General features: G+C 43.1%; 1 protein-coding gene, 2 long non-coding RNA genes and 1 pseudogene across 6 annotated transcripts; 3 read left to right on the top strand and 1 right to left on the bottom strand.

Annotated features, from left to right (window-relative positions):
• Positions 1-18,763: 18,763 nt before the first annotated feature.
• On the bottom strand, positions 18,764-43,597 carry LOC144327974 (uncharacterized). The gene is made up of 4 exons (XR_013393158.1): positions 43,455-43,597; positions 42,573-42,717; positions 21,677-21,829; positions 18,764-19,815 (listed from the first exon to the last, which is right to left on the bottom strand). It is a non-coding gene; the product is annotated as an uncharacterized LOC144327974 (long non-coding RNA).
• Positions 39,251-110,475, top strand: ST6GAL1 (ST6 beta-galactoside alpha-2,6-sialyltransferase 1). 4 transcript variants are annotated; one of them, XM_028730995.2, is made up of 7 exons: positions 39,251-39,381; positions 83,683-83,819; positions 92,284-92,977; positions 94,497-94,594; positions 101,165-101,266; positions 102,123-102,297; positions 106,214-110,475. In XM_028730995.2, exons 3-7 carry the CDS (start codon positions 92,335-92,337, stop codon positions 106,453-106,455), a joined length of 1,260 nt encoding a protein of 419 aa, XP_028586828.2. In that variant the 5' UTR covers positions 39,251-39,381; positions 83,683-83,819; positions 92,284-92,334; the 3' UTR covers positions 106,456-110,475. The 4 variants fall into 4 exon arrangements, with proteins under 4 accessions (XP_028586828.2, XP_028586827.2, XP_077786080.1 ...); XM_028730994.2 differs by lacking the exon at positions 39,251-39,381 and adding an exon at positions 39,566-39,778; XM_077929954.1 differs by lacking the exon at positions 39,251-39,381 and adding an exon at positions 40,229-40,574.
• Positions 44,924-61,389, top strand: LOC144327972 (uncharacterized). The gene is made up of 2 exons (XR_013393157.1): positions 44,924-46,254; positions 46,290-61,389. It is a non-coding gene; the product is annotated as an uncharacterized LOC144327972 (long non-coding RNA).
• Positions 110,476-111,440: 965 nt separating the features above from the next.
• LOC144327973 (ATP synthase F(0) complex subunit e, mitochondrial pseudogene) lies at positions 111,441-118,018 on the top strand (annotated as a pseudogene).
• Positions 118,019-137,738: the final 19,720 nt, after the last annotated feature.

Below are 137,738 nucleotides of genomic sequence, written 5' to 3'. Positions count from 1 at the left end.
ACTGAGTTCAAAAGTGCTTACTTCCAGGGAAGTGGGTATAGGATTAAAAGTAGCAGTCTTTTAATTTTATATTTGGTTCTGACTCTTTGTTTCTTTGAGTATGGAACTAGTTATCTAGCTATTTATCTAAATAAATAAATACCTATTTAGGGGAAGGAAGAGTTCTGTGCTTTGCTAGTTAGACCCTTTTAAAAAAGGAAATAAGTAACTTTATTAAGTACCTATGTAATTTACTATCATTTATTAGTGATATGAATCATTTGCTCTGCAGGCACTTTTTGTCTGACTGAGCCATACAGCAGCCAGAAAGATTGCCAGATTGATTTGCACTGACAAGTGGACAGGTAGCCTTCTCTTGCAAGATTATAGACCCTTGCTAATGGCATGAAATATAATGTCTCCCAACCCCTTATAACATTTCAGGTGCTCACCCCTTGGGTACTTGTCAAATCGCCAGATACACATTTGGTATTTAATGTTTGATAGCACTGCTGCTGTTGTAAGGTTTTTGTGCTGTGTTCTTTCGCAGGGAATTTGTAACCATACAAACACTTCACTTTTTGACATTTGCATATTTTATATGTTCCCGGCTTGCCCATTAGTACAGCTCCTGATGCAGCCAGTCCCCCCGAGTTCCAGTGACAAAGGGAAAATATGATGTGCATGGTACAATGAGTTATATTTGGCTGCACGATATGAAAGCACTTCAAACTGCCTGCTGACAAGCAAGAAATCTCTCGGTCAAATTAGAACAGTGATGTCAGGTGTTAAGATCCTATTGTCAGGCTGCTGCTCTTTCTGCAGCAAGAAGGTTTGACTCTGGTGCATTCTTTAAATGCGCTTTTTGTTCATAGGTAAAGGTAAAGGTACCCCTGCCTGTACGGGCCAGTCTTGACAGACTCTAGGGTTGTGCGCCCATCTCACTTAAGAGGCTGGGGGCCAGCGCTGTCCAAAGACACTTCCGGGTCACGTGGCCAGCGTGACAAAGCTGCATCTGGCGAGCCAGCGCAGCAAATGGAAACGCCTTTTACCTTCCCGCCAGTAAGCGGTCCCTATTTATCTACTTGTACCCGGGGGTGCTTTCAAACTGCTAGGTTGGCAGGCGCTGGGACCGAGCAACGGGAGCACACCCCGCTGAGGGGATTCGAACCGCCGACCTTTCGATAGGCAAGCCCTAGGCGCTGAGGCTTTTACCCACAGCGCCACCCACGGAGAAAGTTGGGGAAGACACCTCATTTTAAAAACACAGGTGGCAGGCAGGCAGGCATCATCCACAAGAAATCTACAAGCCACACCAGCTGACACCAACCAAAATTTTCCAAAATTACTGTACACAGGTAACCAGGCAGACCTGTGACAAATGCAGAGGGAGGAATGTTTAACCTTCCCAGGGCAATGCAGATAAGTAAGTCCTATAGCAACACCACTGGTGGGAACCAGTCAAAATACAGCTGATCTTGTCACCCATTCATCCTCTCATTGCTCAAGAGGTCTTTTGTTTTTTTTAAAATAATTTTTTATTAATTTTCCAAACATGTATTATACACCAACGACAAAACAAAACAAAACATACACACAAATAAACATGTATAATTTCATAAACTCATTTTCCTTCACCTTGTTTCCCGGACTTCCCCATACCCCCCTTTTTCTGCATCCTTATTTTTCCCTTTTATCAGCAACCCTCCATTTAATTAATTAATTCATCTTCATTGTAATTCCCTTAAATTTATGATATACAGCTGCAATTCTCTGTTTCTTAACACTATAACATCTCAGCACTCCTCAATATTACAACAGTTTTTAAGATATATTTTAAATTTCTTCCAGTCTTCTTCCACTGTCTCACTCCCCTGGTCTCGGATTCTGCCGGTCATCTCTGCCATTCCCATGTAGTCGATCACCTTCGCTTGCCATTCTTCCAGAGTAGGTAGCTGCTGCGTCTTCCAATACTTTGCCAGAAGAATTCTTGCTGCTGTGGTAGCATACATAAAGAAAGTTCTGTCCTTCCTTGGCACCAATTGGCCCACCATGCCCAGGAGAAAAGCCTCTGGTTTTTTAGGGAATGTCCATTTAAGGACCTTTTTAATTTCATTATAGATCATTTCCCAGTAGGCTTTAATCTTCGGGCAGGTCCACCAAAGGTGATAGAAAGTACCCTCAGTCTCATTACATTTCCAACATTTATTATTGGGCAAATGGTAAATTTTTGCAAGTTTGACTGGAGTCATATACCATCTATAGATCATTTTCATTATGTTTTCTCTTAAAGCATTACAAGCAGTAAATCTAACACCAGTGTTCCATAACCTTTCCCAGTCATCAAACATAATGTCATGACCTATATCTTGTGCCCATTTGATCATAACCGATTTTACTGTTTCATCTTGTGTATTCCATTTCAGCAGCAAATTGTACATTCTTGACAAGTTCTTAGTATTGGGTTCTAACAGTTCTGTTTCTAATTTCGACCTCTCCTTCTGAAAACCTATTTTCCTGTCTTGTTTAAATACCTCATTTATCTGAAGGTAGTGCAACCAATCTCGTACTTTAGACCTTAATTTATCATAACTCTGTAATTTGACCCTTTCACCATCTTGCTCTAAAATTTCACAATATTTTGGCCATTTGGACTCCATATTAAGTTTTTTTGTCTCTTTAGCCTCCATTGGTGATAGCCACCTGGGAGTTTTACTTTCCAGTAAATCTTTATATCTTATCCAAACATTGTATAGTGCTTTCCTAACAATATGGTTTTTAAAACCTTTATGCATTTTTACCTTGTCATACCATATATAAGCATGCCAGCCAAATCTGTTGTCGTACCCTTCCAGATCCAAAATGTCTGTGTTCTCAAGAAGCAGCCATTGTTTCAGCCAGCAAAACGCTGCCGATTCATAGTAAAGTCTCAGGTCCGGCAGGGCAAACCCCCCTCTATCTTTTGCATCAGTTAAAATCTTAAAGTTTATTCTGGGCTTTTTGCCCTGCCAGACAAATTTTGATATGTCTTTTTGCCACTTCTTAAAACAGTCCATTTTGTCCAGGATCTGGAGTGTCTGGAATAAAAACAACATTCTAGGCAATACATTCATCTTAATAACAGCAATTCGGCCTAACAAGGAAAGTTTCAACCTTGACCATATTTCTAGATCTTTCTTCACCTCTGTCCAACATTTGTCATAGTTGTCTTTAAACAAATTCACATTTTTAGAAGTCAGATTCACACCCAGGTACTTCACCTTTTTTGTTATTACTAAACCTGTTTCACTTTGAAACTTCTCTTTTTCTGCCAATGTTAGGTTTTTCTCCAACACTTTAGTTTTTTGCTTATTCAATTTAAATCCTGCTACTTGACCAAATATCTCAATTAGTTCTAATACTCTTTTAGTACTAGTATCTGGCTGTTGTAAAGTCAATACAAGGTCATCTGCGAATGCCCTTAGTTTGTAGTTTCTGGCTCCGACCTGAATCCCTTTAACCAATTGGTCCCCTCTAATCATGTTTAACAAGACCTCCAGGACTGTTATAAAAAGTAAGGGAGATATTGGGCACCCCTGTCGTGTACCTTTTTCTATGGGTATTTCTTCCGTAACCACATTGTTCACAATCAACTTTGCTTTTTGCTTAGAATATATAGCACCTATACCGTTTTCAAAACCTTGGCCTACCCCCATACCTTGGAGATTCTTCTTCATAAAGGTCCAACTAATGTTATCAAAGGCTTTCTCCGCGTCCACAAAGATCAGTACCGCCTTTCTGTTAATGTTCACTTCCAGCAGTTCCAAAATGTCTATAATGTTCCTGACATTGTCTGACATATGTCTCCCTGGGAGAAAGCCTGTTTGGTCCTTATGAATCTCCTCAATCAGTACTCTTTTCAATCTTTTTGCTAAAATGTCTGCAAAAATTTTGTAATCCACGTTAAGTAATGATATAGGGCGGTAGTTTTTAACCTGGTTCTTTTCAGTCTCTGTTTTCGGTATAAGTGAGATAAAAGCTTCTTTCCACGATTCAGGTGCCTTTTTCCCTTCCAAAATTTCATTGCAGACCTCCTTCAGTGGTTGTATTATCCATTCCTTCAATGCCTTATAGTATCTAGCCGTTAGGCCATCTGGTCCTGGAGATTTTCCCAACTGCATATTCTGAATGGCGCCCTCTATTTCTTGCGCTGATATTTTCTCATTCAAAATCATTTTGCTTTGATTTGAGATCTTTGGTAATCCATACTTCTTAATAAATTCTTCTATTTCCCGCTCATCAACTGGCCCCTGTGTGTATAATTTCCTGAAAAAGCTTTGGAAACAGTTGCTTATCTCATTTGGTTTATGAATAATTTTTCCATCCATTTCCAAACTTGTCACAGTGTTCAATTTTTGTCTCTTTTTCAGTTGCCATGACAGAAGTTTCCCACATTTATCTGCCGATTCAAATGTTCTTTGTCTCATTTGCTTTATTTTCCATTCTATCTCTTGATTCATCAATTCCATATATTGCGTCTGGTAATACTTTATTTCTCTCAAAATCTCATGAGACTTTGGTTTAGACCTCAATTTCTTCTCACCTTCTTTTATCTTTTCCAAAAGTTTTTCTTTCCTCTCATTCTGCTTTTTCCTCTTTATAGAGCTTTGTTGTATCAGGAAACCTCGCATCACAGCCTTACTTGCGTCCCATATTATTCTTTTCTCCACATCTGTTCTCAAATTTATCTCAAAATAGTCTTTCAAAGTTTTTTGGGCCTTCTTATAAATCTCTTCATCTCTGAATAGGGCGTCATTCATCCTCCATCTGAAAGTTCCAGTTGTTGTTAATTTCATCTCCATCTTCACAGCGTTATGGTCGGAGCAAGTCTTTGGGCAGATTTCTGCTTTTTTTATCTTTGGAGCCATGCTACTAGTTACCCAGATTTGGTCGATCCTTGTCCATGTCATTTTTGCTTCAGAGAAAAAAGTTCCCTCTCTCTCCAGAGGGTTCTTCACTCTCCAAATATCAATCAGGTCCAGTGTTTCAGTCATTTCAAAAAAAGTCTTTGGTAGTCTTCCATCTTTAGAAATTATCTGTCTCTGTGCCTTATCCATGTTAGTGGAGACAACACCATTCATGTCTCCCATCATTATGATTTTAAAGTCCAAATAGTCCATTAAAGTCTCATGCAACTTCTTAAAAAATTCCGCCTTCCCTTCATTTGGTGCATATATTCCCAATATCAAATTTTTTTCTCCTTGGACTTGTATTTCTATTGCCAGATATCTTCCTTGTTCGTCTTTAAATATCATTTTAGGGGCCAATTTTTCCTTTGCATAAATCACGACGCCTCTTTTTTTGACCTTATCTGATGAAATAAATTCTTGTCCAAGTCTCTTGTTTACAAGTAGTTTCCTGTGTATCCTGGTCACATGCGTTTCTTGTAAACATATTAAGTCCAATTGCTCTCTCTTCAAAATATGGAAGACTTGGCGTCTTTTTCGGGGAAGGTTCAAACCATTACAATTCCAGCTAAGAAGTTGCAGAGACATTGTGCTGCTATGTACCTATTCCTTCAACTGCTCAAGAGGTCTTTTGAGATGGTAAATACCTTCATTCTTGAATCCAGGTCCCAGACCTACCCTATTCATGCACAAAATATGCCCTTAAGACAGGATTTGTAAGTGAAAAGAACCATTGGGAGTGGTTTCCCCCCCAAGATATTTCCTTCTGCTAAAGCTATGGTTTTCCCAGTAGTGATGTATGGAAGTGAAAGCTGGACCATAAAGAAGGCTGATTGCCAAAGAATTGATGCTTTTGAATTATAGTGCTGGAGGAGACTCTTGGACTGCAAGAAGATCAAACCTATCCATTCTTAAGGAAATCAGCCCTGAGTGCTCACTGGAAGGACAGATCGTGAAGTTGAGGCTCCAATACTTTGGCCACCTCATGAGAAGAGACGACTCCCTGGAAAAGACCCTGATGTTGGGAAAGATGGAGGGCACAAGGAGAAGAGAACGAGAGAGGACGAGATGGTGGGACAGTGTTCTCGAAGCTACCAGCATGAGTTTGACCAAACTGCGGGAGGCGGTGGAAGACAGGAGTGCCCGGCTTGCTCTGGTCCATGGGGTCACGAAGAGTCAGACATGACTAAATGACTAAACAACAACATTTCCTTCTGCAGAGGAATATTTGGCATCATTAAGAGTCTCGATGGCTTCAGGATAGCTCTCTTGTACTATTCCAGACATGTGGTTTATATACTGTACGTGTGTTTACCTTGTCTCCTCATGAACATTCATGTTCTTTATGACACCTTAGAATTCTTATAACAATAAGTGTCCATTGATTAGCAAGTTGCAGGTATTTGCATTTTGCCTTTCTACCAGGAAAAGTGGCCATTTACATGTTTTCTTGATCAGAATTATTTAGTTGTATAGGAGCTGGTTTTGGGACTATATGACCAAGAGCATTCTACAAATGCATTTAATTTTATGGGTACCAAAATCCCATTTCGGTGCAGGGTTGTTGTTTTTTTACAAAGAGGTATTAGAATAGTAGTCAAAGAAGGTGTGTTGCCTACATGGCTGAGTGCAATAACTTTCTCCACAGCAGCTCAGCAAAATGTCAAGCAGTTTGAGATGCAAAATGTTATTGCATTCAGAATTATTTTATACGAAGACCTGCTTAGTTGTTTAAATCTTGGCTATTTCTGATTATAAATTGGAGTAAGTAGTCAGTATTATGAGGATCAGTCACTTGTCAGTGCCCTTTTAATTGTTATTTTAAAATAGGATCTTTGTCCAGATTTTCACTTTGGGGGATATGGCAACCCTATGTGAAAGGAAGAGGGGAACTGGATTCTCTCTCCCATTCCCAAAACTTTCAAGGGATGCTTATTAGGGATACTTTGGATTCTAATCTGTTGTAGTGATTGTATAGACCAGCAGGTGGCAGTTAGTGTACGCAAATGCAAGGGGGAATCTAGTCTATGTAATTTATAATGAAGTTTCCATCTCTCTCTCTCTCTCTCTCTCTCTCTCTCTCTCTCTCTCTCTCTCTCTCTCACACACACACACACACACACACACACACACACACACACACACAACTCCCAAGTCTCTAACAGCTGTCTATACAGAAAAATGCAGTAAGCAAGGCTTCTCTGGTACTGGAAATCCTTCACCTGTTACATTTCTGTGTGTCAGTCAGGTGACCTGGTACAGGAACAGCATCAGTAAAACACACACACACACACACACCAAGCCTAATTTATAAAATGTGTCATCTTATAATGGATAGCCATTTCAGAAAATAAGAAGGGACGCGTTGGATCAGACCAAAGGTCCAAACTAGCCCGTCTTATTTCCTGCATTGGCTAGCTGAGTCCTTCTGAGAAGCCCACCAGCAAGATAGGAAAGCAGCAGCCTTCATTGTTTGGTAGCAAGTATTCAGGGATGTGGGTGGCGCTGTGGGTTAAACCACAGAGCCTAGAACTTGCCGATCAGAAGGTTGGCAGTTCAAATCCCCACAATGGGGTGAGCTCCCGTTGCTCGGTCCCTGCTCCTGCCAACCTAGCAGTTCGAAAGCACATCGAAAGTGCAAGTAGATAAATAGGTACAACTCCGGTGGGAAGGTAAACAGCATTTCCATGCACTGCTCTGGTTTCACCAGAAGTGGCTTAGTCATGCTGGCCACATGACCCAGAAGCTGTACCTCCCTCGGCCAATAAAGCGAGATGAGCGCCGCAACCCCAGAGTCGGCCACGACTGGACCTAATGGTCAGGGGTCCCCCCCCTTTACCTTTATTCAGGGACTAATCACCTCTGAACCTGAATGTCTTCAGTTCATTTGTCTAATTCCAAACTCCACAAGCATTTCTGGATGTTCTGGGAAAATGATATTGGTGACAGTAGAAATAATATCAAAATATACTAGAAATGCTGGGAAAGCATTATTCAGTGTTATTAAGTCCCAAGTGTTATTAAGGCCCAAGACTACAAAGAACTCATCTAACCAGATTAATGGGCAACAAAATGACAAATGAGGGTCAATGTGATTAATAGTGGAAAGGAATCAGTGCTCGTTCTGCAGTTCCATCATTTACAGGAATCTACCCCTTGATTCTGCTACCTGTGTGGGTGTAACCAGAACAGAAGCAGCTCCTACTAATTTACTTGGCTCTTACCAGTGGGGACTATCTTCTCTCCCCCCACCTCCCCAGGAATGCCCCCTGGATATGACACTACACTATGATGAAGCATTATTCCCAGGGGGCATGATGTCCTAGGAATCTGGCCAGCAGACTGCTAAGAGCAGCCAAGTAGCTACTCGAAGTGGCAGCAGGACTTTTCCTTTTTGTGAGACCTTCAGCCATCTCTTGTTTGAAGGTAAGGCACCTCCCCAGTTATTACAATTTGCCCCCAACCAAAAGAACTTTGCAAGCGGTAATGGCCCTGCAAAAGCGGTGGTGGAGTCAAGATATTTGGTTCAGCTTTAATTAGTCCCCTGCATAATGGTGTACTTTTCATGTTTTGAATGTTTAGATTAAAAAAATAAAAAAATTAAAAAAATACTGCAATTGTTTGTATTTGGGGGTCTAATGTCTTTGCAAGTACAGGGTGCTTATAGTTCCACAACCAGTTCGTGTTATTTATCTTCCTAAGAGAAGGGAGATCACTCACTCACTCACTTGTGCTCATTCAGGTTGCCTTAGCATTGCTCAACCATAGGAACCAGTTCCTACCTGCATGGGCAAAAGCCAGATCTCTGGTTTTGCCCTTTTGTTTCTGCTGCACAGGCATAAATAGGATGCTTCATTGTTCTGCAGAAATACAGTAACTCTTCTGTGTGCTGCGCACAAGGTTTTTGCCACTTGCCCAAGACAGTTGCTGCGTCAAGGCAGCTACTCTTTCCCTCAAGAAATTGCTGCTTTTCAGCCTGTCCCTAGGGACCAGGCTACATATCCCCTCTATATATGGTTTTTGTTATGTAATTGGCTGGGGGGGGGGGAATGCCAAACAGCCTCTGATGTCGACTGAGGTGGGTGGGGAGGGGAAGTTTAACATTTCCTCCCCCTTTCACAGCCCCAACAAAAACCCACCCCTCTGAGATGCTATTTGCATTTCAGTGGAAACCTCCATGGATGGAATTTTGGGAAGACGCTGACATAAAAGCTCTATTTATGTGTTTGAAATAATGTTTGTGGGTGTGAAATCTGTAGGGAGTGGGGTCGCAGCCCATCCTGTAAAAAACAGGATCACCCTGTTTTGGGACAAAAATGTCCCCTGTTCTGTTTGGACTTCAAACGGGAGACCTTTTCTTTTGTATTGGAGCGGTTGTGTCATTGTTGGTGTGGCTGATGAGGAGCTTGGCCCAGCGCAAGTGACAATAGAGAGAAGAGAAAAGACCTCCTCTCCCTCCCTCGTACCTCATTCCTTCCTCCTCGCTGGCGCTCCTCCTCAGCCACTACCCACCGGTCAAGAATGGTGCAGGTCTGCTGCCACTTAGCCGCCTCCACCACCCCAACCTGACCTCTCCACCTCCCTCCTCCTCCATGCTCAAGTCTTTCCCTATGCCTGCATGGGCAAGAGGCTAGAGCTGTGGTTCAAATTGCCCATGGGAGCTGGCCATCTGCCCCTGGCTCTTGACGTGAGTCAAGGGAAAGAGAGGGGCCAGGGTGGTGAGAGAGGCGGGAGGCCAAACATGGGGTACCCCCCTCCACAAAGGGGGGGAGGATTTGGTGTCATGAGAGTGTGTGTGCCCCCCAATCCTCACCCCCAACCTGCCTGACCAAAGGTAGCAAGCCTAGACTAGGGGGAGTGACTGCAAGCATGGTAGCCCATCCACCCCTGTCCTTGCCTGCTTTCCCTGTGCACTTTATGCCCATATGCATTTTTCCTGAATGCATGAGAAGGCAGTAGATGCACAACAGGCACCAGCTTCAGTGCTTTAAAGGGGAATTAGGCAAAACTGTGGAGGACAGATCTTCCAGTGGCTGCTAGCAGTGATGTTTAGGCCAGTTAAAGCAGTTGTTGGGAAGCAATGAGGGGAGAGGACTGGAGGCATCTGGTTGGCTAATGGAGGTAGTCAGATGCTGAACTAGAGGGACTGTCTGAAGAGTTCCTCTTATGTTCTTAAAATTGAATATTTGATGGCTACATCAGAGAGAGAGGAGGAAATAGTAGAGAGTAAGAAATGGAAGCAATGGAGGCATTTTCTGCCCTGGAATCTTAGCCCAGAGCGGCTGGGGAAACCCAGTCAGATGGTGTTATGTGCTAAGCTTGGATCTTAGAACAATAGGTAAGTAGGATCCTAGAATGCAACAACTGATTGGCTTGCAGGAAAAGACCAATCAGATTCCAGGAGGGATTGTGTAAATAATGTATATAGAAGCCTGAGGTTTGGGGGGCAATTCAATCACTGTTTTACAAGCTGCAATAAAGAGCATGAAATCACTACAGGACTCCCGAGTATATTTCAGATGGGCAGGGTACAAATAATGGTTTATGGCAGATATTATAGAAAAATAGAAAAATGGATTGCCTAGCATCCATTTAACATTTCCCCAAAAAGCTCAAAACAACTTTGCATTATCTTAGTAACCCTTACAACAGGCTGTAAGAAAGGCAAATATTGTCTCAACAATATAGAAGGAGCGGTGCTAATGCCATGAGATTGTGGTCTGAGGACTTCTCAGCACAGGCCTAGCTATCTACTACTATACATCTGCTCTCCAAACAGTACATTATACATTTATAATATAATCAATGAAAGTTGCAGCTCCACTAAGTGCAACATGGAGGGATGGAGTGTTCTTGGATAGGAAAGCTTCTTTTATGCCACTTGGTAGGAAACAGAAGCCAGCCTGTGCTTGCTCGTATGTTGGAAAGGTGCCATATATCTCTGGATGGACTAAAAAAAGACTCGGCTGCTGAATTAATTTAGGTACATCAGCAGTCAGATCAGGTATCTTCAATATAAGTTTAGGGGGTAGTTGGGAAATTTGGAAGGATTTGGGTGTTTGGGTAGTTGGGAAATAAAATATGAAAGCAAGTAGGTCATTTGTCTGTGTGCAGACACCAGCGATCTGTACTTGTGTGAATGGGATGAAGGAATTACCTCCAGACACACCAGACACAATTCAAGCTGGCTAGTGATTGTTAGCATTCAAACACTGGCAGAAGCTGAACTGCAACAGAATTCCTGTTGGAGGAGTACACTTTTTGTGGATGCAATCACACTGGGTTTAAGAAAACAAGAAAGTGAATGTTTATTAATAATGAAGAGTGCCTGGTGCTGCCTGATAATTTTTAGAAACAAACAAACAAACATGCTTCTTAAAAGGGTAGTGCACGTTCTGTGTTTGGTTATGTCATGACAATAATTTTGCTTGGACTAGTTGTGAATTCATACTGGGTTGCCATCTTGATTCTAAATGGCGCCTGACGATACATTGAGAATTGGCTGAGTGTGTGACAAAAAAAAAATGAGTGGTGCCATGTTCCAGTCTACCATCTTGAATCATGATGGCATCCGGCATCCAAACATTGATGATGGCCATTGCCCCCCAACCTAGGAACCCTCATGCCCAATCTGGGGTCATTATCTTGAGAGGCAGCCAAACATATGCCCCCAAATGGGTAACGTTCTTCCATATCCATGTTTCGGTCCCCCATCTTAAATCAAAATGGCTCCTGGTATCCAAACATTGACAAAGGTCACCTCAGGATCCCTCATGCCAAACTTCATGACATTACATCAAGAGGTACCCAAAAGTCAAAGTAGACCCCCACACGTTAGGAGCTCACAGAAGGAAGGTGACTTGTTGTTTGGACCAGGAAGCGTAGTCTAACAAACTGGCCCGTTTAAGAAGCCAGCTTCATAATGCATGGATTGTAGTTGTCCTGCTTTGAAACTGAGCAGAATTTGTTATAAACCACAATACCTTGTCTGGGTGATACAACAGACTTGGAAGAATTGCAGGGCAGACACTGAGTAGGGAAACACAGAAAAGCAAAATCTATCTTGATACTAAAACTTATTACCTTCCGTTGATCATATCACCTTCTGCTCTGTTAAACACCATTGCCTACAGGTGTCCAGATGTGACAGGAAGAATTTCCATTTATTTTATCTCTGCCCATCCTAAGCAGCACTAAAAGAGAGGACTTCAGGTTCTTGATACAGAGTTTGGTTTGTTGCTACAGAAATTTCCCCTAGTTAATAGGTGCTTTCCCACAGCACCTTGCTGCTTGCCAAAATGGTAGGTGGATAAATGCAAGTTTGAGTGATTATAAGCTTGCATTAGATCTGTATGGGTGTGCCATTAACTACATTTGGGAGGTCTGAATAAATTTATTGATATAACTTGGCTCAGTATTGCAATAAAAACACGTCTTCTTCTTATGTAAAACATTGTTGCAGCGGCACAGTGTGATAGGAATTTTGAGGTCTTAGATATATGTTAAATGTTCATAAGTGTACCAACCAAGCACGTACATAGATCAGCACAGGAAGACTGACCTGGAGCCATTTTGATTCCCAAACTGTCCCAAACTGACCAAATGTTTTCTCTGCAAGGTCAAAGGAAAATGGAAAAGCCTCCCCATTGCCTTTTCTTTCACAAATCCTGTCTTAAGGGTATGTCTGTGTTTGAATAGGGTGTGAGCCTGTGACATGGCCCAGGAACTAATTATCATTACAAAAGACTGTCCAGGCTCCCCAGGCAATCCAATCAAGTAACCTGCCAGACAGGAGATAAACAACGACAGGAGAAAAACAACATTCAAATTTCTGTTTTAGACCGCCTTTTCTGTGGTGTAGGTATGATGTTTCTGGGGGTGGTCTTGATCTACAGGGTGGCAATTTCAAAAGTCCATACAAGGCCTTGCACACCATTGTTCTGGGTTCTTCCTCCTTTCCTGCGGGTGAGGGGAGCACCCTGTTGCAACAGATCAATAAAGATCAAGCTTACTAGCTGCTTTGCTTCTCAATATTCTCTGGTTGGCCTCTGTTATTTTCTCCTACCAATAGGGAACCTAACATAAGGACTCTATATGGGATCTTGGATACCCCATAAGGGAAAGGGGCAATTTTTGTTTACAACAACAGTTAAGGACTGAAGAAGATATTCGAAGATGGATCCATGACCAGTTAATGGTAGGGTGGGGGGGGAGGGGTGATGTGCAAAATAAGAGGCACAATTTTGAGCTCAAAATAAGATGTTATAGACTGCCACTTGCTCAATATTTTCATTATTGGGTTTAGGAAAGGATGCAGGAGTGTGATAATGAAATCTGCTGATGAGACAATGTTAGGAGGCATTTTCAATAAAGGTAAGGACTGGAAAATTATGCAGGATAGATAGCCTTGTCTTAAGGACTGATATAACAATAATTAACTGGATGGAATTCAGGAGGACAATGAGAGACTACATTTATTGACCTGTGGCTGATTAATAAGTTCTTTTTGTATTTGCCAAATACCTGCTAGGAAATAAACGAATGATAAACTTATGAACCAGCACCGTGGGAGGCAACTGATAAGAAGGTGGATGTGAGGAAGGAATTTTCAAAACAGCTTGACATATCTAATAAATATAGGTTGAAATTAATATTACTATACAATAAATTAGAATGGCCTCCCCTACTCTATTGTTTATTAGGAATGAGAAGGGTGAATCCTTCTGAGCTTAGCTGAAAGTCAGGCATAAGAAGAAAAGGGGGAAAACATAAATCTACATTACGATAGGACATTATTATTATTATTATTAGAATTTATAAACTGCCCTATACGCAGAGGTCTCAGAGCAATTCACAGAAAATATATATAATCAGAATAAAAACAACAACCCAATAACAAACAGACCCCAAGAAAAGAGCCGCATTTTAAAAGGTTATAGGATGTCAAACAGATCAACCAAAGGCCTGGTTAAAAAGGAACATTTTTGCCTGTTACCTAAAGGTGTGTAATGAAGGCACCAGGTGAACTTCCCTGGGGAGAGCATTCCAGATATGATGAGCCACTGCAGAGAAGACCCGTTCTCATGTTGCCATTCTCTGGACCTCTCAAGGAGGAGACACATGGAGAAGAGCCTCAGAAGATGATCTCAGGGTCCTGGTAGGTTCATATGGGAAGAGGCAGTCCTTGTGGTATTGCAGTCCTGAGCCGTTTAAGGCTTTGTAAGTCAAAACCAGCACTTTGAATAGGGCCTGGAAACTAATTGGTAGCCAGTTCCTTTTCAAAACTCCATGTCACACAACATTGGCAGCAGGACAGCAGCACACCCTCTCCCCTTCTTCAACATGTGAGTGCTCCACATGCAAGTAACACGTGAACAGAGCTGAAATAAGTAGTTAAATATGAGAGGAGGGAAGTAGAAATATAAGGGAGGGAGGAACATGTGAGCACAGGTCTCATTTCTTTAGGTCCAAACCATGTTGCATGGGATCTCCGAACCAGCTCTGTTTTAGAAGAGATCCTGAAATGTAACCTTCAGTATAAGTAGAACCCCATACAATTTCAAACAAAGCATCCCCATTGTTTCCTATATACAACAGACAAGGCAAAGCAAGTTTTTCCCCCTTGATGGCTTACCAACAATCCTCCAGAGCAGGTCTTCTTGTAGCACAATTGGACTGCAATCTGTAGCTTCTTACCTGAGAGTTAGCCCCACTAAACTTAACGGGAGTTCCTTTTGAGAAGACTTGTAGAGGATTGCACTGTCCTCACAAGCCCACAAGCGATATCCATCTTCATATGCGAAAAACTGGGTTTCTGCCTTAAGAAACCGTGTCGTTATGGCTTTCAAACTTGAACTATAGTTTATACACCCCATGGGTTAATGCATCATTAAAACTTGGCTCTTCATTAGACTTTGAAATGTAAATAATTGTGTAAAGATTTGCCATATCTGCCTACTGTGTGTCTTCAAATAGATACATGTTTTCCAGAGATAATGGATATTATGTGTACTTGGCATTGTAAAAGAGGTCACTCTGCTTCTTTTTTCTTCAAGACCTTATCTTCAAGACCTCCAAGACCTGTAGGCATTCAAAAGAAAAACACTGTTCATCCACTTGATTAATAATAACTGAAACAAACAAAAATGATTGATTCATTATCTAGGCTGTAACAAAGCAAACGTTAACAATTCCTTGAGTCTGAATACAGTGGTGCCTCGCAAGACGAAATTAATTCGTTCCGCGAGTTTTGTCATCTTGCGATTTTTTTCGTCTTGCGAAGCACGGTGTCGGGAAAGTTTTGGAAAAGCTTCAAAAATCACCAAAGTCTTTAAAAACCTCAAAAAAGGCTACCACACCGCGTTCTATGAGTTGCTCCTCGAAGTCAAGTCGCAACTGTATTAACGGTGTTAAGAAAAAGGAAACAAACTTGCAAGACGTTTCCGTCTTGCGAAGCAAGCCCATAGGGAAAATCGTCTTGCGAAGCAGCTCAAAAAACAAAAAACCCTTTCGTCTAGCGAGTTTTTTGTCTTACGAGGCATTCGTCTTGCGAGGTACCACTGTATTTGTTTTCAGGATGACCAGTTTGTTTATCTACAAAGGGGAAATTTACAAAGTATATGACTCACCCAACTCCTTTAAGTCAGTAGAGCAGCTTTTATACTATTTTGATACATGTTAGCATCTACTTAATCAGAAGTTGTTGTTTTTTCTTTTCAAATTGGGGGTTCATCTGGACATCCAGGAACTTTAAGATAAGAGTGATGAATGGATGGCATAAGATGGATAGAAATAGGTCAGAAAGAATCTGCACCATAACTCCCACTTTCCTTTGGCTTGTAACACCACAGAACACACCAAGGCCACTTACTTGATAAATAAGATTGGTAAATTTCCTCCACCTCCTCCTCCTCCTTGAAAACAAAAAGAAACTGTTCCTTGCTTCTATAGTGCAACTCTCTTCCAGTTAATTTTGCATTAATGTTCCACATAATGACTGAACACAGGACACATGGCTTCAAGATAGCTCTCATATTGTACTCTTGCATGCCACCCCAATCTCTGAGCAGTGTGAGATTTCAGGGGGTTCAGGTGCTTATCAAGGGTTCGTGTTTCTTTTTGGGAATGACGCGTAGCAGAGAGTGTGGTGTCTTTATGATATGTGGTTTATTTACACATATATACAACTTGGTCCTATGGTGGAGGAAGAGTTCACAGCATTAACAGCCAGAAAGGATCTTGTTTCTCTCCTAGCGAGAGCGTTCAGAAATCAAACATCATGCTCTCCTTCTCTGACTTCTAGGTGGCATTACAGCCAACTCCCAATTCTCAACTCTGCCTTCTCACTGTTGAAGAGTTGGAGGAGGGACCCTTTCCTTTGTTCTCTTAATGGCCCATTACCTTTCCCTTGTTCTCTCTTAATGGCCGATCACTTTTCATTTGTTTTCTTAATGGCTCATCACCCAGGTGATTACACGAACACATGAAGCTTCCTGTCTTATATTTTAGCACTTGCTGGTTCCAGGGTTAGAATGCGTCTGGTAACCACAAACTCATAACAGTACTAATGCCCCATCAGTTATTTAATTTGCTAGTTGCTAGAGAGTGCTCAGCTTATTCAGAAAAGTTTTTAGCAGCTTCTTCCTCTAGTTTTCATTCTATCTCTTTAAGGAACTATGCTTAGAGCAGAGCTACAAAGAAGATTGCTTCTTTTACTGGAAAGTAATGGCTTATGGCCACAAATCCCCTTTTGGCTGAGCGGGGAGAACTGCTTATGGTAATTTCATCACTAAGTACGTCACTTTTGTAGCATCTGCATGCAGAGGTTCACTGAAGTTCAGCTATCTTACTTTGCTCCCCATTGCCTAGTTCACACTGAACAAAAAGCTGTACTTATTTCTGGCAACGAACAAAGGAATCTAAAGGGTGCCACATTTGAAAATAAGAATGTGTTATCCTAATATCCTCTCTTGCAAGGAGAGTCACGGAAAGTTTCCCAAAATCCTAGAGTTGTCTTCAGCATTCTGCTAACCAATCCAGGGCCATGAACAGTCACTCAAGGGAACAGATTCCAAAGATGGCACCATTTTCCTACCACAAGTCTTCATCTGCATTTGGCATTTAAAAAATGAATGACCTCCAGTTTCAGGAATAGACATTAAAGGTTCTATTTAAATAAACCATGGAGGAAACGTCCCTCCTCTGCCCCCTGAGATCAAACATTTTATAAGCAGCACCAATGGTCATATAGTGTACTGTTATTATGGGCTTACAGGGACTGGCATGTCATTACAGGTACTGGGATCCTGGAGGAGCTATCTGTACATCAGCTGGGAAATCATCCAAAATATCAACCTGAATGATCTTGGATGTCCTTTTTATGCTGCTTAATTGTCCAAACACTGCAGTTTGCTCAGCTCTCAGATTAAGAGCCAGGAAAGAGATTAAACTGTTTATAGCCTGGTGACCAGTTGGGCTACTTTTAGATAACCTTTTGATGTTCTTATTGGCAAGCGAACCCACAGTTTTCTGGGTGTTTGTTCTGATTAAGATACATATATGACATAAACAGCTGGCTCCTGGAGGGCTGACACAGAGGCGTGGCCTGGTTGAAGAGGTTGGTTGCTATTCTACACAGGCTCTTTGGCCTCCTCAGAAATAAAGTTCATTTAACCACTAACTCGGCTCATAGTGAGTTTCTGTGTGATCAGCTGAAGACAAAAGAACCACATACAATGCACTGCAGCAACCTTGTCTGAAAATTAGCCGAGCATGGACTACAAAGAGTAAATCATCTCTGTTCAAAAGCTGCCAAAGAAGGCAGGAAAGCACTCCTGGCCACTGAGGCCTCCTGAGTCTCTAGTGACAGTGCTGCTGGGTAAGCCCTAAGCTAAGACCTGCTCCTTCCAAGAAAATACAGTGGTACCTCTGGTTAAGAACTTAATTCGTTCCAGAGGTCCGTTCTTAACCTGAAACTGTTCTTAACCTGAAGCACCACTTTAGCTAATGGGGCCTCCTGATGCTGCCGCACCGCCGGAGCACGATTTCTGTTCTCATCCTGAAGCAAAGTTCTTAACCTGAGGTAATATTTCTGGGTTAGCGGAGTTTGTAACCTGAAGCGTCTGTAACCCGAGGTACTACTGTACAACCCTGTCCAGCGCAGGCTGTTTCCTAATGTCTCAGAATCGAGAACTTGGAACACATGCCACTTCTGTCTTACTGTTTTACCACATCCACATTTGAGTATCTTATTAATTTATTTTAAATATTGTTTTCTGTGAAATGTGGGGAAGCTTCTGACATTTACAAAATAAAGAAAACACCCTACATTTCATCCTTAAAAAAACCCCAAATCGTAACTGGAAAAGCATCAGAGAAGAAGTCTAGTCCTTTGGGAGACCGAAAACCTGGTGTCTAAACATTTGTTTTGATCTTCTCCCTGAAAGTCAGGAGCAATGTGCAGGGCATGGGGGGGGCACTAGAAAATAAAGGGATTTTCGTGGCAGGGTAGGCCCATGAGACAAATTTGCATAAGAGCTCCATATGCTGATTTATAGGCGTATGAAATTAAGATGGCGTGTGGCTGAGATTTGGCCAACACTGTGCCTTCCAGTGTCCAGCTGCCCTTTCAGCAAAGTAACAACTCTTCTTTATAGTTTTAAACTAAGGAACAGGAAGTCTGGGATCTGCCACAAAAGACCTGGAGCTCAGGCCTGCCAGACCACCATTTAACAAAGCTCCTGTGACAAGCTTCTTTGAACAGGGACTTGGAGGACAGAGGGGCCACTTCTGTAAAAGCAGAATGGATGGGAAGACTCATGGTTTAGGCACTCTAGGAATGCATACTTTCCCCAAGTGTCCTGATTTAACTGGGACATCTCAGATTGACAGAAGCCACCCCGGCTTCTGATCCCAATCCCTGATGTCCAATTTTGGGCCTCGTTGTTTGGTTCCATGCTGTGGCGCAAGCAGAGCCTTGCAGAGCCAGGCAGAGGCCTGGGACAGGTAGATAATGTGCCCCCCCCCCCTTTTACCCTGGGGATAACTGAAGTCTTATAAATAAGTAAGTACAGTATATAAATAATTTTCACAAAAGTTATGCTGACAATTTTACTTCAAGGCTTGAACCATATCTGCATACAAAGACAAAATGGAAAATACAATAGTGCTTCTTAAAAATACATAGGGAAAAGGATTATTTTAAGTATTTACATTTAAAAATGCTTTCCTGGCTTTCTTTTCTGCGAATTCTTGAATTACGCAGGAAAAATCAAGCAACTTCGCAATATCATGGTTTACGTTTATCATTGCTAAACCGTTTAGGCATTCTTGAGCCATTGTTGACAGAAAGAAATACTTAATTCGTTTTAATATATTGAAATGTCTCTCATTGGAGGCCGCTGTAGCTGGTAATGATAAGAAAATGCGTAATGCAATTGGAAGATTTGGAAAAACGTTTTCCAAATTCATGGCCACAAGGAATCTGTCGGCTGCCGCCGCCGCCTTTGCACCTCTGCGTTCACCCCAGTGCATCCCCTGCAATTGTGAATGTGCTGACTGAGGCCCCCTTTGGAATCAAAGGCCCGGGCCAAGTAGCCCATATGCCCCCCCTCTGTCTGGGCCTGGGTGCAAGTCAGGTGGCTCACATCAGAGTGTGGGACCCAGAAACAAGGGGGGGGGATTACCTTGATGCCACATATCATCGCTCCCCTTCCTCCATCCACTGTGGCATTTCCGGAAGCTGCCTTCTGGAAGTATGTCTGTGGCATCGGAGGAGGCGGCAGAGGCTGGTCTGGTCCATGTAGCATCTCCTGACGCTGGGCAGGGCAGGGTGACCTTCCTCAGGCTGCTCTGGTCTGTGTGGTGTCTCCTGAAGCTGCAAAGCAGGAACCTGAAGACACCGGACAAAGGTAGGAGAGGGGAGGGATGGGGCAGGCAGGTGAGGAAAGGGGAAGAAGCAGGGAGAGGGTGTATGAATGAGCGACAGGATTGGCTGGATGGTGGGGATGGGAATGTGCCCCAAATTTGCCTCTCAAAATGTTAGGCAGTATGGGAAAATTCTGGGCTTATAATAATAATGATCCTCTAAGATTTATAAAACAGCTAGATATGTCTACTCAGAAGTAAGCCTTATTGAGTTCAATAGAACTTATTCCTGTGTGTATTACAGCTGCATTTATTTATTTTTTTAATCTTGAGGCCCAGAAGCATGTTTTCAATATTTGTTTGTTTGTTTCCCTCTCTTCCTCAAGTAGCCCAGGGCAGATAACAAGTTTTATAAAGAGAATATATCAACATCACTAGTGTTTTTTGAACTATTCTTAATATTGTGTTCTTAGGGTTGCAACATACCCTGGGACTTTAGGGCGAAGGGCAGGTAATCATAATAAAAATAAAATATGAATATATTAAAACGATAACACTAAAATCACCAACACACAAGAAAATAGTATCTGAGTTTAAATACTTTGTTAGAGGACCACATTTCCTTGTTGTGAAATTTTTTTTGCAGTTAGAAGCTCAGATCTAATTTCCAAGATGCATCAACAATTTCGTGCCAAGAGACACATAAAAGCTTTCTTTTTTTGAAAACTTTTAATTAAAATGTGTAAAAACATTTTAAATAAGCAAAATAGCTTATGAAAACGGAAGCTCTTCCGAGATGCATTGTTTTCAGGAAATAGTGAGTTGTTATTATTTATAGCTCCAGACGTGGTATACCAAGACGTGATTCCCACTTCTCACTGCCAGCAGTGATTTTGGGCTTCTTTCAACTTCCTCCTTGAAACAGAAATATGCCTTTTTTGGTGATCTCATTTGTTTTATATTCTCATATTTTTTCCTGCCCCCACAACTCTCCTTCCTTTGGCTAGGCAGCCTTTTAGAAGTGCCATCCAATGTTGAAGTCCCCTTGAAGAGCGATACTTCACTGTTGGCTAAATCAAGAGTTTTACAATTCTAAAAGCAATGTCTTGGATGTGGAATATTATTAATGCAGATAATTAGTGGAAGGGGGTGTTATTGATACTGGGAGGATGGGTGAGCGTGAATTCAGCAGGGAGGCAGAAAAGTTTGGAGCAGGAGGAATTAATTGGGTGGTGAGACAGCTTAGACACCTAGCAGGCCACACTTGAAGGCCCACAGATTCTCCGCGTCAGTGTTAGAAACTCAGATATATAAGCTAACCATGAAACGGCACGTTAAACCTAGGTTACAGTTGCCACAATGGAATGTCTAGATACTATGGAATTTATCGTCATCGTCACCACCATCATTAATTTCATTTCTATGCCACTTTATATTTTAAATGAAAAAATCTCAAAGCAGTTTACAGAACATGAAAACATCAAAATAAATAAATCCACGTAGCCCCTTCTAATTCTATAGTTCTATGATTCTTTGAATCCAGAATAAAACAAATTCAAGCTTTCAGAAAATATTTTGGATCCGTCTCTAAGTGACATTTTGCTTTCCCCATATTTATTTACCTATTTGATTTATATAGCTACCCCATAGCAGAAGTACTGGAGGAAGCCAGTGTGGTGTATTGGTTAGAGTGCCGGACTAGGACCTGGGAGATCAGGGTTCAAATCCCCACTCAGTCATGAAGCTCACTGGGTGACCTTGCACCAGACAAAGCCTCTTAACGTACCTCACAGGGTTGTACGAATTAACTGAGGAGGGAGGTGAACCATGTACTCCTTGGAGAAAAGGGTGGGATATCAATTCAATAAATAAACTCTTCTGCTTACCTGCCCAAGAAAGCTGGAGGGGCCAGCCAGATGCAGATGCCTCCAGCCTGGCATCCAGAGATCTCCACATGGTCACAACTGGACCTGCACCAGTTGCAAAATTCCTGGGGAATTTTGAACACTGCTTCACGTGTGTCATCATCATGCAAGGTTCTGTATGGAATGACAGTAAGAAAAATTGGTCCCTCCCATGAGAATCTTACAATCTATAATTCAACAGGGAGACAAGTAGGCGGAAGAAAGAGGTGATGCTAAATAGGGAGATAAAATGTTTTCGGCTTGATTTTAAGTAAAGCAGAGGTTGCTACTCTTACTGGATTTCTCAGCAGCTTTTGTTACTATTGACCATGGTATAGTCTTGATGCTGAAATCAGTAGGAGGACCTGCTACCTTTACTCTTAGTTGCAGTAATAATCCCATGCCCCGTCATACCATTTGGGTTAAGTGAAGTGCTCGCTGGGGTAATAGGATTATGCTGAATGCAGAGTGGAGAGCAGTGGCACTTAATGTGGCAATTAATTGTATCTGGTGGCATTTGTCTGCACAAGCAGGGCTCCAACTTCGCTAGGCTCTTTATGCTTTTGAAAAAGGGCAACGAATGCAGTGGCAAAAATTGGCTGGCTTTGAAAAGGAAAAGTTTGAGAAGCTGCCTATTTCATTGTAAATTGTTGATGAGCTTCCTCAGTAGACCCGTATTTCACTTGTGCGTGTTCTGAGAGTCGCTTGGCATCTTTGAACTGTGCAAATAGCATGTCCTGGCAGATTGACCCAGTAACTCCCACAGGCCTTTACCAAGACAGAGATGATGTTTGTCGACCACACAGAATCCAAGGATGCACATTCGTTGCTGCAATGGAAAATAACTCTGCAAAATATATGGATTGGGGAGGGGGAATTAACTCTGTGAAAGTATCAGCATGGACTACTTTGATCAGGAAAAATCTAGCAACAACTCAATCAGCACAGGAATAACAACCTCCTGAATCTTGGTTCTTCCAGCTGTAGTTCATACGGAACACGAAAGCCTCCAATATAAAGGCTACAATTATTGTCACCACCACCATGGTCACAAATATAGAAAATCATGAAATAGAGGCGGCTCCAGTGCGAAGTCTTTGATGTCACCCCTTCCATGATGATGTACCAGTCGTTGGCGACTGTCAACTCAAACAGGGTAACAAAACTGTTCAAAACAGGAATGACATGCATGCAAGAGGAGGTGGGGTCCATAAACTGTGAGACTGAAGGGATAATAAACTAGAGGTCCAAGCAACCAAAATAAAACACACATAAATATGAGAAGATAAGATAAATGATTGAGCAGGTGGTCGAGGGACAACTCGAAGCACATCTGGAGGATGTGGACCATTTTGATCCCTTCCAACTGGGATTCAGACCCCATTATGGGACTGAAACTGCCTTGGTCTTGCTGGTTGATGATCTCCCCCAGGCTAGGGATAGAGGTGAAAGCTGTTTCCTGGTTCTGCTGGATCTCTCAATGGTTTTTGATACCATAGATCATGGTACCCTTCTGGACCATTGGGGGGGCAGGTTGGGAGTTGGGGCACTGTTATGCAATGGTTCCGCTCCTTCATCCTGCGACATGTCCAGAAAATAGTGGTGGAGGGGGTGAGTGTTCGGACTGCTAGGTGCTCACCAGTGGAGTACCACAGGGCTCCGTCCTCTTCCCCATGCTTGCCAACATCTATCTGAAGCTGCTGAGAGATCATCAGGGGGTTTGGGCTGGGTGTTCAGTAGTATGTGGATGATACCCAGCACTGCCACTTGTTTAAATTGGAACCAGTGAGGGCAGTGAACATCCTGTGTGAGTGTCTGGAGGTGGTTGGAGGATGGTTGGCACCTAACAGATTAAGGTTGAATCCTGACAAGACAGAAGTACTGTTTATGGGGGACAGGGGATGGGCAGGTTTGGGGGACTCCCTGATTCTGAATGGGATAACTGTGGTCCTGAAGGACCAGGTACACAGCCTTGGGGTCATTTTGGACTCACAGCTGTCCGTGGAGGTGCAGATTAATTCTGCGTCCATAAACTAAAGCTAAAATAACAGAGTTTATGAATGCATTTATTTTAAAAATAATATGGTCCAGGGCATTGTAATACTGCAAACCCAGAATCCCATTTAATGTGCACTTGCTTTGATGGGGACATGAAATTGTGAGTGATGTGATGTTTTGTAAGCAATTTCAAAAAAATGCAAACTTGGTATACATCCCTCCTTATGAGAAAGTGGAGCAAAAATCTCTGCTTCAGCAAGCAGGGGGTCCACAGAGGAAGGAGCTGGGGGCAAGAAAGGGGAAGTAGGAGAATAATGAAGTCAGAACACAGGTTCTGTGGTGGAACTAAATATTCAAGTGAAGTGATTTTCAACTAAAATTGATTCAGCTAGGTACAGTGGATCATCAGAATCTGCAGATTTTGCAGAATCCTTCTGCAAGAAACAGTGAGCAGCTTATGACAAATAGCAGCAATTAAACTCAACAATTGCAAGGCCAATTTCTTAAGAACAGGAATAACAGCAACATGATAGCAAATACAACACTATATAAAAACACTTCAGTACTATAAATGGAACAACATTATATTGGCATTACACGTTCTAGCAATTACAAAAATAACAAGGGAGCTCGGCAGTTTTATCTTGGTTCTAAATACACCCGTCCCATGATAAATAAATGTTGCTCACAGTTCTTCTCCGGCAGTAACTGAATGGCAAAGAACAGGATTGTGGACAGGCTGAAACTAAAGCAATGTACTCCTTAAAGCCCAAGGTTATTATTCATTTTTAAACAAAGGTTTGAAAGAGTATTCCAGTACTGAAAAAATATAGCAATGCTTCCTCTATGTGTAGTAGTTTTTCAATTCCTATAAAATGACCAGGGCAATAATGAGAACACTTCACATTTTTTGGGTGGAGACTTGTTGCATCTACACCTCTTTGACCAGTGTAGCTAAATGGGCCCATCCCCTGGAGGGACCCCTATTGCCATGCTGCTTGATGAAATCATATTCCTTAAGCTATGTCCTGTACACATGACAATCTTCTTCTTCTTTGGCGATCACTCGTAGCCGAGTATGATTGTCTTCCATGAACACAGTCTTAACTGAGTCTGTAAGTGACTGTGGAGGCCAATTCTGGATCCACATGTCCTTCCACAGTGGGGACATAGGTTTCCAGGTGGGAGTTGATCATGATGTGCATTTGCCAAGCGAGCCTTCCTCTTAGCACGTTTCTCCCTTTCGTCCTGAGTTCGAGCATCTTCAAAGTCCATGACACCTTTGGTAAAGGCTGTTCTCCAACTGGAGCACTTGCAGGCAAGTGTTTCCCATTTGTCAGTGTTTATAATACATTTTCAAAGATTTGCCTTGCAAGAGTTTTTCAAACCTTTTTTGTTGACCACCGGCATTACACTTTCCATTTTTAAGTTCGGAATAGAGTACAGTAGTTGCTTTGGAAGAGGATCATCAGGCATCTGCACAACATGACCAGTCCAACGAAGTGGATGTTGAAGAATCATTGCTTCAACACTGGTGATCTTTGCTTCTTCCAGTACACTGACATTCGTTCGCCTGTCTTCCCAAGTGTAAAACTTTTCAGAGATACCGTTGATAGAATCTTTCGAGGAGTTGGAGATGACGTTTATAAGTGGTCCATGTTTCACAAGCATACAGTAAGGTTGGTAGTACAATAGCTTTGTTAACAATACCTGCCCTGGGGCACTAGCTTTCCTTCTTATCCTGCAAAGGAGACCAAACTGATGGCATATTAACATATAAGCAATGCCTGCATGGAGCATCCTTAAGGCTCTTTAGTAGCCTGCCAATAAAATAGCCTGGCTGAGTGTGAATATGCAATTTCAAAGTGGCTAGATTCCTCCAAACCCTCCACCCCACCCCATTATAGCAAAGTAGTGCTAATTCTGTACTTGAGAGGCACTTCCGTGTTCTTGCCAGACCAGGTCTGAAGTACGGTATTCATAATTGCTCAAAATTTAAAGGCTGCTCCGTTTCCTGAAAAACAGTGTTTTCAATGAAATATGCTCTGTTGGGCCAAGCCACAATAGATTTACTCATCTGTCTATTAAAGGTGGAGCTGAGAAAGTAAAAGAGTGTTTCTTTTATTTCTATAGGGAGTCAATCAGTGCAATGTCAACTCAGAAATATGTCCCATTGTTTCCAGTGGGGCTTCTAGTGCAAATAGCATCACAAGCTAAATTGTTTGTTTAGGGATGTGGTTCCTTCCTAACTACTCCCTGGTTATCAGAGCAGTACAAATTGTGTAATAATCATATTCTTGGGGTGCGGGGTGTGTGTGTCTGCAATTATGGGGAGGGGGAGCCAGAAAGCTCCATTGTGCAAGTCGAGTTCTGCAAGCTTTTTTTCTAGACGCCCGATTTCAAAGTATTTAAGACATTGCATGTACGATTCACCTCCTCTTCTTCCTTGTCAGAGTGCTTGGTACACATTTGGGGATGCAAAGCAGTGAGTAGCTCTGAACTTCACAGTGCTTTGGATTCTAGCCACAGACTGTTAAAGATCCAGTGAGTATACATGGGCTGCATCCTTCAAAACATCACTTTTTTATAATAATAAAAAAGCATAATGGATATAAAACAGTATTTTACCAGGACGTATTCTGATAGTTTTAGCAGCAAATACTCCCTGTTTACTCAGAGAAGATCTCCCAGAACACCTATTTAATGTCTTTCTGGATTATTGACTTTGTCAGAAATCTACTGCCAAGTTCAGTTTTAGATTCCACCCCCCTCCCCGTCTCAGGCTGGGAGATTTTTTCCAATGCACTGTGTTTCAAAAGCAATTACAGTACCTTTAGTGATGCAGTATTTTCCAGTAAATGTACCTGGACTGTTGAGCTTACTTCACCCCACAGAGGATAGTTCTGTTCCAAATGTAGGTCATTAGTACTCAGCAATTTGTTCCATTACAGCTAATTGCCAAGGTAGAAGTATTATGCTATCCCTTACATTACACACACACCTTTTAAAAGAAGCTCTGTAAAATTATTGATGTTCCACAATTCTATCAGTGTTGTCTATTGGGGGTGGGGGGCAGGGGGCGTTCCAAATGAAGATTGCTTAAAATTTTCATTTTAAAACTGAATGTAAATAATCAACCCATTATCTCACCTTTTTTTTCCTTTTATTATATTAATGTGTGTTTCTGTGTGGGTATTTATTAACCTCCTAACTGGCTCTACTAAGGGCTAACAGACAACCCTGTCTGGGGCCGAGATTTGAGAAATCCCAGCTTTGTTCTCACTGTGCAAATTATTATTTTTTGGTCTAGGCTACCTTTGTCACATTGATGTAAGGCTAATGCACTGGTCTGAGTTCCTTAATTGAAAGGCAGAACATGGATTAAATGAGACACTCACAGAACCGCCAAGCTCCTAATGGCTACTTTCCCTGCCTTCAGCTACTGGCAAGCATATTGTCTGATTCATCCCCTAGTAACAGATGCAGCCAGTTTTATGTGCCTCTATAAACCAGCTTGGTGTGACCTAAAAGGCCAAGGGAAAGTGTGGGTGCATTGGAAGTTAAGTTGTAAATGAATATTGTAGGACTTCTTACATGGCACAAGGCACTAAAACTTGCAATATGCAAGTTTTCTGGTGCATGGCTCAAATTTGCAAGTGGCTTAAATCTTCTGTTGACTCCAGTCAAAGGCTACTATGGGGTGTGGCGCTCATCTTGCTTCAGGCCAAGGGAGCTGGCATTTGTCCACAGTTTTCCAGGTCATGTGGCCAGCATAACTAAACAGCTTCTGGCATGACGGCACACCATGACGAGTGCCAGAACAGACGGAAACACAGTTTACCTTCCCACCACAGTGGTACCTATTTATCTACTGGCACTGGTGTGCTTTCAAACTGCTAGGCTGGCAGGAGCTGGGACCAAGCAATGGGAGCTCATCCCGTTGCATGGATTCAAACCGTCAACCTTCCAATCAGCAAGCCCAACAGGCTCAGTGGTTTAGACCACAATATGTATGTCAACTAATTCATTCACATGATCAGGCAGAAGGGGTCTTCTTTCAGAATATAGAGCTCTATGTGATGATGGGGGGGGGGGGAGACTCCTGAACAGCAGTTGTGCTTGGAAGTAGCCAGAAATTAAATTACTTTAAGTTTGTGTAAGATATTTAAAGCACCAAGCTTGGGTGGAAAATGCAAAGCTTTCTTTTCAACTAGAAAACTGCAAGCACAACTTCAGGCAATACCAATGAGACGGAAACATGGAAGGTGCCTAAAGAAGCCAGGGTAGCTATCTAAAGAACTTTTAACTGAGTTAAGATTAAAAAAGGATGTGTACAAAAAATGGAAAAGGGGGGGAACCACCAAAGAGGAATTCAAACAAATAGCCAGCACATGTAGACACAAAGTCAGAAAAGCTAAAGCACAGAATGAACTCAGGCTTGCTAGAGAGGTTAAAAGCAACAAAAAAGGCTTTTATGGGTATGTCCGTAGCAAAAAGAAGAACAAAGAAACAGTGGGGTCACTCAGAGGAGAAGATGGTGAAATGCAAACAGGAGACACAGAAAGGGCTGAACTCCTCAATGCCTTCTTTGCCTCAGTCTTCTCCGATAAAGAAAACAATACCTGACCTGAAGAATTTGGAGCAAATGATTCAGCAGAGGAAACACAGCCCAGAATAACTAAGGAGATAGTACAAGAATACTTGGCTAGTTTAGATGTATTCAAGTCTCCAGGGCCAGATGAACTGCATCCAAGAGTATTAAAAGAACTGGCAGATGTGATCTCAGAACCACTGGCAGTCATCTTTGAGAATTCCTGGAGAACAGGCGAAGTCCCGGCAGACTGGAGGAGGGCAAATGTTGTCCCTATTTTCAAAAAGGGGGAAAGAGAGGACCCAAATAATTATCGCCCAGTCAGTCTGACATCAATACCAGGGAAGATTCTGGAGCAGATCATTAAGCAAACAGTCTGTGAGCACCTAGAAAGGAATGCTGTGATCACCAATAGTCAGCATGGATTTCTGAAAAATAAGTCATGTCAGACTAACCTAATCTCGTTTTTTGACAGAATTACAAGCCTGGTAGATGAAGGGAACGCAGTGGATGTAGCCTACCTTGATTTCAGCAAGGCATTCGACAAGGTGCCCCATGATATTCTTGTAAAGAAGCTGGTAAAATGCGGTCTTGACTATGCTACCACTCATTGGATTTGTAACTGGCTGACTGACCGAACCCAAAGGGTGCTCATCAATGGTTCCTCTTCATCCTGGAGAAGAGTGACTAGTGGGGTGCCACAGGGTTCTGTCTTGGGCCCGGTCTTATTCAACATCTTTATCAACGACTTGGATGATGGACTCAAGGGCATCCTGATCAAATTTGCAGATGACACCAAACTGGGAGGGGTGGCTAACACCCCAGAGGACAGGATCACACTTCAAAACGACCTTGACAGATTAGAGAACTGGGCCAAAACAAACAAGATGAACTTTAACAGGGAGAAATGTAAAGTATTGCACTTAAGCAAAAAAAATGAGAAGCACAAATACAAGATGGGTGACACCTGGCTTGAGAGCAGTACATGTGAAAAGGATCTAGGAGTCTTGGTTGACCACAAACTTGACATGAGCCAACAGTGTGACGCGGCAGCTAAAAAAGCCAATGCAATTCTGGGCTGCATCAATAGGAGTATAGCATCTAGATCAAGGGAAGTAATAGTGCCACTGTATTCTGCTCTGGTCAGACCTCACCTGGAGTACTGTGTCCACTTCTGGGCACCACAGTCCAAGAAGGACACTGACAAACTGGAACGTGTCCAGAGGAGGGCAACCAAAATGGTCAAAGGCCTGGAAACAATGCCTTATGAGGAACGGCTAAGGGAGCTGGGCATGTTTAGCCTGGAGAAGAGGAGGTTAAGGGGTGATATGATAGCCATGTTCAAATATATAAAAGGATGTCATATAGAGGAGGGAGAAAGGTTGTTTTCTGCTGCTCCAGAGAAGCGGACACGGAGCAATGGATCCAAACTACAAGAAAGAAGATTCCAGCTAAACATTAGGAAGAACTTCCTGACAGTAAGAGCTGTTCGACAGTGGAATTTGCTGCCAAGGAGTGTGGTGGAGTCTTCTTCTTTGGAGGTCTTTAAGCAGAGGCTTGACAACCATATGTCAGGAGTACTCTGATGGTGTTTCCTGCTTGGCAGGGGGTTGGACTCGATGGCCCTTGTTGTCTATTCCAACTCTATGATTCTATGATTCTATGTGTGCCTGACAAGTTCTGCGATACACTCTGTAGAACTGTGTGTGTGCGTGTCTGCAGAGCAGTCTTCCTTAACCTGGCATCCATTCAGTGTTTGGACTGTAACTCCTCTCATTCCTGACATTGGCCATGATGTCTGGGAGCTGGACAATAAAGACATCTGGAGGGTCCCAGTTTCCCCCACGGCTGGTGTGGGAAACTCCTTGCACCCTGCTGCTCTGAATTGGAGCTCATTTTGAATAGATGAGAAGAAGGCAGAAAAGGGAACTTCCCCTGGAATCTGCTGTCTCAGGCAGGCTGCTTTAAATTGCTATGTGTTTCTGTAACTTGAGGGAAGGAAGAGCAGTGTTATCAGACAAAGTCTATTTTCACTGGTTCCCAAAGCCAATAAGGACCCATGATGGATGGAAAGGTTCAAGCCTTTATTGCTATAGCAATAGTGGCTTAGTTTGGATTTCTTTCCAGAAAGAAACACATGACCACACCCATACCAGATTCCTCCCACCCCTCCCAAGTTTGCTCTTGACACAAACACTAGGTGCTAATTGATGATAAGATAAATACTTGCTTGAAGCCCTATTTTATTTGGTTGCTGTTCTCTACTTGCAAAGCAGCTGCATTTAATAGGAACTTTTAGCTTGCTGGTGGGCTGTACTGGTGATGTTTGGGCTGGAACCTGAGAACACAGGAAGTTAGACCACTGCACAGAGTCAGACCACTGAGTTCATCCAACTTAGTGGTGGCCACACTGACTGGCAGCAGCTCTCCAGGCTTCAGAGTTAGGATATTGAAACAGGAGCTTCTTTGAGGCTATTTTGGGGGGCAGATTGGGGGGTGTTCGGCTAGCTTAAAAAATGTTATTCCTGCATCAGGAAGATGAGATTCCTGCATTGGACTAGATTACTCTTGGGGTGTGTTATGTACTGAGTTGAATAGGATCCAAACTGCAGCAGTCTGATTGGTCCTAGAACAATAGGATCCAAAAGGCAGCAGTCTGATTGGTCCTAGAAAAATAGGATTCAGAATGCAGCAGTCTGATTGGTCCTAGAACAATGCAGCAGTATGATTGGTTGGCAGGAACTACCCAATCATGCTCCAGATAGAAGTGAATCCACAACCTGATTGGCTTACAGTAGAATTCCGGAATTAGCCAATCATGTGCAGCCCATTGTGTAAATAATGTATATAAAGCAGATACTTTGAGGGGACTTTCATTCATTCCTCCTCACCACTATGAGCTGAATAAAGAGCATGAAATCACTTTGCGACTCTGAGTATATTTCAGGGTGGATCCCTTCCAATTCTACTATGATTCCATGCTGCTGTTGCTTGACATCTTGCCCTAGGGTGTTTCACTCTTTGACACCAATGAGGGGGACTTTTGGCCACAAGTTCCTACAGAGCTTACAGGAAGAGAAGGTTGTCTCCTTATCTGAGAGCCAACAACTGCTAGCTTCTCATGGTGTTAGCAAGCCAACCAAAGAGGTCAAGGGGTAGCATTTCAACTTTGCCTGCTGTCAGCCCAGCTCTGGATGCCAGGGACTTGTGGCTGTTCAGTGCAGTATCAGTAGAATCCCTTCCAAAACATTGTGCATCTGCTTCCCCCTAGAAAAGTAACACGTGAGGATGAGTACAGCCACAGAGTGCCATGGGGTTGCAAAACAAGCTCATTTCCCATTGCCTTTCTTTGCACCCTTCATAAATTCCCATCCTCTTTCCCACCTGCTCAACTCTAATTTCACCTTCTACCATGCAAATACAACTTTGAGCATCAAAGGCTTCAGTCTTCTCTAAAAACTATATTATTGAGAAGTTGATGTTGTACAAATTAATAAGGCATATTTTGGAAAGACACCTTGTTAAAAAAATAAAAGCTATTTCTTCTGAAATAGTCGGACTAAGTATTGTTGATGGAAACTGTGCTTAAGCAGCAAAGGCCATTATTTGCAACACTGTGAGAAGGACTGCCATTATTTGCAACACTGTGAGAATGTAAATGACCATGGCATTCCACTTTGTTTCAGTTGCCTTTGTAAAGCCAGTGAAGTTGTTAGCTCTTTCGTGCCTTGCATTTTAATGCAAAGTATCAATTTTGTTTGACTACAGTTTATCTGATATGCATAGTATTTCACACTAGTTCCATCTATCACAGGATCCTCCATTGTTTTCCACTGCCTGTCACACCTGATTTTCATAACTACATATTTTCATTTCTAAACATTTACTGCCCTAGTTGGCTAATCAGGGATGAACGAGCAAAAAAGGGCGAGCTTCTGAATAAGCAGAAATGAATCTCAATGTCTGATCAGACCCATTGCACACATTCACTATCAGTTACTACAAGTACATACTTCACAATAAACATCTAAGAGAAACTGGAGTGAAGCAAGCTGGTTAAGTCAGAGTAAAGCTATACCAGATCTAAACTTTGTTCAGCAGTGGAGCTGCTGCCGTTGCTCTGCTTAAGCCTGGCAGAGACAAGAAAGAGGTTGCCGAAGAAATGTTCCTGCAGACCACAGTGATTTACTGGGTGTATAAAGGATTATTGCTTCTAAGCAGTTTGTAATTGCTCCGGAGAAAAGCAATCGTGTTAAGTCAGCCACTGAGCAAGTACTGTTGATAGTTTAGCACCAGGTGAACACTGAAAACTGGACAATTGTTAAAGCTTCTGCCACAGGTGCCTGAACTGTATAGTGGTACCTCAGGTTACATACGCTTCAGGTTACAGACTCTGCTAACCCAGAAATAGTGCTTCAGGTTAAGAAATTTGCTTCAGGATGAGAACAGAAATTGTGCTCCGGTGGCGCGGCAGCAACGGGAGGCCCCATTAGCTAAAGTGGTGCTTCAGGTTAAGAACAGTTTCAGGTTAAGAAAGGACCTCCGGAACAAATTAAGTACTTAACCCGAGGTACCACTGTATCACCACATGTCTCTGAACACAAGAGGAGTCCTGCTGGATGAGACCAGTGCTAGCACAGCATTATGCTCTCCAAATAGCCAACCAGACGCCTATGGGAAGCCCATCAGAAGGATATGGATGCAGTCACACTCTCCTTCTTGTCACCCCCAGCAGCTGGTTTTCTGATACTGGAGTTAATAGCCCTCATGACTTGCAGCCTCCTTTAATTTCTCTGATGCATTTTGAGTATGACCCTCGGGGTCCCTTCCAATTCTATGATTATATGAGTACTGCATTCATCTTATGTTTATTATAGATTATAAAGCATGAGCATGGAATGAAACTAAAAGCACCATAAATCATAAATGGCCAGCCATCATTAAGGCTGCTGCAACTGAAGGCACAACCCACAACCCACTGGCACAAACAGAAAGTTGTTTGCACTCCCAATTCCAGTGCTGCTCTCTTCTAACTCCCCATACTGCTGAGTGCAAAAGTGCTAAGCATGAGTGGTTCATAGGTTACCATGTGCATTTATGAAGTTCTCCACTGCAGCAAGACTTTATAGCTCTGAGTGGAGAAAGAACATGGAAATACTAGTAGTTTGCCAGATATATAATGCGGGTGGCGCTGTGGGTTAAACCACTGAGCCTAGGGCTTTCCGATCAGAAGGTTGGCGGTTCGAATCCCCGCGACGGGGTGAGCTCCTGTTGCTCAGTCCCTGCTCCTGCCAGCCTAGCAGTTCAAAAGCACGTCAAAGTGCAAGTAGATAAATAAGTACCGCTCCGGCGGGAAGGTAAACGGCGTTTCTGTGCACTGCTCTGGTTCGCCAGAAGCGGCTTAGTCATGCTGGCCACATGACCCGGGAGCTGTACGCCGGCTCCCTCGGCCAATAAAGCAAGATGAGCGCCGCAACCCCAGAGTCGGCCACGACTGGACGTAACGGTCAGGGGTCCCTTTACCTTTACTTACTAGATAAATACTTCCCTTTGAGCCAACTTGTAAAGCTCAGTAATGTGAATAGATTCAGTATTGGTGAATCATATGTTGAAGCTCGCAGTAGGCTATCTAGTATAGTCATACCTTGGGTTGAAGTAGCTTCAGGTTGAGCATTTTCGGGTTGTGCTCTGCGGCAACCCAGAAGTAACGGAACATGTTACTTCCAGGTTTCACCACTCGCGCATGTGCAGACGCCCAAAATGACGTCATGCACATGCGTGGAAGCGGCGAATCGTGACCCATGCAGACGCGGGTTGCGTTTGCTTCAGGATGTGAACGGGGCTCCAGAACGGATCCAGTTTGCATCCAGAGGTACCACTGTAATCCAAAACTCTCCTTGATGCAGAGTGAGGGTGTCTTCAACAGATGACTGCCCAGCCCTTGTTGCAGACTCTGTGATGGAGAATCTTCCACTCTCCTTAAGTAATTGCCTCAGTTGTTACCTCTGAAACATTTCTCTTAATGTTAGACTACAATCTACCCTCCTGTAAATTATGGCTGAATGTACCCACTTCTTCCAACCTTACCTCATAGAATGTCTTTTCATCATTTCTTCCAGATTATGTTTCTGAGGTGCTTTGAATGTAAAAGGTCAATAAAAGCTTTCTGGGAAATGATATATAATGAATGGAAAAATATGTTTAAAATAACTTTTGCAAAGAAACCAGAAGCCTTTTTTATTAGGAATTATAGGTACCGATATGGCAAAGGAGCAGAAAAGACTTTTTATGTATGCGACAACAGCTGCACGGATGCTACTAGCCCAGAGATGGAAAGAAGAAAGAGTCCCTACCAGAGAGGAATGGCAAACCAAGCTGTTGGACTATGCTAAAATGGCAAAACTGACCGGAAAGCTCAGAAACAAATAAGACAAATACTTCAGGAAAGAATGGGAAAAAAATTATAATTTATTTAGGAGACCACTGTAAGCAGATGAAAACATTAGCAGGATTTTAATATCACTTGTAATGTAACAACCACTTTGGACAATATGGACAGATGCAAAATATAGATTATTAAATAATATGCAGTTGAAAATGTTAACAATAAGACCCATGGTGGGAAATTTCAGAGAAATCTCTATATACGGCTGTGCATTTGGTATTGTTATAAATTTACATTTGTAAAACTAAATGAAAAGAATTTTTTAAAAAAGAATGTAAAAGATTAAAGGCTAATTTCTGGGCATTTCCAGGCAGAGAAAAGACTCCTGCCCAAAGGCCTGGAGAGCCATTGCCAGTCAATGTAGACAGAGATGAACAGAATGTAGATCAGGATCACTTTTAGATCTCTGGGTGAATTGCAATCAGCCGGCAAGGGCTCTCAAAGTTTTTAACAATACCCACAGCCAAATGACCTGTTCCACCTAGATTAGGCTACTAAAATGAAGTAAACTATTCCAAAGTTGACTTTTGTGCAAAAGGCTTGTGAGCTCAATTCAGTTCTGCTACTGGAAATAAATTACTAGACTCAAAATACGTTCAGAGGAGCCCTGTTTTTTTGTTCTTAAAATATGTCTTTTGCTCCTGACTCTGATCAGTAGATCTAGTGAAAAACAAGGTAGTTTCAGCAAGCCTGAAGTTTGCCAACCCCAGTGCATTATGTTGAGCTGGATGGACAAATTGTCTGAATCAGCATAAGAGAATTTCCCATGCTGACTCGTAGGCTAGAAATAATCACTGCAAACTCACCACAGATAACATATGTTTGTGTCTGGGTCTAAAAACTTGCTCAAATATCCTGTAAGGACAATATGACTGCTTTGTTTGGCTGACTTGAGAGGTTTTTTTAATGAGAGGGTGGGTTTCCTTTTAGTTCAGCTACCTGTGAACTTTGCTTCCATCCCCTTTGTTCGGATACATACTTTGCTCAGCAACAGGAAAAGTCAAGAGAAAACAGAATGCAGCAGCTGAGAACCTGAGCTGGACAGTAATGAAAATGTGTGTATTTGAAATTCATATTCCAAGTACAATTTAAATTGTACTATGAATCTGAAATAAAGCTAAAAATGTTCCTAGTAGAGTTTTTTGTTCCCTTTTGCTCACTGAAAGTTTGATGAGCAAACTCATTCTTGCAAACTACAGTCTTGAGAAAAAAGTTGAATAGAGCACACTGATGAATAAATTAGTCCTTGAACACAGCATCTCTAAATTGCCTTAGATAACAGGAAGGTAACTACAGTATATGATATGACTATAGTTCCCATTATTATTCGGATCAACTGAATGCAAAGTAGGCATCACAAATCAACTGAAGCAGTATATTCATAAGGTACAGAGAAAACCCATGCGCCATAGCCATTTTCTAAACTATCTGCTGCAAGACGTAAGTTGAAAGACTGCTTCCATTACTTAAACATGTGCCTTTTCTGAAGATAACAAAATACATCAGGGGTTGAATAGTCATTTTCATAAGTTTTGATGAGATCTTCAGTTTGGGGAATTGACTGTACAAAGGTCTTCAGTATACGGTGTCCCTAAACTCCAGATGACTACTTGAAAAGCTAAAGTGTGTTTATTTTCTATATGAAATTTAGTTCAAGCAGGTATTTTGTATAACGTGATTAAATTTATATATGTATTTTAATTACTCAAATTACTTTCTCATGCTTTTATATACCCTATAGTCATATCATGTAGTGTAGTTGCCTTTCTGTTATTTAAGGCAACCTTGAGCACATGCCAGTCCATTATGATACTTTCAGTTAGGATACTTTCTTACTTTTCCCCTAAAGTAATGTAACTGGATAGCTAGCGTTCTATGCTGGGAAACATGGCAGCAGGAAGACAACTTTTACTTGGCAGAAGTTTACATTTGCCTAGGATGTTCTCTTCTCATCAGGACAGGCCTTCTAAGAACCAGTCTTTTCTTTCAGAGAGGATGGCCTCTTTGAAAACCATGGACAAACCTCTCCTATTTCAAAATACTGAACACCAGCTCTATAGTTTTATGTGATCAAACATCTCCAGCTGGGCAGAGCAATTTTATATTCCAATACACCATGGAATGAGACACATCTTCCACTATACCGGTGCAATATCCACCATATTCTATAGCTGCTTAGGTGATGTTATCCCATTAAAATAATTTTGCACCCTAAAATTATTTCAATTAGTTTCTTCCTTGTATTATGTGTTTATTTATTGTTGTCAAAACTCCTAAATGACAACAGTGTGGGCAGTTAAGACACAGCTTGAAGAAATCCCTCTTTTTCCCCAAACAACAACAACCCTGCTTTGGGGTATAGAACAGCGCACAAAAACCAAAACTCAGGGCACGCAAGCCAATGCGACTTTTCTGAGAGACTGGGCCTTGCACAATGTGTTGTTTTGTTCCCCTGCTGGTGTTTGCAAGCAAGCAGTGCCCCCTTCTCCTCCTGACTTTCCCTGGAGTATTGTGCACGAGTCACAACATTGGCCTCTTCTGGGGAATACTAGGTTAGATGAGGAAAGAAAGAAGCAAGAAGAGGAGGTGGGGAGGAGCAAAGGGCCTGGTGGGGAAAAAGGGATCCAGCTACATGTTCTAACACTCTGTGCCCTAACTGGTAATGAATATGCCTGAGGCAAACTTCCAACTCTTTGTTCCCTCCTCAGGGCACCATAATAATTCAAAACGACCAACCTACATTCTTGGAAACATGTGTCTATATCAATAAAAAAATTTTTTTTAAGACATAACAGAATTAGCCCTGGGTTGACCAGAGGAGAACAATTGTTAGAATCTGGAAAAAAATGTCAAGCAAGCTTTATGTTATGTACTTTTAAGAGTACCTTTGTAGCTTTCCTTTTCAAATAGTGCTCCTGCCCTTCTTGAGTCAAGCTCAGAAGCTGCACAGTAACCCCTCCTCCCCCAAACCTTCTGCAGGGAACAGAGAGAAATAACCTCTGATTTTCTCTACCTCCATCAGTCGCATTCAATGGCTGGTTATTCTTTCTTCTGTTAGGCTAGAGGCAGAAAGCCAGCAATGGGTCTGCTTTCAGTCTGGTCTGCTGCCCTCTTTAAGCCTCCCAGCAGCACCAGGTTTAGGGTGGTGTGGGCAGGTGCTTGAGTTGCTGCAACTATGACATAGCACACTTGAGAGCATGTGCAGAATGGAAAGGAGGGAGAGGATGCCAAAGAAATATTTAAGGTGCCAAATTTTGTCCTTACTCAGGGCACCATAATACCAAAGTCTGCCCCTGCTCCCAGCAAGCACATACAGTACAGTGGTACCTCGGGTTACAGACGCTTCAGGTTACAGACACTTCAGGTTACAGACTCCGCTAACCCAGAAATAGTACCTCGGGTTAAGAACTTTGCTTCAGGATGAGAACAAAACTCGTGCTCCGGTGACGCGGCAGCAGCAGGAGGCCCCATTAGCTGAAGTGGTACCTCGGGTTAAGAACAATTTCAGGTTAAGAACGGACCTCCAGAACGAATTAAGTTTTTAACCAGAGGTACCACTATATTACTTGGCTTTTTATCTACCCATTTTCATCTACCCTATTTTGCAGCCCTGTCCAACTGCCCCAGGGCAAGTGACCCTGTCCTAGTTGCACTAGTATGGACTGTGAGACTGCTTGTGTGGTATTGCAGGAAATTGTGGATTTATGTATGCTCCTGAGTCCTGGTTTGTATGTGTAGTAGAGGATGGGTAGTTTGTGGGAAACACCTGCATTAGGTTTGCTTCGAACTTCAAGACCCTTCAGAGCAGACATCCCCCCACCTTCTCCCTTCCCATCAGTGTTTCTATTCGAAAATGACAGGTGCTGGGGCCTAAGCCTGCCTGAAAAGCCTCGGACCTGAAAGCCCCATTCTAAACAAGTGCGTGTGTGTAGCTATGCCACGAGGGTAGTGCACTTTGTATGTGCTCAAAGGTGCTCTCTTTTCCCCCTTTGGGTAAACCAGCGCTCCAACCACAGTAAACCTTTGTTTTCTCTGATCCTATGCGCCTCTCCGCCCACCCAGCTTCCTTTGGGGGGTCGCCGCATCTTGCAGACCATCTTAGGGCCTCTCCTGACGGGAAATTTCAGACAAAGGCTGGGCTGCTGCCACAGTAGCCGCTTCCGCCAACAGCCTCGGCGGCGTGTGCGTGCGCCACGGTTTGGCGCGGCCAGAAGAGAGAAGAGCTGCTTCTGCTGGATCCAGTCCGCGCTCCGATGCGCCAAAGGAGCCGGGTGGCCAATGCTCCCTCGCCTTCTCTCCAAGTCCTTCCCACGAGCCCGCCACCCATCCCCAGCAAGCGGCCACCCGCAACAGGGACGCGCTTCCTCAGCCTCTCCCTCTCCGCTGCAGCCTTTGCGCCCCCTTCGGTAGGACAAGCCAGCGACTCCATCCATCCCCACGTGGGAACGGGCTCCGGAGGCTAGCGGGGTGAAAGCTTTGGGCAGGGAGGGCGTGGGAACCAAGGGCGGGAGGATGTGAGGCTGGGCGGCAGGGGCGAGGGGGTCGTGGTCCCCACGCCCTCTCCTCCCAGGGGGCGCCGAGACGCGGCACAAAGCTGCGCGCAACTGGGGCGCGGAGGGAGCTGCCGCGCAACGAGGCGCGTCGCGGATCCTGGTTTGTTCTCTCTCTTTTTTCTTCCCATTCATCCCCTCCCGTCTGCCTCGGACGAGGCTGTGCCCTCGGGGCTCTCTTGTTTTTGCATAATCCTGCCTCCCTCCCTCCCTCCCTCCCCCTCTCTGGGCTCGCGTTTGATTGATGCGATGGGGGGTCACGCTTTCGTTCCCGCGGGCAGCAGCTCGTCGCTGCCGAGGCCAAGCCTTTGTGCAGAAGTGCGCGGCGGCCCAGCGTCCACGGCTGGGCGGGAGGCATTTAAATGCCGCGATTTCGGGGCGGTAACAAAGGCGGCAGCGGGAGGGAGAGAGACAGAGTGAGAGGCGCGCGTACGGCTGCTTTGGGCCGCGGCCAGCAGTAGCGGCGGTGGCGTCGGACGCGGCGCCAGGAGCGCTCCCAAGTGAGTAAAGGCAGCGACTCCGGTGGATCCGTCCTTGCACGCGCGCACTGCCCGGTTACCCATCTGATTGGCGCTTGGGGGGAGCGGGCAGGGCGGAGGGCGCTCTCTCCGCGCGCAGCTTCGTAGGCGCGCACGGATGGATGGACTTCGCGGTGTGCCAGTCTGCCCTTCCCATCGCTCCTGCAGCGCCACTTCCAATTGCGAGACGGATTCGAATTCGTCTCCGGAGCTTTGACTTGCCCTCTCCCATCTCCACGCGGCTCCCATACTTTTGCACTGGGAAATCGCCAAGGTCCTGCCGTTTTCAGGATCCTGGCATTTCCCTTGAGCGACAGAGAAACCCTGCATGCATAACGTGTGGTAATGTTTTGTAATGTTTACTGCAAATAATAGATGGAGGATTTCCTTGGAGCGTTCTATCAACGCAAAACGATCAAGCAACTGGTGCCTCGGAATTGAATTCCCCCCCGTTTTTGATTAGGCTAGTTTCTCCCAATTGCCTCTAGCTTATTAAGATTTTGTTCTTGGGATGGGGAAACGGTAACGAGGTTGGTCGTGTTTTTGTTTCTGAAATGGTAATTAACTGGAGGGCTCAGTTTCCAAACGTGGGCAATATAAATCTTGGATAGAAAACTTTGCAGAGGCAAACTTGAAAAGTTTTCCCGGTTTGCCTGTAGGTTGGGGTCTTGAGGTTGTTGCTGAAGCAGATTCAAGCAGGAGCAAGACTGAATGAACTTGGATCTCAGCGGTATCATGTAGAGATGACTTGGAGTTGGAACAACTTCCAGTGCATCAGGTTTGGCCCCTCAGTCACTCCTCCTGCTTTTCATTTGCAGAATGCTGTTTTCATTTGTTCATCAGTTCTCTGTAGAAAAGAGCAGCCTGCTGAGATAATAATGTTAGCAATCAATACTGCTGTTTTTTCCCCCTTGAAGATCCTTATATTCTCGCCATCTGTTGTGACATCTTGTGCTCCTCTTGAGTTTGCACTGTGCAACGTTTTGTGTGGAAAGGCAATTAATGGTTTCTTTATTTTCTTATTAGCAGTAGGAACAATCCACTGAGAAGCGGGAACAGTTGCGCATCTCACAATCCATTTGAGTAGGGCTTGCACAGGAGAGCTGCCGGTTTGATTGCACCTTAAATATTTCATCAAGTATCTGTATATGTTTTCTCTGTGGCATTCGTTCCAGAATAGATAAAAGTTATATAATGGAGAGTGTGTTCATTTAACTTGCAGATTCCATGATAAAAGAACAACATGAGCAGATATTTTTCTGTCATGGGTTCTGCTCCAGATATTTTGTTTTCAAGTAGAAGCAATTGGCATCTCCTGTTGCTAGGCAAGGAAAAGTGTGAATTATAAAAATATGCTGAAACTTGAGGGAGACACATTTGGATTTTAATATGTTGCTGATATTATTTTTCAGTATGTTTAAGGCTGCTGTTCTGGACATAGTTTGGAGCAGATAATTTTACTTGACTTTAATAGGACTTGTACAGTATATGTGAAATTGTGCCTGGGATTTCTGCTTGAATTCAAAAGAAAGGCACTGTCATCTGTTCTCGAGTAAAACTTCAAAAGGCAAGGATTTTGCCCAGTATAAATCATGTAATTCCCCCCAAAGTTGATCCTTCAATATTACAGTAATACAGAGGGCAGCAAGAGCAATAGAATAAGAGCAGTGAGAGCAATAGCCAGGGCATTTTTTTCTAGGAAAAAAAGGTGCTGGAAATTCTTTTTAAGGACCTTTCTTTAGGGGAGCACCCAGCCAAAGTTGTTAAGTTTTTTTTAGAGGGGAGCACAGTGCTCCCCCCCTAAAAAATGTTTAGGGGTACTGTCATTTTGTAGTTCAAATCAGGAAAAATTAATAAATACAGTAAATGGACAAAAGTACAAAGATTCACAAAATGTTTAGGGGTGCTTCTATTCTTATGCCCACAGCTTCTGAAATGCTGTGCCATAATGCTAGGGGGACGCATAATGCTTTAGGGGCCGCGGGTGGCGCTGTGGGTAAAACCTCAGTGCCTAGGACTTGCCGATCGTATGGTCGGCGGTTCGAATCTCCGCGGCGGGGTGAGCTCCCGTTGTTCGGTCCCAGCTCCTGCCCACCTAGCAGTTCGAAAGCACCCCTAAGTGCAAGTAGATAAATAGGTACCGCTCTATAGCGGGAAGGTAAACGGCGTTCCATGCGCTGCGCTGGTGCTGGCTCGCCAGAGCAGCTTCGTCACACTGGCCACGTGACCCGGAAGTGTCTGCGGACAGCGCTGGCTCCCGGCCTCTTAAGCAAGATGAGCACGCAACCCCAGAGTCGGTCACGACTGGCCCGTACGGGCAGGGGTACCTTTACCTTTAATGCTAAAATGGTGCTGGAACTCAGTTCCTGTAAGTTCCGTCTGAAATTAAGCCCTGGCAATCTGAAATAGAGGGCAGTGAAAACCTCTTCCCATAAACCTCTAGAGAAGTGGTGGGGGCGCAGTAGCTGTCCACTTGTCTATCAGATCCAAATTTTGAGCACATATACCTGTGTAACGTCCCACTTGTCTTTGGGTACACAATTGAGCTCCATGCTGGGCCCTGTATGCTAGTCAGCCCAGCAAACCCTTTGGATTGGAACAACTATTGACCAGCTGCAAACAGCCCCTTTGGGGGAAGATGGTGGAAAGGGTCATGGTGGGACTGCTAAGAGCATTCTTGGAGGACACTGATTATTTAGATCATTCTTTTTTGCAAGGGGATAAAGGAATAGAGATTGGGTTGTGCATCTCCTGATTCCCTCTTCCAAATTCCTACCTCCTTTGGGCAGAGCTTCCTTTCTGCTTCTCCGGGCTGAGTCTCTCAGGTCTTCTGGTTGTGGTCTGCTGCTGGTCTTCTTCACTATTCACTCAGGAAGGATTCCTCCCCAAGGCCTGTTCTCACACCACTCCCACGTCTTCCCCTATAGCAGTTGCCACAGAAAATTATTATCCGGTGCCACCTTGCTTGGAAATGTTACGTGAGGTTCACTCACCCAGTAGTTGGAACTGTCAAGGACAGGCCACCTGCTCTGCCACAGAATTCACCCTTGTAGCTTTCCCTCTTCCTTCTCTTCTTACAAACTACAGTCGTACCTCACTTCCCGAACGCCTTGGGAGTCAAAACATTCCGGCTCCCAAACGATTGAAAACCGGAAGTGAGTGTTCTGGTTTTTCAAATGTTCTTTTGGAAGCCGAATGTCTGACGGGGGCTTCCGATAGGCTCCAGGAGCTTCCTGCAGCCAATCAGAAGCCGCGCTTTGGTTTCCGAACGTTTCGGAAGACAAACAGACTTCCGGAATGGATTCCATTTGACTTCTGAGGTACAGCTGTATGTAACTGGGACTGTTTGGTCTGGGCTAGTCATAATTTTATCTTAATGCGATCAGTAGAGCATGGATTCGAGCCCTACGTTGGGCAAAAGATTCCTGCATTGCAGGGGGTTGGTGTGATCCTCATGATCCCTTCACACCCTAAATTTCTTTCTTTCTTTCTTATTAAAGATTTTCTTGATTTACAAAAGTGTGTGCAATGTCTCTCTCTCGTATTTTCCCCCATGTAACATTTTTACAAATCAGTTTCATTTGTTGAGACATTAGGAAGAAAAGGGGGAAAGATGGGTGGGGGTGGGGTTGGGTGGCGATGTTTCTGTTTTACTTACTATATGTAGGGTTTGGTGTCAGCGTTGCTTGTGCAGGTTCTTTGCTGTTCACTTGTGTTCCTTTGGTGGCGAGAGAGGTTGGGGTTGGCCTGTTGTTGTTGTTTAGTCGTTTAGTCGTGTCCGACTCTTTGTGACTCCATGGACCAGAGCATGCCAGGCACTCCTTTCTTCCACTGCCTCCTGTAGTTTAGTCAGACTCATGTTTGTAGATTCGAGAACACTGTCCAACCATCTCGTCCTCTGTCGTCCCCTTCTCCTTGTGTCCTCCATGGGGTTGGCCTAGGGTGTGGTTATTCATTTGTGGTTGGCTGTGGTGGTCTTTGTTTTCATGTGTGAGTGGGGTGCGTGGCACACCCTAAATTTCTGTGATTGCTTTAGACTTCTTTACACCTGGGCAGCAGGCATGAAAAAATAGCCAGATCCCCTCCCTTCTAGCCTCCCAAGGATACAATTTACAGCCAGCTTAAGTTAGGCCAAAGGAGCAAAAATAATTCATATTTCCTGTTCTTAAATGCACACCGTTCCTTTGAGCAGCCACAAAAACCTCAAGCTATCACATATCCTGTTTAACACACAACTGTGTAAAATATTTACTTCATTGTCAGGAAAAGCTCCAAATATGTTACAATTATATGTTGGTGTCAGAGCTGCCCTAGGTCCCAGCTCACAAAGGACCAACCCCAGTTCGTTGTTATATAAAACAGTCTTTATTGAAGCTCAGTTTAGCTTTTACATCCGCGGCGCGCAGCTCTACGTCTCAAACTCTAGACCGCCGAAGCTCCGTCTGAGTCTCCTCCCCCCCAGACACCAGTTTAAGACTCTAGCCTTGCTCCACCTCTTCCTTTGCTCTTTCCTCCTCTGGGTCCGCCTGTCCGCTGGGGTCTTGCCCTTCCTAGACTCTTCTGACGCTGAGTCCCCTGAGTCTTCCCCCTGCCTCCGGCGGGCTTTAGGACCTGGTTCCCAATCCGGGTTTTCTGCTGTCCCGCGTGCCTGTACATTCGAACTTGGTGCGCGCGCCCAGCCGGCCACCTTCCTCCTGACTGTTACACTGCTCCTGTCACTGCTTCCCCCTTCGGGGAGGCTAGCTGGGTCTGACCTCCCCTCCGTTCCCCCACTCTCCGATAGAGGCATGGTCAGCCCTGACTCCTCTTCCCTCCCTGCTGGAGGAGACGCTGGCCCTGACACATGGGACTCTTCCCCCCACTACGCTCTGGTGGGGAAGCTGGTCCTGATCTCCAGCTGCTGCTTTGGGAGTCCCCGCTGGCCCCTTGATTCTGGTGTCCCCCCCCGGGACCCCCCTTGCCCTGACCATCGGCGCCCCTTCCTGGGAATCTTCTGATTCGCTGGAGAGGCTCATGGAATCTCTCGGGTCACTGTCATTCTCCCCTCCGCTGCCCTCAGATTCTTCCCCTTCGCTCTCCATTTCCTCTCTCCCCTGTGCCTCTGCTCCTGAGCCCCTGACAGTTGGGTTTTTGTGTCATCTTACACTGTAAAATACCGTTTTTTTTCCTTTTATGAAAATGTTAAGCAAAACTGCCCCAGTTGCTCCCCTGCCAGGTAGTCCTGCAACTTTGCATTGTTACCAAGGTGTACAGTACTTTCATCTAGTGCAAATGACATTGAAGTGGAAATTGAAAAAGAAAAATGCTTTAAAGCTCATTTTGTAAGTATCCCAACAACATGTCAAACCTTGAAAATGAGGCTACAGACATTTGCTTTTGGGCACCTTAGCTCACTGCATACAGTACATTAAGTGTACAAAAATGTAGTGGCTAAGCTCAGCACGACACTCGCTTCAGCTCAGCTTGACAACTGCCCCGCTCTCTCTGCCTTGGGACCGATTACCAGGAATCACAGAGTTATTTCCTATGAGAACGTTGTACTTGAGTTCAGAATGCACAAGTATAGTATTGGTTTATTTAGAAAGGATGCTATGGGCAGGTATCTTGTACATGGGAATTGGAACCAAAATAAAAAGAATACCACATATATAGTCAACACACTTTTGACCGTCTTTTGCATTCACAATAAGGGTGGAGGTTTTTTGCACCTCTAAGCTTGCACTTTTTGGTTGAGTGTGGTCCTAAATTGCACCAGCAGCTATGAGTACAGAATCTTAAGATATTCGGTTTTCCAGATTGATTAATCCATAGTAAACCAAAGTGAAACTTCTGTGTGTGCTATTTTTCTAGAGAAAGAGGTGCTGAAACTCACTACAAATGCCTCCCTCGTTCTCTTAGAATGACTATGGTGGTCACCTGAGAGATGCCGAAACTGAGTTCGAGTGAGTTCCGGCTGGAAAAAAAAGCCCTAACTTTACACTTTAAATGTATGGTGTGTAGCTTTTTTTATTGCAAAAAACTCCAGCCCTAGTTCACAGATCTAAGACATGAACTCCGAATAGTATTCTGAATAGAAAGTTATATTTGGTGGAAGCCATTGTTGGCTTCATCCTGAAAATTCTTCTACTTAATTTTAAGAAAGCAGCATTGTCAAGGCTTGATCGCACGTCGTGATGTCTTCATTTTATATTTGCAGAAGTATAAAAAAAGTGGAAAAGTGAAATTTTTAGCAGTAATTGTCTCCCCGCAACCCCTATCAAATCCCCCGGGTTAGAAATCCTGCTTTTCATTTCTGCTGGGCTATCACATTTTCACTCCTGTCTGTTAATTCACGTGGCACTTCTTTGCTGCTGCTGCTGTTGTTATTATCTGATTCTAAATACTAATACCAACAGAAAATGGATCCACTATCAATATTGGCTCTGTTTTACATTCCTTTCAGAGAAGCTAGAATGAAGGTGATTGCTTCTATCGCCGTTTTATTTTCCTATAGCATCCTTAATCACTAGTAATGTCCTATAATGCCAACAGAGTTCTGACAGTAGGACTTCAATGCGTTGAAGATTCCCACTTTTCAGGACTAGAAGACTCGTGGTCCTGTCCAATTCTAGAATTTTATGCAAACTGTAAAGGAAGAACTATGCCATACTGTACAGACTGAAACATCAGTAAAATGACCAAACCCAGCACTGTATAAAATAGATTGTGTTGTTATATAGTTCCTTCTTAATGCCTTATTCAGCTGCAGCTGGGACCTGGCGCAGGCAGGCCAGGATCAGAAAGGCAATAGATGGGGTCAGAAATGGGCTGCAGGTAGAGTGGCCAGATGTAAAACAGGGCTTGGCTCCAGCAGCTTTAACACCTGTGCTGAAGAGGGAATTTCAGCAGATGCAGCTTGTCTGAGCTCCCCCTCCCCACACACCCTTGCATTGCATTGTTTTGTGGTGTTCTTCCAAATTATGGGAGGAGCTTCCGTGAGTTCCCTGTTGCAGAAGTTTATGGTTGCTTGTGGATGGTTGTGGGACTGGCAGCATGAAAGCAGGGTCTCTCCCGTCCTGGTGCTGTGTGGATTGCATGAAGAAGAATAGAATGGCTTTGTCTGTGGTAAACACAAAGCATGGCGTGTCTAGAGTTTGGTGTTTTGCTCCTTCCTGTGGTAAAAGTTTGGGCTTCTGTGCTCCTATCCAACCTGTTTACCTCATTTCCATTAGTGAAGAAACCCAAATGAGGAAGTTTCCTTGCACGCTGTGGAAACTGGTGGTCTGTGAGCTAATTTGGTTTCTGTGACTGCAGAGGCACCTTCCGATGAGCTTACCGTAATTCTGTATTTTTCCCCTGCCCTGCACCTGACTAGCGCATACAGAAAAGCTGATACAGCTCTTGCTCTCTCCTTCATCCTGACATAGGTTTGTAACATAAACTATTGTACAGCCCTAGGTCAGAGCTATCAGTTTTCAAATCACCAGCTCCTTAGTCATCCCGATTATGAAGGCAGATTTCGTGTTGATGTTGGTCTAAGCAGTTCTCTTGTAGATTAATTCTAAGCAACTTCTGTGGGCTGAAGTCCTTCAAAGAATAATTAACCAAAAGGACATTACGAATCATTATGTTTTATATCTTTTTCATTACAGGTTTTCTGGGGATACTATTGTCACTAAAATGGTGGTTCATTGCAAATGGATCTGATTTCTGCTGACTTCGCAACCTATTATCTAGTGACAGGTGTGCTACCTAAATCGCTGAATAGATCACTTTGGAATTTGTTCTTTGTATAGGATTTCAGCCAAACCTGCAAGCAGGCTTCGTTCTTCACCACTGTCATCAACCCCAGCAGTACTCTTTTTTTTTTAAGTGTGTCTTTCCAACACTGCAGTATTTATTACTAAATGCCAAAATGATCCATTCAGCACTTATGTCCCCCCACTGTATTAATATAATTAATGTCTAGATTAGAAATTTGTAAATGTATTTTAATGCATGAAAGCATTCTTATGATATTCTAAGCTTTTGTACCAACATATCGCTGCCAAAGAAAGCATAGGCATCCGTGTTGGTCCATAGTGGTGTGTTGGGGGAAAATCCACTGTAAAGCAGTTCCTTTATCACAACCAACCCAGAATGTGACAAAATTTTGAGAAAGCTGGAGAACCTGAAAATTTCCTTGCTACTTTGTGGCGTTTCAGTTGCCTGTGGGGTTGGGATATTACTTTTTAAGGAATGTTGCCAAATTCACCTTAGCAATGTGTGATGGGACCATTTGAGCAAATGTATGTATCTGGATTTAAATCTCAGCTGAGTTCCCATTAGTCGGAACAGAGCATCAAACTGCATGCTGTGCTCCCACTGTTAGTACAAGGGAACACCTTGTTTCCTTGCTCTGGGCTAGCACTACCCCCTGCTATTCCTTTCAGGTCCTGTCCCCCCCCCCCCCCCCATACATGTTTGCTAACAGAGGTGGCCCAAGACATTTTGGCATGTTTAGCAGAACATCCCCCATGATCGTAAAAACAGAATTTGCTTTCCTTCGGTAGTAGCTCTGAACCTGCCACCTGAACTGAGCCTCTTGTTTGCGTTGCCCAATGGCAGGGCCGGTCCTGATTAGAAGCAAAAACCACCCATCGAAACTGATCTGCACTAGATAGATTCAGAGCCGACCAAAATATTTATTGTCTTCGCTTACTATTATTGCTACCAGAATGGATGTCTCTCTGACAGATGACCGTGTAGGGGAAGGATTCTGTAGAAGCAAATGGAGGCCATTTCATAGCAGGAAGGTCTTGTCAGTAAAAACAACAACCCACCAAAGAGTTGTGTGGCACGTTATCAACTAACAGATTTATTGTGGCATGAACTTTTATGGTTGTGTCCATATCATCAGGTACAGGATTGGACAAAAGGAGCTCTCTTCTGCAAAAGCTTGTTCCACAATAAATCTTTTTATTTTTAGTCTTTAAGGTGCCACAAGGCTCTTTGTAGGTCATGGGGCAACAGACTGTGTTCCCACAGCCATTGCTAGTCCCTATATCTTGCTTTTATTGATTTATTTTCACACATTTAGGCTGCCTTTCAGTCCCTTAAGAGCTGCCATAATGCCTAATGAATCACGCTACCATAAAGGCACTCCCCAAAAGAAAATGCCAAAAATTGACAGATTTACACTGCAAACTTAAATCAGCTGCTATTTTAACTGCTTTGGCTTATCTCAGCGAATCCTGGAAATCATAATCTCATGAGTATACAGATAATTTCCTGTTAAGAGATCTGCTGCCACCACCATCTGCTGCCACCAATAAATATATAATATTCTCTATTTCAGAAGTTAAGGCTTTGAGTGCTGTTGCAGGCATGGAAGATTCCCAAGGTTTGAAGAAATACAAAAAGAAGACGAAAAGTATTAGGGGGGAAATCCTCAGGAGGGACCCACCCCCACAGCCCACTGAGCATGCTCCGTGACTGTGGAATGCTGACTGACTGTTGGAAGGGACTTTGAAATGGAGTTGCTGAAATCCTGAACAGCAGCACTTGCTTGAACACCTGAAGCCAAATTTGTGGACTGGAGGATGGGATGAAGGCAGGAATGTGCCTGTAAGCCCCACTACCACACTCTGTGCTTGTGGGTCCTCCTGCTCATTATTTGACCTTCCCTATGTTGTAGTGGTCCCATCACCTCCTGGCAAATAGAAGGGGAAGAAATGGAGGCAGTGAGAGATTTTACTTTCTTGGGCTCCATGATCACTGCAGATGGTGGCAGCAGCCACGAAATTAAAAGACGCCTGCTTCTTGGGAGAAAAGCAGTGACAAACCTAGACAGCATCTTAAAAAGCAGAGGCATCACCTTGCCAACAAAGGTCTGTATAGTTAAGGCTAATGGTTTTCCCAGTAGTGATGTATGGAAGTGAGAGCTGGACCATAAAGAAGGCTGATCGCCGAAGAATTGATGCTTTTGAATTATGGTGCTGGAGGAGACTCTTGAGAGTCCCATGGACTGCGAGATCAAACCTATCCATTCTTAAGGCAATGAGCCCTGAGTGCTCACTGGAAGGACAGATCCTGAAGCTGAGGCTCCAATACTTTGGCCACCTCATGAGAAGAGAAGACTCCCTGGAAAAGACCCTGATGTTGGGAAAGATGGAGGGCACAAGGAGAAGGGGACGACAGAGGACGAGATGGTTGGACCGTGTTCTTGAAGCTACCAGCATGAGTTTGACCAAACTGTGGGAGGCAGTAGAAGACAGGAGTGCCTGGCATGCTCTGGTCCATGGGGTCACGAAGAGTCGGACACGACTAAACAACAACAACAACAACAATTTTGTAGTGGGCTTGTACGAACCCTCCATGCAAATGGGGATCCTGCTTTTTCAGGGTTGCCTGTGTGCAGGGTCCAAGCCTCCTGCAGTCTTTCCCCACTCAACATGGGGGAAAGGTTGGCAAGCGGGCAGCAGAGTGCAAACTGGGATGTTTAAGTCAGGGCTTGCACTGCCTTGCCCTCTATCTATGAATTTTGCATTTTCGTGTTCAGGCAAATGGTGTGAACACAGCTTTTTGTTGTAGCTTCTGCTTGTAAGCCAGTTAATCAATGATGTGCTGCCCTTTAATGGTCCTCCTAGATATGACTCCTAAGGCTGCCTGCCTCACATTGCCTAATGGTAAGGTCTAGCACATCCCTGCTCAAAACGACCTCTTTGCAATGTAATGAGAATTCTAATTCGACACGCTTCAGCTTAATTTTCAGTTTGAATTAATTGCTTATTTTTAAGAAATACGTTGAGCTCGGACTTGTGAGGAAGCAGGGGTGCATAATGAAAAAGCTGGCTTCTTGTTTGAATGGACAGAGTCGGTTCTGTACTGATACCTGACATTAATGATAGCATTGGCTTTCGTGTCCCATTTGGTAGGTGGTGATAAGCGTGCAGGTAACTTGCAACTTAGGTGCATTTAAATTAAACTCACCTTAATTTAGGTGCTTGGCGGCTGGCGCACAAATTAAATGTGTGCAAGGCAGAGAGCTTAAAAGCTCTTTCACTGCTTACCAGGCTCTGGGAGGCTCTCTTAAGATCTCAGGGGGACAGAGAGCTTAAAATCTCTTCATTTTGCGTGGCGGCTCAAGCCTACCTGGTGCACCAGTTTCAGAAAAGTAGGTATGTTTACATGGAAGCGGTTCCAGGGTTGTTTTGACTATACACGATCTTGTCTTTACATGCAATCCCCAAAGTGTACCCCATACACAAGTTGTGAGTTACCTGTTATGTGTATTCCCACAATGCTCTGATCTCACAATAAGGAAGGCTTAGAGGGATGGTGTCCTCTAACTCGTTGGTGCTTGAACTTTCTTTAATGAAGTTGTTCATCTTAGGCTGTGGAGTGGCTGCAGGTGACACCCAAGGAAGTGGAAGATCAGTCAAGTTGCAGGGAACAGGGAGGATGTGCAGGATTAGTGCTTCTAGTGGTTGTCCTGCTGCTCTCAGAAAAATCTGTTTGTGGCCTGGATTATACGTTATGCCTGGGGCAAAGTGTGCAGTACTTTTAAAATATGACAATAAATCCTGAAAATGGTTGCCAAAAATGACTAAAAGGATACTGCAAAGTTCATGCTATAGCTTTATTTATGGCCGCGTTATTAATTACCATTTCCTCACTCTCATAGAGAAAGGGTTTTTGTGTACTGTACGCTGTTACTTGGCTACCTAGGTTTGCTTTCTTACCTTTCTACATTTTTTTGGTTAGCGAAGAAGCCTCTTGAAATGAGCATTGGAATGTATAATGAAAAGAGGAACAGGGAAAGTGCAGACTTTGAAAAGCCTAGCATTTCTTTGCTTAAATGAAGATCCATGTTCGCTTTGCCTACTTGATTAACTGCGGTACTAATTACAACATTGTAATGGGATGTTACATTAGGAGCTTGCAAATTGATTCAGTTGAATTGTTGCTATTTAGGTTTCTATTTTGCCTTCTCCCTATGAGCAAAAGGAAGCACACAGAACACCCAATTAAACATTTAAACATGTGTTCATAAACCCCACTTCAATTTTTCTCCACTTCAGTGGACTGTTTTTAAAATTTGAAGTTTGCTTCAAACTGGTTCTCCATAAACCGAGTGTGTGAGAGCTCTCTTCTGTACACAAATATGCTGTTGGACTCCCCTCAGCCGCAGCTAGCATGGCCCGGTGATTAGGAATGTTGGGACATGTAGTTCTAACACAAATGGACCATCCATCACAGGTTCCCCATCCTTGCATTAAATTCTCCTATCTGATTCTTTAATTATTTCCCATGGATACAGTGCAATAGGCAACAAGTATCCCTATGTATCAAGCACATCAGCAAAAAGGTCCACAAATACGAAAATATACACCACACAATGCATAAAAAGAGATTATGAACACAATATAAATAGGACAATAATACTACAAACCAGCATATTATAGATCCATTTCAACCATTAAGCTTTTTTCCAAAGATATTCTGATTAGTTCTGATTCCTTGGGAAAGGTTTTCTAAATAATCTTATTTGGGAAATGTGCCCAATTGATTCTTGTTGTGCTTGGGCGGCTGATGATTTTTTACCTGAGCAATTATATTTTTTTCTGAGAGGCTGTTTTTCAATATGCAGGTTGAATTATTATTATTATTATTATTATTATTATTATTATTATTATTATTTTACAAACATTGGTCATTTGCCCTTTTGTCTGGCTTTGCCTTGTTTTGGGAAGAGGAATTATTGGGATACATTCCCCAAATATGATGGGGAAAGGTTTTCTTTTTATATATATAAAAAAAGGACTGTTACATGCTTAGACACACAAAATAAATAGTGGGAATGATCCTGCCAAAGTTAAGCATTTTTCAGTCCAAGCAATTTCAGAGAGAAATTGTTTAATTCTGTTTGTTTAATTTTGGCTGGGTTTTACCTAAGATTTTTAAAATTTATTTTTTAGGGGAGGTCTGTACCGATGGTAGGAACCAAATTATTTCCTTGAAGGCTTTAAACAACATTCAAGACATGGGGCAGAAGACATCTTTAAGTACAACTAAACGAAGAAAACCTTTGATTACTTTTGGAGTGTTTGATCTTATAATCCGTACAGTAAATGAAAAAGACAGAGTTTCAGTAATGACAGGGTTTTCAGCCTAATGTTACATGTGTGATCTTCATGATAGCCCCTCTCACAAGAAAACGCTCACAACTAGCTTCAGTTCTAAGAGCCAAAAAAATTTTAAATAGCAAAGGAATTTGTAAAACTACTGTGTGGGATACACTAGAATCTCATGTTGCAGGAAAACCCCTTAAGTATGTGCAAATGAATTTCTGCACATTCATTTCCTTGTCACCATTGTTTCCTTTTAACCTGTGCCTTTGTTCAATGTCAAACTTTACGTTGGCATGCTCTTTGAGGCAGAGAAATATTATTTAAAGTACCATGGGCACTGATGGAGAATATGCATCAATTAAGTAACGATAGTAGTACTGGTGCATATTCTCCATCAGTGCCCATGGTAGTAGTACTGGTAGGGATGCGGGTGGCGCTGTGGGTTAAACCACAGAGCCTAGGAATTGCCAATCGGAAGGTCGGCGGTTCGAATCCCCGCAACGGGGTGAGCTCCCGTTGCTCGGTCCCTGCTCCTGCCAACCTAGCAATTCGAAAGCACATCAAAGTGCAAGTAGATAAATAGGTACCGCCCCGGCGGGAAGGTAAACGGCGTTTCCGTGCGCTGCTCTGGTTTGCCAGAAGTGGCTTAGTCATGGTGGCCACATGACCCGGAAGCTGTACACCGGCTCCCTCGGCCATTAAAGCGAGATGAGCGCCGCAACCCCAGAGTCGGTCACGACTGGACCTAATGGTTGGGGGTCCCTTTACCTTTTAGTAGTACTGGTTATGACTTCAGTACTGCTTAAGAGCTGCCTTCAAGGTTTTTTTTTACCTTGTAGACTCCTGGTATTGTTAGGAATATGCTGTGCCAAGTTTTATCAAGTTGTTTCAGGCTTCTCTATCTATCTCTATCCTCTGTCTCTCTTTAAGCCTATGAAATCTAATAAAGAACTTTGTGATTATGGAATCACTGTTGTTAGGGACAAAAAAACCCAGGCATTGAGAGTCTTCTCAATGACTGAACCAGAGTTTGTTTGTTGGTTGGTTGGTTGGTTGGTTTAATTGTTTGTTTTATTAAATTTATATACTTCCCTTCATCCAAGGAACACAGAAAGGTTTGTGAAACACCTTGCTCTGTGAGATCCATTTAGCCCCCTCTCTTCCTATTTTTAAAAGATGTTTGAACTTTCCTGTTCTAGCAAGCATTTCTTTTGTCAGGTGGATAGATTTTATATGGCAGATCCTCATTTTAGGACCTTTAAATCTGCCCAACCTTGCCCTGTTTTTATGCTGCTTTACTGATTTTATAGGATTGTTTAGTTTTGAATCAACACCAGCCGCTGCGAGTGATACAAATGCATTGAAAGGGGCAGGGCAGATGTTTTCTACATAAATTACCCCTCCGAGAAAACTGGATACATTTTAAATATATATATATATATCTTAAAACCACTTTTAAGGGTTAGTTAATGGAGCGAGATCTTCAGCTTTAATTCATTTTAAATAGGGAATCTTTTAAAAATATGGTTCTTGTAGAGATACTATATGTGTTTCTTTTTATTCATAAGGTTTATACGCTGCCTTTCCTCTTAATGGGCTTGAATCATTGTGCGTGTTCTCTATTTTATTCTCAGCAGCCCCAAACGGTATGTGATCCAATGGCCCTAAGCCATCCAGTGAGGCTTGCAGCTGAATAGGGATTTGAACCTGGTGCTCCCAATCTTAGGCAAGGACAATAAATTCTAACCCACATCTGATTTCCCCCCACCCTCCCACACCAAATTTTGAGGTGTGCACAGGGTCACATTGTTTAGGAATATAATAAGCTACCTTATACAGCAGGGGTGGGCAAGGTTTACCAGCCATGGGCCTGATCACTCCCATAGAGATTGTCTGTGGGCTGGACTGGCACAGTGCGGCGCTGGAAATTACTTCTGCACATGCCCAGATGCTGAAAATCACACCTGCGCAAAAGCAATTTTCGGCATCTGGATGTGCACAGACACAATTTTCGATATCTGTGCATGCGCAGATGCAATTTCTGGCGCCGCTCAGCAAGTCCCTGTGCCATGCTGTGCTGGTTTAGCGCAGCGCATGGGGGACTTGCCGAGCAGGCAGCCCGGTTCGGGGGTGGCTTGTGGGCCAATAAAACAGTCTTCGTGGGACACATCTGGTCCATGGGCTGCACATTGCCGACCCCTGTTATACAGAGTCAGACCCATTCGCTCTGTGGTTTAACCCACAGCACCACCCGCGTCCCTCCAACATATATAAAAACATAATAAAACATCAAACGTTAAAAACTTCCTGATACAAGGCTGCCTGCAGATCTTTTCTGAATGTTGTATAGTTGTTTATCTCCTTGACATCTGATGAGAGGGCTTTCGACAGGGAGGGCTCCACTTACGAGCTATAATTCAAATAATTAGAGCCGTATTTTAAAACAAAATACAGGGGTTTTAAAGCTTAATATGTGACTTGGTAATAGAAACATTGCCACAGACATCAATAACCAGATTGTAATTATTTACAGAGAAACAGAACTTCTTCAAATAGAGTAGGTCAATAAGAAATTTCCATCACTTCGTGTTCTTCAGAAGTGCCTTTATTTAAAACAAAGTTATCAGAGCCTATGTTGTCTGATAACAACCTTTTACCTCACTTCATTTCTCTGGAAATTGGGCAAGAGATGGGGTGCTTGCTTTATATTTACACAATACTAGGAATCAGTCTGAGATGGCTGAAAGCAAAAAAGAACATATAATTAGCGGGTCTTGTTTCAGTCATTTCTTCTTGGGATAAGGAAATGCAAACAATGGAAAGCTTTGGTGGTTTGTAAAGTTGCCACTGACGTGACTACCTGGGGCAAGTAAGAACGATCTATGTTAGATTTCTCTCTCTCTACAAATTCATAAAAATCTGCCACAAATGATTAACAGAGGTATTCTTAGGCAGGTGTGTGCAGCGAAAATGTGTTCTCATATGTGGGTTTGCTTGTGAGGCTGTTATATTTTTACAGCAAGCCCATAGTGATCTCAGGCGGGGTTCTCAGAGGACACCTATGTTGGTCTTTGTTTTCTTCTTCTTCCAAGGCCTTCTCTTGGCTTCCAGAATTTCAAGAGTGACACTTGGGAATTTTGTTCTAGTGTGACAACTGGCAGTTGGTAACTGGACATTTATTGTTGGATCAGTTGCAAATCCATAAAAGGGCATCCTCTCTTGTCCCTATCACGACAAAACTTCCTATTTTCCCCCCTTCCCCCTCTTTCGCTTCTGAATCTTCGACTAAACGGCCTTGTCAAAGGGCTTAATTGAAAAGTCCAAGCACACAGTATCAACCCTGATCTCCCTTATGCAAGATAAACAGGAGAATAGCCTCATTCCTGGTTCCAGTGTAAGTGGAAAAGGAGCTTAAATTAGATTTAAAATGAACTATGTACTGAATACAAGTTTTCAATCTGCTGTGGCAAGCAACTATAAATTACTCACCAGTAAGTCCAATGATGGAGCTTTACAGCCCTCTCCTGCCCCCCCCCTCCACTCTGCGCAAATAGACCTATTTCTGAACAGCAAGGAATTGTCTGGGGCCAGAGACGTTGGGTCTCTTACGATCGAAACCAACCTATAAGATTTGGGCTTGTTTCTCTTCCATTTGTAAAAGCAGGATAATTCGTTAACAAGAACAAAATGAAAGCCTGGTGAAACATGACACAAATGCTTCTTTTCACTGAAGTGTAAAAGGAAAGTGAGAAGAAATTAAGTACTGAAATAGTAAGTTCCCTTGACAGACAGAGCAGCTCTAAACTGCTTGCCTCGTCACACCCTTTCACAGATCATAGCATGGAACCAACATGATTACTGGGACTGGAAGCCTGACAGTCTCTAAATAGGTGGCATTACATTTTGCCTTCAAATCAATAGCAGCAACAACAAAAGTGATGGTAGCAACAATACAATTTTACTGGAGCCAGAGTTCCAGGTAGCCATGATAAAATTTCACATTTTATTATACTGCATTATCTGGGTCCCTTTCAAGCTACTGTTAAAAGCAATCAACAATCAGTTCTTCATTCCTCTGAGACAGACACTTGATAAAAGGGAAATTTCAACACATATCCTTTCATGAACTCCCTTGTAGTGGGGTTTGAGGCAGGCCTACAATCCACAAACTGTTGCCTCTTTCATGTAATACGGACCGGATGTAAGATATTGTTGAATCCATTGTGTATCCAAAATACGACTAACTTCGTTTAGTTTTGGAGAAAGTTGTTCTGACTTTCATAAACCCATTCACTTGAAAGCTGGTACTTGTTTGTATTCTCATTTGTGTATCTTTTGTACATCACAACTAATGCTCCTGAAATGAGTGGTTGCAATACAGAATCATGGCTCAAGGCTGCGGTTGTCATATGCAAGTTGTTTTAGAAAGTGTTAGATCAACTAAGCTCTTTTTATACAAATTGGGTTGTAGAAGATGATACGGCTGCATTAGGTATAGCTGTGGTGAGGGTTGTCTGTCTGTGTACAGTTGTACCCTTGGCATATGCCCTTGCTCATTCTGTCTGGTGACTCAGCTGGTGAGAGCCACTTGTCGTGCTTCCTGGCATGCTAGAAATTTTCATCTGAAAATAAGACATCACACGGCGCAGAGTCAAATGTGCATGGTTCATGTGATGAAAATTCAGACAGCCCTATCATCTATCATGGGTTATAACCAACTGAACTAGATTAAGGCTAGACCCATTGAAATTAATGTACCAAGCTAGTTGTGCCCGTGATTTTCAATAGGTTTACTCTGAGTAGAACTAACACTGGACACCAGTTGATTTTAGTGGTTTTGGATTGTACCCAGAGTCCAAAAGTGTCTCTCAATTATAAACGGCAACATCAGAATTAAGAAAAAAGCTTTTAAAAACCAATAATGCAGTGATCAAATGATTTTATAAGTAAATAAGACAGAACATGCTGCCTGGTACTTCTTGTCATATCACCTGAAGTGCTTCTTCACACTCACAGATTCATGATCTGCCATGATCATGTAAACTGTGCAAGTAGCATGCAAGTTATAACAGACTGAGCAATTGGGGGTGTCTTTTTCATTCATGAGACATTTTCAAGGCTCTTGCTTATTCGGAAGATGTTGTTGAAATGTTGATTCTTGCTCAGTAGAATCACAGAGCTAGCGGGTGTCCTGGCAACCTCTGGGATCAACTCTGTCTCCTCAGGCACCAGTATTTTATGCCTAAACCATGCCAGTGGGTGCCTGTTGATTCTTGTCTTGGAAGCCTCCATGGAAAGGGAATCCATAACCTAAGGAGCTTGTTTCATTCCTTAGGTGTTCTCCATTTCCAGCACTGGCTGCAAGCCAGATGGCCCTGGTAGCTTCATAAGCAGGGCCTGATGGAGACACCCAGCCCCAGTTACTTGTTCTGAGCATCTGATAATCAGAGCAGAATTGTCTCCGAACACAAAAGCTTCATTTTCAGTTGTTTTGGCTAAGAACTCTTAACCGACGTGACTTCCATGAGCGTGTCTAGTCATCTAAAAGCCGGCTAAGCCGAGGGCCATCGGTCTATCTTGTAGTAATGAATCCCTTTAATTACTTGTGTGTTTTGTAAATAATACAGCTCATCAGATTCGCTGGATGATCCCAAGCTCAGGTCATGGCATCTATAGGCAGGACTGCAAGAAGGGTCCATCTGAAACCCTAGAGAGCCTCTGCAAGTCACTAAACTAAACACACTAAACTAGATGGACCAATGGTTTGACTCTTTATAAGGCAGCTTCTTACCTAACCTCTTAAGATTTGCTTTATAGCAGGGGTCAGCAAACTTTTTCCGCAGGGGGCTGGTCCACTGTCCCTCAGACCTTGTGGGGGGCCAGACTATATTTTTTTTGGTGGCGCGGAGAACAAATTCTTATGCCCCACAAATAACCCAGAGATGCATTTTAAATAAAAGGACACATTCTACTCATGTAAAAACACGTGATTCCTGAACTGTCTGTGGGCTGGATTTAGAAGGCGATTGGGCTGAATCCAGCCCCCGGGCCTTAGTTTGCCTACCCATACTTTATAGGGAAACTTCCCCAGCCCCATTGGTCTTCGTTATCCTGTACCTTTTCTAGTTCCACAATATCCTTTTTTGAGTCTGGGTGACCAACCACATCCAAAGTAAATGTATTCTAAGCCTTAGCTCAACTTTTCCCAACTTGCTGCTTTTCATGTACTTGGGACTACAAGTCCCATCATCCTTGACCATTGACCATGCTGACTGGGACTGGTGAGAGTCGTCATTCAAAACTTCTGGAGGGTAGCAAGTAGGCGAAGTCTCCATTAGTGCACCATAGATTTACGAAGGAACATTCAGATATGAAATGGTGGCAGCTAATGTACAGTGATGAAAAGCAATAAAATAATCTCTGGATCTTTCTATTTAAAAGTTGGTGAGCAGAGATGAAAGGCATGCAATAGAGAAACCAATAATTTCTAAAGAGAGAGAGAGAGAGATCGTTTATCTAGTGAACAAGTTGTTCACTTTAAATCTTTCTATTTAAAAGTTGGTGAACAGAGATGAAAGGCATGCAATAGAGAAACCAATAATTTCTAAAGAGAGAGAGAGAGAGATCGTTTATCTAGTGAACAAGTTGTTCACTTTAAATCTTTCTATGTTATAATTGCATCAGTTTGTAAACAATGATAAAAGGACTGTACCAAGTTAGTAAATGATTCTTCTTTTCTTAGTAGAACTTTTCATTTTGCCTCCACTTTAGACCATGGGTCATAAAGACGTATGCCTCTTAGACTACTCTCATTAAGAGTTAATTTCGCACTCTTAGGTAGGAATCCTGGGAACTGGTATTGATTACTGAGAGTTCTTTGTTGCAATTTCCTGGTTTCAGCTAACATAGATGCCACTATACACAGCTATTTTAATCACAGTTCTCTTTTGGGAGAGGTCTGGTCTCTTAATTCTCAGCATATTGCCTCTAGTATGCTTTTGTCAATACAACTAATTTTCAAATGTGGATTTTATTGCATGGTATGCTAGTATGTCCTGTTGTTTTCTCTGTTTCTTTACTGCGTGGGGACATGTTTCTTGCTATATGTTTTTCTTTTTAAAATATCATTGATGTCTGATTTGTATTGTGCAATCTGTCATTGTTCGTTTGTTTGATTGTATTATAAAATCTCAATAAAGGAGCAAGGGACTTAAACCCCCCCCCCCAAAAAAAACATGATAGTTAATTTGGTAAGCGTTTAAGGATCTTGGGCCCAGGATACCATAAGGATCTCCTGTGCCCATATATCCCAGATAATATGGAAGAGGTGTTGTTGTTTTTTGACTCCATGGGGTCCCATTTTAAACATTTAGAACTGCATATTCTTCCATACTCTACTTTCTTTTATATCTATCCATATTGTCTATGATAATTGTAACACCAGAAATGAAATCAAAATCCTGCTAATGTTTCCAGCTGCTTACAGGGGTCTCCTAAATAACTTATAAATTTCTTTTATGAAGTTTTTGGCCTCTTGGTTTCTGAGTTTTCAGGTAGGTTTTGCCATCTCGGCATAGTCCATCAGCTTGGTTTGCCATTCCTCTCTGGTAGGGACTTTGTCTTCTTTCCAACTTTGGGCTAGTAACATCCGGGCGGCGGCTGTTCCATACATGAAAAGTATTTTCTGCTCCTTTGGAATATTGGTACCTGTAATTCCTAATAAAAAGGCTTCTGGTTTCTAAACAAAGGTTATTTTAAACACACACACCCCATTTCATTATATATCATCTCCCAGAAAGCTTTCATTACCTTACAAGTCCACCACATATGATAGAAGGTACCTTCTTTTTCTTTACTTTTCCAGCAGATATTTGTACTTGTCCTATACATTTTTGTCAACTTAGTAGGAGTCATTTTCATGTAGTTTTCTTTCAGTGTATAACATCCTGTAGATTTCACGTCTGTTTTCCATAACCTTTCCCAATCTGCCACCTGGATATTATGTCCCAAATATTTTGCCCAGTGTATCATTCCCAACTTGACCTGTTCATCTTTTGTGTGCCATTCTAAGAGCAAACTATATTTTCAACAATAATTTAGCATTATTTTCTAACAAATCTTTTTGAAATCTTGATATCTCACGACTAAAACCTTTGTTCTTATCTGTCTTAAAAATATCATTTAGTTGGTGAAACTGTAACCTATTAGTTGTCCCCTGTGTTAAAGAGGCCTCAACTAAAAGTCATACATTTAGTGCCTCCAGCCCTATGCTGTGGAACAGTCCTCCACAAAACATTCAGCAGGCACTCTCACTTTTGACTTTCAGCCATCTCTTGAAGACCTTTTTTTTCTGACAAGACTTTGCTGACCTTTTAAAATTTTATTTCTGATTAGCCAGTTACTTGTATTTTTTTTTAAAAAAGATATTTATTAAAGTTTTCAAAATGTTACAAAAAGAAAAAAGAAAAAGAGAAAATACAAAGTAAAAACAGTTAAAAACAATTCAATCTTTCCGTATCTTATCTTTCCTTTGCTTGTTCCCCAGACCTCCTCACACCTCCCTTTTTTGTATTCCAGTTCAATTAGTTGGTTCAGCAAATCCTTTCCCTCTTGGTTTTTATCCTAATCTTTAATCTTAATATATTATAACTTTAGATTATCACCTGTTAACAATCCATTTTTACACATTCCTTTATGACATTACTGCAAAAAACCACTTAACTTCAATCCAGTATTTTTTTTTCCATTTTTTAAATTGGTGTTTTATGTCTTAACATTGTACATGATGATGTCATAATATAACATGATATGGCGGTATAGATAGATAGATAGATTGATTGATTGATTGATTGGGTGGGTGTTCAGTGTCTATTACTGGTCTTGAACTGGTGGGATGGGACCCACTAGTGGTAGGGAACCACTAGTGGATCACGGCCTGATGTAAGGTGGATCTCAGTGAGCACTATATGGCTTGTGAAACATGGACCACTTATAAACGCCATCTCCAACTCCTCAAAAGATTCCATCAACGGTGTCTCCGAAAATTTTTACACATCACTTGGGAAGACAGGCGAATTAATACCAGTGTACTGGAAGAAGCAAAGATCACCAGTGGTGAAGCAATGATTCTTCAACATCAACTTCGTTGCATGGTCATGTTGTGCGGATGCCTGATGATCATCTTCCAAAGCAACTACTCTATTTCGAACTTAAAAATGGAAAGCGTAATGCTGGTGGTCAACAAAAGAGGTTTAAAGACTGTCTCAAGGTAAAAACACCAACAATTGGGAAATACTTGCCTGCGAGTGCTCCAATTGGAGAACAGCCTTTACCAAAGGTGTCATGGGCTTTGAAGACACTTGAGCTCATGACACAAAGGAGAAATGTGCTAAGAGGAAGGCATGCTTGGCAAATCCACACCATGATCAACTCCCACCCGGAAACCAATGTCCCCACTGTGGAAGGACATGTGGATCCAGAATTGTCCTCCACAGTCACTTACGGACTCACTGTTAAAACTGTGCTATGGAAGACAATCTTACTCGGCTATGAGTGATCGCCAAAGAAGAAGAAGAAGAACAAGATATGGCAAGATATTGAGACATGGGTCCCCAAATGCATGTCTGGGTTAAAAGTGGGTCTTTGGGTTGGAAAAGGCTGAAGATACCTGGTCTACATTACTTTAAGCATGGGACAGATTTCATGTGTAGTGGTATTAACTGAAAGATCTTGTCTGTATTTGGAGTTCAGGCCCAGTGGGCAGTGCAAGTTTCCACAGTTCAAAGAAGGAAAACCACAAAGGTCCCCTGCTGAGGCTTCTATAGTTTTTGGTTGTGATTTGAGGATGGTGTTGCAATGAGCATCACTTACCTCAATATCTGTGGTTTGCCCATTTGTGCAGCACTTCCTTGTGCATGGAAGAAAAAAAAAATCAAGGAAGCAAATTTTAAGTTACGGTAGTTTTTGCCAGTTGGTTCTGCGGGCTTTCTAGTAGGGTTCAAGATGCTCAGTTTCAAATTCCTTTTGTTTTGATGTTAACAGATCCTTAGGTAATGCCCAGGCATAGCAGGCCATGAAAAAAAGAAAAGGGGTGGGGGGTATTGTTCTAGGTGCATTTTGTGACAGGGAATTTCATTTGCGCAAGCGGTTTCTGAGCTCTGGGCGCAGTACTGCGCCTAAGATTTCAGATTAAAACTGCAGAGTGGAATGAAAGGAAGACCTTTTTCTGCCTCCCCTCTTCCAGCTACTGTCTGAATACTGGGTAAGAGACCCTCTTAAGAATATTAGGAGGGTGGGCAGGGGAAGGACCAGACCATGTGAAAAATGAACATAATATTTTAGCTGCAGTTCATTCATTTTCAGCTTTGTACTCTTGTTATAAAAAAAGTGCACCTAGACATTCTGTTGTTGCGCCCATAACCTAGGTTTAAGGTCCATTTAGCTCCTAGCTTCCATATCTCAGTTCCTAACACTGGGGGGTGGGGGGTGGGGGTGGGGAGCTGCCAGAAAGAAACTACAGCTGCTTTTGGCTTACGGCTCTTTTGGATTGGATGTGGCTGCACTAGTAATAGCTTAATGGTTTTCTGTTTAACTATAATTAACCTGACAGCAGGGTTTGAATATTGCATTCAGGAGAATTGTGCTGGCTTGGCGTTTATAGTACGGGAACAAACAATTAGTTCCCCATAAGTAAAATGTTAAGTCAAAATATTTATTTATAAAGGTAAATAGGGTGGGCTGCTCTGTCTCCCTAAAAAGAGGGTGGGAGTGGAGGGGAAAGAAAGAGAATAGAAAACTCCACACATGTCACCATTTAAGAGTGTCCACAATGTAGGTTAAAGTAGTATTTACTCACCACATCATAGATTGTTCTTTGAAACTATCTGTTGTCATGTAGGAAGCACGGCAATGTATGTGCAATTCCATGCCTCTCTGATCTTAAGAGAAGTCTTCAGCCGGATTCTGACTTCCCTCACCCCACCCGAATCATTTTGGCAAAACAAAATCCTTTGCAGGCAGGATTGAAGCCACACCTACAGAAGAAGATCCTTTTTCACTGCTGGCTGTGATTCAGGCTGGTGATATGAAGGGATATTTGCAGGGAAGCCCCACTTACAGCTGCGTTAGGAAATGCCCAGTGGGAAATTCTGTAGCACAGCTGATGGCTGTAGGCTTCTTGTTGCTGCTGATTGGTGCTGACAGAATCACCGGGAGCACTTTGAGTGGGTTTCCACTGGCCCTGTTTGGCAGCAGGTGTGGGCAGGTGGGTATGGTTTGGGGAAATTAAGCCGGTGGACTGAACGTTCCCCACCCCTTCCAGAAGTTTTCGACCAGGAGGGTTGGGAGCGCACAGTGCAGCTCCTTGCTTCAGTGTGTATGAGGGCAACAAAGTGCTGAGGTGCTCCACTCATCGGTCCTGGATCTTCCAGTGTGATTGACTTTTCCCAGCAAGGACACAGACTGGAGTGGCTAAGTAAGGTGAGTATCAGAAGGAACCCTGAGGTTCAAGAAGTACCAGTGTTGATGAATACTAGAGAAAAAGCAACTTGGTAGCAATCTAATGGCTGTTTCAGCAACATCACTAGGAAAAGCATACAGTGGTACCTCGGTTTTCGAGCGTCTCTGTTGATGAACATTTTGGTTTATGAACGCTATAAAGCCGGGAGTAAATGCTTTGGTTTTCGAACACACCTCGGAAGTCGAACATGCCCTGTGGCTTCCACTGAGTGCAAGATCCTGAGGCTTAGCTGTCGGCTGTTGAGTTTTCGGTTTCCGGACGTTTCGGAACTGGGTCTTCTGGAACGGATTACGCTTGAAAACCGAGTTACCACTGTATATGAAAATGCTTTCTTGAATACTTTTATTTACCTTTTGGAAGTTATAAAAGAGAGCGTTGGGTTGGCTAGATTTCTTCTGCTAGAGTCCTAAAAAACCTGACTCCTGGCCCACTATTGTGGTGGATTAATTTCTCTCCAAACCAAGCTGCAAAGGTGTCTGTCTCTTCTTGATCCTTCTATATCACAAATGTCTTTTCATTTGAGGACTGTGGGGTGTGCGTGTGTGGGGGGGGGGTGAGTTAGAGAGCTCCATGCAGGAGATCCCCTTCATGTGATACTAATCCTTTTCTGTCTGGATTTCCCAGTCCGGCATGTGTTATGCCTCTACCCCCTTCATCACCAGGGAGTTAACAGCTTTAGGGCTCCAGCGCTATAGCAACATTCCAGTCAGTGAGCCGTCTGCCTGAATGACCTCAGCATGTGGAAGAATGGTTGTATTCTCAGTTATTATGTTGGGACTGCTTTGGAGGGATGTGTAGCGAGAAAGAGGGAATGGAGAAGAAGCTAGAAATAGATGCCCAGTGCCAGAATCCTCTCTCAAGTATAGACAGATACCCTGTTTTTACAGCCACTTCATAAGACACACACTCCAGCAAGGCTTGCCCTTTGGACTTGAGTGACTATGACTTAAGATTTAGGTGCTGTTCTTTTAGAAAGGCTTTAGTTTAGTATCTCAAGCTTTTCTAGACGATTGCTTTATTGTGTACTGTTGTTTCTCGGTTGTGACAGCAGATTGAAATTTCTTGCCCACCCCCCAGGCCAAGCAAGTCTGTTGTGGGAAAATTAGATCTCAGTGACACTGGAAGATGCAGTATTATTCTTTTTAATCAGTGGAAACATGTTATTTCCCTCTTGCCCACTTCTAGTCCTGTTTGGAGTGCTGCGCAGGATGTGGCATTGCAAATATTATGGGCATCTGTTGGTTCGTGTCAGTGACATCTCTGGCGATCTGTGACACACTTGGCATTTATCACACCATTGAGAGAAAATGGAAAATGGAAAAGGCCAATTGCACAGGCTCTGGAGAATCAGTGACTCACAAAAGCATAAAAATATCATTCTGGCGAAGTCTAGGCAGTTGCATTCTCAACTTAGCATGGGAATCTAATCTGTACCGAAAATACTTTGCAGTGCAAGATGTATTATTACTGCACACCGGTTGGTATTTCCTTCTGGCCTCCGCCCTCATTTCTTACAGAAATCCTATGTTGTATAGCCAGTCTTTATCAAATATTATGCATCAAGCTTCTTGTTCATTAAATGAAGGTGGTCAAAGAAGGCATTCATCTAAATTCACCTTGAGAGGCTTAGAGTTACCCAAGTAGCTTTCTGGCATTTGGAAATTCCTGTACTTTTTCAAGCCACTGCCATGGAAGTGAGGCATAGTGGAGTCAATCTGTTCTGCTCTTCTATGTCAATCCAGCCTTCTCTGAGCTAGGGAGTGTGGGCAGGAGAAAGAGGAGCCTTCTCCTTCTGTATCCTATTCTGGTTTACTCCATATCTGAGGTGTGTGGGAAGACGCACTGAATGAAACATACCATCATGATACTGGGTTAGGAAACATAACAGATTGATTGGGTGGTGGGTGGGCGAGCTATGGGATCCTGAGGTTTAAATGCGTTCCAAGAGAGAGAGAAAGTCACACAAAGGTATTGATAAATAGATGCATTATGTTCCTGTTTTCTACTAAACAACAGATGAGCAAACTCATTTGAGGGTAGGAAAGACAGCTCCAAACACTATGCACTGTGAATAATAATATGAGAAACCCAAGTGCCATTATGCTTCATTACTTTTTATATAAAAAAGAAGGAAGTAATTATATAAGTAGACTATAAGTATACCTATATAATGAGATAATTTACCAGTTCCACACAACTTAAGATAGTCTGCCTGGAACAGTGACTTAACTGGACCAAGGTGGAGAGTGCTGTTTTGGCTTCTCACAACCAGTGTAAATAAGATTGTAGTGAAAACTCTTTGAGCACCTTTTCGTTTCCTCGAGTTTGCTAATATCAGAACTTGAAACATCCCTGATGTAGGGTTCAGTCCTTGGTTCTCTGCTGTCTTCTGTTTTATCAGGTCTGGTGGATGTTGTCTCTGTCTCCTTGCCCTTGCTCCACAGAGTGGTGTACACCAGCTTTCTGCAAACTGGTGTCTTCCATAAGCCTCATTGACCAGGGCTGTTAATGTTTAGGAATGATGGAAGCTGCAGTCCAAAACCTCTGGAGAACACTGAGTTGGAGAAATTCATACTATGAAGGCCTATCTAAACAGTACAGTTTTCAGAAGACAGAAGGCAGAGATGGTTCCTACCAAACCTCAACTGGTAAGGAGTTCTACAAGGCAGGGCCTACCACACTAAAGACTCAGTCTCTAGTGAAGACCAAGCCAACCTCAAGGGCGTGAGGAACCGCCAAAAGTGACCCATCAGGTTCTCAGTGATTGAGGTGGACTATAAGAGATCAGATGGTCCTTAATTGACTTTGGGCCCATGTTGTTTAGGGCTTTGTGAATTAACACAAGAACTTTGAACTTGGTCTGGCAGCAAATTGGCAACCAGTGCATGACAGGAACACCTGAAGGACCAAAAGTCCCCCAAATCTGCTGTAGAGGGAGTACAACTTTTTCTCCAGAATACAACTTGCCCACAGCACATCCTTCTTAAATTGATTGCCCTTCAGTTGATTGGCCCAGATCCTATCCATTGCTGATCTCAGACACCCGTTCAGCACTTTTACTGCCTCATCCGAATCTCATGAAAAGGAGAAACAGAGCTGGGTGTTGATGATAAAATACAAAAGGCACCTCACCCGACTCAAACCCTCTGGATGACATGACTCAGCAGCTTAATGTCGATGACAAACAGCACTGGAGTCAGAAGGAAAATATGAGGGACGCCGTAACATAAATGTCTTGATGTTGTGCTGTAATCTCCCAGCACCATATTTTGAAAGTTTTTTTTCCAGGTCCTGCAGCTCATTCTCTCCAGAAAAAGGGCAGGACTCAAACCAATAGCTCTTCAAATTACAAGAAAGGAGACTAAACAGCAGGAAGAACTTTCTGACAGTAAGAGCTGTTTAACAGTTGAATGGTCTCCCTCTGGAGGTTGGGTGGCCATCTGTCATGGATGCTTCAGTTGAGATTCCTGCCTTGCAGGGGGTTGGAATAGATGACCTTGGGATCCCTTTCCAACCCAGTTTTATGATTCTTTGTGTGTGAATGTAGAAACTAGTCTATTGTACAAAGTTAAAATGTACGCTTGTTGCTCTGCCCATTTTTGCCCCTGGTCCTGCCTACCACTGGGATGTAGAGCCTTGGAAGATCCCCCAGGTGGAAATGTGATCCTCAGCCTGAAAAACCCTGCTCTAGGCCTATCCAGGTGTTATTTAAATGGGTAACTCATCACACCTGGGTTGATTGAGAGTTCAACCCAGAATTCTTCTTTCTGTTGCCTTCCATGAGTCTACAGGTCCATATCGGATCCCCATATATTTTGGAAGTTAGGGAAGTTTTTAATGTCTGGTGTTTTATCGCTTTTTTATTTTTTTATTTCTTTTCAATGCAAAATTACAACAAAAATTGCCAAACATTGAATCCAAAATAAAACAGCACAAACAAGAAAAAGCAAAACAAAAACAAAACACAAGAGAAAAAAGAACACAAAGAACAAAACAGAACAAAAACACATATCTACAAATAAAACGATATCGTCATTCTAATCTAGTCATTACATACATATACACATATTGACTTCCTTCCTTTGTTCTAAGACCTCAAAATTTTTACTCTTTCTAAGTTGTGTCTGATATAGATTACCTTTATCTTTATACTTTTTACACCATTTTTCTCTAACCCTGCAAAGCATCATTCATTACATTCCGATATGCTTTTATCACTTTATTATTATCATTCATTTTGTTGGGAGCCTCCCAGAGTGGCTGGGTAAACCCAGCCAAATGGGCGGGGTACAGTATAAATAAATTATTATTATTATTATTACTATTACTATTATTATTAACCCTAAAGCAAAAACGGGCACCAAGAAGGCAACAGATTTAACCCACTTGTCCCTGCAAGAGCAGCCCTGCAATCTTCTAACACTGTACAACTTCAGTTTTCATCGACATCAGGTAACCAATCTATCATCAGATTAGCAAATGAAATTTAGAGGCGCTGTAGTTGAAATAAGATTTCAATGGCTGGATTTGAACAGATTGTCCCTGGTAATCACACTTTCAGAACGGTTGGTGTTCCTGCATTGCAGGGACTTGGACTAAATGCCCCTTGGCATCCCAACTCTATGATTCTGTGGTGGTATCAAAAGCCACAGAGAACTCCAGGAGAATAAGCAGGCTTGCTTATCCCTTGTCCCTTTTCTCAGCATCGTTCATTAGTAAAGGTACCCCTGCCCGTACGGGCCAGTCTTGACAGACTCTAGGGTTGTGCGCTCATCTCACTCCATAGGCCAGGAGCCAGCGCTGTCCGCAGACACTTCCGGGTCACGTGGCCAGCGTGACGAAGCTACTCTGGCGAGCCAGAGCCGCACACGGAAACGCCGTTTACCTTCCCGCTAGTAAGCGGTCCCTATTTATCTACTTGCACCCGGGGGTGCTTTCGAACTGCTAGGTTGGCAGGCGCTGGGACCGAGCAACGGGAGCGCACCCCGCCGCGGGGATTCGAACCGCCGACCATGCGATCGGCAAGTCCTAGGTGCTGAGGTTTTACCCACAGCGCCACCTGCATCCCGCATCGTTCATTGGGCTCATCTAAATAGTTTCTGTGCCAAAACCAGGCCTGAAACCAGATTGAGATAGGTCTGGTAGGCTCATTCTAGTCCTAAAAAAAGAAATATGCAAAATGAGAGGTGACTCACAAAGTGGGGGGAAAAATTCAAGGTCCATCTGGTCGTATTCTTTCCCCTTTCACAAGGCAATGTCATCTTCACTCAGCCACACATTTACACCTGCCAGTATATCAGCCCACAGAATATCACAGTAACTAACACTATTACTGTTGTGGAAGTTAGCTTATTTTATATTTATGCTGTAGCGGAGGGAGTATGAGGAGACAGCTCAGAGAACAAAGAAGGCTTAGATATAGTCCTCCTGAAACACTGGAGGTAATATTTTGCTTTCATTCTGCTATTGGTTGATGTGGGTAGTGGATATAAAATTTCCATCTGACTCTGCTTTTCTTGAAATTGTTGATGCTGCAGATGCTGATCTCTGTATCAGCATCCCTCAGTATCTGTCACTTGGGTTTGTAAGGTGTCTTTCACTGCAAGGAGCGTTGAACCAGAGAAAAATAAAACTTGTTCCTCTTTTCGCATTTCTTAAAATGAACCACAAGAACTTCAGCTCAGTTACAATAAACAAACAACACTGAGACCTTGGGAAACTTCTTTTGTAGGTAAATTGGGATATCGCACAAATAGCAGCGCAGGACTTCTCTGCTGAAACAGAGATGTGTTGGGAATGGTGTGCGAGTCAGTGAGAGATTTCCAGCTGAATTGAAAGAACTAAATATTTATTATTCCTGGAGCAAAGAGAAGATCTGCATCCTGTCACAGTGCTCAACTTTTTGACGACCACTCAATATGCAGCAAGGGAGGAAAAAAAAGTTGTTTCCCTAACTCAGTTGAAATTTAAAGTGCCAGTAGCTTGAAAACAGAACCCTCATCGCTGGGAGAGAGGTTTATCTTAAATTCCTCACTTTCATCCTGCATTTGTGTATATAAGAGTATGCCTGTTGCAAGTTCAAGAAAATGCAGGTAGTAAAAGGAGTGAAGCTCCAGCATTTGGTTGAGCACAAGTGCTCAGATTCCTTACTTGTGCCATTCCTTTCCAGGCATGGCAAAACCTGGCCCTCCAGCTGTTTTGGGACTACAGTTCCCATAATCCCTGACCACTGGTCCTGTTAGCTTGGGATGATGGGAATTGTAGTCCCAAAACTGCTGGAGGGCCAGGTTTGGCCATGCCTGCTTTAAACCAAGTTGCACTGAAAGCTGTTGAAGCATTTCTGTGGCTAATAAGGAAGGGGCAAAGATAGGCAGTTTCACTGCCTGCCTCTCTGTCACCCTAAAAATGGGTACAGGATGTCCGAAGGAAAAGGAAGGAGCAATGCTTGATAAAATGCTACATTTTTAAAGGAACCCATGGAAGCAAAAAGTCCATTATGTCAGCCCGTCATTTTGTCACTCTATACAACGGCAAGTGGATAGTTCCAAAATGGGATTGCCACCTCTTGGACCAATCGGGAAATATTCAGAATCTAAGGTATGAAAGGACGCGGGTGGCGCTGTGGGTAAAAGCCTCAGTGCCTAGGGCTTGCCGATCGAAAGGTCGGTGGTTCGAATCCCCGCGGCGGGGTGTGCTCCCATTGCTCGGTCCCAGCACCTGCCAACCTAGCAGTTCGAAAGCACCCCCGGGTGCAAGTAGATAAATAGGGACCGCTTACTAGCGGGAAGGTAAACGGTGTTTCCGTGTGCGGCTCTGGCTTGCCAGAGCAGCGATGTCACGCTGGCCACGTGACCCGGAAGTGTCTCCGGACAGTGCTGGCCCCCGGCCTCTTGAGTGAGATGGGCACACAACCCCAGAGTCTGTCAAGACTGGCCCGTACGGGCAGGGGTACCTTTACCTTTACCTTTAAGGTATGAAAAGTGGGGGAAATATAAATTCTTAATTCAGAGATGTTTATGCATTTCATTGAAGTTCTGCTTTTAAAGACAGGACAAGAAAAGAAATACTTCTAAGAAATGTACAAAGCTACTGTTAGCTTTCAATTTCATGTCATTGTTTTTTCTGTGGATTGCAAAGCTGACTGCTAATTGTGCTGTTACCTTGCCATTGGAGAGTCTTATTCACTTCAGTGAATCTGTTCAGTTCCGTGAAGGAAGGCCGGACACGAAGAACGTTCAGCAGTTCTACTGACCAGCATAACTGATTTTTGTTTCATTTCTATCTGATTATGCAGGTGGTAATGGAACACAGTTTAAAAGGTTTGTCAGATTCTCTAAAAGAGCCAAGGGCAACAAAACAAATCTAGTTTCCTGCATGGAAAAAATACAAGAGTGTTTATTCTGACTTTACTTTGCTTCACAGTGAAAGTCAGCATTATGAAATCATGGGTGAAAGCCAGCAAACATTAGTCATCCTCTGAGTGGACCCATTGAAATCAACAAAAACTATTGGGTCTGCTCTGAATATGACTTAGTTGGATACCTTTCACAGCCAAAAGAAATAGAGCAACAGAAGAGCAATGCTGGATCAGACCAGAGTCTTTATCTAGTCCAGCATACATTTCCCACAGGGGCCAAGTAGAAGCCTACAGGATGTCTACAGACAGAACAAGAGCTCTCTCCGGCTGTTGTTTCCTGGGAAATGGTATTCATAGAGACAGTATATACACATCAGGACAAGTAACTGTTAATATTTGTCTAATCCCCCTTTAAAGCTGTTGTGAGTTCGTGCCATCACCACATCTTGTGGGATCAAGTTCCACTGTTTAGCTGGGTGGCATGTGAAGGACTTCCTTCCGTCTGTCCTGTTTTAAAGTGTTTTCACATTGAAAACAACCATTTGGTATTTTTGGACCACCAGACTTCTTGCTTGATGGCAGTCGGCTTCAACATTTCTCATTTTGCCTGAGTTTGCCTGAGTTTTTGTATTTTTTAAAGTGAAATGCTGAAAAAGAAAGAAAGAATTGTTACGGAAACTCCAGAATGTTATACAATGGTACCTCAGGTTACATACACTTCAGGTTACATACACTTCAGGTTACAGACTCTGCTAACCCAGAAATTATGCTTCAGGTTAAGAACTTTGCTTCAGGATGAGAACAGAAATCGTGCTCCGGCAGCATGGCAGCAGCAGGAGGCCCCATTAGCTAAAGTGGTGTTTCAGGTTAAGAACAGTTTCAGGTTAAGTACGGACCTCCAGAATGAATTAAGTACTTAACCCGAGGTACCACTGTATATACATCTGTAGACATTACATTCTCCACCCCCTAGGCTGTGTTGCAAAAAACATGGATTTGGGAAGGGAATTTTTCACATCTCAGAATGGACTTGCTCTTTAATAAGCAAACATGTTGGTTCTGTATATTAAATATATTTTAGAGAGAATTACATGCTTACACGGTGAAGGAAATTCTAGTTCCAGCAATAGCTTTTTAAAGTGAGGCAGAACCACATGAGCATGGAAAAACTCCAGAAAATGCCACATGACTGATAAGCAAAGTATACTGAATTCAAGCAGAGCACGTACTTGGGAGCCATAAGTGTGTGTGCTTGTTGCTGTTGGCTTGACCTTTTTCTAAGCTCTGTTGGTCAGGCCTCCTGTTTTATTGCCAAAGCATCTTGTGTTACCTAGGAAATGGCCACTCCTGTGTGCAGCAGCATACTCTCCAATACAATTGCCCACATATCTCTTACTTCTCAGAACAGTAAAAATTGATGGCCGTTGAGACCTTTACAATGTTATTGTACCTTGTTTCCACAGCATTTCTTGTGAGGAGCAGTATTTTATGTTAATTAATAATTTTAAGAGGGCCAAAGGCATTGTAGTGTACATAGTAATTTATTGATTGATCTCAGTGCTGTCTCTGGTTTAAAAGTTTTTGTTCAACACACACACACACCACATCACCACATTCCACAAAACCTGTCAACAGTGAAAATAATGAAATAACTGTAGCCACCAAGGAAAATGAAGCTCTGTTCTGTACCTTCTGTTTTGAGAAAACAAACTACAGTGGTACCTCGGGTTACATACGCTTCAGGTTACAGACTCCCCTAACCCAGAAATAGTACCTCGGGTTAAGAAATTTGCTTCAGGATGAGAACAGAAATTGTGTGACAGTGGTGCAGCAGCAGTAGGAGGCCCCATTAGCTAAAGTGGTGCTTCAGGTTAAGAACAGTTTCAGGTTAAGAACGGACCTCCGGAACGAATTAAGTACGTAACCAGAGGTACCACTGTATTGTCTGTAATGATATATAGCTAGTGGTTTGGGCCCGATGCAATTGCAACAAAAGTATTTAGTTCTACTAAGTCCTGACATTTAGGGATGCGGGTGGCGCTGTGGTCTAAACCACAGAGCCTCGGGCATGCTGATCAGAAGGTTGGTGGTTCGGATCCCCACGACGGGGTGAGCTCCCGTTGTTCAGTCCCAGCTCCTGCCAACCTAGCAGTTTGAAAGCATGTCAAAGTGCAAGTAGATAAATAGGCACCGCTCCGGTGGGAAGATAAACGCCGTTTCCATGCACTGCTGTGGTTTCGCCAGAAGTGGCTTAGTCATGCTGGCCACATGACCCGGAAGCTGTCTGCGGACAAACGCCGGCACCCTTGGCCTATAGAGTGAGATAAGCACACAACCCCAGAGTCATCCATGACTGGACCTAATGGTCAGGGATACCTGTACCTTTAAGTCCTCACAGTGAAGTTGAGCGGAAAGAAGAAATGTCTGTTGAGCTTTCCCAGTAGTGAGAATTTCCAGGGATGTAGTGCTTACCCAGATTTAGTTTATTTTAGAAGGAGGTTACTGGAGCTTTGGTGTTTTGTAATATTTGCGCTTGTTTACAGATATACTTGTTAAGCATAGGCAGAGGTGCACCAAAATCCCCCCTCCCCCCACCATAACTCCACAACCAACAGCCTGAAGTGCTGCTAGCTTCCAAACCCCAAACTATCTCTCAGTACCTCTGCTTCCTTTAGTCACACTCAGACTTCAGCCTGTCCCCTTCTTTTCTCCACAGATACCTAGATTACATCATCCTTAGCTTGGCAGGGAGTAGGGTGTTTGTGTGTTTGTTTGTTTGTGCCCCAGTCAAAAGACCAAAGGAAGATGCCAGACAATTAGTTTCGATGCTCATCAGCTTTAATTCCCTGAACAAAAGGCAACTTTGTCATGGGATTATCAAGGAACTTTTGAGGGCATTCTGGCCTCATTAATGCTCTTCCAGCCCAAACCATCACTCTTACACCATTCTCCCCCCTTTTTTTATCAAGCAGGTGAGAAAGGAATGCTTATGTCACATGTGATGCAGAAATTTCCCCTTGAAAAAAACTAACACAGTACTGCTACATTTCATTTGCATACCATTTTGACTCAAAGCCTAGAACAGCGCATCTAGGTGCTTCCCCCACCCCTCCAATACATTCATTTCTAAAGCAGGAGTGGGCTTTACTTTCTATGTCAAAGAGACTCCACAGCAGAGGAGAGCCAAACCTGCGCCCTCCCCTCCATGCTTCTGTTTGGGGGTAGGTCTCAGCTGCTCTGCTTGCAAACCAAACAATAGGTTGTTGCTGGGGAAATCCCATTCATCCCCCAGCTGATACAGTCATTGCAAGTTGGAGCGCTGTGTTAAAACCTGGATGCATAAGTGCTGGCAAAATACTCAAAGGTACCGGCCTCTGAACTTTTTGTCACAGTTCTCGTTTTCTTTGTGTGTCGGATCCACTCGTGGGGGTGAGGGATAGGGGAAATAAAAATCCCTTTCCCCTTTCCCAAGGGCACCATTACAGCTGCACTGTGTGGAGTGCTCTGATGAGTGTTTGGACCTGCAGTGAGTCTTAGATCCTTCCTCTACGCATTGGACTATAGAGCTTGCTGGCTGCTCTCAGTGGAATGGCATGGCAGCCCTTCCTGAGTCCAGGGTCACCAACATAGCTCCCACGGGCTCCCTGGCTGCCCACAAAGGCTTTCACTGGTGCCCCAGGGCAGGTGCCCCAGAGTCAAAAGTCTCTAGCCCTTCTAGAAGAACATAATGGGGCAAAATATGTAGATAGTACCTTACTGATTTTTGTAGAATGAAAGTGTGTTGTGCTGTGACCAACTTTTCCTGGTACTGAGGAACACTCCCTGTTGCTGTTAGACACAAGCAGCATGTGTGTGTGTTTGTGTGTAAAAAATCATTATTGTCCTCCACAATCAGGACTAGCAGGACACAGCTGACTTAAGGTTTTCCAGGGAGGCTGTCTGTCTAGTTTTGGTTTATACCATGCCCCATGCCTCCCCCCCCCCCCAGCAGCTATTTTGTAACTGCCAGAACCCTCTCAACATTCAACATGCACCTACTGGTCCGAAAAGGTTAGTGCCCCCCTGCCCAAATTGCTTGGTTGATCGTTGTTTGCAAACCCCTTGAGATACAAATATCTGTCCTGACATTTATGGCTAGTTGATTCCCAGAACTACATGGTGGTCTGCACTGGCAAAGCAATGTGGTCTCTTCTGGCTGCCCATTTCTGCATTGTGCATGCAGGGGGCATATATACTGGGTACAGTAGCATCAATGTGACATTAATACTGTTGCCACACATTGGCTGATGAGGTCCATGCATGGCTGATGTGCATTACCATTAGTTAGCAACCTCAGGATTTCTGGGCAGTGGCAAAGTTTGCAGGGATGTTGTGGGCATTTCAGTTAGTGCAATTGTGCTTTTTGCTCCTGGCTGAACATAGGAGTCTAACTATGTTATGGTAACCTTGGCGGAACCGTAGGGTTGACCTGCCAGTTTTTGTACAACAAAAAGAAAAAAGACATTTGTGATTTGATTTATTATGCTTATAGGCCTCTTTCCATTCAGATGAACCCCAAAAGTGCATACAAACAATGGCACAACAGTATACAGTGGTACTTCGGTTTAAGAACAGTCGGGTTTAAGAACAATTTGGTTTACAAACTCCCCAAAACTGTAAATAGTGTCCCAGTTTGAGAACTTTACCTCAGACTAAGAACAGAATCTGAACGGTGGAAGGGCACCAGCGGTGGGAGGCCTCATTAGGGAAAGCGCGCCTCGGTTTAAGAACGGTTTTGGTTTAAGAATGGACTTCCAGAATGTATTAAGTTCATAAACCAAGGCTCCCGTTGCTCAGTCCCTGCTCCTGCCAACCTAGCAGTTTGAAAGCACCTCAAAGTGCAAATAGATAAATAGGGACTGCTCCAGCGGGAAGGTAAATGGTGTTTCCGTGCGCTGCTCTGGTTCGCCAGAAGCGGCTTAGTCATGCTGGCCACATGACCTGGAAGCTGTACGCCGGCTCCCTCAGCCACTAAAGCGAGATGAGCGCTGCAACCCCAGAGTCGGCCACTACTGGACCTAATGGTCAGGGGTCCCTTTACCTTTTAATGTGGTAGAACTCAGGGGGAGCTAATGTGATGCAGAGCTAGCTGGATGGGCCATTAGCAGGGGACAAAGGCCAGTGATGGCCTGATCCTGCATTGCAGGGGGTTGGACTAAATGACCCTCTAGTCCCTTCCAACTCTACAATTCTATGCTAAGACTGCCAGGCAAAGGGAAGTGGGGCCCCTTCTTTGCTGGGTGCTAGTGGGTGGAAGCAGAGACAAGGTTTAGGGTCTCAACTTTGAATGACGTAGGTGGCGGAGAGGTCCTTGGAGTGGGTTATCAGCAAGAAGGAAGGGCAGAACTGCATGTGAGCTGGGAATGACAGCCCAAAAGTCATGTTGCAAAAAAAATATGGTGGGCCACCCTAGCAAGTGAATATGAACTTGTGAGTCCCCATATCAAAACAAAACCTGGGAACTGCCACTGTAGACCATACTGATCGAGATGGCTCCGTGGTCTACCTCAGTTTAAGGCAGCTTCCTGCGGAGTTGGATTGCAGACATTTGAAAACAGCGAGATTGATGACGCTGATTCTACAGGGCCCATGCGGCTTATCTTATCATTTGCTTAGGCTGGTTGCCGCTTCTTTGCTTTTCACTTGAGAGGTTTCTTGTTGCTTCTGTTCTGCTGAGCAGCTGCTTTTCAGCTGTGACATTTTGTCACCTCTCGGATGGCACCTGTTCTATCCCCACCCATCCCTTTTCTGAGTTTTATGCAAAGCTCACGGAGCGTTTTCTCCTCCTAAGAGTAAAATAGCTAAACCACCACCACCAGCCAGATGAATCACAGAACAAGCCTGCAATTTAAATTTAGAGACACAAACTAAGAAACCCAACTTTTTTCCTCTTCTCGGTTTAGCTATATATAGTTATTAAAGGTAAAGGTACCCCTGCCCGTACGGGCCAGTCGTGTCCGACTCTAGGGTTGTGCGCCCAACTCACTTAAGAGGCCGGGGGCCAGCGCTGTCCGGAGACACTTCTGGGTCACGTGGCCAGCGTGACGAAGCTGCTCTGGCGAGCCAGCACCAGCGCAGCACACGGAAACGCCGTTTATATATATAGTTATTAGAAACACTTAACTTGAGCTGCTCTGCAGCTGTTTGTTTCCATGCAAGTTGAATTTAGAAAAAGCCCCACCAAGCAACTATCCCTTTAGCCTCAGTTCCCCAGTTGTAAAATGGCAGAAAGGTAGTTGATTGTTATTGAGCTGATGCTACCTAGTGAGAGCTGGGACTAAAAAAAGAGGAAGATGAAAAATATAAATTTAGAATAGGGCTAGAAGTTTTTGCAGTCTGTAATTTTGGAAACACAGGGCTGCACTGTATATACCATACCCCTTTAAACAGTCTTAGGTAAAGGGACCCCTGACCATTAGTTCCAGTCGTGTCTGACTCTGGGGTTGCAGCGCTCATCTCGCTTTATTGGCCGAGGGAGCCGGCGCACAGCTTCCGGGTCATGTGGCCAGCATGACTAAGCCGCTTCTGGCGAACCAGAGCAGTGCACGGAAACACCGTTTACCTTCCCGCCGGAGCGGTCCCTATTTATCTACTTGCACTTTTGACGTGCTTTCAAACTGCTAGGTTGACAGGAGCTGGGACCAAGCAACGGGAGCTCACCCCGTCGCGGGGATTCGAAACACCGACCTTCTGATCGACAAGCCCTAGGCTCAGTGGTTTAGACCACAGTGCCACCCGTGTCCCTTTAAACAGTCTTGGCTTCCCTCAAATAATTTTGGGAACTGTAAAGGGTGCTGAGAGTAAGGAGGAACCGCCCCCCCCCCATTCTCTCCACACAGCTATCATTACAGAGTTCCCCAGGAAGAAGGATTGCCTGTTAAACCACTTTGGGAATTGTAGCTCTGCAATGGGGCCTTCATTACCTGTACCAGTGTGATTTATTTCTGAGGTATATATACATAGCAAGATTCATGACAATAGCCCAGTTACTTTTGGGGTCCAGGATAATAGAATGTAATTCTTCAAGATGTGGCAGTGAACAATAATATCAGCAACAGAAGTTTGGCAGTAGTTTTAGGTAAAACGAATAGAGCAGGCCAGTTGCTTTTTTAGTGATGCCTTCTGTGAGACCTGAGGATAAAGGAAAACAAGTCCAAAAAATGATTTTGACTGTGTGGCAGATTCCCAATTTCCAGTAGCAAGCCTGTTCTGACACTGCAGTGCCAGTTTGACTTGGTGGGTAGTATGCTGCACTCTTCCTGTATTTCTGTTGAATTTTATGTCTTAATGTATTATATATTCAGATGTTAGCCGTCCTGAGACCGGTTCTGGCCGGGGAGGGCGGGATATAAATAACATTTATTATTATTATTATTATTATTATTATTATTATTATTATTCCTGCAAAGATCTGAATATACCTTCTGAGTAGCATAGGAAGCTTCCTTAAGCTGATTTAGACCATTGGTCCATATATGCCAATACTGTTGACACGGACTGGCAGCAGCTCTCTAAAGTTTCAGGCAGGAGTTTCTTCCAGTCTAGCACGTTACACATGTATTGCTATTTTTTCCTCCACTTCCTGAAGATTATAATCCCAAAGATGCTTATGAAATCTAAATTATTTAACCACATTATTAAGTATCATTCCATACCTATGAATCACAGCCTTTTCAGCACTTTGCAGTGAAGTCAGATAACATCAGACCCATAGGCATAGCTTTCAACCTTCCCCTTTTTTGCGGGAAATTCCTTTATTCCAGTGCCGTTTCCCGCTGCTATCCCGGATTGTTAGATATCCCGTAGACTGTCCCTGGGACAGGTGAGGCTGCTGATCCCTTATTTTCGAATCTGAAAGTTGACAGCTATGCCCATAGGTACAGAACATGCTGCCAAGGGCTATCCCTTGCATATGTTGGCCAAGAAGGGATGTGGTATTTTCCATATACCTATGGCTCAAGGGAAGTCTTCTTCAGGAGAGATTGCCCCAATATATATATAAAAGGAGACCTAGGAGGAAGGGCTAATAGAACTTAAAAGGAAGATCTGCTTAAATAATTTCATTCCTGTAACAATACGTTCTGTAACTATTATCTTTCAGGTTTGTAAGGGAAACTCTTTCTCCTTACAATCTACCTTTCTTTCTTCAAGTAAAAAGGGTGGGGATTATACATGAAGATCTTAAATGAAATCCATGACTTGGAGCGATTGTTCAATTATTATTTTTAATTGCATCCCCTGCCAGAAGTGAGTGAGATTATCTCGGTTATTTTAATTGCAGAGAATCTGCGTCGGAGACACTTGAGCATTCCAAAATGTTACACTTAGAAGCAAATTACGAACCTACTATTAATTACAGCCCAGTGCAAAATGACAGCTGAATAGGAATGGAAGGAAGACGATCGGTGAGCTTGAGCAGGTTTGGGGAAACATCTGTGGAAATAGTGGACTGATGTGAAGAATGCTGTTTCCTAGACTGGAATGTTGGTTACATTAAGGTTACTGCCCCTCAAAGAAGGATACTGTTGAGCTGAAAAAGCAGTAGAAAGGGGGCAACCAACGGGCCAAAGAGCTGGAGAAACTCTCTTGCAATGAAAGATCACAATGTTTGTGGCTTTTTAGTTTAGGAAATATTTAGAATGGGAAATATTCTTCATTAAGAATATGCTCATTGTGCTTTGCAGGTAAAATCTAGGCATATTTACTCAGAAATAAGCATCATGGAAGGGACGCGGGTGGCGCTGTGGTCTAAACCACTGAGCCTAGGGCTTGCCAATCAGAAGGTCGGCAGTTCGAATCCCCGTGACGGGGTGAGCTCCCGTTGCTCAGTCCCAGCTCCTGCTAACCTAGCAGTTCGAAAGCACGTCAAGTGCAAGTAGATAAATAGGTACCGCTGCGGCGGGAAGGTAAATGGCGCTTCCATGCGCTGCTCTGGTTTCTCCAGAAGCAGCTTAGTCATACTGGCCACATGATCTGGAAAAACTGTCTGCGGACAAACGTCAGCTCCCTTGGCCAGTAAAGCAAGATGAGCGCCGCAACCCCAGAGTTGTTTGTGACTGGACTTAACTGTCAGGGGTCCTTTACCTTTTAAGCATCATGGAGCTCAATGGCACTTACTTCCAGCTAAATATGCACATGGTTATAGTCTTATGCAGTGGAGGGGTTTTTGTGTAAAATATAAGGTAAAAGCGCTGAGTGCCAATACAAAATGGCAGCAAAAGAAAAGATGTGGTCGTACTCTGTGCTGGTGAGTACCGTTGTTTCAAGTGTTGTTAATGATCACTAAGGATCGGCAGGAGTAGTATAAAACAAAGGCATTATTTAAACCTGCTTTCTTTAATTCCTAACTCTCTCCGGCTCTCATGCACATGCTCTCTCTCTCCTTTCTGTGCTGAATCACTTCCTGGTAGCTGTCCCTTAACTTGTGCCTCCCTCTGCATTTCAAATTCCTTTCCCTAACTGCTATCCAAGCCTCTTACAATGGTACCTCTGGTTGCAAACGGGATCCGTTCCGGAGCCCCGTTCGCAGCCTGAGCAGGACGCAACCCACGTCTGCGCGTGCGCGGGTCGCGGTTCGCCGCTTCTGTGCATTCGTGTGATGTCATTTTGAGCGTCTGCGCAAGCGGCGAAACCTGGAAGTAACCCTTTCCAGTACTTCTGGGTCGCCGCGGGATGCAACCTGAAAAGATTTAACCCAAAGCGTCTTTAACCCGAGGTATGACTGTACTTAGTTCAGCATGCATTGATACAGCCATGACACATGCAAAAAGCACTGGTCTTAGAAGAATGTGCGGAAGAATCAAGTTTTGTAGTAAGGAAGCATCAGACATCAGGGGCAAATGACCATTGAGACTCGCTCCTCACGAGCCACACTTCATACCCTTCTTGAGTGTGTTTTCCTTTTCCTGGCTAGAAACTTAGAGAGGGATATGTAAGTAAGAGCTGTTAACCGTGGAACGGTCTCCCTCGGGAGATTGTGAAGGTTTTTAAGCAGAGGTTGGGTGGCCATCTGTCACGGATGCTTCAGCTGAGATTCCTGCCTTGCAGGGGGTTGGACTTGATGACCCTGGGATCCCTTTCCAACACAATTCTATGATTCTTTGTGAGTGTGTGTAGAAACTAGTCTACTGTACAAAGGTAAAATGTACACTTGTTGCTTTGCACATTTTTGCCTCTGGTCCTTCCTACCAGTGGTGAGAGCCAGTGTGGTGTAGTGGTTAAGAGCGGTGGACTCGTAATCTGGAGAACCGGGTTCGCGTCTCCGCTCCTCCACATGCAGCTGCTGGGTGACCTTGGGCCAGTCACACTTCTTTGAAGTCTCTCAGCCCCACTCACCTCACAGAGTGTTTGTTGTGTGGGAGGAAGGGAAAGGAGAATGTTAGCCGCTTTGAGACTCCTTTGGGTAGTGATAAAGCGGGATATCTAATCCAAACTCCTCCTCCTCCTCCTCCTCCTCCTCCTCCTCCTCTTCTTCTTCTTCTTCTTCTTCTTCTTCTTCTTCTACCACCACTGGGATGTAGACCCTTGGAAGATCACCCAGGTGGAAATGTGACCCTCAGCCTGAAAAACCCTGCTCTAGGCCCATTCAGGTGTTATTTAAATAGGTACCTCATCACACCTGGGTTGGGTGAGAGTGCTAGCCCCATCCTTCCTTCTGTTGCCTTCCAAGAGTTTACAGGTCCATATCGGATCCCCATATATTTTGGAACACTAAAGTAAAAACGGACACCAAGGAGGCAGCAGAGTTAACTCACTTGTCCCTGCAAGAGCATCCCCAAATGTGATATTTTCCCCAATGTAATGAATGCCCAGATAGGGCTCCCCTCAAACCACCATCACCTGCCAATCCATCCATTCATTATTATACACTGTTTGTTTAAAAAACCCAAATGCAGTTTACAGAAGATCAAATGGTAAAATCAGGAAAAATGTACAGCCCTACCTCAGACATCCAAAGTTAAAATTACCTCAACTCACTAAGCACCTGGGTAGGATTGTCTAAACAGGAATGTTTTTAGCACCAAAAAAGGTATAGTGAGCAGATGCCTGCTTGATCTCAATAGGCAGTGAGTTCCAAAGTGCACTAACCGACCAAGTTCTCACGAATGTGAAATGGGCATTATGTGGCACCAAGCGTAGTGCCAGTTCTTCCGATCAAAGCAGTTGAATGAGCATGTGTAGGATAAGGTGATTTTGTGGGGAAACTGTTCCCCAGTTATTAAGGGCTAAATATATCAATAAAAAGTATATCTTACTCCCCTCAGCTTTGCTGCCGTTGAGGAAATGTAGTTCCTTCCTTCTTATGACTTCACACTGTCAGGTTCTGGTGCTCCGATTCCCCTCAGCTGTGTCTCAACAACCTCAAAAGTGGCTCCAGATGCCAGATTAGGCTTGTTCTTCTTTTCTGAGTTGTCTCAATTCCAAAAAGCAGTACATCAAAATAGAATATAGGTTGGGCGTGGGCTGTTTATACCTGCAGGAGATGAGCAGCGGGAGGTTTCTGGTTTCGTTGAGAAGTTGGAAGACAAAACGACAGATGAGGCTCCGCACAGTTTCTCCACATGAGAAGTAGTCTAATGTTCTTGGGAGGGCATTTGAATGTATTGTTGGAAGGGAACTTTTAGTGATTTGATTTGAATGAAATTGGATGCATTGATTTGCTTCAGGATAAGCTACTTTATGTCGCAGCGACCGGGAGTTGTTTGCATTTGTTTCTTTCAGGCCTCTCGGAAGGCTGTTAGCATGCTTTCCTTCATGCTTAAAAGGCTTGGCTCAGGCATCAGAAGTCTGTGTCTTTCAGTTTCATCTCTGTATACTAAAAGCATGACGACTCCTGTGCTGTTGGTATTTTTTCTCTAATAAACTGTTTTTCATTTCACAGGTGGCCTTCAGCCTTCGTTAGAGATCTCACTGCTTTGAGTGGCTGGGTTTCTAGGACAGCAAGAGCATCCTGAGTAGCTCTGAAATCTTCTAACACCCTGCCGTGTCTGTTGCAACTTCAGTTTTCATCGACATCAGGTAACCAATCTGTCGTCAGATTAGCAAATGAAATTTAGGGACGCAGTAGCTGAAATAAGATTTCATTGGCTTGATTAGACGGATTGTCCCTAGTAATCACGCTTTCACAACTGTAAGGCTGTAGGATAGAGTGTTAAATCCTGAACCCATTTGTTTTATTGAATGCAGGGTGCTAGGCTCATGCTATTATCAGGTTGCTTTTGAGCATCTTTCTTGTTCGTCTTCGTGTTGGTGGTTTTTCACCAATATCAGTAATTTGTTCATAGCTGTAGTCCAAATGTCTTTTTATTCTGGGGGTTTATATCATGGTGGTTTGGTACCAAGGATGTTATACAATCAAAGGGATGAGAGTGTATGCAAAAAAGAGAGAGAGAATGGATATGGAAGCATTGCCAACTAAAAGCAGTGCTGTTTCAGTGGGCATAGCCAAAATGCTTTTACCTCATGCCTGCTTTTAGTACTGCTTTAAGCCATCATTTCTGGTGGTTTGCTGTTTCTTTTAATGTTTAAGCAAAACTTATAAGGTGCTTTGACTATATATTAATGTAGAAAAGCAGAGAATAAATTCTGTGCATACAGAAATATTATTGTTCAGAAGTACCTCACACCTGTGCTTGACATTAAAGCAAAATGTTTAGTTTGGAAGGTGTCACCCCCCAGTTTTGTTTAGTTTCACTCATTCTGGCATCTGCTTTGCATACAGGATCCTTACATTGTTGCAAACATTACATTTTTGCAAACATTATAAACTGTTTTTAAATGGTGTCTGGTTAGCTTGCTTTTTGTTTCTTCAGGAAAGCAAACTCTATTTTGCATGTACAGTGGTACTTCGGGTTAAGTACTTAATTCATTCCGGAGGTCCGTTCTTAACCTGAAACTGTTCTTAACCTGAAGCACCACTTTAGCTAATGGGGCCTCTTGCTGCTGCCGCGCCGCCAGAGCCCGATTTCTGTTCTTATCCTGAAGCAAAGTTCTTAACCTGAAGCACTATTTCTGGGTTAGCGGAGTCTGTAACCTGAAGCGTATATAACCTGAAGCGTATGTAACCTGAGGTACCACTGTATCAGTTTTGTCAGGAAGTTCTCTCCCAGTACATTTTGTATAATAAGAATTTGTGTGGCTTCTGAGCAGGAAGGAGACGGGTGACCAGTCTTGCATGTGACCATGGTTGGCTAGCCTAGAGACTGACTTGCAAATTTTCATCCTGCAAATTATTTCTGTTAATAATTAGCATGCTTATATCACACAGACAAAATGTAGAATGCCCTAGATAGGGGTGGGAAACTTGTGGCTTTTCAAATGCTGGAGAGGCACAAATTTCCCATCCCTGCTGTCATATTTTTTAAAAGCAAGTTAATAGAATGTTAGCCTGGAATCCTATACCCACTTATATGGCAGTAAATTCCATTAAAGTCAGTGGGAATTACTTCTGAGCACACATGTATGGAATTGCACTGTCCTTACCAGAGTTACACTGTCAAAGGACTGCATGAAACAGGAGGACTTAATCTGGTTATCTAGGACTTTTGGTTGATCAAGTATTCTATTTTAAATGTTTTGTAGCCGAAAAGCACAAATAATCTGGACTGTCGTGTTTCAGATCTTATTTTCTCCCACAGCCCCATGATTATGATAATAACTTTAAATGTGCTGTCATATGCTTAGTGGAAAACAGAGGAGAAACAGCATTAAAGTTACAGGTCAGACATCTGCTGATGCCAGTCGTAGAGAGAAACTGCAACGTTAAATTATGAGATGACTCTTTTGGATTTTAGCCCATTTTACATTGAATAAAATCTTCTGCATTTGAGGGCAAAAGAACTGTTCGCACCATGTTCTATTACATTCCTTATGAGGCTTCCCCTCTACATAAAGTGCAGATGCGACATTGGAAATTAACTATTTGAATGCTTTTTTATGTCTCATACCTTCATAGATCTTTTTCGGTAAGCTTGCATAGCCTTTCACTAGTCTTTGGCTAGGAAATATAAGGATCTTTATGGCGGCTCATCCGGATAGACAGATGCACTGCAGTTTTGAGCTAAACAATGATCGCAATTTTTTTTTAAAAAAAATGGTTTTGTGCCATATGGAATTGAAGGCCTGACTGGTTTTTTTTTTAATTATTATTATTAAAAATTTCTTAGTTTACAAAAATACGTGCATTGTCTTTTTTTTCAAGTTGTGTTTTTTAACGAATCAGTTTCATTTGTTGTGAGGCAACAGTGTTGCATGCAGTATTAGGTTGAGGAGAAAATAGGGGGAGGGGTACTAATGCTTCTATTCTTTTACTTAGTATATGTGTGTGTTTTTGTGTCAGCATCACTTACTATTTGGGAGATTCGGGTAGCCTAGGGTGCGGTTGGTAATTAATTAATTAATTAATTAATTAATTAAAACCCGCCCATCTGGCTGGGTTTCCCCAGCCACTCTGGGCAGCTTCCAGCAAAACATTAAAATACAATAATTCATCAAATATTAAAAGCTTCCCTAAACAGGGCTGCCTTCAAATGTCTTCTAAAAGTCAGATAGTTGCTTATTTCCTTGACATCTGGTGGGAGGGTGTTCCACAGGGCAGGCATCACTACCGAGAAGGCCCTCTGCCTGGTTCCCTGTAATCTCAATTCTCGCAATGAGGGAACCGCCCGAAGGCCCTCGGCACTGGACCTCAGTGTCTGGGCAGAATGATGGGGGTGGAGAGGCTCCTTCAGGTATACTGGGCCGAGGCCGTTTAGGGCTTTAAAGGTCAGCACCAACACTTTGAATTGTACTCAGAAACAAACTGGGAGCCAATGCAGGTCTCTCAGGACCTGTGTTACAGTATATGGTCCCGGCGGTTGCTCCTAGTTACCAGTGTGGCTGCCGCATTCTGGATTAATTGCAGTTTCCAAGTCACCTTCAAATGTAGCCCCACGTAGAGCGCATTGCAGTAGTCCAAGTGGGAGATAACTAGAGTATGCACCACTCTGGTGAGACAGTCTGCAGCCAGGTAGGGTCTCAACCTGCATACCAGATGGAACTGGTAAACAGCTGCCCTGGACACAGAATTGACCTGAGCCTCAATGGACAGCTGTGAGTCCAAAATGACTCCCAGGCTGTGCACCTGCTCCTTCAGGGGCACAGTTACCCCATTCAGGACCAGGGAGTCCCCCTAACCAGCCCACCCCGTCTTTGGTTCTCTTTGGTTGGCTGTAGTGAGATTGGTTATGTGTGTGAAGGGGTGGATTTTTGGGACAGGTTAGCCAGATTGATTCATATCCTGTCGGTGGATTCTTCTTGTTGTGCTATGTATGTGTTAAAGGGAATCCATACTGGAGTGGAGGTGTCTTCTTCTATTTGTCCCCGACTGGTTTCTAAGAATTTCCGGTTGTTACTTTAAGAGCTAGATAGTCATAAGTTGATGGCTCATGATGGGCCTTCATCAATACACACATACTGTATGCGTGCTTACCCCTTTTGGTAATGAACGTTTTAAGTACATTTCTGTGCAAAGAGTGGGATGACAGCATATTTGCATTCAGAGCAAAAATACAGCAAAACTGCCACACCAGCAAAGCTCTTGTCCATGGAAGTTTATGCAAAAGTAATACTAATTTATGGGACTCTTTTTGGTTAAATGATGTGCCTTTTCATGTCAGATGAGCTGGTGGAGTTGAGGTATGTGCAGTTCCCAGGGGAGTTGTCTTCTCTTTTTTGTTTCTGCATGCATGTGATGTTTTCAGTTCTAATGTTTTCTTCTGATGTATCCAAAAAGTTTAAAAACCACCCTTGAAGGAGAATTTCTGTGTACTGCCAGCTTTTTTTAATGAAGAGGGTATAAGCTTGTGGTTGTGGGTAACTCCACACTAGATGAGGAACTGCCCACAGATAAGGTGCATGCGCATTAATGCCAATGTCTCTTACACAACCAGCATCCCATTTGAAGTAGAGGCTTGCATGCATCTCCACAGCAAGAGCTGGAGGATGTGGGTATACTGCTAGAAGCTGCCTCTTGGTGATGCCTTAAATCATATTGGCTTTGCCAACCCAGCTGCCGGAGGAATAGCAGCAGTCTGGAACTCAGGGTTTCTACTTCCAGCTTTTGCCTATTTGTCCTTGGTCTGCACACACAAACCACCTTGCCACAATGGAGATTGCAGACTTCCCTCTTGGGATGAATGACTGGATAGCCAAGACTCTTGGCAGCCACAGGCAAAGGTAGAGCAAAGTAGGCAGCAGTGATTTGTGCAGGCTCATCCAGGTGACCCCTTTCTTGAGCACGCAAGAGTAGTTTTCCGATTGTGGATATTTGTACGGCTGCCACATGCATCTCTCTTCATACTTTGGTTAGCCCTATCAAATAGACTCATTTTTATCGACTGATGCAGCCTTTTGTAGGAAAGTTCTCCGGAGCTTCTGTCACAGTAGGTGAAGGAGCCCACACAGGTCTGAAGGAGCCTGCTTTGTTATAACCCTAGTAGGAATGTCCTCCATCCCTGTTTGGCAAAAATGGAAATTTCTGCTTCCTGTGAGTTTCTATTTTACTATAGGGATGAAGGGCATCTCTCCCACTTCTGCTTCACTGTCTGTTTTCCACCTGGAGTGAGATTGGTGGCTTAGGGCTTCTACCGGCGACCTACATATCCCAGACTATTGGTGTTTGCCCTGTTTGTCGTCTTCATTTTCTTGTCTTTTTCATTATTGGTTCCTTGTTTGGAGTTGCCATTCCCAGTTGCCAGATTTGGGGTTTGAGGAGTTGTCTTCACTCTGCCAGTCTGGAAGGTGGAATGATTCCTCCCCCTGGAGAGCTTCTGAAGGACTTGCTTGCCGTAGCCAGCAAGAGGAGTCATTCCTGCCAGGAACATCCCATCACCAAGCAGACATTTGCTATAGCTAGACATTTCCACTCCCTCCCTCTGTGCAGCTGCAGCCCAAGCCCATGCAAGTTTCTTGGGACGTGAATTGCACTGCAGCAGGTTGATTGACAGTGCTGTGTGAAGTCACTGTGAATGACAGGTTGTGGAGTGTTGAGAGTGGCAGTTGAGGGAGTTGGAGGAGGTGTTGAGATGGAGTGAGAAGGAAGGCGATTTTATGTGTATGTTTTAGGTACTTCTATCCTACTTTATAACCCTGAGTGCCCTTTGAAAGAAACTTACAAAAGATTTTCACAATAAAAAACCATGTCTGAGCCTGGTATCGGGAACAAAGATGAGAGAGGGGGGAAAACATGAGCACCTAGGGGTAAGAGTTTGGGTAGCAACAGTGGCGTAGCGTGGGGGGTGCAGGGGGGGGCCGGCCGCACCGGGCGCAACATCTGGGGTTAGGGAAAATCCACGGATTAGGGGGCGCAAATCCATGGGATAGGGGGCGCAAATCCACGGGTTAGGGGGTGCAAATTACTTGCCTTGCCCCGGGTGCTGACAACCCACGCTACGCCACTGGGTAGCAATCAAAGAGGAGAGTTGCATACGCCGGGCTGGGGTAGTAAAACTACTTATTGTTCTTTAGTTCTTTTTAAAAAAATAAGTAAATAATGTTTAATATTCATCAGTTAATGAAGCTGTTCTGCTCTGTGTGGATTCTAGGAACAGCCTACTGGACTGCACGTGCCCTGTATTGATATACACAACTGCAGAGATAGCATGCCTCACCCCACGTGCCTTTTATTGATATACACAGTTAAACATAGAGAGGGAGAGGCCCACTGCTATCTATCTCTCATGAAGGGAAATCTGGATCTATGGGACCAACTGAGTGACTGGTCCGGTGACTTGTGTAGGACAGAGCCTCACAAGAGACCCCCTGGAGCATCACAGACTGATTTTTGTGCAGTGTGCAGAGTACTGTGGGCTTTATTGTTTTTCTCTTGCTTCTGTGCCCTGTTCTTCCTTACTTGGTTTTGTGTTTCTTGTCCACTCACACTCCTCATTTCCCCTTAATTTTAGTTCTGATGTTAGCCACCTTAAGCATAGTAATGCAGCTTATAAATGAAATGAGCACAATTGTGTGTTTCTTTTTCCCTTCCATGCACTCCTTCTTGGATGTCAGTCTCGGGTTCATGCTTCTTGCATTGTCTCACAATCTCTCCCTCCAGAGACTGTGGCTGGAGAAGGAAGGCATATTTTTATTTATTAATTTCTATACAGCTCTATATTTTTAAGAAAAATCTCAAAGCAGTTTACAGCATATTAAATCAATAAAACATAAATAAAACATTCTGAAGAAAGTCAAATACAGTGGTACCTCGGGTTAAGTACTTAATTCGTTCCGGAGGTCTGTTTTTAACCTGAAACTGTTCTTAACCTGAAGCACCACTTTAGCTAATGGGGCCTCCTGCTGCTGCGCCGCCGGAGCACGATTTCTGTTCTCATCCTGAAGCAAAGTTCTTAACCCGAGGTACTATTTCTGGGTTAGCGGAGTCTGTAACCTGAAGCGTATGTAACCTGAAGCGTATGTAACCCGAGGTACCACTGTATAGAGTATACAGTCAAAGCAACATAACAGAGAACTAAAATATTATCTTAAAGATTTCAAAATAAAACATTACAAAGGAGGTCAACTACAGAATACATATTTAATATGTATAATGTTCCCTTCCAAGCATGCTGTGGTCTTGATGACATTCACCACCACCCTGACACAGGGATTTTATTTTATTTTTTTGGTCTTTTATTTTTAAAGATCAACAATGAAGTTGCCAATCAAAGTGTTAACATCACTTGTAGTTTGGTCCTCAGATATAAAAAGTATTTCTTGAAACTGTATTAAAACAAGGATCCCTTCTAAGAGATTGCTGGTGCTGTTGTGGAACGTCCCTGCATTGAGTGCCAGAATGTTAAAATAGTGCAGGCTTCCTCAGCCTTGGCCCTCCAGATGTTTTGAGACTACAATTCCCACTGGTCCTGCTAGCTAGGGATCATGGGAGTTGTAGGCCAAAAACATCTGGAGGGCCGAGGTTGAGGAAGCCTGAAATAGTGTATAGCAGACATGGTGGCTACAGAGAGGACAGGAGTGCCAGCTTGGCTCCATGACTGTGGCTGTCATGCAGCATGCATGCCCCTGGCACTGAAATTTGTGGGTGCCCAGTCCTTTCATGAGGAATTTTGTGGGTGCTCAGACACCCAGGGCCCCAGAGAATTGGCACCTATGAGCGAAGAGAAATTATCACACTGTTTCCAGCGATAGCACCTGCTGTAGCTCTTAAGATGCACAAGTTCCAGATGAATACAGGGTGCAGAAATCTCACATTGGGGGGAGATGCATTGGAGGGGCGCAAAGCAATCCAAACTATAGGAAGACAGCCAGGGTAAATTATGCTGGTGTTATTACACCTACTCCTTTCAGGAGAAGGTTACTGCTAGCCGAGCTGGCCGAAGCCTGGCAGAGAGAAATCAAGCCCTTAAAATAGAATTCGACTTACACACCTTCCTTTTTGCTGCTGTAACTTCTACTGGGTTGTTAGGTCATGTGACTGAGTTAAAAGGAGTTTCAAACAAGGGTAGGTTTTCCCCTACCCTACCCTACCCTTTTGGCCTCAGCCAAACCAGGATGAAGGAACTTAACACTGAGATGGGGGACTTCGGCCACCTGAGCCTAGCTGATCCCAGGCCCAGCTACAGATCTGACTGTTCCCAACCCCCCTCATATTGCTGGGTCTTAGGTTTGGCTAAGGTTCTGCTTAGTGTCTCAGGTGTGCTGGAGGATGCTCTGCTTCCTGTGTATGAAGAGCAAGGAAGTGTGGCCCCATTAAGAGCTGTGGTAATAGTGTCACTTAAAGGTAGCAACGTCCATATGGGAACCACTTTTGGAAAAGCATCTTTCTCTTAGCTGAGGTTGTGTTGCAAGCCAAGGTTCTCAGTCTGGTCTGTGGGTCACTGGTGATCTGCCAGCTTCTTTCATGCGGTGTGCAGCAAAGTTGCAGAACAGTTGAGAATTACATCACTTGTCCTTGCACATTATTTATTTCTTCTCTGGTGACTGAAATTGAGGCCATTTTCACCAAGTGCTGGATCATAGGTCAGGCTAAAAAGGCCCATGGCCATCATAATACAACACTGGTTTTGATTATTATGTCAGTGCAGAAGGGAAAAGGGTATTGAAATGTGAGTTCTACATGTGCTTTGATTTGTATAACAAGAAAGGTTTATTAAGTGGTTGTTCAAGACTTGTAGCAATTTTCAAGTTTTGAGGGAGGAAGGTTGAGTTGTCATCTTTGTTGTTGTTAATTAAATTTATATGCTACCACTCATCTGAAGATCACAGGGCAGTTTACAATATAAAAGCACAAAAATACACACCATAATAACAAACAAAAATATAATCCCCACAGTTTAAAAGACCAAAGATGGTTTAAATATTAGCCAAAGAGCTGGAACAAGAGGGACATTGTGTAATGGGCTATTTATTTTGGTGATTTCAAATGATTACACAACCTTGACTTCTTTCCTCTCCCCATCCTGATTTCAGTTTTAATGCTTCTTTTTAGGTACAACTTCCAACCTGAAGTTGATCTTCCTAACCTGATGCATCATACATTATGGTTCATGTCAACTTTGTTAGAAAATGGATATACGTCCTCCTGGCATTTATTTTGGTTCTGACCATTTGTTTGTGGAAGGAATCGCGGAGAGGATTTTATGTTGCGTTTAAGACAGAAGACCAAGCCAATCATGGACTGCTGAGGCTGTGGAGGTGGAACAGCCTAAGACAAGAAACTGTCCAGGATGAAGCTGTCAATGGCACAGGCAAGCTCCATTTGCCCATCAACACATCTCAAGCTCATGTTGCCGTCACTGCAGTGCCAGCAAGAAGTAAGTTAGTCATAAAACCTGTGAAATTGCCAAGTCCCATCAAAGTGTGGAACAAGGACAGTTTGTCCAGAAACCTCAACGCTAGACTGCAAAAGGTGAGGAAGAATTATTTGTATATGAACAAATACCGTGTGAAGTACAGCGGGCCAAAGTATGCTGCTAAATCCAGCCCCCAAAAAGTGTTGTGCCAGCTTCGGAAGCAACTGAACTTTGGGATGATCACCACATCAGATGGGCCCTTCAATACATCAGAATGGGAGACCTACCTGCCAAGGAAGAATATCAGCATGGAAGTGGGGCAGATGGGCCGGTGTGCAGTTGTGTCCTCTGCAGGATCCATGAAGTCATCCCATTTGGGGGAAGAAATAGGTTTGCATTATTCCTCTGCCATTTATTAAGCAACAAAATACAGTTTGAAATCTTTGACTGGGGGTGGTGGGTGGTTCAGTGTTACAGGGCTGGAAAAGCATTTAATTTTGAATTAAATCTGAAGAAGTGTGCATGTACACGAAAGCATATACCCAGAACAAGCTTAGTTGGTCTCTAAGGTGCTACTGGACAATTTTTTAGTTTATTTAATTTTGAATTTATTGAATTTGCTGTTAGGACCTTTTCTCTTCTCTCTTCCTGCCTTTCATTGCTCAGTGACCGCAGATGTCTTGTAGGAAGTGAGTGTGGGATCCCGGATCCTGGGTATTGGGTATTATATTTGAAATTAGGGCAAGGCATTGCTAGAATTGGCATAGTGACATGTTAAAGTACTTGTGTGTTAAAACCTTGGGCTGGCTCAGGTTTAGCTCTAGAGCAGGTGTAATATTGCAGGCCTAAGTCTAAACCAGGCATCCCCGACCTTCAGCCCTCCAGGTGTTTTGGACTACAATTCCCATCATCCCTGACCACTGGTCCTGTTAGCTATGGATCATGGGAGTTGTAGGCCAAAACATCTGGAGGGCCTCAGGTTGGGGATGCCTGGTCTAAACCTTGCATTGAAATCTCACCTCAGCCATGAAGTCACAAGGAGGCCTTAAAACAAGGGTAGCTAACATGACACTCTCCATATGTTATCCCTGACCATTGGCTATACCAGCTGGGCTGATTGGAGGCATCTGGAAAGGATTATGTTTGTTACCCCTGCCTTACAGTATTTCAGCTTCTGCGGACATCCCCACCTGTAATTTGGAGATAATAATACTGATCTATCCTACAGGGTTGTAAGGATGATTGAGATAGTGTGCATGCAACATTCTGAACTCCGCTTGAATGATTTTAAATACAATTATTCACCTGTCCAATAGGGATCCCCAGTGGTGATAGGCAGTGTAAAATAAAATCAAAACAATATGACAACCTTATAAAAATCCATAAAATATAAACTAAGCCTGTCCCAAACAGACTCAGTACCTGCTCCCACTTTTTCAGTACCCACAACCAATATTACCTCTGTCTGTGTTAAGCCTCAGTGTCTCATCCACCCCAAAACTCTTAAGCCGCTTCCACTCCAAAACAGCAACCAGACATCAGCTTGAGATCTCTCTCCTTACAAGGTAGGTGCCTTGGGAAATGGAAGTGAAACAACTGGTACCCCCTTTCACAGCTTTCACATGTCCGCCTTTGCTGAAATTTTCAGTTGACAGTTCTCTGTTAACAGAGGATTTCTTTCAAATGGCATAAGAGTTTCAGGAGCTAATTGGGATGTGGCAGGGCTGATGGGAAGTTTTCACATTCACAGTGGAGAGTTTGATTGTTGTAAGGCTAATGCTCCTCACTGTCTTCTTCCGAAGCAGTGGCACAGTTGGGTTCCAGAGCTCGAAACAGAAACTTTTGAGACTTCAGGGCTTTTGCTCGAGCAGGTGCCTTTCAATTTCTATTTCCTCCTCGCTGCTTTCAGATCACCACGATGCAGTGCTGCGGTTTAATGGAGCCCCTACCAGAGGGTACCAGGCTGATGTAGGGCAGAAAACCACAATACGCCTTGTTAATTCCCAGGTAAGTTTGCATGGTATGCGCTGTGCTAAGGGAGCAACAGAAAGGAGTGCGTATTGAGGGCTTTAATGAGAGCTCCTTCAGCTCATTTTTTTGTTGTTCTGTCCTGAAAAGATTTGCAAGTAAGAATAGCAGCAAAAAGTAGAAGAATCACTTATATCAGCTCTTTATGCTGCCATTGCAAAAGAACACAGCTGATGAACATAAAAGGCCTGACTCTAAACCTTTCTTAGTGATATCTGAAAAAGTGTCTTTTCACTGTGGAAAGGACAGCAGATTTTTTAAAAAGCACCACCTGACAGTGTGTGGGGAGGAGGGTGAGAGGGAGAGGGAGAGAGAATAATAATTTTGTGCCCATGTTCTACAAAAAATCGTGATGCAGTGGCTCACACATTGCAAAAGCGAGAAGGACCTTCAGAGTAGGCCACAGGGAAATGAGCAGTGCAGCATGATCCCTTTGCATGTTTATTTAAAAGCAAACACCCTGTGTTCAATAGGATTTACTCTAAGGAAAGGGCTCACTCATTCAAGAATGACTAGAATTGGAACGGGATGCTTTTAGGTTTTCTGAATGGGATTTCTGAATTCTCTGCCTGACAAAGAATAAGACCAAAGGAGTTTAATAGGGCTGAAATATTAAGAGAGATCACAGATTTTCCAGGTCCTTGTACAACCCTTAAGGGCACAATCGGAAGAAAAGCAGTAATTTATTGGTAAATAAATACCTTAAGACAGGATTTGCAAGCAAAAAGACAATGGAAGGCTTTCCCCATTTGCCTCCCTTACTGCAGAGGAATATTTGAGGCCATTGGGAGAGTCAAAATGGCTTCAGGATTGCTCTTCCATACTATTTCAGACACATGGTTCATATATTTAGATATATGTGCATTGATGAATATTTATTCTATATTTGAGACCTTAAAATTCTTCTAACAAAAGTGATCTCACTCTGGGGCACCATTCCATTTCAAAGTCTAAATCTGATGCAAGGAAGAGTCCAAACCATGTCTGCAATTGTGAATGACCTCTTCACTGCAACATTTCAACCCTCTATGCCCGCAGTCCAGTTTGGACATGTGGTGTCGCCAAAGGGATGCCATGATCCCTGCAGCTGGCCCCGTCAGACAACTTGATTGATTAGAGCAGCAGGAAGAGGCAGAGGCCTTTTCCTAAAACTATGAAGGATGGTGGGAATGGAGCAGCTGAAAACTAATCCCTAGGCACTTCGTGTTCTCTGCCATAAAAGCCTCCATGTGGGAAGTGTCGCTTCCAGTATTGCCCCGTAGTCTGATGGGGGGACAACATGTGGTGGGATCTCTCTGTAAATCACACCTGTTGTCAGAAATACAAGAAAGCTAAACTGAAAATTAGCATTTACACAGAAGCCAGTTTTATTTATATATATATATATATATATATATATATATATATATATATAATATATATATTATTCCATTCATCTGTGTAATAGCTAACGCAGAATGAATTACAGAGGCAAGTAAGTCCAGAGTTAGCAAGGCAGTCTAAAGCCCAAACAGTTCAGTAATGAAGTAGTTCATTAGGAGTCGTACAGGGGAACACAAGTAAATCTGGTAGCAATTTAGCCACAAGCTGATGAAGGGCAGAAAGGCACTGCAAGCGGGATTGTGAAGGTGCGGCAGTACTGGTGTGGACGTACTGTGCTAAAAATAGCCAGAAGTATCTGGTGGCAGGATACTAATGAGGCAGCGGAATTAATGGAGAAACACTTTTGCAGATTCGTGCAGAACTGCCCCCAAACCTCAGTGCGCAGAAGCAGTGGAAAGTGATGATGAAGATGATGATGATGTTATTATCATCGTCGTCGTCGTCGTCGTATAAATTTATTACTTATACCCCGCCCATCTGGCTGAGTTTCCGCAGCCACCCTGGGTGGCTCCCAATCGAGTATTAAAAACAATACAGCATTAAATCTTAAAAACTTCCCTAAACAGGGCTGCCTTCAGATGCTTCTTTGCCTTTTTGCTTCCCTGATCGGAGAAAGGGGTGTGACCGGCATGTGCCAGAAACCTCTGGCTCGGTTGTGTGACTTGAATGCAGCCTTCTGCCACACCTGTGCCCCACCCACTTTTGCTTCCGGCCCTACCCATCTCTGGCATGTGCTCCCGGAAGGTTGTCTGTAGGGCAAGTGGCCTTTGGGTACAACAAGTTTCCCCACGCCTTGCCTTAGTACTGTAACTAAGCCAAGATAGTGTGACTGGGGCAGACACACATTTCCTCTCTTACTCATACATGTCTCCATATTTCTTTCCTTGCTCTTTTCTCCCCTGTGTTGACTTTTAGACTCCATGCTCCAGATGCTTCCCCCCCTCCTTTTTTCTAGCATCTTTAGATTTAGAGAGGTTTGTCTGTGGGAAACGTTTCAGTCGGAGCAGTTGTAACCATCAGAATAAAAATGTTTGGAAGCGGGTCAGTCTAGCTTATGGGTCGCGATTGCTGATTCGTGCTTTCTGAATTATGTTTTTCTTTCGACACAGAGGGCATGGCATTCAGAGTGCTATCATTCAAGTAACATTTATTGGACACACCTGTGAAGTTCTGTTTAATGCAAATAAAATCTTAGCACTCATTTTGCTTTTAAAGATAGCCGTAAAGGTAACAGTGGCTTTTTAAAAAAATGAAATGTGCCATTTGCACACAAGCTTGCCGTTCTCACACACAACCTGGACATATTTTGGGATCATTTGACTTTGAGAGCTGAGCACATGCCAGAATTTCACCTCATAACCATTAACACAGACAACAGAGATAAATCAAAAGTAAATTGACTGCATCAAGGTGGGGAATTAGCTTGCTTACTGTAAATCAATAAACAGAATAAATAACCCTAGCAATAGGCTAAGTTTGAGAGTTTAAGACCAATACAAGAGTTAATTATATTGATTATCGTTAAATCATTCCTGGGAACCTATAGAAACTCTAGGATGCATTGACATGGGCCAGGGAGATCAGACTGACTTGCTTTAGGAAGAGAAGGGGAGCTTATGTGAGTATTAATAACCCTCCACCCCAGAGAGAAGAATCGTTGCAATTTATTAATCACAAGCAGGAATATAAGAACTGTGTGGAGTGAATTATTGATCAAAGAGAGGATTGGTAAACATCAGAGAACGGAGGAAAGTTTTATGACGCAGTTTCAAATGGCGTCTCGCCAAGACAGGCTTGCCTAAGAAGGACGGGGGGTGGAGGACCAGGGTCATCGGAATGCAAATGATTATCAGAATGTGATCTAGACCTGGCAGAGCCCTCTGAGATATGTTTGGCAAGCCTGGGGAAATCAACGGACAGACTGAGGGGAAGTTCTTTACGGAGGTGTGGAATGGCATCTGTCCTTATGTGATATGATTTTTGGAGAGTGTAAAACCTACACAGAGGATGTTTGTTTTCAACCCGCTTGTGAAGATTATCAGAGATCGCAAAGAAAGGAATATATGATAACAACAAGAAGATGAGGAAAGTAACAAAGAGACTATCTGGACAGAACTGGATAGAACTGTCTAATTAAAGCAGCAATATAAGTGATGTTTGGACCCCTTTTCGGAGCTTGAAGTATGGGTACCCCCAACAAAAATTTAAAAATCTGGCTGTATAATTTGGAACTAATGTGATTTGGAAATAACGTGATTTGATTGGCCTGTTAATAAAAATTATATTTTTTAAAAAAAGGAAGAGAAAGGGAGGTTGTCAGAGGAGGAAGGGGGTAGTACTTTTATGGCGTGTTGGGAAAAGATTTAGGGAAGGATCAGAAGAAAGCAATTGGATGAGTTTGGGACATGACAAGGAGAATAAAGGGAGTGGGTCTCAAATTGGATCAAAATTAAAGCAGAAGCAAAGACAACTCTTGTCTTCTTGGCCATGAAAGAGTGGTAAAGGGTTTAAAGTGGTGCCAGCCAGGAAAAGTCTAAAGGCTTTAGAAATTGCTTCTTAAAAAACATCATTCTGTTTCTAGGTGAGTAGGGGATTAATGTAATCTTTTGGGCTCTACTGGAAGGAGCCTCAGGCCATTGACACTACTTGATTAATAATTGTGGGAAGGAGTGCATAGGAAGGAGTGCCCTGTGCAGAAGATAATATCTTGCCTTAACACTTCCAGATTGAGTCAGATGCTGTTCTGTTTGTTTTAAAGCCACAAGTGATAAGGGGAGATAGCAGAGATTTACAGTAAAGGAAACAATAGGTTTACCAGAAAGTGTTGCAACTCAGTTTACTTCAACGGGCATGATGAGCTTCCTGCAATGGGGTCTGTTGACCAAAATCCCCTTTTCAGGCACAGACTACCATAGAATAAGCAGAGGAGTGGGGTAGGCTTGCTTTGTAACAAGCTCATTTCCCAGTAAGGATGATCCAGAATATAGGCCCTAGTAGAAAAATTGAAATCTAATCCAATTGTTTAATAACCCTAAATTGCTGATCGGTGGTTTACACAGGCATTCCCCTGTGTTTTAACGGGGCTGTTCCACTGCACATTTTAATAACGGTCATTTGTATTTTAATGTTTTAATGGGACAGTTTTATTGTGCACTTTAATTATGGTGTGTTTCTGATGACACTGTATCTTAACAAAGATGTTCAATTGGGGTTTTTTTTTATGCTTTGTAAATCATTTAGAGGCCACGTGGGGATTAAGGAGTATATAAATTATTAAAATAAGAACAGTTCTCCTGTTGTAAACAAAAATCTGCCCTTTTCCCCTTATGGGTTATCCAAGAGCCCATATAGAGTCCTTACATAGTTCCCTATTGGTAGGAGAAAATAACAGAGGCCAACCAGAGAATATTGAGAAGCAAAGCAGCTAGTAAGTTTGATCTTTATTGATCTGTTGCAACAGGGTGCTCCCCTCACCCGCAGGAAAGGAGAAAGAACCCAGAACAATGGCGTGCAAGGCCTTATATGGACTTTTGAAATTGCCACCCTGTAGATCAAGACCACCCCCAGAAACATCATACATACATCACAGAAGGGGTGTAACCTAAGACCACCCCCCAGATACATCATACCTACATCACAGAAAAGGGGGTCTAAAACAGAAATTTGAATGTTGTTTTTCTCCTGTCCTTGTTTATCTCCTGTCTGGCAGGTTACTTGATTGGATTGCCTGGGGAGCCTGGGCAGTCTTTTGTAATGATAAATACTTAGTTCCTGGGCCAGGTCACAGGCTCACACCCTATTCAAACACAGACATGCCCTTAAGACAGGATTTGTGAAGGAAAAGACAATGGGGAGGCTTTTCCATTTTCCTTTGACCTTGCAGAGAAAACATTTGGTCAGTTTGGGAATCAAAATGGTTCCAGGTCAGTCTTCCTGTGTTGATCTATGTAAGTGGTTGGTTGGTACACTTATGAACATTTAACATATATCTAAGACCTCAAAATTCCTATCACACTTACATGGATTTTGAGCTTGACGGTGAAAAGAACTTGCAGGTGCCTTTTGCAAGGCTTTGTGAGTTGGCTACCTGTGTATAACCCACCTTAATGGTCATGAAAAAGTTGGGAGATGGTGGGAGGCTGTGCCATCAAGAGCATATGATGTGGAGGAGAGACTGGTCTCGTTCGCATGTCACGGTAAACCATGTTTTATGGATTACTGCGAAAGAGATTGTTCCCACTTTGCTTCTCCTATCAGGTGAGCTGAAGCGACAAGCCATGAGGTTTGTGAACCCTGGATTGTCACTAGTTTGTCCTGAAGCAAAACAAACCTTAGCTTCAGATCATGGTTTGTTTCCCATGATCATGCATTTGCATGTTACAACAGGCCAAGCTTTGGCGTGTCAGTGCTGCTTGCGCTAGTAGATGATCCATGGGCTCCCAATTCTATGATATGAAAGCCATTGACCATTGTGTGCAAAGAAGGCCACTGTCTGGAGAATATAGGTGCCTGGTGCCTGCTGCAATCAAAGATGTGCAGAGGATATTTTCTGTACAGAAGGCGTTTTTGAATTCATTTTTTCACTATAGATGTTTTGGATAACAGGAAATGCAGCTCAAATAAACTTGAGCATCAGGCTTTTAAACTGTAGAAAATTAACAAATTGTTATATATATATATATATGATCCATGATAATCTTGTTTGGCTCAGTAGTGAGGATGATATCTAGGAAAGGGATGTGTGAATTTTTGATGCTGCTATTGCACTGCATTTCATAGTTGGGTGAACAGAGCTGACCTTGTTTTTAAATTGCTCCAAGCATTCTTTGCCACTGGGCCAGATGTAGTGCCACATGTGCACTACCTCATGGTCTTTAGCCTGATTTGAGAATAATTCAAGAGAATGTGTGGCTAGGTCATTTAACCCTACTGCATGACTAGTTCTGTCTAGATTTGGAGCCACTGTTTTCACCGATCCTGCCCTGGTTATCAAGATCATTGCCCTTGGTTTCAAAAGGAACTGCAGCTTAAAAGTTGCAGTTCTCATGCAACAGTGTCCTGCAACAGTCAGTGACATTTGGCACCAGTAAAGCCTTGCAGTCTGACCTCCCTGTGCTTTTCAAAGTGGCAACATGTATTAATCACCACCTCTTTTGCCATTCCCAGCTTATTACTGTAGAAGAACAGAAGTTTGTTACAGATCCGCAGTATAATTCCGGAATCTTAATTGTGTGGGATCCAGCACCATATCACTCAGGTATCCACGAGGTACGTTTGAGCTATGTGCATATTAAAATAATTGCCTGGAATTGCAGTGGATTCTGGGAGAAGGTTGTGGTCATCCTGGAAATGCATGGTTCTGTGGTTGTAAAGACTAGTACAGGGGAAGGCAACCTAAGGCCCGTGGGCCGGATATGGCCCAATCACCTTCTCAATCCGGCCCACGGACAGTCTGGGAATCAGCGTGTCTTTACATGAGTAGAATGTGTGCTTTTATTTAAAATGCATCTCTGGGTTATTTGTGGGGCATAGGAATCCGTTCATTTCCCCCAAAAAAATATAGTCCGGCCCACCACATGGTCTGAGGGCCCACGGCTGAAAAACGTTGCTGACTCCTTCTCTAGTATCTCCTCACACCTGACACCAGAAGCACCAGGTACCTGAAATCAGCCTAATCCTCAAATCAAAACACTTTGATGCTCCATGTACAATTCGGCTTAGGGCAGCTATTGAATTATTGCCTACAAAGAAAACCAAAGGATAAAAGCACATCCCTTTAATTATTTCCACAACCCCCCAAAAAATCAATTTAAAAACAAACAACCCCTGGATCTATTTCTCTGCAGTTCAGCAAGCTTCTTGTCTAGCAGCATCTCTCTCATGTCTACAATTTTCAAGCCAATTGCCCACAAAACACTTGAGATTTAAGTGATGCACCTCAGAGCTGCAAAGGCAGCCCTCACGGAACCACTGCAGCTGTTCTTCTGAAATTCGGCACGGTTCTGCTTGGTGTGGGGACATGAATTTTTTTTTGAGAACATCTCTGAATCAGGCTTCTCTGTTTGGAGACAGTTTTGCTAGTATTCGTAGAAGAGCCACAATTCTTTTTTGCTTTTGGTTTCAGTGGTACCAAAAACCGGACTACAATTTCTTTAAAAGCTACAAGAACTATCGGAAAAGGCACCCGGAACAACCTTTTTATATCCTGAATCCCCACATGCAGTGGCAGCTCTGGGATATCCTTCAAGAAAACTCACCAGAGGATATTCAGCCAAATCCTCCATCTTCAGGGATGCTTGGTACGTTGTTTTCAGGACAAGTCCTGGGTTTCTTCCCTGGACTGTGAGTGGGTGTTACCTATCTTTTCATATAACAGTGAACTTGGCCAGTTGAGTGCCTATCAATAAGAGAAGGGTTTCTACATACTTGGGGAGCTCAGTTTGCAGAAGTATATAGATTTGTAAATTCAAGGAAAAGCAGCCAAAACGGCCAGGTAAGAACCTCTGAGCTAACAAAACGTTGGTGGCAGTTGAGCCGAGGGAGTAAAAAAGGGATGCACAAATTCAGTAGAATCAAGTCTCTGGCTGAGAGCAGCTGAGACATGGAAGAGAAAAAAGAGGTCAATCCATTGCTCTCATTTATCCCTTTCCTCATAAAATAGACTGCTAGATTTCTTAACAAATGCTCATTCTACAACTTCAGTCTATCCCTGGCCTCTGTTATAAGGTGCTGCCACCCCTCTTGCCTCCCTCAAAACACACTTGTTTAGTGAAGCCTTTGACATCACCCTTTAGCATACCTTACTGCTGGGGTAGTCGTCCTGGTGCCCCCAGATGTTGTTGGTTCCAATTCTCATCAGGCCCAACTGGTTTGGCCACCAACATCTGGAGGACACTATATTGAGCAAACATGTTATTCTCCTGTTGGCACTTGTCTCCATCTTTTGACTGCAAACCAAGGATGGGTGATATGGGTGTTCCTCCAGATGTTGTTGGATTCCAATTCCTACCAAGCCCTGCCAGCATGCCCAGTGGTTAGAAGGGTGGGAGATGTGCTGTGTCATCTGGAGGTTGACACAGGTTCTTCTTCCTTAGTGTAAACACTCTTGGGTCAAGGATCTGCCTCTTGTACTTGCACAATGCACAGAGGGAATTATTATCTTCTTCTTCTTCTTCTTCTTCTTCTTCTTCTTCTTCTTCTTCTTCTTCTTCTTCTTCAGCTAACAGTTAGTGTTTGGCACATAGCTTGAGCTGCTTCCACCACAGGAAAGAGGCTGGTTTTTTCTGGATGAAGCATTCTTTTCTTTTTACACAGGTACACACACACACACACACACACACACACACACACCTTACTTGTAGCTAAATAACTATAACAAAATGATAATTCCATTACCACCCCATGCCATTTCCTACCCCCCACACTCCTAAGTATTACTGTATTTACTCTACTCTAATGCACACTTTCTGGGGGCCAAATTACGTTGCGAAAATTAAGGTGCAAGTTAGATTCAATGGCGCAATGTTGTTGTTTAGTCGTTTAGTCGTGTCCGACTCTTCGTGACCCCATGGACCAGAGCCTGCCAGGCAATAGACGGCGCAATAGACTCGAGTAACTACGGTAGTCGGTGTGTGTTTTTAACTCTCGCCACAAGATGGCACTATTGCATAGTAAGATTCTGACACAAAAGAGGACGTGTTTCCAGCTGAATTCTGTTGCTGTGCTTGAATTGATAAGGCGCAAATATTGCCGTGTCTTGCTGTGCAGTGAGATCCTGTGGCTGGCAAAGACAGCGGGGCTCTTCAGGGAAGCCCTACTTGACTCAAACATATTCCATGCTTGTGCAGAAAAGGGGAGGGGTATGATTTGCCTCTGAGGACGTCCACAAAGCATGACTGGATGCTGCCCTCATTAGCAGAGCAAATTCAGAAAAGTTGTTAGTGAACACTTCCCTACAGCATGTTCCACATGACAGCTTTGTGAAGCTTCTCTTCTGCCTCGGGATAAAAATAATCTGTTTTTTCACTGTTAAGCGTCAGAACGGCACCTTTTCCAGTAATGCGTTATGAATATAAATCATAAATGGCTTTGAGGAATTGTGGGAAATAAATCTGCCAGAAACTGCTGTTCACGGAAGCCCATGGTACAGATTGTATCGTCATCCTCAGCAGCATCATTTTATAGTGCTAACAGTATGCATGGCAATTTGCAAATGACAAGAGGAGAGGATCCCACCCGAATGGAACTTTGCAATCAGAAATTTGACACAAGGAAAACCGAGAAAGGCAAAGAGGCATGTGTGTGTGTTGTGTGTAAACAGTGAAAGAACATGCAGTTGCATGTGCTTGGGCTTAGTTAGAGGTTCACTCCAATCATTATTATTAAAAGTAATTTATTAATTGTCTTCTAAGCCACTGTCTCAAGCTGATTTACACATAAAATAATTAAAAACTGTTAAAAACACAACACAACAAATATGTTTAAAGCAAGACTAAAAACCCTCACAAATGGACACTTGTGATATAGTCCCGTTGATCCAATTGGGAAAACTTGCCAGAACAAAAATATCTTCAACTATTTCCACAACACCCCCCCCCCAAAAAAGTGTAAATAGTCAAGTCATATCTTGATAGGAATGCTATTTTCCAGGACAGGGGCAGCCACACTAAAAACCCTGCTCTGAGCTATTGCAGAGTGAGCGCCTGCTATTTTTGAAACTTGTGGGAGATCTCTCCTGCAAACCACAGTAATCTACTGAGTATGTAACAGATAGGGTGGTCTCTCGAGTAACCTGGTCCCAAACTAGCCTGGCAGCAAATTGGTTGCCAGTACAAATCCCCAAAGAAAGCTGGCCGCCGTCTTCTGCACCAGCTGCCCCCTCCAGATCAACTCCAAGGGTAGCCCCACACACAGCATGTTGCAGTAATCCAACTGTGAGAGGTTAGCAGTGCATGGAGAACTGTGGTCCAGCTGTCCCAACCCAGGAATGGCCGTAGCTGTCTTATCAACCAGTGTTGATCTCAGGTGCAGGAAATGTGGGCGTAGTCACACAAAATGGCCACTCACTGGGCCTGGTAAGTTGAAGGTTCCCCACCACTGTTTGAGGAAAGGAACTTTCCTCCTCTGGCCATTAGTCAACCTCAATGGAAATGCTTCAGCTAGGCAGATGAAAAGCAGTGCCAATGGTTGTGTTTGATTTACCAACATTGTGATAAGTCATGAGTATGCAGCTGACCTTTCCGTCTCCAAAGACCCCCGTCCCCCTGCCCTGAGCATCTTGGGGCTCTCAGCAAAGTCTTGCGATGTGGAGGGAGGGAGGAATAGAGGAGGGAGCTAGGGCAGAGGAAGATTGTATGAATGCCTCCCCCCACTCAGACTCCTCCTGATTTCCGCCTCACACTCAAAACTGCTCACGCCACAGGATTTTTACGAGGGCCAAAGGACAACAGCTGTCTGGGGAGAGGAGTGGGGAGGGAATACCCCCTGCACAAGTTCAGCACATGATACAGCCAGCTTCATTCATATTGTGGTGTGTTGTTTTTATGTACAGGCCTCTGAGTGAGAAAACCTGGTGATTGTGGCTCATTAAGAGAATGTCTATCACTACACATACCTGTGGGGAGTTTTGTACAGCTAAGGGGAAAGGCCACTAGATGGCAGCACAGCTCCGGTTTGGGAATAAAAATAGTACAAGCAATTCCACTTCCGCTTTATGTTACCATTTGCTCTCATCCTGTTTCCAACATGCAGCAGAGAAATGACTTCTATCCATATTCCAGTGCAATCTTAGCCATAGAACAGTGTTCAGTTACAGCAATCGGGGGCGGAGAAGAGGCCATCTTCAACAATACCTATCAGGCCAGGGGGATCTGTAGCCTTCTGGATTCCCATTATTCCTCACCACTGGCCATGCTACTTGGGCAGGATGGTGGTTGGAATCTAACAACATCTGGATTGCCACAGCTTCCCCATCCCTACTGTAGAGCCTTTAACTCCTTTTGTCTAGGTTTCTGGGCAAAATAAAACATCAGGAGGACCTCCTTTCTTCCCTCTGTATTACTGTGGATTTCTCTCTCTCTCTCTCTCTCTCTCTCTCTCTCTCACACACACACACACACACACACACACGCCTCATGATTTTTAAACCTGCCTCCAGGTCACCCACTCTGCTGTGTCTTTTTATGGATCCTTTGTCTCTCTCCCCTCCCTTTCTAGGCATTGCTCTCATGATGAACTTCTGCGACGAAGTGGATGTTTACGAGTTTCTCCCTTCCAAAAGGCAGACAGACGTTTGCCATTATTACCAGAAGTTCTTTGACCAAGCCTGCACTATGGGCGCCTACCACCCGCTGCTCTTTGAGAAAAATATGGTGAAGCACCTTAATCGAGGCACAGATGAAGACATTTACACTCACGGGAAAGTCACTCTAACTGGCTTGAGGAATGTGCAGTGTTAGACCTGTGAATCCCCTCTTCTGGGCTTGGAAAAGCCCTTCTTGAATCACAAGGCACTTTTTAATTTTTAATTTTTTAAAAAGAAATTCTAAAGGTGGGCAAGCTGTTCACAATTAACAATTCTTCCATTCAGTACGCCTTAATTTGTGACTACAGGGTGGGTTGTTTCTACTAAAAAGCAGGCACAAGAAAGCTCTAGCTGAGGCCTCCAGTGTTTAGGAACATCTTCATGTTTCATTGCTCTGTCTCAGAAGACTCCAGTCCTTAACTCAGGAACACATAAAATCAGGGCTGTGAATTAAAGTTAGTTTTGGACTGAGAATTCTGCATTTCTGCAAATCTGTTTCTCTCGCCGCCGCCACCCACACCCTCATTTGACGAGTTTCTATCTCTCAAGGTGGGAGGATAGATTGTGTGCACACAATCGATGCAAAATGAATTTAGAAAGTAGGGATGTGGAATATGTCCAGTGATTAGGAGTCAGGGCACCTGTGACTATCAAGCTCTTAGCAGTGTCTGCTCTTGGTTGTTGGATGCCAAGGCAAAACCTCAATGAAGCTTGCTCCCAGGTAAGTTGGCATAAGAATGCTGCCATAGTTCTCCCCCTCCCCCCCCAAAAAAAATCTCTAAATACATTATCTGATGTAGCATTTCAAAATGTTCCAGAGAAGTCTTTGGGGAAGGGCAAGGCACCAGAAGTCAACTGCTGAACCGTCACAGTGACAGAAGGTTCAGACTAATGAGCGAGTTTTGAGGCCAAGGCTTTATAGGCCTGGGTGAGGCCTAGGTGCAAAGCTTAGCCAGGTTTTCAGCAGTGGTCTGAACAGCACAGGACACCAGGTCTTGACCCTTGGGTCCCTCTGACACCTTAACTCTGTCATAGCTAAGAGCCCTTCGTAAGACACACAGAAGTAGAGAAAGTGTGAAGGAAGCAAATGCACAAATTGGTTTCATTTGCTTCATTTACCCTGGTTGCAGAGTTCCGCTTTTCTGGGCATGGAAATTTGAAGTTGCTTTTCCAGCGTAGAGTCTATTCTGAGCCTGCATGTAGCTAAGTAGACCTGAGGATTCCTCTTTCTTCACTATCCCATGCCTGGGCTAAAAACCACACATTCTACAAATCCGTGTCAAAACATGTAAAAGTTGTGTGGTTAGGAATACATTTGAGCTACTTTTAGTGGGTTGTGTATTTTATTCCCTCTGCAATTTTTTGAGTGTTGTGGTTACAGAAGGGATATTGTGGGTATCCAAGACATCCCTGCCCATGGAAATTAAGAGAGTATCTCTGTTGTACTGTGAACAGACACCTGCAAGACACTGAACAGTCATGTCGGCTGGATGCTGGAGATGCTATAAAGTGCCAAACTCTGTCGAGTGCTTATGATATATTAATAGCACTTCATATGTTGGTCAGATGAACTCAATGTGGTACGCAGGGGAAAGAGTTTGCTCCTAAGTGTATCTATCCACTCCTGACGTCCCTGAAGACAGAGCCAAGAAAAAGTTACCAAGGGAATTGTTTTCCTATGTCTTTCCACAGCAAAGATGCTCTTGAACCAATCTACTAGTTTTATTTTTAAAATACTAATTTAATATAATTTCTCCCCAGGCTTGTCTTTCCGCAGCAAAAGAGTATCCAAAATTTACAGCTACCTATTTCAGAAAACCTGGCAATTGCAATGACAGAGTTATAGCCATGCCAGAGGACTAAGGGCTAGCTAAGTTGCTGTTTGGAAGTGTGCCATTCCAGCTCTAGTTGATTTTGGGTGGCATAATACCCCATGCCTGTGACTGGAAATTAACCCTTGACAGATATGCCACCATGTGCGTTGGGGAGGTAAAATCTTAAAAGCCATGGCAGCCTTGTTATTTTATGCAAATATGTGAATCCACATGAAGATGCCATTTAATCTTGAGCCTGCAGTACACTGCAAGTGTAACAGCTAGGATGCTGCTGGATTCAGATGTGATTGATAAAAGATAATACCTCCTGCCGCCACCTCTAATACAGCAAAAAGTCATGTCATTTAAAACCAGCTGGGTAAAGTCCTGCCGTTGATTAGAGCTGTTTCTATTTTCTTTAATCAGGTTAAATTTTACATTTGGCCATTGCATTCAAGATACAATCAGTTTCATCATCAAGGGTCTGTTGCTTAGATAACTTTACTTCGTTGCCTCTTCTCCCATCTTTTACGATGTCCCATACTTTTCTTCCTCCTGACTTCCTTTTTCTTTCAGTGCTCTTCATCTCTTCCAGTCCCTGGAGAGTTCTCAGTAGGGTTGGACCTTTGTCTCTGACTTTTCTCATTCCACTGTCACTTTCTGGCTACTCTCATTCAGTCAAAAGTCTTTGGCTGCCTCCATTGTGCTGATAACTCCCCAATCTGCTTTTCTGATCTGATCTCCCCCTCCAAACCTCATCTAACCTGTAGATGTCTGGGCACAAAGGTGACAAGCCTTGTTCCAGTTTCTCTGCTGGAATTCTGCCTCACATCCCCCAAGACCAGTGAATGGTGACCTTGGTGTTTACTTTTTCAATACAATCCTCTTTGCTCTAGGATTTGACATGAATGGGAACTTTGTTCCTAAGCCTAATTGCCACCCGAGGGGGGCAGTTTGTGGGGGCAGGTGGGAGGGTTTAGGGGGGGAAATGGGTCCCATTTGCACTTGAACAACAGTTCACAGGACTGGAGAAAGAGAAGGGGGAGGATGATAACTTGAGAAGGGAAAAAACGGTGCAAGAGAGCAGGGAAGGTTTCAGAGGCTGTGTGAAAGGGAGGGCAGGTGTGGATATGAGAGAACAGTGTGTGTATATTTGTGTGAGTGGGGTATGTATTTGGTATTGGCCCCCTCCACCTCTGGCATGCACCCCACAAAAGTTTCTCTGTGAGGAAATGTGGCCCTCAGACTGAAAATATTTCACCACTACTTGTTCCTTCTCAGCATCAGCATGCCCTCCCCCCCTTTTTTTTGCACCCACTACTAGACCTCTTTTCCATATCTAGTAGTAACCTTGTAATTGCTGTGAAAATGAACCTTTTTTAAGGGGTGGGTCCTCATTTTCAATGCCTCTCTTAAAACCGCCATGATTCCTTATAGCCAGTGCTATTTTTCTAGAAAAAGAGGTGCTGGAACTCACCATGAATGCCTCCCTTGTTCTCTTAGAATAGCAATGGCGCCCACCTGAGAAGTGCCAGAACTGAGTTCTGGTGAGTTCCGGCTGAAAAAAGCCCTGCTTTTTGCTATGATCAAATTCTCCTCAGCCTCTGTATTGGCTCCGTCTGAAGGCCCTGGTACTTATTTGAAAGCTATTTGCTGCTTCTCAAAGCATATATCATGCATAAGAATGTACACCAAGTGAATTCATGATATGTGGTATCTGAATATCAGAGAGGAACAGTTGAGGTTTGGTTCAATGCATGTACACACACATACTGCTTCAGCTTTCTGAACAATGCCTGGCAGACCAAGGATAGTCACAATTTAGTAGCAACAACAGTAGAAGACTCTACCTGGACAGAGATATTGAGTGGCTTTCCATTAATCTCAGATGATTCAGCAGCAAGATAGAAGCCACCTTATTAGAAGCACTGTTTAAAGAAGCCAGTTTTGAGTATCTGCATAATGTGACTCTCCCTTATTTTGCTGACCATGTGAAGGAAATAATGTGACTTGATCATAACACTGTAAATTTGACTAACCCCCCTCAAGTCAATTTCTGAATCCCACGCTCCAAATTCAGGCTTGTACTGAAAATAACATTCTCTATTTAAATGTGGCTCCACACACACACAAAAAGGCATTTGGAATAACTACTTTACTCCCAAGGTTGTGTTTGCTAGTTTTATATACATGTATAGACTACTTTTCTCAAGAAATGTTTGCTTTTTTTCCAATGTGAAATGAAAACACAGAACCTCGTCTATGTGATTTGTCAACAATGATCTTTGAAATCGATTGAAATAATTCTGAAGGACCCAAAGATGTAAAATTTGTAATAAAGATTTTGTAAAGTGATTGTACTTCATGCCAACTCATTTAATCATTCAGTATTCATTGTTGTTGTTTTTCTCTTTTCCAATTCCATCAATCTGATTGTTTTAGTCACACAGATGGCAATAGACCAGGAATGGGGAACTGAGGCCCAAATGCGGCCCACCAGGCCTCTCTTCCTGCCACACCCCCTCCTCACCCACCCCCATTACTCGACCTCCTTTGCATCCTTCTTGAGAGCTTTTGCCTGGCTGGAATGCCTCTTTCTTCCCTGTATGAAGAACAGAGGGGAATATAAGTATGTGCAGAAACTAGCCTAATATACAAGGGTAAAAATGAGTTACTCCACCCACTTTTGCCTCTGGCTCTGACCACAACTGGCATGTGGCCCCTAAAAGTTTGCCAAGAAAGCAATGTGACCCTCAGGCTGGAAGAAACCCCCCACCCCTGCAGCAGATGCTTAGGACCCCAATCTTGATCCATTTTTTGCATTCAGCCAGTTCCCTGAATAAATTCTTTCCAAAGCAGATCAGTTTGAACCCTTTAAACACATCCTATAGCGCTTACATTAGTTGCGGAGATTTTCAGTATTGGTGCTGAAGTTACTTGAGGGTCACGTTTGGATGGATCTAACCAACAAGCATGCCGTACTCTTATTTTAAATCACCTTTGTCCTTTGATGCCCTGTGACTCATTTCATACTTCTGTCAGGAGTTCAGCCTACACTCGAGTAGGACCCTGGTAGAGACACATGCCCGACTGGCATGTTCCTTCCCTCCTGGTCGACCGTTCAGGAGCTTCAAAAGCTTTCTTCTGCCTGAACATCACAGCGACCGATGCCAACTGACACCGGCACACTTAGGGATCCGCAGAGTTTGCACAGCTGCGTAACAGAACCCCATCAACTCAGCATTTTGGCTAATCTACTTTATTTACATATAAACACACACTGAGCACTGCAACATGGCTCCCTTTCTCTCTAGCATCGGACAGCAAAGAGAAAAAGAACAAAGGACAATAGTCCCACTTCTCGGAACACAGTAACATAAACATCCTGTCTCCATCACATCCCAATCTGTGGAGTCAAAACATATACCATCATGTGATAGACATGACTGCAATCATGGAGCAGGAATTCTAACATCTTCCTGTAAATATGCACGCACTTCTGGAATTGTAGAGGAACACCCAAAACACCCACAAAATTTTAATATACTTGTCAGAAAGGAAGGAAGCCTTGAGGTAGGCTTGAATTACTAGCTCCTGGGTTGTGAAAGAGGTTGGCTTAAGCTTCTGCTACAAACAGATGAGTAGCTAAAACTGCAAGGCACCTTCATAGAACCATACATATAATTTGTAGGGTTATTCATGCTTTATTCTCTATTAAGAAAAGTGGTAATCCCCAAACAGAAACCAGGAAATCCTGGAATAAATGGGTGGTAGTCAACTATGTTTTACTCAGAATGGACCTAACTTACTCATGTTAATTACCGGTAATTTCAGTGGGTGTACTCAAACTTAATTGATTACAACCCCCGGCACTGCCAGCCAGTGAGCCAGGACTCTGCCTTGGGAAACGTAAAGGAAACTCAGTCCAGATTTGCCTCCTCTATAATCCTGGCCTGCATATTCCTCTGTAGCTGGGCCTAAGGCTAGTGGTGCAGATTGGGCTCCGATCAGGTGGTTAGAAGGGGTCTGATTTGGGAGGCAAAGACCACCAGGGGCCCAGGACTTTTAGCTTTGTTTTTGTTTTTTTAAAGAAAGTTTATGGATGCTCTGGTTCAAGAGAGAAATGTCAAAAGGTAAGGTCCCTCCAAGCTGTAATTTCTGTTTTCAGAGCTAGACTGGCTGGTAGTCCCATCCTTACCTCACAGGGTTTTAACCAGTGAGTGAAGATAGAGCTGTGATTGGCAAATGACCTTTTAGGGTTTTACACAACAGCTGTGAATTCCTAGAGCTTTCTCTTTCTACCTCTATCTTCTGCCCTCAAATTTAAATGAAGCTTATTATCAAACCTTGGAGTGTTTATCATATATTCTGCTTTTTCCAGCTGGCTTAAATAACAGCAAACTCCCTCCTACAATTATGTAAAGACCGTGGCAATCCCTTTCAAATTAGAAAATACTGTGCTGCTCAGGAGCATAAAAATCTATTATTCTACAAGTATGGACTACACCATTGTTTAAATGGCACAAAAACTACCATGTATTTGTGAAATTACATCTCTCTACAGCTCTAGAAAAGTTTGTCCTCTTCCATTTGTGCTGGTCAAATACCATAATTGTCTGAAAGCATGCAAAAGCTGCATTCTGATGTATTTCAAGATCCTCTTTATCTTTTGATAATGTGATCTTTTCAAGCTATGACTATTCATGGCTTTCAGTAAAAGAGAACATAAATAATGTTCTGTCTAGCAATTCCACTTGTGAGGTGGAAATTCAATAGACCAGTTATGAGACAGGAATTGGAAACAAATCTTAGGATTCATCAATATTTAAATTGTGATTGTGTTCTCCAAGGGCAGATAAAAAATGCCATCATTCAGCCATGCATGCAAGAGGAGAAAGGCAGGCATACTGAATTTCTACTAGAGTCTTGTAGTCTGCTGCAGAGTATGTTTAAACATAACAATCTCAGACTAATAAACCCATGTTTTTTATGGTAAAGGAGCCCTGTTCCTATTTGTTCCCTCACATACACTCCATCCCACACTCAGCTCCAATGCTAAGATCACGGTGCACCACAGTTCCCTATTACTTTTGAAGTAGGAAACTATGGTTCAATCCAACCTACTAACAAGGACACGAAAAGGGAAGTAGGAAATCCCACAAGAGCTCCTCCTCCCTAGCAGTAAAGATGCAGTAATCAATTAAATAGCTAACAGTTTGCTTCCTTTTCATGACATAAAAAAACCTGCCTGAGGTAGCTGTATCACTCTACCTAATGGCAGGCTGGCAAGTAGGCAGAGATTAAACCATAGTTTCCCAGTTCAAATATCTGTGATCTCGGTGCCAAAGTCAGGGGAAAGGGTGCATGGTTCATTGCTGGGTCTATAAACCACATCTTATCAGCCCATTACTTTGATGTATGAATCAGACCTATGTGTGTGCAAATTTGTGAAATTTATGAAAGCTGCAGCATTACAAAGGAAGGAACATTCATTCTTTGGCAACTGGGGGATGCACTATGAAAGAAAATGTGATTTTAGAGTAAGTTTCTTACTAGCCAGCTTCCATTACCTATCATTTATCTACTGTAAAGCAGCATTTGGAGAGGGTGATCTGCAGGGGGAAAGTGACAGATAGAAGATATGTTTAATTCCTCTTAAATTGGGCAACTCCCCATTCAGCCATTCCCCACCCCATCTGAAGTTCTAGACTTGTGTTTCCATCGCACATCACAAATGTGTGTTCTGCCAGTGGTGGTTCTACAGTAACATTCAGAACTACTCTCAATATGGAAAATTCATTTGAATGTCATTGGAGAACTTCAATTGGCCCTGGCCATCATGGCCAATGGCCAGGGATGGTGAGAGTTGATGTCCCACAATGTACTATGATTACTGATTCCTGCATTTGGAGAAATTTCTTGCCACACAGCTTTCAGCCACACAAACATGGAAATAACTGGATGCATCTCTAGGGCTCACATCCAAGCAACATTAGGCCCGTTCCAGGTAAAAATAAATGCAGTTCACTAAATTCCATTTTATGTTCAATAATATATTATATCTCTTTTGGTTTAGTGGAACTCTTAGTGGTGTGGGTTTCATCAAACGTCACAATTAAGCAAGGCTACTTGAAACTTTTTTCAGCCAAATCCATTAAAGCAAAGATAGGAAATCTGAAAGCTGTATTGGACAGCTCAGTTTGGTCTCCAGCCAGCTCTGTTTTTTATTATCATAACTGGCCTTGTGGTCACTGCCTTCTTAGTGGTCAGACAAGGAGGCAAGATGATTCCGCCGGTGGATGTTTCCCCTTTGAGCAAGTTCGGCAGGCATTCAGTGCTCATGGGGATAGTCCATGGAAAGAAAATATATGACCATAGAAAGCCTATTGCTGAGGAGGAAAATAGAATAGCAGCAGAGGAGAAAAAGAAGTGTGAGGAAATGGAACGAATTGCAAGAGCACTGGCAGAAGCTAACAAAGATTCAATGCTGAAATAAACCTGCTTGATCGTTTTTACCTTTTAATAGCCAATGTATGAAATTTTGAAGTAGTGTCAAACACAAACTTATTTACCTCAATAGACAGTTGCTGGGGGAAGGGGAAAAAATAACTGGCCTGACCAAAAACCCTGACTTCAAAACAGAATAATTTCTGAATCCCGAATCGAAAGAGAAACGAGACTGTATTTCTTCCCCCTCTCTCGGTGTTCCTATCCAAAATGTTTCCAAAAGGAGAATTGGATTTATCTGATGGTGTTTCCCATCAGAAATGAGCGGCCACATTATTGGGAAAATCCACATGGAGTTTGGCCTTGTGTCCAGAGGCTCCCTTGTGCTCTTTGTCATCCTTCCCCTCTAACTGCTGGAGGGGAACAGCGAACTTGACTGTTACGTCACACCCAGTTTGTGAGCTGCACATGGAGTATTTTGTTTATTTCACAAATATGGCTGGACACTATGAGTGGCAAGGTGAAAATTGTTTAAGGGGCAAAAATGAAGAAGCCTGCCCTGTGAAGAAAAGAAAGCTACATTAAGTTTCTTTCGTTGTTTAATTACTCATGCAGTAGCAGCTTGCACAATGATTTCTTCCATGTCACACTAAGCAAATTAGTAACTGGAGCCTTGTTTTACTCACTACCAAACGTTCAGGTTACCCAGAAATTTTAAAAGCAACAACTGATAACCTTCCCTTTTTTTGTTTTCTTTCCATAGAGAAACAGAGTCTCTGTGGATCTAATTAACTGTGCAGCTTAACAAGTGCAAGCCTTTCTGTAATCCCTGATTTGTTGACATATTGCTTCAGATTTGAAACAATCAGCCCAGATCATATCATTGTTCAGAGATTCATGAACTCGGTCTGGTGATGGTAGCTGCTTGATTTGCCTTTGGGGACTCTGGGATCATTGCCCTAACCCCTTTTATTGTTGCTTGATGTGCAGTCATAAACAGATGACTTCAATGTGTGTACACTGAAATGCCCTGTCCAAGCAGTACAATTAAGGGTATTTATTTTTTATTTATTTTATTTATGGGACATCTAAGCTTTCACACTTTCCCCATTACGACACGTGGGCTTGTGGGAATGAGCATGCTAGCTATGCCCTTGGTTGCCATTCAGTTATCTTCCACAGGTCAGCCTTAGGGGTCTGGAAACCCTAACTGAGACCATGGCATTAAGGAAGGGGGTTCAATTCACCGCTCCCCTGATTGCCCCCAGTCTGTCCTCAGCTAGGGATGAGCAAATATTTTCTGCTTCTCATTTTGCCCTCCCACCAGGTGGCAGGGAGAGGGCTTGAATCTCCAGATGGATGACAGCACCTTTAAATGTACATGGTACCAATTTGCAAGTGCATCATTAACGCCAGCTCTTCACAAAAGCAGTTCACATAGAGCATAGGAACACACCCTTTATGTGAATGACATGCTCTCAGTGAGTCTGGTTAATGCTTAAAATGGATAATGCTTAATGACATTCCTAGGGCCTGCCCAGATGACATCATCAGAAGTGGCTCCCAGGTTTGTGCCTTCAAATCTCAGGGCCTCAAACGCTCCTGACCCGGCAACCCTAGTTCCAATCCAATCTGCAGATGCCATTAAATAAAAAATAATAACTAAATTCAATTCACAGATCTCTTTAACAAGAAGGTGAAGGCGGGGTTAAATCACCAGTCTTTCAGTCCCTTGTCTAGGCATACCAACTCTAGGGGGCTGAGGTGTCTTCAATCCCTTCAATTTGTTTGAAGAAGGCCCAGCTCTTCCAATGTAGGTAGACGCTGCAGAGACCAGTGCGACCTAGCGGAAGGCTGCACCGGCCTGCATCAGGAGATGCTGTGGGGACTTGTGTGGCCTGGCGCAAGGTCACACTGCCCTGTGCAGTGTTGAGAGATGCAAGTGATGCCTGTGTGACATGCTCTGTGCCCCCTCAATCTTGGTGGCACCTCTGCTAAGAAGAAACACCTTGAAACTGGGGAAAGCAAGATATTTTAGGACATGTTGGGATGCACTTCCCAAAAGTGGATGTTTTATGAAAGTGAATATTTATATAAGAATGCCTCTGAATGCCAGATCTTGGAACCACAATTGGAGATAGTGTTACTGTGACCCTTCTTATGGGCTTCCCTTGGGCAACTGGTTGGCCATAGGATGCTGGAATAGATGAGCCATTGGGCTGATCCGCCAGTGCTCTTCTCATGTTCTTAAAAGGTAAATGACCCCTGATAGCTAGGTCCAGTCATGAACGACTCTGGGGTTGCGGCGCTCATCTCACTTTACTGGCCGAGGGAGCCAACGTTTGTCCGGAGACAGTTTTTCTGGATCATGTGGCCAGCATGACTAATCCGCTTCTGGCGAAACCAGAGCAGTGCACGTTCTTATGTTTCCTAATTAGACACCAATGGAGAGGCACCAAGACTGCTCACATGATTCTTTGTAATTCTAACAGAAATGTGCTACTTATGTAAACTAGGTCAGTTTCAATCAGAGACTCATGGTTGCTGTGTTTCCCACTCTTGATTTGGAGCCCTCAGAACAGGACCAGCTGACTCAATCAATTTTTTCCTTCTCCCAAAACCATTTGCAATCAAATGCTTCACAAGTGCTCACATTTCTACCTAGGGAGAGTTACAGATTTCTGCCATAGTTTTCTGGGTCATGGTGGCTCATTTTAATGGCCCGCTGGGTTTTATTATAAGAACATGCGGAACAAATGCGCAAAGCCATCATATATGTGTATCAATACTGCTTTAATTCTAAAGTTGTGATGAAACCACATGCCAGGATACAAAACTCAGCGTTTTTTGCTATGTGATTCTTGGTGACATTAGTATATGTAAGCAAATGTCTTTTCCAACTTCCCACATGTTCTTGGCTTTGATAATTTTGTACAATTGTATCTGAATTAAGATCTAATTAGGAAACCCAGCTGGCCACCAAGGACTGTCACAAAGATTGATAATAACCCCACTGAGAGATTATTGTAATTAATCAGCATATAAATGGTCAAAACAAATAAAAATATGATATATATGTAAAAAGGTCACTTAATTTTGAACTTTATTCTGAGTCTTCTGTTTTCAGTTGCAAGATTTCAGGCTCACATTCACACGTTATGCCTACTAAGGGTTTGCTACTGAGTGTAAACCCAACTTGAAGCAGCAGCCAATCACAACTCACCAGCAAAAATCACACGTTTGCAAACTCACCTTAAATTTTTAGGTGTACAATGAAAAGTTCTGAGGTATACACAAAAAAGGCAGGGTAACGTATGAAATAACCGCTAGCTTATGCTAGCATTTAAACAGGATAAAAACAGAGTAGTATCAATGGTGTCAGTCCTCTTGTGGAATAGACTTCCATTTGTGTGATGGGACTTCCCCTTCCTCTCATTCTCACCTGCCAGCCTTCTGTGTGTCCCCAAAATCTTCTCTGGAGGGTTGGGGGGTTCATCTAGAGCAGCATTGGTGGAACACAGGGAGTGGAGACGGGAAAGTCTTCAAGGGGGGGAAACTCTATTTTTCAAGAGGGAGTTAACATAAGAACATAAGGGCCTGGTGAATCAGGCCAATGGCCCACTTAGCTGAGCCTCATGTTCTCAACTTGCCACTGCTGTTGTTGTCAACAACTGGTATTCAAGTGCAGAGGCAGAGCTAATCCATCATGGCTAGAAGCCTCAATAGCCCTCTCCTGCGTTGCTGCCTTTTCACACAACCTGCCTTTGGATATACAGTGGTACCTCGGGTTAAGAACTTCATTCGTTCTGGAGGTCCGTTCTTAACCTGAAACTGTTCTTAACCTGAGGTACCACTTTAGCTAATGGGGATTCCCATTGCCACTGCGCTGCCACCGCATGATTTCTGTTCTCATCCTGAAACAAAGTTCTTAACCCGAGGTACTTTTTCTGGGTTAGCGGAGTCTGTAACCTGAAGCATCTGTAACCCGAAGTACCACTGTATTATTGTTCTTGCTAGTCTGCTCCAGTGAGGTTGAAATGATGCTTCCTCAAACATACTGTATACGTGAGTGCTTATGTTAGTGAAATCAATGTTTACGCACGACCCAGTCCCTGAACAATTATTTTCCTCAGCTGTCATTTTGTCACTTGAATGGCAATGCTAACAGACAGCCTGCAGCCCCAAAAGAGTGTGTGTGTGTGTGATCACCAAGCAAAACACCTGGGACTCTGGCATCTGAACTTGCCTACTCCATTGCCAATTTTCATGGCAGATATTTCAGACCTTTTTGCGTTTCCCATACCCGTAATGACATTATGCTGCATCATTGATGCAGACATCAGTTCTTCTATCTTCCTGGACTATTGCAGACACCACTTTCATACACCCCTAGGAGAATGGAATGTTTCTTTGTTGAGAGAGAGAGAGAGAGAGAGAGAGAGAGAGAGAGAACTAAGAAGCCAGTGGTAGACTCATACCCATCCCTAAAAGACAACACACATGATCCATGTAACTTGTGAATTTTAGCTCATTTCTGCTTGTTCTGGAATCATGTGCAACAAACTCCCAGTGTACCTCTTGCTCTAGTACAAATGGGACTGAGTGGTGACATTGGCAAGGAAGGACGGGTGTGTTCACCTCTGGTGAGAAGAAGCTGCCGCTGCTGCCACACATAGATCCAGCCCCATCATAGCTGCCAGTCACAGCACCAAGTTTGTGTTTTTTGTTTTGAAGACAGACATGCTTTGCTTTGCTATTCGAAGAGAACAGCTGCTCCCAAAGCTAAAATGCCTCTTGCTTGGCTGGATGGAAAATAAAGGGGGGCGGGCGGGTTGTAAATGTGTGCATAAACTAGTCTACTGTACACAAAGGTAAAATGTATATATTCTGTGAACTGCCCTGAGATCTTGTGACGAAGGGCGATATATAAATTTAATAAATAAATAAAAATAATGCAAACATGCATGCTGCTCTGCTCTGCCCCATTTTGCTTCTGGTGCTGTCTACCAGTGGCTTCTGGCCCTCAGAAGGGGGACTAGAAGGGAATGTGGCCCTCAGATGAGAAAAGGTTTCCCATCCCAGAGGGAGGGAAAGAGTTTGCGAACCCCAATATATATATATATATATATATATATATATATATATATATATATATATATAAAATTATATAAATAAAAGCAGCAGTTAGGGATGTGCTAGCAGGTAAGAAGCTTTGCAAATAATCCGATCTTCTTATCTTTTCAAAAAGCCAAATCAAGAATTAGAAACGATGGGTTAAAAGAAAATGACAAACGAAGGAACTGCATAAGGAAATGTCTTATGTTGGAAAATTAGGGGAAAGAGAAAGGTGGAGTGGTTTCACATGTATTTTTGAACAGATTTCTCTTCTTATTTGATGAAAAGTTCTCTTTGAGCCACAGGAGCTGTATGAGGAATCTGAAGAAAAACTCAATGAACTGGGCAAGATCCCCAAGCGAAAGGTGTCATAGGTATGCCTTTCTCATCTTCGCAAAGAAGACACAGTCTGAAGAAAATGAAGGAACGAGGTACTTTAATGTTATTTTGCACTTCTTTCTGTAGTGCTTGGTTTTCTTAAAGGCTTCTTTTTAAGTTTCGCTGTTGAAAATGGAGCCACAAAAGTCTGCCTCAGTATTAAAACAGCTTCCTGCACTGCCATGTTGCATCTGCTCATGTAGATTCCATGCAGATATTTAACTGAATTTATATGGACCTGACACCATTATCCTGTCTCGCCTCTCAACTTCCTCCATCACAGTACATACAAGTGTTTGTGTCTGAACAAGCTTTTTATGCATATTAGGCCCTGAAAGGCTCAGGTGTTTCAGGTCCTACTATGAAGCAGAAAGGGCTGCCATGCTCAATATTTTGCCTAAGACATCAAAATGCTTAAAACCAGTGCCAAGCTGTCAGCAACTAACAGTTTTCTCCAATGCATTAGTTTGATGGATGAAGGCCACAGATCACTGACTACTGCGTGCTCATCCAGTTTCAGCACCCAAAGGATAAATATTTGGCCTACTCATAAGCTTCTTCTAAAAAGCCAGTAAGAGAGCTGTTCCTATTAGACTGGATCAGGAAGTATGTGAAAGATGAAGCTGAGCAGAAACACACACAAAACAAACAGCTGGACCCTATATAGCAGAAAAGCTGTTTCAGACACATTTTGAGTTGATTGCTATGTTTGCAATGCAAGGTAAGTATATTTTTGCATGACCAGATCTGGAAGCTAATGTAAGAAAATGACCAGATCAGGTAATTAGTACATCTGCTGTCAGATGTTTACCGCTGGAGTGGGCTCTGCTGAGCAAATGTATGTTAACCATAAAGGCCTAACTCATCATATTATGAGATATGTAAGGGGCCAGTGAATGCAAACAGTTCTCCATGGTGATTTAACGTCAAACCGAATGCTGAGCAGTTGAGGGAGCAGAACTTATTTAGCCAGAATATTGAGATCTTTGTTTAAGTTAAATTTATGCCAATTAATATTTTTTAAAATCTCTTGGGGATACTTCCCAGTCTTGATTGTAGTAAAAATAAATTCATTTTGCTATGTTTTCATTTTCATACAGTTTCCTTCTGCAGGGTGTTTGGCTGTACTCAACCACAGTTAACTAGGAGGGATGAGAGGAGGTCATAATGTTGATGCCGTCATAGTTTCTGACCAATTTTAGATGATTTATACTTCTAAAATATACCTGTAGTATAAATGTGGCTCTCAGTGCTTTGGGAAAAGTTTATTTACCTGATGGAAACATCTTAGTGACAAAGAGGAACCCCTTTCTTTATGTATTGTTTATGTATGTCATGAATTTAGGACTTTATTGTTATAGTAAACCAATGACACATGTTACAATCATGATCTCAATGCATTTCCCCATTTATCTTGCATAGTTTTCCACTCCTCAGACTGTTGCAGCTTTGTCAGATAACTTGAAATTATTTGAAACGGGACCTGTAGCATTCCTGTATTCCCTCTTCACACTTCTATGAAGACTATATATTTACCGTTTAGCATCAATCGTAAATGTTGCAAGAACTTTGCATGCTGACATTTGCATTTCAGCATTTCACACATCAGTTAGAAAATATGACAAGCGAAGACTTATTGATCTGCACAGCCTTTTGTTCAGTTTTTGTTATAGAGCAGGGCCCTGGGCATTTCATACTCTGCTTGAGAGCCTCTTTTCTGAAGACTTTATTGCTAGCAACCAGTTAACTTGGGTTGATCTTCTCCCTCACCCCCACCCACATCCCTGGCTGCTGTGAGAATGTGAGGAAAGCCTGGCAGCTATTTGTCTGAGAGTTTTGGAGGGGTTTTGTTTCTTTTTCATCAGCTTCAAATGGGTGGTGTCAAATGTCTTTTCCTTATGACCCATCACAGCACATTGTTTTGCTGGTTTAGAATTTGCTTTTGTGTTTCGTTCCTAATTATTGCTGTAGCTTAAGGTCACAGAGAAGAACACTGTCTGGGCCAAGCTTCCTTTTATACAGAGTGGTGAGGAAATTCTCTGTGGCAGCTTTACCGGGAAGGAAACTTTTCAGCATTAGTGAAAGTGCTAAGACAGCGCAGCTGAGGGAGCCCCTGGGATGGAAACTTTCTTCTCACACCTAAAGTGCAAAGAGAGTTACCTCAGGAAGAGAGGAAACAATTCTGCAGGGCGAGTATTTTGTACAAGCAACTTTTTATGCACCTTCTGTGAGACGGCCTAAACCTTGTACACACCAGCAGAGAAAGCTTTTTGTGGCAAGGACATCTTTCTAAACTTAAGAATACGCTGTAATCAATATCAGCAGTAGCTGGCAGGGGTGCTTACCTGACCGGCCGCCTGTGTTATTGGGAGGGTGAGGTGGTGGCAGGTTCGTGCCGCGCAAATGCACTGGCAGAGCCAACATGGCACATCTGCTGGTGCATCTGCAGACACCCACCGCTGCCTCACTCATCCTCCTCTTCCCTCCTCTTCCTCCCAGTAAGCCACAGTGATGCTGGTAATGGAAGGTCAGATAAGCGCCACCACCCTGGTCAGCATTACTCAGCTCGGCAACCAGTCTGTGGTGTCATAAAACATAAGATTAGCACTGCTGGATTAGGCCAAAGGCCCATCTAGTCCAGCATCCTGTTGTGTGTTTAGACCTTTAAACCTCCCCCTTAAATAAATTCAGACAAGACTCAAATTTTGGTTTGGTTTTTGGCAGAATTTAGACCACAACTTTATTGATTACAGCAAGTGACTGGTTGCATCAGCTCTGGTTCGACTAGCTCCCTGCCATGCAGGTAGCGCTGACCCAGGGCACCAGCATAGGTCAGCCTAGGGTGAACACCTAGATAAGCGGAAAGCCGGGAACAAGCTATCTCCACCACCCAAATGCTCCCCTGGACTCAGGCACGGGCACAACCCCCACACAGGGGTTGACCAAACCATTGAGTCCCTGGATTCCTTTATCAGAATACCCTTCACATAGGGATGGTGAGAGCATTCTCCCATCCCTATCACCTGAACCAGAGCCTATCCGCAACCTTACAAGTTGTGACAATTTGCTACGCAACAGGTGAAACCCAAATGGCAACAGCCAATCAAGCAAATGGGGAAATTCCTGCCGTGCCCCTGTCCCAATGACAGACGACACATGACGGCATAGCAAGGTCAGGCGCGCAAGCCCTAAATATAGGGAGAGGTGGGCTGGTGTTCCAATGCACGCACCGAAAGAGGAAGCTCTGGGTCACATGCATAGGTATATATGAGAGCCAGTGTGGTGTAGTGGCTAAGAGCGGTAGTCTCGTAATCTGGGGAACCGGGTTCGCTTCCCCACTCCTCCACATGCAGCTGCTGGGTGACCTTGGGCCAGTCACACTTCTCTGAAGTCTCTCAGCCCCACTCACCTCACAGTTTGTTGTGGGGGAGGAAGGGAAAGGAGAATGTTAGCTGCTTTGAGACTCCTTAAAGGGAGTGAAAGGCGGGATATCAAATCCCCCCCAAAATAAAAATATATAGGTCCCTTGATCCATTTAGCCTGCATCCCATTGGCCTGATTGAACCCAGCATCAAGGGGCCTACCAATCGGGTGCTGTGGCTATCCAAACGTACCCACCCACAACACAGGGTTAGGCTGCCAGGTCTCACTGCAACACGTGCCCTCTTTAAGGGAGGACCCGATTTTTCAAAACGGCTAAAGAAATGCTTGCAGGAAACATACAAGCAGGATTCAAGCACAAGAGCACTCCTCTCTCCTCCTATGGTTCCCAGTGACTGTTTTTCAGAAGCATTACTGCCTCTGACTGTGGAGGCAGAGGATCACCACTGTGGCCAGTAGCAGTCGTTGATAGCCTTCTCCCCCATGAATTTGTCCAATTCTCCTTTAAAACTCAAGCTGGTGGCCATCACTGCCTCCTGTGGGAGAAAGCTCCATAGTTTTACCATGTACTGCATGAAGACTCTTCCAACACTTAGCTTCCTTGGCCCTGGAAGGCCTTAATAAAGCCGTCAAGCATATTGCCATTCGCGTTCCTGCAGTCTGTCAGTCAGCTTAACCCAGGCTTGTCAGAAGGGTTTCTCCCAAGAAGACTCTTTCTCCCCCCTGGTTAATAGGTACAGCGGTGGAGCTTGGTGTCTCAAATTTCAGCGGCACACTGTGGAACGCCAAAATTTGCCCCCCTCACCTCTCATGCTGCATTCTAAATCATAGTTGTGATGTCCCCTGTGGTATCTCCGAGGCTCTGCACCCAGCACTCCCCTAAATCTGCCTCTGATGAGGAAAATGTGTTGGATTTGAACATCAGATAATTTCTACCTGCAGCTTTCTCAGATGGTTCCAGTAAGTGACAAAAAGAAGAAATGAACACTGCCTTCTTCCCAAGACATTGTTGAGTGCCATGCTTTACCTGCAGAGCTGTCGTGCTGAATCATTGTCATCGCTGTCATTCCCATGGTAACTGACACTCATGTCCCGCCTCAGGAAGATGGCCTTTCATGTCTTACAGGAACTGGCAAGAGCTGAAGCAGAACGCAAAGGAGGACAGTTTACCTCAGACGCCATTGCACACATTGGGCTTCTTTCTAGGCGCTCCTGTTGGAGGTGTTTCTGTACCTTTGCAGGGTGGAGATGGATGGAGAGTTGCCTGTTCATTTTTATCCCAGAGAAAGCCAGTAACAACAGCAATAGTCTTCCCCCTTTCTTTGCCAGCAGCATTCAAGCCAAGCCGGACATGACGTTAACAAGCACTATTGTATTTAAGATGCATAATTATGTTTTAAAATGCAAAAAAAGCCCACTTCATTTGAAGCTGCTATTTGCATTGGGAGAAAATTCCCATTGGTGCCTGCTGAGATAATTACTAGCCCTTCACCCTCAACATCTGCTTTCTGCATTTTTTTTTAAAAAAAATACAAAAATAAGTTTCACAACTCTTCTAGTTGGGCCATTAGGCTCTGTCCTGGGGCAGAATTTCTGTTGGGACAGCACACCCTTAATCAAAAATGCCACAAACACCACTGGGTGTGGAAAGCAATGGAAATAAACTTGCCTACTCCCAAGGAGTCTTATGCTTCAATCCTATCTCAGTTTACCATTGAGCAAGCCCCATGGAACTTGATGTTAGGATATTTCCGTTCCACCTTAAAAGGGAGCAGGATGTTTGTGTCACAGCCTGCGTATTTCCTGTTTCACAGGATGTTTCTGTTGTGTCTTTGCTTTTGTTTCCTCTTCGTGCCTGAACGCTGAAGCAGGCGGTCATGTTTTTTCTTTGTTCTGACCAACGCTGAATAAACTTGTAAATATGCTCTCCTGCGTGCATCTTTTGCTGTGCATTATCTGCTGATAAGAGTGTGCACCAGCCCTGGAATGTGGCAAGCTATCTTCTAGAGCTCGTGTCACTAATTGCTGATACTGCGTGACTACGGGAGATCGATGGAACGTCCGGCAGCCGGCTTGGGGGCCATGATGGACTTTGTCTCCCTGGCAGTATCCCAACACTTAATGGGTCTTACTCCTGGGCAAACATGTAGACTATAATAATATTTTGCACAACTGAGCTCTGCTTTAAGCTTGAATAAGTGTGAGCTAAGGGATTGGCTTTTCTGGATAGAATCCAAGATGGACTTACAACGAATTAGAAACACCAATTTCCCCCCTTGGTATGCACTGTTGAGAACAGAGCATTTGGGAGCTACTTATCTGTCCAAACTCTCACCAGCTTCCTTAAGAAATGCCTCTATTGCACTGTGTTTCCATGGGATGCCCCCTGCAGTCTTGGACAGCCACTTCAACAGGGTCCAGAATGCAGGTTGTAGTCAAGTGGAAGAAATCAATCATTTGCCCGAGAGATCACTTTCTGAAACCTTTGTTCACAAATGCAAGTAGGTTCAGCCCGACAGAAACAGACCAGTTTCTTTTGAGTGACAATAATAGCTTCATAACATAGAGAGTGGTGCTCTGTGCACTGGCTGCAAAAACAAAACAAAAACCAGGAAAATGGATAAAATCACTATAAATTGTTGTGGTGATTCAGAGGTTTAATTTGAAATCAAGCTGGGTTTGAGTTTGTTGGTATCTCTGGTATCTCTCTTACATCAGGGATGTTGGCTCATGTTATGGATGTGTGCTCTGTATTGCTTTATTGGTACTCTTGCTGCATGGGTAGAACAAGGATCTTATATTGTATTGATTACATGGCGATTTTTTGCAGATCATCTCAGTTTAAGACCCAAATAGTTAAGGGCTGCATGTGTTGCTGTACACACCTTTCTTATATTTTATGGATTGGCAGTATATACCGTAAATGCTTTTAAAAAGAAAGAAAGAAAATCTATCCATCTGGCCATCTCTCTGCAGACCATTGCTACTAACATCTTCTTCCACTTTGAATAGATCCATGGAGAGACGTGTACTGTTTGGCAGGCAGGCACATTGCTGGGTGCTGTGTGACCTTTTCAGATTGCTACTGCTGGTCCAGTTCTCAAGTAAGAAAAAGGGACCAGCAAAGAAATGGGTTTTATGCTTTCATACTCAGCTTCTTCTTTCTGCACCAGCTAGACATAGTTAGTGGGGAGATGACATTTTGACTTGGTTTCAGTTCTGTGATTCTATGAGTCCACATAGATGGAGCATCATGTTGTATCTACGCCAAAGGATGAATATGGAAAATATGTGTTTTATGAACACCAGGTAAAATGCAGGGTAGGTGACTGATTCCTAAGACCCACTATAATCAGTGAGACTTAATCATACAATACTTCCATTGGCTAGGCTTGCCATCCTTTCTCAGTTTCAAATGTCTGGGCTGGAATCATATGAAGGGACATGCAGTCAGGAGAAAAACCTTTTGGATTACTTAAGAACATAAGAAAAGCCTTGCTGGATCAAGCCAAGACCCCACCTAATCCTTCACAGTGGCCAATCAGATGCCCATGGGAAGCAGATCCTGAGTCCAATTGTATTGCTGTTTGTGCCACTGGTGAAGAATCAAGATTCTGGTTTAAAAAGTATCTTGTGGGAACTGCTGCAACAAAGTAGGAAGTGGAAGCATCAGCTAGGCATGTGGTTACAAGGACACGATGTGTGCAGTGTGTATTGTGAAAGGTGATTGATCAAAAGGATGGATGGCTCATTCTATTCACTACATCATCTGGAGCTGTGATTGGGACCAGAATTTATGAGAATTTATATCTCTGAAGGGGCTGGGCCCCTGCTCTGCAGTCAGCACTCTCTCCGTATCAGTTTAACAACACTTCTGCAAAAGCTGGACCCAAGTCTATAGTTTAGTTAACACACTACTACTACTACTACTACTACTAATAGTAGTAGTAATAATAATGGTTTCTTCCATCTGTCTGTCTGGTCATTTTAACTGTATCTAGTTTTGAAATTGTTTTGTGGGTCTTTGGACCGCAATAAAGTATTGAATTGAAAAATTGAATTGAATAATAGTAATAGTAACAGCACTGAGAAGCAAATAATTTATTCATTATTTCAACATGACAGGAATTCAGTCACTGACCAAGAGAACCTTGAAACAACGAACCATTTGAAACACTTCAAAGTGCCTAATCCCAAAAGAAGGAATGAAAATGTCAGCTGGGATTTTCACAGTTTGGGTGCCCAGAGTTTGACATTAAAGGCAAAATGGCACTTAGATATCTAGGAATCATTGATTTTCAGCTGAATGGATATGTTTTTGTTAGGGATGGATGACCTTGTCAATTTTTGCTTCTCTCAGTTTCTCATATGTCCAACCTTAAATTCAGTTGACCACATTTCTCTCATCAGTTTACAAATTATTTTTTAGCAGCCCTCATGAAAATTCACCAGCATCTTAGATTGCATTTCTCCTGACATACACAGTTTCATGTATGCTTTTTCTCTGATAGAATGCATTTTGCCATGTTATTTTTATTAATACATACATTTTCACACACACTTTCCCCCTCATATACATATTTTGTACACATTTTTAGGTCAGAAAACAGCATCAGAAACTTTGAAGAAGTATGATTTTCAAAGGAACACTGTGTTTCGGTTTATGTATTGTTTCAGGAAATGTGAATTGGGTAGCATGAGATTCTCTTCCATCTAAGTTTTAGTTCTGTGCTTGCTCTTAGATGGTTTATTTCCCCAATTCCAGTATTAAAAATGATATAAAGTAATAAACAGTTTTTAAAGTTGATGAAACTAGCACACTACCTAAAGTATTTAAAGTAGCAAATGACTACCCATGGCAGTGACTTGTGTCTTTCGCATTGATTTTAGTGTGGAAATCAACAAAAAACTTGTAATATTGTTGGGGATCTTTTTGTAAGAATTGAATGAAATTTGCCAGCACATTAACCCCTTCTTTGGCGATGTAGCCTGTGAAATTTCAGACAAATTGGTGTAGGGACTTTCATGTTAGGTACCTTCAAAATATGAGGTGTTTTAGTTGTGTGTGAGGATTTTTTATCCCCTGAAAGGAATATCAACAAACACAAACCATTTTTTTGGGAGGGGGGCAATTGTCATGTAAGGGGAACTTTCTAAACCATGTGATAATAGACCAAGGGTTTTTTTTGTGTTCTGTTTTTTTAAGAAAAACAAAATCCCACTCAGCATGTGCGAATCACCATGGATGCCTAACTCTGGACTCATTTAATGTGTGCTGAATGTCAGTGGTGGTTGATGCGGTGTGGCAAATTGGCTCTACTGAGGCATCTATGCAGCCCTGGTTTGCTGCCACCCTGACACAGCTCATCCAGGTAAGTTGTATCAATACTGATGATAGGATGGTGACTCCATGGCTCTGCCAAGGTTCCTGCTGCTGCTGCTGCTGCTGCTGCTGCTGCTGGAATATTTTGTTCAAGGCTCCTAAATCACTTCAAGGCTTACACACTTATTTTCAAAAACTAGATTTCCCCCCACTCACTGGATGCATTTGAAAATGCATCCAGTGCCTGGGTGAGTGGCTGACTTCTGAATTTTATACATGTTAACTCCAAAATAAATCCTGCCAAATTCAGTGGGACTTACTCCCTAGTAAGTGTGTTTAGAATAGCAACCTCATTTCTGAGGGCAGTTCTGCAGGTCTGATATGCCTTCTGTGAAGTAAAAAAAATCTCAGCTGACAGGTTTTTTTAAAAACAAAAAAACTTGAGGCTATGAATATAATTTGAAACAATAGCTTCTTGTCAAAAACAAGAAATACAGTACTATTCTGTAACATCTTAAGCAGCCTAGAGAAATACACTTGAAGCTGAAATATATTCACATATGGGGTGGGGGGAATCACAGGAAATACAGACATTCTAGAAATGTAAAATCATGAATATTATGTTCAATGGTTATTTAGAAATAGATTTCCAACACTGATGAATCTCATTATTTAAAAAGTTCAGTCAAAAGAACACAAAGAGGAAAGGGGGAGGGAGTCCTTAAAAGGACAAAATAGCCTTTTGAAACACAAGCAGAAGCAACCATATGATATCAGTAAGTGCAACGATGCATGGCTACCTCAAATAGCTCAGTCGGTAGAGCATGAGATGTTTTATTCCAGGGTGATGGATTCGAGCCCCACATTGGACAAAAGATTCCTGCATTGCAGGTGGTTGGACTGTTTTCTGACTACAGTTCCCATCATCCCTGACCACTGGTCTTGCTAGCTAGGGATGATGGGAGTTGTAGTCCAAAAACAGCTGGAGACCCAAGGCTGGGAAACACTGGACTAGAGGACCCACATTGTCCCTTCCAACTCTTCTATAATTCTATATGACATTCCATGTAAGATTTTTAAACAGTGCCTTGGAAATTTGGAATCCTGATTTTCCAGAGTTCTATACTGGGGGGGGGGGACCTACCCAATCTCATCTGCAGAAGTCCAGACCTCAACAGGGGAAGAGCTGTGGGATAAAGTGGGTGATATGACAGAAGGAGAAGGGACAACGAGGAATTGCATGGGGAGAGGGGGAAGAATGGCTGGATAGGGCCATAGGTAAAGGTAAAGGGACCCCTGACCATTAGGTCCAGTCGTGGCCGACTCTGGGGTTGCGGCGCTCATCTCGCTTTATTGGCCAAGGGAGCCGGCATGCAGCTTCCGGGTCATGTGCCCAGCATGACTAAGCCACTTCTGGCCAACCAGAGCAGCACACGGAAACGCCGTTAGCCTTCCCGCCGGAGCGGTACCTATTTATCTACTTGCACTTTGATGTGCTTTTGAACTGCTAGGTTGGCAGGAGCAGGGACCAAGCAACGGGAGCTCACCCTGTCACAGGGATTCGAACCGCCGACCTTCTGATCGGCAAGTCCTAGACCCTGTGGTTTAACCCACAGCGCTACCCGCGTCCCGAATAGGGCCATACAATGCCCATTATTAGTTTCAGACGATGGGAGGGATCCAAGGAACTTGTTCCCCTTAGTACAGAGATTTACGCTTGTGCACTGGAACCTTTCCACTCTCCTTTCCCTGCCCTCCCCAAATTTGTTTGGGGGGTTTGGGGAACCCCAACATATATTTATGTGGCACATGGGAGGGGAGGGAAAATTTTGTTGCACAAGAGTAAATATTTGTGCTAAGGGAACAAGAGACTCAGTGCTACTTTGGATACAAGCCTGTCCCATCATCCTTTGACGGACTCCACAGATTGTGAACAACTGCATATTTGTTCTCTGACATTCTCACAGTCTTTCTGTTTGGCTTTTATTATACCTAGACTCAATGTTATAAAGTTATGCTCCTCATAATCTAGTGCTTATGGGACTGAGGTCTGTCCCTTTCAACTCTAAAATTATTCATTCTGGGGGAGAAAGAATTGATGGACCTGAAACCCACAAGGTAGGTTTCATCCAGACACATTCTATTGTTAAATAGACCAAGGCCTTCTCCCACAGACTGTCATTGTTAGACTATTTTCCTTTAAATGAGGAGAAAATATCAAGAGACTTCTGGAAAGGAACATGTCTTCCTTTACCCTCATTGCTGAAAAGATGATGTCATCAAACTGTGAAGAAACTGCAGCTGTAAGCAGGCGCAGATGAAGAAGCACTCAGTTGAGCTCTGCCTTAATCTCAGTGTTTTTGCTCTTGCCCTAGACTATCTTATGGGAGAATACTGGATCATGGACTAAGTGCTGGAATGGTTTAATCCTGTACCTTCACCTATAAGGTATAAAATCCCCGTAAGACTCCAGTGACCTCCTTCAAAAGAAAACCAAACCTGAGTAAGTGCTGTATCCCAAAACCTTGAACCCTTGGATTTTTCAAGTACACATAACAATATAGTTATCGTATATATGAATCCATTGTGAGGAATAGGATGGTGACGTTGCCAATTCAATGCATGATTGTTTTCATGTAGGATTTTGAATTTTTAACAACAAATAAAATGTCTGCTATAAATAAATAAATAAATAAATAAATGATAGCTTCTATGATTATTTAATTTCTTTAGCCTAAAGAGTGTTCGGGATACACTATCAATAAATAACTGATTCAGAGAACCAAATTATTCGTTCATTCTAAAGAACATTCTTCTTTTATTCTAATGTAACCATTAATTTGCCATTACCTTAAGAAACCAATTACAACCCTTACGTACATTACCTCACGATGGATCTTGAAAGAGATAGTGAAATCTATTTGTGTCTAATTCCACTTTCTGTCTTCTGGAGATATCCAATATTCCCCAGTCAAGCGATAGCCATGTGTTCTGCTTTTATTTCAGTTGAATTACAACCAATTGTCCATTGCTGATTGAAGTCATTTGATATTCATAAACCCGAGAATGTAAATTCTTAGGAAAGTTTCTGTTGTTTGTAAGGACTCATCAGTTTTGACTATTGTTGGTTATGCTTTCAAATGTGCAAACTGAACCATTTTAGTATAATTTTTAGTGTAAGGATTTTCATTTGGTACACATGAAAAATTTGATAGTTGTATCTACATATATACACTGAGGTCTGGGGAAATGTAAAAAATGAAAATGAAATGAAATGTACTGTCCTTTCCTAGGGAAAATAAACGTTTTTATGAAACTATTCTTGTTTAATGTTTCTTTAAGCTGACTCTGTAATTCTCCTTTCTTAATTGGAGTTGTTCAAATTTCCTAACCTACTTTCTTAACAGAATTATAGGGTTTCAGTTATTTTGCATTAGCCAGCTGAGAGAGAAAAAAGAAACTTTTAACCCAAACCCTGTATGTTGAGCTTAGATATGAATTGGTCACAAAATATCCAGCACTGTGTGCAACACTTTCAAAATTCTATTGTAGTTTTGAGGTGAAATATAATTAAAAACTGTCCGGGGGGAAATGGGAAATTATTGCGTGCTCTGGCCAATGCTGATAGTTCATGCTAGGAGGGATGATTCGTAGTTGCAATATAGTAAGTAACAAAAAGAGAAATTAACTTCTCCCCATATCCAATATGAACCTTGATTGCACGATGTGAAATTGAAACTTCCACTTAGGTGGTCACAGATGACACAAGACCGTCAGTCCCTCTGCTTTAACAGTGGCCAACCGTTTTGGCAAGGCCGGCAGTGCCAAAAGTCCAGTAAGACATAATGGCTCTCCATGCACAATGCCTATAGGTATCTCCATATGACTTGAGTTGGTTTTCCCTGTAACCTGCTTAGCTAGAAAGTGGGCAGCATTCTTGAGCAGAAAGTGGGACTGACCGATGCCAGAGGCAAAGCCAGAAGGTCTCCTGTGCTGTGCGTACATGCACATTATTATTATTTTTTATTAGATTTATATACCAACATAACATAAGACCTTGGGGCAGTTCACATGCTTATGTTGTAGATTGACCACCAATGCTGTGTTTTGAGCATGGTTAAAATCTAGAGCATTTTCTCCTCTAGAAGAAAGAGTTTACCATACTATTTTCTGCATTCGGAGTCTCCAAACACAGAATTAATACTTCAGTACCTCGAAGATCGAGTATTACCTTTCTGAGGGACACATAACATGCTGTCTGTGCCCCGGAGAGAGAAACCAATTTATGTTCATTAGGCACTCCCCAAGTCCTGCTCCTCTTCAGTTCTACCTGCTTCTGAGTCTGAAAGGGCAAAGAGTTTGCTTCCTCTCAAGCACTGTAATGAGCTACAAGCAACACTGTTTGTTTTGCCTTGGGGCCATTGAGGGCTGTGGGTTCCGGATTCTGGAGGCTGACAGTTGCTTCTGGGTGTTCTGAGGACGGCTGTCCGGCTGAAGCAGCGACAAACGTGAAGTTATTGTCCTGTCTCGGGACAGTGCAGCACATTCGAGTAGACCTCAAGGAGCCTTTGTTGCTGGAAAGGCCTGATTTCCTGTCACATTTCAGAAGAGAGCAAAAGCACCTGTAAAACTGAAACACAAAGACAGGCGTTAAATAGAAATCTGCTGTGTGGTTGATTTGTTCTGCCATTGCACTGAGAGCGACGTGGTCCTCCTCTTCGATGTTCAATAGAGAAATGATATTCTGAGCTACTGTAATGGGCAAGAATTATAAACTGAAATAAATTAGCAGATGCATTTAGAGTTCAATATAATTACTTAGCAGCCAAATATTATTTCAGTGAAATTTGACTGCATTTGTAGTAATGCAGAGTAACCGAGTTAAATATTGTCTCTAGTTATTAGGGGTTGGAGCTAAGACTCCATGCTTTAGCTTGTCCTTAATTGTAGTTACCATATTTTTCGCTCTATAAGACACACCAGACCACAAGAGGCACCTAGTTTTTGGAGGAGAAAAACAAGAAAAAAAATTCTGAATTTCAGAAGCCAGAACAGCAAGAGGGATTGCTGTGCAGTGAAAGCAGCAATTCCTCTTGCTGTTCTGGCTTCTGAGATACCTGTGCAGCCTGCATGCGCTCCATAAGATGCACAAACATTTCTCCTTACTTTTTAGAAGGGAAAAAGTGAGTCTTATAGAGCAAAAAATACGGTACTTTCTTTTTCCTATGCAGTTGCGGATTAGCCTGTTATTTAATAAACAGCCTCTTGTTATGAGCCTACAGAGCCCCCCCCCCAAAAAAAAATCTCTTCAAATTTCCATTAAAAAAAAAATAAACAGGCAGCTTTCTTGACGCAAGCCTTTGAAGGTGGCCATTTCAAAACTGAACTTACAGTCAATACTGTGCATGCTTCCTTGGAAGTAAGTCCCATGGAATTCAGTGGGATTTGCTCCCTAGTAAGTGTGCATGGGATTATTGCTTGAGATTATGTGCTAACAAAAACCTGTTGGCTGGGATCCATAGAACTGCTCGGAGCAGGAGCAAAGAGTGGAGTGTTTGTTCGTTTTCTCTTTGTACAGTTCACCACAGCTCCGTATTTATTTATTCAAATTTTGAATTTTACCCCACCTTTCTGCTTAAAATGTTCAAGGCCTTTGTAAAACAATTAAACTTAACAGCAAATAAAAGGGATAAAACAGCAAATAAACCTGCTCAGACTAAAAAGGCAGGGAAATGAAAATGTTAACAGATCAACAGGCACATGCTGAAAAGGGAAAAGTGTGCTCACACAGTGATGGAAAGCCAGAGGGGAGAGAGAGAGAGAGAGAGAGAGAGAGAGAGAGAGACCTCTGCTTTACAATGTGAATAGGGACCTCCAGATGTTGCTTGATTATATTTTCCATCATGCTTGTCTTTTGCCTTATGCTGGCTGGGGCTAATGAGAGCTAGAGTCCCACAACCTCTGGAGGGTCCTAAATTCCCAACCCCTGCTTTATTTTCTTGCATCTGTTTATTCCAGTTCAGCTTCTGAAAAATATTTCCATCTTATCGAACAACAGTCCTGCCTTGACTCCCTTCACTGAGCCCTTAACATTAGTTACAATCATATGCTCTGTCTTATTTCCTAATTAGTATAAATGCATGTACTGCAAGCAGATGTAATCTCATGGGGCACATTGATGCATCTGAATTATTTGAAGGCATTAAAGAAGCCACTGGGTGAATTCCACATGGAGCTACTTCAAGGTCACCACCATATTTTAAAGGAAGTCCTACTGCTCATTTTACAAATTTGGGCTAAAAGAGGTCATGGCTCAATTCTCAGTCTTCAGGAAAGTGCATTAAATTTGGATTTAGAGGACAAAACCAAGTGCACACTAATGATTTTAAGCTACATTGTCATCAGTTACATCTGGTCCTCCTAAATTACCACTACCAATGATTACAAGGTCAGGTAGAAGTCAGACTGTAGCAACAAACCAGAAAACCGATTGAGCAACTCAAATGATAAAATACAGGCAAGTAGGTGCATACTTCTGTATGTATGATCAAACTCAGTCTTCAACACCGAAGGCTGTGTTAGAGGAACCAGTTTCATTTTTCAACTGCATAATGGCATGTAGGAATGTTGAATTTGCCACTAAGTGCTACTATCTACATTGCTTGGAAGTAAGTGGCAAATCTCTCCTTGTTTGCAATGGTCTCTCATGTTATTTATCTGAAGTAGTTTTACCCTGCTGTTCAGCTGACAAGGTTCCCAGAGTGGCTTACATAAGATCAACAACAAAGAAGACAGTCCCTGGCCTCGAGTTGGCAATCTAAAAGGCATGACATAAAAGGAAAAAGGGAGGATGTGGGAAGATACCAAGAAGCAAACTCTTATTCTTAAAGTTACAGAGTTCTTATAATGAGCCACTTCAATGGAAACAGTTGAGGGAGGGAGAGGAGGAGCCCATGAGAGTGGGCCCTGCTTTCAATCTTTCTTTCTGCTTTAGTCTGATGGAATGATTGCACTTAGAAAACTTATTCTGTCTGTTTTTAAGTACATGCGGTTCAATAATCAAAGACCTTGAGATAGTGAAATTCAAAGATGGGACTGATGGGGACAGGAGGACTATTCCATCAAAAGCCTTAAAACCATTAGTATTTTGTAGACCTTAGGGAAAGCAATAATAATAATAATAATAATAATAATAATAATAATAATAATAATAATAATTTATTATTTGTACCCCGCCCATCTGGCTGGGTTTCCCCAGCCACTCTGGGTGACTTCCACAAAGACCAAAAATACACTAAGATGTCACACATTAAAAACTTCCCTGAACAGGGCTGCCTTAAGATGTCTTCTGAATGTCAGGTAGTTGTTTATCTCTTTGACATCTGATGGGAGGGCATTCCACAGGGCAGGCGCCACTACCGAGAAGGCCCTCTGCCTGGTTCCCTGTAGCTTTGCTTCTTGCAATGAGGGAACCGCCAGAAGGCCCTCGGCGCTGGACCTCAGCGTCTTGGCAGAACGATGGGGGTGGAGATGCTCCTTCAGGTATACAACAAGCTATGGCAAGGTGACAATGTGAAGGATGGCATATACCAGGGGTGGCCAACTCCCAAGAAACTGCAATCTACTCACAGAGTTAAAGCCCTGTTTTGGGGGGTTCAGGGCAAAAATGTTGAGCTTTTCTAGGGGAGCCAAAGTTGTTGAACTTCTTTAGAGGGAGCCAGTGATCTACCGGTGATCTACCACAGACGTCCAGTGATCTACTGGTAGATCATGATCTATGTGTCGGACGTGCCTAGCATATACTAACTGTGAGGGCCTTGGGTTGAGCCAGGGTGGAGATGTCTATAGGTTTAAGAAAGTGTATGAATGGATATTTGTGAGTCTGTAAGGAAAGGGTAGCAACCCATTGGCTTCCTGTCACATATCATCTGTTTGCACAAGAAATACAATGCTGTATCTAATAGCAATAAGCTTTCATAAACATCTAGGGTTGTGAATACCTAAGGCTGTGTGAACTTGTGATGTTACACTTGTATCACCAGAATATTCTTGCAAGAAATGAAAAAAAAAACAACCCTCTGGCATTTCAGTCACGCTAAACTAATTTCTATTCCTGTTAATGAGATACAAAAGATGAATCCAGACAACAGAAGACTAGTCCTACAGCCTTCTATTGACAGTAATCACAAGGTGTTGATACTGTATGGCCAAAACAATAAAAGGTAAAGGTACCCCTGCCCGTATGGGCCAGTCTTGACAGACTCTAGGGTTGTGCGCCCATCTCACTCAAGAGGCCGGGGGCCAGCACTGTCCGGAGACACTTCCGGGTCACGTGGCCAGCGTGACGAAGCTGCATCTGGCGAGCCAGCGCAGCACACGGAAACGCTGTTTACCTTCCCGCCAGTAAGCGGTCCCTATTTATCTACTTGCACCCGGGGTTGCTTTCAAACTGCTAGGTTGGCAGGCGCTAGGACCGAGCAACGGGAGCGCACCCCACTGCGGGGATTCGAACCGCCGACCTTTCGATCGGCAAGCCCTAGGCGCTGAGGCTTTTACCCACAGCGCCACCCGCGTCCCTGGCCAAAACAATACATAATTTTAAATGCACCCTTCTTCCCCTTCTGCAATAAAGGCAGGAATTCCGAAACTTGTCATGGTCCTCCCTACTCAGCCAGTCACAGATTTGGAGCAAGGGAAGACACTATAGTAGTTGTTGATACAATTCTCCCAAAACAATCTGGATAAGCAGCTTGGAAGACTTACAAAGTCCTGATAAACCAAAAGCCACAGAGGAGTGGGGAGGTTCACTAAGAAAAATGTTGAGCACTGAATGAGATGGAGGCTCCAAGTAAGAGAACAATTTAAGAGGCCCTCCTCAACTAGGAAAAATAGAGCTGAGACTCAAGATTCAGAACCTCCACCAGAACATAATGCCTGAATTTAGGTTTAGCAACTGTTGGAGGAAGATGTAGGGCTGAG

This window comes from Podarcis muralis, chromosome 6 (assembly GCF_964188315.1).
Source record: "Podarcis muralis chromosome 6, rPodMur119.hap1.1, whole genome shotgun sequence".
NCBI classification, from domain to species: Eukaryota; Metazoa; Chordata; class Lepidosauria; order Squamata; family Lacertidae; genus Podarcis; species Podarcis muralis.
The sequence above is the reverse complement of the archived record's forward strand: the minus strand, read 5'-3'. Positions and strand labels throughout refer to the sequence as shown.

Excerpts from the sequence above, each read along its gene's own strand:
- ST6GAL1 (XM_028730995.2), top strand. The coding sequence starts at position 92,335 with ATGGTTCATGTCAACTTTGTTAGAAAATGGATATACGTCCTCCTGGCA. Across the intron at positions 94,595-101,164 it reads TACGCCTTGTTAATTCCCAG|CTTATTACTGTAGAAGAACA; the intron begins GTAAGTTTGCAT and ends TGCCATTCCCAG. Across the intron at positions 102,298-106,213 it reads TCCATCTTCAGGGATGCTTG|GCATTGCTCTCATGATGAAC; the intron begins GTACGTTGTTTT and ends CTCCCTTTCTAG.